Consider the following 127,955-nt stretch of genomic DNA (forward strand, 5'->3'; position numbering starts at 1 on the left):
TTTCTGGTGCCTGTAGCAGCCTCCCTTCTGCTGGGAGCAGAGGAGCCCATGCAGATCGGCAGGGCCAGTCTGTCAAGGGTGGAGTGCGTCCACCGGATGAGGGAGAGCTGCTGTTTGTACTGCGGGGAGGCTGGTCACTTCGTCGCTCACTGTCTCAAGGCTCCAGTAAAAGACAAGACCCATCAGTAGCTGGGGAGATTCTGATGGGTCGAGTCTCCATGCCTCCTTCTCCCCAGCCCCATATGTTGTTTTCTGCCACTGTTTCCTGGGGCTCTCAGGCACATCAGCTCAGCGCCTTTGTCAACTCCAGCACCGCCAGTAACCTGCTAGACATTGCCCAGGCCCAGGAGTGGGGCATCCCTACCCACCACTTGGAGGAGGCCATTAAAGTGACAGCCCTCGATGGCTGCCCTCTGGGGTTCGGAAAGGCCCGGCTTTGCACCATTCCTGTCACATTGGTCCTGGAGGGGAGATCTCCCTGCACCTCGTCGACTCACCCGCCTATCCTCTGGTGCTGGGGTCCCCTTGGCTGGCCTTCACAACCCACAGCTGGATTGGACCGCAGGTCGGCTGGAGGGGTGGGGCCCTCTCTGCCAGTTTTCCTGCCTCAAGGATCCTCGGGAGACACCCCGGCATGCAGTGGAGACCAAGGCCACTGACCTAGCCAATGTTCCCCCTGAGTATGCTGACCTCCGGGAGGTGTTCAGTAAAAGGCGGGCAACCATCCTTCCTCCGCACCGCTCCTATGGCTGCGCTATTGAACCACATCTGTATGTGGCCTGCAGTGCGGCCACAAGTCTTGGAATGGGGGCATTCGTCTAGTCTGGTGGGCCATCCAGGGGAGAGGAGGACTCTGGAGTTCGTCGGCTGTAGGTTTTGGGGGCCAGCCATGCAGAGGGACGTTTCCTCCTTTGTGTCAGCCTGCATCACCTGTGCCAAGCAGAAGTCCCCACGCCAGCGTCCGCCCGGCCTGCTCTGCCCGTTGCCTATCATACGTAGGCCCTGGTCCAACATGTTGGTGGACTACGTCACCGGCCTCACTCGATCCAAGAGGAAGTCGGTCATCCTGGTCAGATCGGTTTTCCAAGGCAGCGTGGTTTGTTGCTCTGGCCAAGCTCCTGTCTGCTTGGGAGACCACAGCCTTGATGATGGAGCATGTGTTCCGCGTGCATGGCCTTCCTCGTGATGTGATGTGGTGTCGGATCGTTGTCCTCAGTTCGTCTCTCGTTTTTGGAAGGCCTTCTGCTCCCTCCTCGGGGCCACTGCCAGCCTCTTTTCAGGCTTCCACCCTCAGTCCAATGGGCAGACAGAGAGGATGAACCAGGTTCTGGAAACCATGCTGCGCTGTCTGACTGCTTCCAACCTGTCCTCCTGGAGCTCGCAACTGCTGTGGGCCGAGTATGCGCACAACACATTGCAGTCCTTCTCAACCGGCATGTCGCAGTTCGAGTGCCAGATGGGATACCAGCCGCCACTGTTCCCGGACCAGGAGGCTGAAGTGGGGGTTCCAGCAGCAGCCGACTTTGTGAGGCAGTGTGCGCAGACCTGGAGGAGGGCCCAGGCTGCGCTGTTACATGCCAGGTCCAGGTACTCTCAGCAGGCCAACTGATGGCGGCGGCCAGCGGTTTCCTTCCAGCCAGTGGTGGCACAGATCGGTCCAATCTCCTACCGGTTGCAATTGCCTGCTTCCATGTGGGTCCATCCGGTGTTCCATGTGTCTCTCCTGAGGCCTGTCTCCACCAGCCCTCTGTCTCTTCCAGTCCCACCCCTACCTCCTACTTGCCTGATCGATGGGCTGCCTGCCCACACAGTTAGGAGGATTCTGGACTCCCGCCAGATGCATCGTAGCATCCAGTATTTGGTGGACTGGGAGGGCTATGGGCTGGAGGAACGGTGCTAGGTTCTGGCGTGGGCCATCTTGGACCAGACCCTCATCCGCGATTTCCAGCACCGTAGGCCGGGCCATGGGTATGTCAGGTGCCGTGCCTGGGAGGGGGGTACTGACAGGATCACTGGCCAGAGGATCAGCAGCCAGCAAGTGACATGTCCCTATCAGCCTGCAATCAGCCAGTATGAGTGGCACCTGCATACTGGTTGGCCTGTGATTAGGTGCACCTGTGCTCAGGACTATTTGACTGGGTGCTTTGCAGACATTCCTGATTGAGTCTTGGAGAGGCTTCACGTAAGTCTGCGGAAGCTCTTGGATCCCGAACCCTCATCCGCCTTCTCTGTGTGAGAGAGTGTTTTTGCAGTTTTGTATTGTATGTTTATTCAAGTTTGCATTTTTGCCTGCCTTGTTTGACAGTAGCCTTTTGTTGTGTGTTTTGCTGAAGTCCAGTAAAGCGATTTTGTACTTAACCAACTGCCTCTGCCTTTTCTCTGCAATTGGGTCCAAATACTCAGCATTACAAATGGTATTTGTCTACTGGCATTATCTATTTATAATTACAAAATAGATGCTTATATCTGTGTCTGTAACTGCTGGGGAATTAATTCCTGTTATTGAATATGGATATTTCTGGTTTGCAAACGATAGAATACTTTTCAGTAAGACATAGATTGCACATTTTACTACTGGTTGAATATGCTGTGTTTTTTGAGAGGATTTTCCAGGTGGTTGAATAATTAATTTTTCTGCCCGCCAATGACCAAATATAATAGCTTAAAGATGTTACATTCCTTAAACGGTTGTTTCTGAAGCTACACATGTGCATTAAACCGCTTTTTGAATGTTCCCTCTGTTGTTGCCATTTCTCGTCACCATTGCTTGGTAACTCCTTTCATCTGGCATTTTCTTTCGAGGGGGCATGAGTCGTTCACATGGCAGTTACAGTTGGGGGAGTCCAATTGTGATGAAGGTGTCTTTGATTTGTTCATGATTCTTGTTTTGTGGGATGATATTACTTGTTGAATATTAGGCATACAGCTGTAACTTATTTTGAGGATGTTCTTATTGAATATCTTCCTCAGTTGGTGGTAGGGGGTGAAGCACTTGTCCAAAAATTCAAAAAACTGCTTACCAATGTTTGTGGCCACAGTGTCACTGGCGGGCGGGTTGTATCAGCGATGTATGAAAATAAATACGAATCTTACTGATCTCCAGTCAGTAACAGTAACAAATCACATAAACTAAAGTGCAGAAATATAAAAAAAAATAAATCTGTGGCTCCACCACTATAAAAATATTTAGATAATTCAAAGTCGTAATAAACATGTAAAATATAAACATGTGGATTGTACTTTTTAATAAAATCTAAAAAGAAACACTGAACAATAATATAAATATTAAGCTTACTGATATCTAGTCAGTTACAGTAACAAACCACAGAGACAAGTGCACAAGGAGTATGGCTCTGCCAGCCACTATGTCATCCTAATGTATGGTGCACAGTAACTCACAGTTGGGTTTTTTTGTGGTTTTTTTGTCAGGAAAACCAGTATATCGACTTTTCTTCCAATTGTACTCGGCCAATTACCCCAATCTTCCGAGCCGGGCCGGTCGCTGCTCCACTCCCTCTGCTGATCCGGGGAGGGCTTCAGACTACCACATGGCTCCTCCGATACATATGGATTCGCCAGCTGCACCTTTTCACCTGACATTGAGGAGTTTCGCCAGGCGGACGTAGCATGTAGGAGGCTCATGCTATTCCCCCCAGTTCCCCCTCCCCCCTGAACAGACGCCCCGGCCGACCAGAGAAGGCGCTTGTGCAGCGACCAGGACACTTACCCACATCTGGCTTACCACCCACAGACACGGCCAATTGTGTCTGTAGGGATGCCTGACCAAGCTGGGGGTAACACAGGGATTCGAACTAGCAATTGCCGTGTTGGTAGGCAAGGGAATAGACCACTACGCCACCCAGACGCCTTAGCATATCGACTTTTGCTGGTTTTAAGGACGAACGAGTACAAGTTACTATATTCCCTCCAGTGCTAACCAGACGTTCTGAGAGGGAACTTGTGGGCCAACTTGCTCAGTCATGGAAAATTGATTTTGTGCATCTTACATCAGGCCAGGGGATCTTCTTCTCCGTCAGTGGCAGGAGTCATCAGGAAACATTCAACTCAGCCGCCACGACATCTTGAAGTTGCACAGGCAAAGCAGGAGATGCCACGCTGGCCTTGAAACATTTGCTGGAAGACTTCTTTTCCTTTCCACAGAGGGCTTTGCAATTTGAGGCTTCAAAACGGTTTCAATACAGGACCTCTTCTCCTACCAGATTAAAAAGAATAATAACAGCCATTAGTTTTGCAATTAGGGATATATTGGCTGCTCATGAGTGCACAACACACAAAACAAGCTTTTACTGCTATGTATTAAACGTTTTTTTTCCTACATCTAGATCTATGTGTGGTTGTGCGAGGACAACATTGTCAGTATCATGTTCAAGAACATTATTATTACTGCACATTATCTTAACTTGGTTATATTTTGCGGACTGTTCCAGTTTGTCTGTGTTATGTTTATCTGTTGTCTTGTTTCACCGCCGTTTATTGTAAAGCAACTTTGAGTGTTAGAAAAACGCTATATAAGTTTGTTTTTTTATTAGTATTATTATTATTATTGTTATTTCAGTCTTCAGTGCGGTCTTAATGGCAGAGATGTGGTCTGCACTAATGTACTGTGTTCTGAACCTCGGGTCCAGAAATGACATGATGTCCAAAAGCTCCTGGGTGTCAGGGTCACTATATTTGTCATTGAGGTATCCCAGGACCTTGGTTTTAATCGACCTAGACAGGTCTATGTCATCATCTTCAGCCAGGATTGATGTGGCTAGAAGATAAAGAACTAGCCTGAGGTAGGAGATGCTGACGTACTCCTCTCCAGAAAGAGCATCAGTAAATTCCTGGAGAAGATCTAGCGCCTTGTGAATGGACTCATAACACTTGAATATCCTGCCAGGGATATTCAAGGGATGAGGGGGCATGCATTTCGATTGCCTGACAATACCTGGGATATGGCCTTGGTCTGTTCCAGCACTTTTGCAATCATCATTTCTTTAGATCCCCAATCTTGTTGGGCACTCAGTTAACATCAAAATATGTTGTATATGATACCAAGTTTAATGACTGCTGCTCTTTTGACAACACGTTACCACCCGATGTCGTCGTCTGGGATTAACGATGTTGTATATGACATCAAAATATGTTGTACATGATACCATGTTCAATGACCGCCACTATTTTAGCAATGTGTTACCACCCAACCTCGTCGTCTGGGATTAACAGTGTTGTAAATGACATCAAAATATGTTGATACCACGTTTAATGACTGCTGCTCTTTGGAGGGTTTAATGACTCCTGCTCACTATGGAGGAGGGCTTTACGTTGGCCTCAAGGAAGTTCTGGCAAACCATCCGGCGACTCAGGAAGGGGAAGCAGGGCTTGACTCAGGCTGTGTTGAGCCGGGGGGGGGGGACTGTTGACCTAGACTGGGGATTTGGTTGGGCAGTGGAAAGAACACTTTGAGGAGCCCCTGGACCTGGCTAACATGTCCTCAGTGGAGGACATGTTATAGCCACACCCATATCCCTAACAGAGGTATTGCGGTAGTTAAGAAGCTCCTCGGTGGCGAGGCGCCGATGTGGATGAGATTTGCCCTGAGATGCTGAAAGCTCTGGGCATTGTTGGGCTGTCCTGGCTGACACGCCTCTTCAGTGTCACGTGGAGGTCGGGGACAGTACCTGTGGAGTGGCAGACTGGGGTGGTGGTTCCCATATTTAAAAAAGAGGACCGGAGGGTGTGCTCCAATTTTTGGGGCATCACACTGCTCAGCCTCCCTGGAAAAGTCTACTCTAGGGTGCTCGAAAGGAGGCTCCGACCGACTGTTGAACCTCGGATCCAGGAGGAAAAATGCAGATTCCGTCCTGGCCATGGAACAACGGACCAACTCTTTACCCTTGCGGAAGTGCTGAGGGAGACATGGGAGTTTGACCAGCTAGTCTACATGTGTTTTGTGGACTTGGAGAAGGCTTACGACCGTGTACCCTGGGGCACTCTGTGGGGGGTACTGCGGGAATATGAGGTACCGGGGCAGTTGCTACAAGCCATCCGGTCCTTGTATAACCAAAGTGAGAGCTGTGTCCGCATTCTCGGCACAAAGTCAAACATGTTTTCAGCGGGTGTCGGACTCCGCCAAGGTTTTCCCTTGACTGAAAGGGTGAGATTGCAGATACAAGCGGCTGAAGTTAGTTTCCTCTGTAGGGTGTCTGAGCTCAGCCTCAGAGATGGGGTGAGGAGCTCAGACATCCAGAGGGAGCTTAGAGTAGAACCGCTGCTCCTTTGCATCGAAAGGAGCCAGTTGAGGTGGTTAGGGCATCTGATTAGGATGGCTTCTGGGCGCCTTCCTTTGAAGGTTTTCCGTGCACGTCCAACTGGCAGGAGACCCTGGGGTAGACCCAGAACTCGCTGGAGGGACTACATGTCCAGTCGAGCCTGGGAACACCTTGGAATCCCACAGGAGGAGTTGGAAGGCGTTGCTGGGGAGAGGGACATCTGGAGTGCCCTACTTAGCTTGCTGGCACCACGACCCAACCCCAGAGAAGCGGCTGATAATGAGATGAGTCTTACCAATGGCAAGATGTAGGTGGCTGAAACACTGGCGCCTGGTCCACTCGTTAAGTTGCGCTGTCTTCACCATGTTTGATGCATTGTCCGTCGTTAGGCAGACATGTTTTTCTTCAGTGAGGTCCCAGCTGGCTAGCCCTTCTCAGGCTGACTGCAGTGTTCTCCCGAGTGTAGTCATCCAGGAAGTAAGCAGCCTGAAGACAGAGAGCTTTGAGGTCGAATTCTTCATTGATGAAATGCACGGTCAGACTCTGATAGGGTTCCGCTGTACAGTTTGACCACATGTCCGTGGTAGTAGCGAAAAACTACTCTTTGCTTGCATGTTTTATATAGCTCCATTATGGCAACCTGGCTAAAATATGTGCGGGATGGCATAAAAAAACATTTCCAGGTGCACCAAGTAAAACAATGAGAGATACTATTGCAAAGTTTTTGTGAGTGGGCCCTTGTTGTGGACTAATCACCTTTTTGATTTCTAGTGCTGGCATTTATTACCTTCCATTGGTGCAGTCAGTCAGACTCTAAACTGTACATATAATAAGAATAAGAGACCCACTATTTTCTACTTATTTTTTCTTATTTATAATTTTATATCCTTTTTGTATGTGTTAGCTGTAATGTACTTTTTATGAACGATTAAGTCAAATGTTTCATGTGACAATGTATGTGACCAGTTAAGTAAATTTATATTTTTTCTCTTTCCTTCCACAGCCAAGCCAGCGCAAATTCAAAGAACTTCCACTGTTGCTGCTGGTCCTTCCAGAGGTAAGATGAGTTGTCTGCGAGATATTCTGGGCTAAAATCGTATATTATATACGCATTCCATGCACCTTTTTTCCAGAAGATGACATTAAGTACTAAGTTGGCTATCTTACCAAGCTTGCAATATATATTGCATATTGATCATTTTTACTGTAAGTCACGTAATTGTTGCATGGGTGCGTGTGTATGTGTGTGTCTGTGCGTGCGTGCGTGTGTGCGTGCGTGCACACACACACACAATATTATTACATTGCTTGTAATATTTATTTTTTAGTTAATTATGCCGGTGTCACTATAACTGCACCTCCATGGTGAAAGGGCCCCAGGCCCCCTTCCCGCGGGAGGGGGAGCACGGGATTTTAAGGTACACCACTGGATCTAATTATCATATAATCAATTTGTCATGTCTCACAACCGCTGTTCAATGGGCAGTGCTGTCCAAAGATGTACCCAGAGCTAGGGCTGTGCGATATATAACATATGACGATAGAAAACGTCTATCGTTTCATGTTAAACTCTATCATCTATTTCGTTTGTCGCAAATCATACTCTTTATGGCAATATTTTTCGCCATTTGGACGACCCTTTCCGCTCTTTGCACAACCTGGACGCAGACAGATTTGCATGAAGGCAATACAAACAAACATGGAGGACAGTGAATGTAATGCAGAACGGGGTAATTCCTAATAGAAGGAGTCTGACCAGCCAGGACAAAACGAGGAGCTTGTCCCTAAAAGAGGTGCTACTTCTATCATATGGATGTGGTTTGGATATGAAAAGTTTGACACGGGCCAGAAACCTTTAGGTTACTTCTGTAACCCCAGTTCTCTGAGTAGCATTAGTGAGATGTCTCATTATGGGATACGCCCCCTTGTGTATTCACAGAAGCACTTGTACCATGACGCCTGCCTTGATTGGCTGGCAATCATGATATCTGCATCAGGGCCCTGCACCTTATACATGACTGATGCAGCGTCACTCGTCATTCAGAACAAGCACACCTCTTCTCACTTCACCCCAGCAGCAAGAAGGGCGGTCTGGTGAGACATCTCGCTCATGCTACTGAGAGAACTGGGGTTACGGAAGTAACCTAAAGTTCTCTTTCATAGCAATCGTTTTGATGTCTCACTATGGGATATGGAGACTCCCGTATTGCTAGACAAGCTTATCTCAATGACTGACCCTCACGAAGAAATGTGTGGATGAGGCAGGTCCACTGAGGGACCCACGCTCAGGACAGCATGAGCAAGGCTTGAAGATGTAACATCCAACTTATAAAACCTTGCAAATGTGAGGGGCGATGACCAGCTAGCTGCGGCACAGAGATCCTGGATAGAGACCCCCCCCCTAAACAGAGCCCAAGAGGTCGCAAGACCCCTAGTAGAGTGTGCCCGCAACCCAGATGGAACCTGAAGGCCTGAGCTGGAGTAAGCCAGTGTGATAGCATCCATGAGAAAGTCTTTGGCAATGGGCTTGCCCCTGTGGGGCTTAGCCCAGTACACAAACAACTGATCCCCTTTCCTGAAGGCCCTTGTTCGCTCCACGTTAAGTGTGTGAAGTGTGAACTGTGCACAACATATGCAGGCACTGCTGCTCCACAGAACTGTGAGGAGGTGGCTGAAAAGCTGTCAGGTCCACTGGCAAGCATGGATTGACCATTTTAGGGACCAAAGCAGGATTAGGCTTCAAGGTCACTCCAAGGTTCCCCGGGGTGAACCGCATACAAGCAGGGTGCCCAGACAGAACGTGAATATCACTCACACACTTAGCCGTAGCCAAAGCCCACAACAAAGCCACCTTAAGAGACAACATTTTCATGTTTATGTGTTTGAGTGGCTCAAAGGGATGACTGGTGAGGGCCTCCAGAACTACAATCAAATCCCAGGAGGGTGACAGGCATAGAGCTGGGTAACAGTCTCCACACCCTTCATAGACCGAGAAACAAGGGGATGCTGGCCTGCCAGCTTACCATCAAAACCGACACTGCAAGCGGAAATATCAGTCAAGTGAACCTTGACAGTAGAAAATGCCTTCTTCCTGTCAATCAGGTCCTGTAGAAAGGACAAAATTGCACCAACCAAACACTGAAAGGAAATTTCCTGTGCACTAGCACACCATTCCTCAAACACTGTCCACTTAAAGTCATAAAGGGACCTGGTGGATGATGCTCTGGCATTCTGAATAGTATTAATGACCCTGTGTGATAGTCCAGTATGTCTTAAATTAAACCACTCATGGACCAGGCCCACAGGACGAGCTGCTCTGTGTGGGGGTGAAATGTCTGCCCACATGCTTGAGAGGAGGTCTCTGTGCAGCGGGAGGGGCCACAGGTGACCACAGAGGAGTTGCTTCACTTTCCGCCAGCCAATGCATGGAGGGCCAGTGAAGAGCGATTAAAATCAGGGAAAGACGGGTATCCCGCACCCTGAACAATTTCGGGGGAATCAAGGCTAGTGGGGGAAACACGTATAGTGGAACACGCAGCCACTCATGTGCACACGCAACCACTCCAGTGATGCGCTCTGGTCGTGCAGGGAGAAAAACAGTGGGCACTGTGAGTTCTCCCCTGACACAAACAGGTCCACTGCTGCGTGGCCGAACTGTGTCCAAATCTGATCCACTACAGCCGGGTGCAGTTTCCATTCTGTGTAAAGGGGATTCCCTCTGGACAAGAGGTCTGCACCCAAGTTCTGAATCCCAGGGATGTGCGTCGCCCTCACAGAGAGTTGTGCATCGCTCCACAACATCAATTCGCGTGCCAATATGTGCAGCTGTGGGGAGCGCAGACCTCCCTGGCGGTTGATATAGGCTACCATGGTTGTACTGTCCATCCTCACCAGCACATGATGTCCCCGGAGAAACAGCAGAAAATGTTTTGGCACTAGAAACTCTGCTAGAAGCTCCAAGTAGTTAATATGGGTGTGATGGAGATGTGTGCTCCAGACCCCATTTACTGCCCTGCCCTTCGAAAACACTGCCCCAGCCCGATAGGCTGGCATCCATTGTCAGTACTTTTCTGGCCAATGTCGTGCCCATAGGCACACCCTCCGTCAGGAGAGACGGCCGTTTCCAAGAGCGAAGTGTGAGAGTGCATGATGCAGACACCGTAATCCTGTGGGGTCTGTGGTGCACGGGGTCCAGTCTGAGAAAAGCCATTCAACATTGGAAATCTCTCATGTACAGCCTGCCCAGCCTTACCACCAGGAGCGCTGACACCATCAGTCCCAATAACCTGACAGACAGACTGTATGTGACCCATTTTGTTATGACAAAATGCGCCAGAGTGGACCTGAATACGTCCACTCTCTTGGTTGGCAGGCGGGCCGTGTGGGTGAGCGAATTCAGCATGAAACCCAGAAAAGCTATGTCCTGTCTCAGTGTTAACACGCTCTTTTCCCTGTTCACCACAAATCCCAGCTCAGCCAGGTGTGTCAACACAATGCCCGTGTGCGTAACAGCCTCCTGCTCCGAGCGTGCCAGCAGCAGCCAGTCGTCCAGATAGGTGGCTAAGCAGATGCCTCGCTCCCTGAGGCGAGCTATAGCCCCCTCGACACATTTCACAAACACCCTCGGGCTCAGTGACAGGTCAAATGGGAGTGCTAGGTACTCGTACACGGTGTCCTGAAAGGCCAACCTTAAATATTTCCTGTGTGGAGGATAAATGGGGATGTGAAAATATGCGTCCTCCAGGTCAATCGATGTGAAGCAATCGCCCGGCCCACCAAGCGTATCAGGGCTGTGTGTGTGAGCATGCGAAACTTGTATCTCCTGAGATACTTGTTTAAAGCACATAGGTCCAGAATGGGATGAATGCCGCCATCTTTGGGACCAGGAAATAACTTGAATAGAGACCGTCTAGCCTCTGCTGGTGTGGCACTATTCCTATGGCGTTTTTGTTTAACAAGGCAGATATTTCCACCTGTAACACCCAGGCTGACTCTCCATGAGCACGGGACGCAATGACGCCACTGAAGCGAGGAGGTGCTGTGTGGCGAATTTAAGTCTGTAGCCGCTGACCAGTGTCTTCAACAGCTATTTTGACACCGTGCATGTTTTCCAACTCCCTATCCGTGAAGATAGAGGTGAGTGAAGCTCTGTCTGAGCTACACGATCTCTGGGAGCCTCTTTTAACTGTACGACGCTGCCCCTTAGCGGCTGACAGTGAACGGATAGACTCGGGACAACCGCCCAGGGCTGTTTCATCCCAGGGAGGGCATTGGTCCCCTCTGGTGGTGTTATAGGGGGAAACACTGTTTTGCAACTTTGCATTTATCTTTTTCCCTTTTGGAAAAATGCAATACTGGGCCCTCGCTTGTGTGCCCGGATGTGTCAGTGAATGAACCTTTTTTTTCAGTGTGTGTGAGTGCTCATGAGACTTGAATGTGGCTTTAAACAATCCCACATTTGAACTGAGCCTCGTCTCCTCTTGACTGGGATGCACAAACTGGGCTCTGGGCCCACACGCCACCAAGAGAGAGGGTTGGCACGGGGGGGATTCCTCCCCGGACATACTGGAACGTTGGACTGCCAGGGAATGGGGGACGGCTGGCACATCCGCTTTCCATGGGAGACAGAGCTGTAAGGCTTCATCTTCCTTTTTCTTTGCCCCACGTCTCTTTTGCGTGGAAGTGAGAGTGGAGCCAAATATGCCATCAGGAACAACTGGGATGTCCAAGATGTCCCCCTTCTCTTTATCCGACAAGTTTGTCACATTGAGCCATCTTGCCCTCTTCTGCAACACCAGCATCAACATACACTTCCCCGTGGCCTGGACAGCGCATCGCACACAGACAGATATCCGCAATTGTGGTAATATCATCCCACATGGAAGCATCGGGTACCTCGGTCATGTCGTCAAATAGCTCCACTTGGTAAGCAGACAAAAATGGAGGTGACATGAGTGCTCTCACCATCAGGGCTACCGCCTTGTAAGCTCGCTCAGTCATGGCGGACTGGATGCAGTAGGCTTTAGCGAGGAGGGTGGGTGGTCTAGATGATGTAGCTGACAACCATGGGTAGAGGTGGGCTGTCACCAGCGGCTCCATGGGCGGCATGCGGGCCATGGCATGCTTATCCATCCCTTCAAAATCCAGGGAAGATGCCCCGTGAATGGGGTTCTTGCTGGAGTATGGATTTTCTTTCCGTGGGATGGAGACTTCTTCCAGGAGCTCAGGGAACACTGGGAAACGCTGTCTCACAGTCCACTTGACCTGGGGCAATTTCTTCCTTTTGTAGTGGGACCGAGTAACCTCTGCAATGACAATGGGCCATAGGATTCCCAGTCTCTCCGCGGTGCATTTGCACACGTCGTGCATGTCAGCGCTAGGCAGAGGCTGTGCAGCTTCACCCTCACCTTTAGCAGTGGACAGGCATGGAGAGCTGGGAGTCTGCCGGGGAAACGCATGCCATGGCATGCTTATCCATCCCTTCAAAATCCAGGGAAGACGCTCCTTTTTTCAAAAAATCTTTTTATTTCTGGGTATTTTCTTCAGGAACCAAGAGCAAAAAAAAAAAACAAGAAAAAAAACCCAACAACAACAAACAGGAAAAAAAGAACAGAAACCCCCCCCCCCCAAAAAAAATGGAGGTCATGGGACGATCTGGAAACCGCTAAAGTAGAATGTCTCGTATACAGTATACTTACAATAACTATGAGCTATCCTTCTCTTTGGCCAAATAAATACACAATTTTTCCCACTGTTTTTCCCCCAGTTCTTTTTGGAGCTGAATAGAGTAAGTCATCTGTTCTGAAAGATGTAATTGTTTGACAATATTGATGAAAAGTCCAATTGTAGGACTATTTTTCTGAAGCCTGTGTTTTGTAGTAATGGCCTTTTTACTTGCCTCCAGCAAGACCTTCAAAAGATAGACATCAGTTTTATTTAGTCCATCAGGAATATGTCCAAGACACAAGGATGAGAATGTAGTACTGATGTATACTTCCTTCCAAAAAGTCTGAATGGAAGGATATGACCAAAAAATATGAGCATGATCAACCATGATTTCTCCACATTCCCTCCAACAGCTCAGCTGAGTGCCGGTTTGTTTGGACTTCTGTATAGGGGTGATAAAAAAGCGAATCAGGTTTTTCCAGCAGAAGTCTCTCCAGGTCCGGGAGTTGGTGGAGGACGATTGCGTTTTCCAGGCATCCAACCACATGTCGTCAGATATTTCCGTGTCCAGCTCTTTTTCCCATCGTTGTTTCACATAGTCTGTGGAATCCTTATTCAGTGATGTGATACCATAGTATATCTCACTTATAAGATGTCTGTTGCTTTCTGAGTTAGATGCATCAATGAATACATGAATGATAGCTGGAATCTCTTTTGGATTAGAACTTTTTATCTTTTTAGAAAAGTAATCACGGAGTTGTAAATACCTATAAAATTCCTGCCTCCCCAACCAATGTGTCTGACATAGATGATCAAACTGTCAAGCTCCCAGTTTTTAACAATATTGCATATAGAAGTGATACCAAATAGACCCGTTGTTTATATCTACCATCTAAAGATGCCGGTGTAAAGTCAGAATCATATGCCGCCGACGATCTAAGCAGGTTAGCTTCTTATCTCTCTCGGGTTGAAAACGTTTAACCACTTCCCCCCATATTTTCAATGAAAAAAATCACCCATTGACTCGCTGTCTGTAATATTTCTTTCTCTTTGCCAACACAGCCAAGCAATGGCTGTATTGGTGTATCAGTTGAGGATAACTCTATAGTCTTCAATTTGGCCACATAAGATTGGTTACACCAGTATACAAGGGGTCTCAGCTGAGCTGATAAGTACTAATCCCTTAAAGATGGGAGGGCCATGCCCCCCGCCCCTCTCCTCTGGTAGGGAAGCAGGGAAGACGCTCTTTCAATGGGTCTTGCTGGAATATGGATTTTCTTTCCATGAGACGGTGACTTCTTCCAGGAGCTCGGAGAACACCAGGAGAAGCTTTGTCACAGTCCACTTGGCCTGGGGCAATTTCTTCCCCTTGTAGCAGGACCGGAGACTCTCCGCAACGACAGTGGGCCATGGGATTCTCAAGTCTATCTGCAGTGCATTTACACACATCGTGCTGTCAATGCTAGGTGGAGGCTATGCAGCCTCATCCTCACCTTTAGCTGCGGACAAGTATGGAGAGCTGGGAATCTGTGCCAGGGGGGACGAAGGAAGAACTACCCTCATCGTCCTCCTCCGACACCAGGAAATCTTTGCCTTCTGATTCTCTGTCCTCCTCAATCACACCAAACTGGGGTTCCTCGGGGGTGGGACTGGTGAAAATAGGGTCCTTATACGAGAGGCTAGCCTGGCAGGCTAGTCTTCGGCGGAGGCTCTTAGCCGTGAAGTGAGCACAGTGAGTGCATGAGCCGGGGTTGTTGACAGCGGCTCGGGTGTGTTCCAGCCCGAGACATGCGGAGCAGACCCGGTGTGTGTGTTTGCTCAATTTTGTTTCCACAGGTGCACAGGGGGGCAGAATCTGACAGTATTACTGGCCAGAGGATCAGCAGCCAACAGGTATGCCATTTCCCTATCGGCCTGCAATCAGCCAGTATGAGTGGCACCTGTATACTGGCTGGCCTGTGATTAGGTGCACCTGTCATAGTCTGTGATCTGGGCTCTCCCATCTCTGGATTGGTGCTTTGTTTCACCTGCGCCCAGTCTCCTTGATTGGCCTGTGATTCGGTGCACCTCTGCTGGGGACTATATGACTGGGTGCTTTGCAGACATACGTCGTCGAGTCTTGGAGAGGCTTCGCGTCGGTCTGTGGAAGCCCGTGTCTCCTGAACCCTTGTCTGCCTCCTCTGTGTGAGAGAGTGTTTCCTTAGTTTAGTATTTTATGTCTATTCTTGTTTGCATTTTTGTTGTCCTGTTTGGCAGTGGTTTTTTTGGTTATTGTGTGTTTGCTGAAGTCCAGTAAAGTGACTTAGTACTTACCAACTGCCTCTGCCTCTTCTCTGCAATTGTGTCCAAACACACTGTATTACAGGAATCAGCTTGCTCCAAGGTGGGAAGCAGCTTGGCAGCTGTATCCATTTAGCTGGCGTGCTTAAGTTTTAGAATAATTATCTGGAGTGTTAATCTTGTTAGGTAGCTCCAACGTTGGACAAGCAGTGCGGTGACTGCAGGTTCCCGGTGTCGTTAGCTTGCTCAGAGTAGCAAAGTTAACGTGCTAGCTAGCTTGTAGAAGCAGAAATACTCCGCTGTTTGGGGACAGGCCAGAGCAAAATAATCTCGTTAGCTAGCTCCAATGGTGGACAAGTGGTGAGGTGACTGCAGGTTCCCGGTATCGTTAGCTTGCTCAGAGTAGCAAAGTTAACATGCTAGCTAGCTTGTAGAAGCAGAAATACTCTGCTTTTTGGGGACAGGCCAGAGTAAAAAAAACGACCTATGGTGAAGACAGTCGTACCAGTATGTCAGCGGCTAGCGTTCGGCAATGGAGGTGTTCGCTCTGGTCTGAGGACAGTTTAGCTAGTCAGTTTAAATACGGGACAGTAGCTTGCTACTGAAGTGAGAAGAGGTGACTGAATGACGAGTGACGCTGTGTCAGTCATATATAAGGTGCAGCGCCCTGATGCAGACATCATGACAGCCAGCCAGTCAGGGCTGGCATAATGGTACAAGTGCTTCTGTGAATACGCGAGGGGGGGTATCCCATACTTAGACATCGAAACGAATGCTATGAAAGAGAACTGTACTTTGCAAAATATGCCGCACGCCGGTCCCCACAACAGACTCAAACACCACTAGAATCTTTTACCACCTACGCAAGAATTATGTCAAACAGTACGGAGAGAGTCTACAGATGAGAGCAGGAAGAGCACAGTCGAGTGCTCAAAACAAAACCCAGACATTAACATTTTATATTTTGTTCCATGCGTAATTGAAAATTTGCACAAAAGTTCTAAAAAAAAAAAAGTAATAATCAAATATGAGTAAGTACCTTTTATCTATCGAGTATATAATTAAAAATGTAATAAGAAATAGGCCTTTCCATGTGGCCATTTTATGTAAACTCTATTAATTTAATTTATACAAAGTGCTATATCGTGATATGTATCGTCATCATGATATGAATGACCTATATCGTGATATGAGATTTTGGTCATATCACACAGCCCTAGGTGGAGCCAGTCAGCAGCGCCCCAGGGACCTCAAGGACAAGGTCAGCAATATGGTAGGCAAGAGTCACAACAAGGTCAAGACGGTCCATCAGGAGAACAAGGAGCTAAGGGGTTCAGTCGCCCAGATGCAGCAAAGAGAGGTGGAGCTGAAGCAAGAATTGGACAAACTGACAAACTTGATCAGGTACCAGTGCGGATTATGTCTCCAACTATTTTGATAGATGTTGGTTTGGTAAATGTTGGTACACGTTCTGTAGTCTAATATTAAATTAAAGGAGTACATGAATGTGCCATTAATTTTATTTTATTTTTGTAATTGACGGATCTTTGTATTATACAGTATTTCTGCACCTAACTGAGATTTATCCCTATTCCTAGTCTAGTTGTCACACTGATGCAATTATTTTTAAATAGCTTTTCAAAAGGCTCTTTCAAAACCTTTGCACTGGGTGGCATCATTATTTTGCATCTGTGGGTGTTATGTGTGTCTTTTAGTCAGTACGAGGTGGAGCTGAAGGCTTTGTTAGGGGTCACGGAGGAACTGGAGAAAACCACTAGTGACAAGAACAACCTCCAGAGGGACCTTTCCAACCTGTGTGACAAGTACAAGGCTATGGAGACCTTCCGAGATACCCAGGAGTTGGAGCTTCAAACTCTCAAAGTATGAGACTTTTAAGAATGTTAAGCCTGGCGTCTTTTTTCCTATGGATACCATGCATACATTTTAAACATAGGATGTCCAAGATAGAATGGAATCCTCAACTTGGCCAGAGTTGGCACCATGTTCCACTCTTGGTTCTACCATCCTACCATATGCTTAGGCAAGGTAAAAGTCATGGCCTTCTCTTTTCTACAAAGCAGAACAGCTGCGGATATACTGAGATTTTGGATCAAGAAGACCTCACTGCTGAGAAAGTTGGTTTCTTGCTCTGAATGCGGTTAATGTGTCAAAGTGCTTATCACTGTTCGATATTTCTTTACACTATTGAAAAGGCAGGTGAAAAACTAAAGTGCAGCACCTTGGCTGTGTGGTTAAAGAGTAAAATCAATCACTTTTAGTGGACATACTTTGATGGGAAAACTTGCCCCCAAGCATTACATTGCAGCCTGTTTCGCGGCTGCTCGCTGAAGCGTTCTCGCTCAGTACTGGACCAATTCCAAAAATGTGTGTCCCTATTAGTCATTTAGACCCCAAATGATGGAAAAATTGGGCCCAAGTTTAAAAATACTGGAATTGCCCTTTAATGCTGCTACCTCACAGCAAGAACATCCTGGATTTTATCCACGACTGTGTGGAGAAGTTTACGTGTTCTCCATGTGCTCATGTAGGTTGCTTCTAAATTCTTCAGTTACCCCTTAAAGTCCAAAAGGCCCGACTGACAGTTGAATTGCAGACTCTAAATGGTTTGCTGGTATGAAGTGTCCCTGTTGTGGACTAGTGACCTGTCCAGGATGTCTCCCTGCTGTCTGCTGGGATAGGCTTCAGCTCCTCATGACCCTGAACTAGACTCAGTGGGAAAAGAGAATAAGTAGATGAATAAAAGAAAAAAAGGCTATTTTCCAGTCTCTTTCCTCACTTTCTTCTCCACTCTCTATTCCAGAAGAAACTGTCAGTGCAGGAGTCCACTTTGGCCTGCCTCCAGGCCACCCTCAGAGACAGGGAAGAAGATATCCGGTCTTTCCAGGGGACCATTGCTAACCAGAGGGATGCAATCCATGCTGGCGAGATGGAGCGCAGGCAGCTCCACAACACCATCCAGGAGCTCAAGGCGAGCAAACATGGCAGATGTCATATACACAAACCATAAGGGTGGTTGTTTTGAGGGAGGAAATTGATGTCATATAGTCATGTTTTGGACAGTGTTGGCAAGCTCACAATTTTTTGTAAACATATTTATTGGATTTTACATTTTACAAATTAGAGACAACATGAAATAAATCCACTATAATTCCCATCCCTCCCCTACTCCCTAACATGTCTCCAACCCTCCCTCCTAACATCCTCTGAAATGACATCAAGTACAAATACATATATGACAGCTATACAAGGGAGAAAAAAAATTTAATAATTAAAAAAATACACTCATTACCTTTTTAAACTAATTCTTAATTAGACTGCTACAGTTCTGCTCCAACCAAGAAATTATTAGCTTATGAACTATCCCAGTCTGTTATTTGGGTTAGGTTATCATAGTAGGTAATAAAAGGCCTCCAGACTCTTTCAAATTTATTTGCATTCCCCTTCAATGTAAATTTGATTTTTTTCAAGCTTCAGGTAAAACGTAATCTCTTTAAGCCATCTCCAATTGAGGAGGATGAGACGTTGAGCTAACAGAGTAGTAAAGGCAACCACATTGTACATCTCGGTCGACCACACTGCATCATCTGGCCTCAATCCAAATGGCAATAATGGGCTGAGATACAATTGTCATATTATACATGTCACTAAGGGATTCAAAGACCTTTTCCCAAAAAGTCTGAAGGCTTGAGCGTGACCAAAACATGTGCAACCAGTTTGCAGTGGTAGTCTTACATTGATCACAGGTGTGATCAATGTTTGAGTATATCCTTGCCAGTTTCTCCTTAGTGAGATGAAGACGATGAACAATCTTGAATTGTGTTAGACCATGTCTAGCACAAAGAGATGAGGTCTGTACTAGGTCGAGAATTGAAGTCCACTGGTCCTCTGCAAAAGACAGGCCTAGGTCTTGTTCCCAAATTGTCCTTAGGCTGTTTAGAGATTGTGGATTAATAGTGTTAATTACATCATATATCCAGGAGATGGCCCCTTTGAGACTAGTATTAAATCCTAAAAGAGCATCTAAAGATCTTGGAGGTTGCTCTGGGAAAGGCTGATAGCCTTTTTGTACAAAGTGCCTAACCTGAAGGTATCGAAAAAAAATGGGAGTGTGGCAGGGCATACTTTTCTGACAATTGTTCAAATGATGCAAATACTCCGTTTATATATAAATCTTTAACAACTGTAATGCCATTCCCATGTCAAGCCCGGAAAGCCAGGTCTGACATAGAGAGGGTGAAAAGATGATTTGCAAAAACAGGAGCCTGAAGTGAAGCGTTCTGCAACCCAAAATGTTTGCGAAACTGTACCCAGATCTTTAATGTATGGGTAACGACAGGATTTTCAAAAGAGCCAGCACAAAGTGGTAAAGGGGCCGAGATTAAGGACTCAATTTAAAAGATTTAAATTTTACCCAGACTGGAGCTTCTGTACCATCCCTCACCCACATTATAATGTTTTCATATTGCTAGTCCAATAATGGTGAAAAAGGTGAGGCATGACCATACCTCCTAACCTTTTCGGCCTTTGTAGAAATGACTTACGAATACGCGGTGTTTTGCTATCCCATATAAATCCAGTGAGGATTTGGTCCAGTGATAAAAAAAATGTTTTTTTTAGGACTAAAAGTCAGAATATTTTGGAACAAATAGAGAAATCTAGGAAAAATATTCATTTTAATTAGGTTAATACAGTCAGCTAGTGATAGAGGTAAGGAGCACCAGCGGTGTATCTCCTGCTTGCACTGCTTGATCAGAGATGTGAAATTTCATTTAAATAGCATATGAAAGGAGCGAGGTACCACCACCCCGAGATATTTAAAGTGGGATGTCACTCTCTTGAATGGAAATGCTGTAGCTGGTGTAATATTTAAAAGGGTTGCCTCCTAACGGTCCCTCTACAGTGTCTCGAATGAAGCAATGTCCACACATCAAATAACGTTTGGTGTTCTGTGTTTACTGTGGTCTACCATGCATACACAATCCCTTCCGTCTGGTGCATTTCCTGAATCTCTAGGATAGGTCAGTGACATCATCACCTAGCGTCGTGCTGGACTAGACCATTATTGGATCATACCTTTATATCCTGACCTATGGATATTACATCCCCCTTCTTTTAAAGAAAAAAAAATACTTGGTGATATGCAAGTGCAGTACGCTATAATGTCAACATAAATCTATCAATAACAAAATAGACATTTTCAATTATTGTACCAATGAAATAAATCTGCAAATGAATCTTCAATGGCCCCGAGTAGCTCAATTCACATTCCGGAACATCGTGAACAATAATACACATATTTCAGTGCAACATCAATTCACATTTTTAACAACTTTTTTTTTTTTGCAACACAATATCAACCTTTCTGCTTTTTTTATGTTGATTTCAAACAGTCACAGGTCAAAGATAACTTTTGGCTTAACCACACGTCCTGACCTGGTAGTTACGTGTTGTGGTGACACTCTTGGGGAACCTGACACACTTTGCTGTACAGTCTTAGACTCAGTGGATTGGGGCTCTACCTGTTTCATGTGCGTTAACTTCCTGACCTGCATCACATTCGTTGGTCTGTAGAAGGTGTCGTCGACTGCGTTGAAGCGCTTGACCCTCATCTATGATGATGTTGTAAGATCTTTGGGTCTCAGCTGGTCCGACAACTGTAATGGGTTTCCACATTCCAGTTGGCTGTTGGACTCGGGACTGTGGCTCCTCTCGGCAGTGCAGGTAGCATTTTGGCATTTCTGTCATAATACTGTTTTTGTCGTTTTTGGCACAGTTCTCTCCTGCCATGGACTGCGCTGCGACAACCGAGTTCTGGTTGTAGCTGTTTTGCAGTGGTTGGAAGGACTGAGCGCAAGGCTCTGCTCATTAACAGCTGTGCTGGGGAGTTGAGTCCATCCACTGGTGTGTTCCTGTATTCCAATAAGCTGAGGTACGGGTCTGACCTCTATATGTGTGCTTTGTCCATGAGGGGTTTGGCTGTTTGCACTGTCTTCTCAGCCAACCCGTTGCTCTGTGGGTACAGGGGGATGCTTGTGACATGCTCAAAGTCCCATGCCTGTGCAAAGCTCTTGAAGTCCTGTGAGCTGTAGCAAGGACCATTATCACTCACTACAGACTGGGGTATTCCAAATCTTGCAAACATGGCCTTCAGCTTCCGGATGACAGTTGAGGAAGTGAGGTTTGTGATTTTCTCTACCTCAAAGTACCTGCTATAATAGTCAACTGCAACTATGAAGTCAGTGTTGTTCCATTTGAACAGGTCGGTGGCTATGACCTGCCAAGGTCGTTCAGGAATGGGGTGTGGCAGCATTGGCTATTTGGGGACGGAGTGGCATCGCTCTAGGCAAATGCTACAAGATCCAACTAGTGTCTCTATTTGTTTACCCATCCCTGGCCAGAATAGAATCTCTCTCGCACGCTGCTTACACTTCTCCATGCCGAGATGGCCTGTGTGTATGTGCGCAAGCATGTCTGCTCTGAGTGATTTTGGCACCATGATTTTTTCTCCTTTTAATAGAATGCCATCTGTCTCGGGTATTTCATCCCTGTGATTCCAATATTCAGCGACAGCAGAACATTGTTTGACTGTCTCAGGCCACGCTGATTGGATAACCTGTCTCAAGGCTGAGAGTTGCTCATCCTTGGCTGTGGCAGACCTGATTTCTGCCATTTTCTGGTCGCTCACCGGAGCACTGCTGATCACTGTGTATATTTGGGAATCCATGCCTTCACTCAGGGAGTTGCCACTGTACTCAATCAGCTTCCTAGACCGCGTGTCCGCGACTGGTATTTGCTTTCTGGGCTTGTGAACAATGTTGATGCTGTATCTTTGCAACTGTAGTATCGTGCGCTGGAGCTGCGGCGGTGCAGATGCCAAGCGCCTTTGCATGATTGACTCAAGCAGCTTGTGATCTGACTTCATGGTCACCTGATGTCCATACAGGTATTGGTGGAATCGTTTGCATCCAAAGAGCATAGCGTACAGCTCTTTTCGATTTGAGCATAGTTGACTTCCGTCTTATTCAGTGCCTTTGATGCATATGCAATTTGTTTCTCGTCCTGCTGCAGGACTGCTCCTAATCTATGTTTGGAGGCATTCACCTGCAGCTTCACATCCTTAGAGGGGTCAAAGTAGGCTAGTACGGGACCGGGCTCTTGTGTTAAGAGGCTTTTCACTTGCTGGAATGCAGCATCCTGATTCGAGTCCCATACAAACTCACTGCTCTCTTTCAACAGTTCTCGGAGCGGGGCTTGTTGCCTCCGAGAGTCCGAAACTTGTAAGTGATCATGCCCAATATTGTGTCTAGCTCCACCTTGCTCTGCGGTGGGGGCATGTCTTTGATTGCTTTGACTTTGTTGGGGTCAGGCCGGACGCCCTCTCGTGTCAGTATGTGTCCAAAATAGCCCACCTTCGGCACACAGATGATGCTCTTGTCTTCGTTAAATTTTATTCCTTTCTCTTTGGTTCTCTGCAGCATGGCATGCAGGCTGGCATCATGCTCCTTTTTGGTGCGGCCATATACAGTGATGTCATCGATAATGGCGGCGACGTTGTGGAGTCCTTCATAGGCCTCGTCCACCCGTCTCTGGAACTCATCTTGTGCAGATATGATTCCGAACAGGAGTATCTTGAACCTGTATCTGCCATAGACAGTGTTAAATGTGGTTAGCATTGATGACTCTTCGCTGAGTTTTATGTTCCAGTAACCAGACCTGGCGTCTAATACGCTAAAGTACTGTGCCCCTGCCAGTCTTGCCGTAATGCCATCTAGAGTAGGGAGTGGATAGTGGGGTCTCTGGATGGCTTTGTTTAGGAGGCGGGGATCTAAACAAATCCTGAGCTTTCCTGTTTTGGGCATTTCCACTACCACCAGTGCATTAACCCATTCTGTTTGTTTCGTGACCTTTTGGATTATGCCCATTTTCTCCGTTTCATCTAACTCGTCTTTGAGTAGGCTGCGCAAAGCGTATGGGATGCGGTGAGGCAGTCACACCACTGGTGTTACTTCAGGTTTCAGGCGAAGACTACACTCTCCAGGAAACAGTCCAATGCCCTGAAACACAGCCGCATACTCATCCATCGGGCTCATGTGTGGCTCTGGCTGCGCATTGACCATATGCACTATTTTGACAATGTTCAGGTCTAGACATGCTCTCATGCCTAGGACGGGGGGAGCGCTTTCTGTACAGACTGTGTCAAAATCTAGCATTACCGTTTTCTTTTTGTGCCTGCAGGTTAACTTACAGGCACCTTTCACACTGTATGTTCCCACCGTATCCTGAAAGCCTGGACGGTGGGCCTAGCACTACATTTCCAAACAGTTGGTGGAATGTGTTTGCTGGTATTATGTTGGCCTGGACACCTGTGTCTATTTTAAACTTTAATTTGTGCCTCTGTTTGCCTATTTCCAATTCTGCAAAGGCATGTTCCTTATTTGTGTTTTCATGCTGTTTAGTTATAGTGTCAATGTACAGTTCATCTTCTGATTGCTGTTCAGCATTCTCTGCAGTAGCATGCACTTTCTTTGCTTTATATTGTGCTTGATGGTGCTGTGGTGGTGTCCTACACACCCTAGCATAGTGATTGAATTTTTTTGCATTTGTTACACTGGCGGCCCTTTGCTGGATGTTGTGTTGTTCAGAAATGACACTTGATATGTCTTTAATTCCGTTTATTGAACCTCTTAACACGTTCCAGTCTTTTGCATCTCCTAGCTTCTCTCCCGCTCTCGTTCTAAGTCTCGTGTTAGCTATACTACATATTCCTCCCCTTGTAGTTTTAAAATACTAATGCTTTTCTATTACACTTCTAACACCAATATTTAACATAAAGTAAATAAGCATTTATTTTATCAATTTCTATCAAATACATATATTTTCTCCTGACTCTTAGTGAACTTACACTATTATCCTTAATCTCTCTTGAGTGATTCAGTTCTATTTACAAAACATTTTGTTTTTCCAATTTACAAAAAATTGTGTTTTTCCAATTTACAAAACATCAGTCCTTTTACATGACCATGTCCTTGAAACGTGTTGACATTCTAATACGCCTCCCTGACCTAGTGGTAATATCTGTCTGAGGTACAAACACAGGATCCATGACTGATGTGTGCTGTGACTCTTGTACTTCCTCTGCTCCTGTGTCCACTTCTGGTACTGATGGTTCAGGAATGGATAACTCCATCGGCAAAGGAGTGTGTCAAAGATGTTTGACGTTCCGTATGATCAGAGATCCGTCTTCGGTGTTCACTAATTCAAAGGAGTTGTCCGAGGTGTTTCTAAGCAAAACAGCGAATGTCTCGGTACTTTGCGTCAAGCTTACCATTCTCTATGCTGGCTATGTATACTATGTCTCCTATTTTAAAGTTGTGCTCTTTTGCTTTGTTTGTTTGATCTGAATACTTTTTCATTTTGAGTTTATACTCGTGGTGTTTTTGAATGTCGTCAAACTTTTCATCTTTCTTCTCCAAGTTTGGTAGCTTTGTCCTAATGTCCCTTCCAAAGATAAGAGAGGCTGGAGTTTCGCCTGAATCCCTGTGAGTCGTTGTGCGATACGCCATCAGAATCTTAGGGAGCTCCTCCCTCCAATTCTTCCCCTCACTTTTGGCTGCTGTAAACGCCTTCTTTAAATATCTATGGAAACGCTCGATCTTCCCATTGCTCCTTGGATAATATGGTGAAGCCTTTATGTGTTTGATTCCACTTGTGTTGAGGAATGACTCAAACAGTCGTCCAACAAATTGTTTGCCGTTATCCGTTACCACCTCTAGGGGTATCCAAAGCGAGCAAATATTTTCATCAGCTCTCTAATTACCGTTTCAGATGATATGTCTGGAATTACAATTGCTTCTGGGTACGATGAGTAATAGTCTATGACTGTTAATATATATTCATTGCGAATTGGACCTACTATATCTATGCCTAACTTAGACCAAGGTCTGGGTGGCAAGTCTAGTGGTTGAAGTGGTTGGTCGTCGTGCAGCAGTTGATTTAACACACATGCATTACAATTCCTTATTAGTCTTTCTACATCAATGTCCATGTTTGGCCAGTAAAACTTACTTCTTAAGTACTGTTTTGTGCGAACTACTCCTTGATGAGTCTCGTGAGCTATATTCAGAGCTTGTTTCACTTTTCTTTTGGGAAGTACAATCCTGTGCCCTCTCAAGATCAGTCCATCATGTGTTGATAGCTCATCTGCACATCTTTTGTATGATTTGAGTTCTTCTGTTATTGGGTTAGGCCATTGTCCTGTTTCTATTATTGAAATCAGCTGTTTCAGCATTTCATCAGTTTGGGTATCTCCTTTAATTGCGTCAAGTGTCATGGCTGGTATGTCATGGGTAATGATGGAAAGCACTTTATCCATGTAGGTGTCCACGTAACCATTTTCTTCTGTGTTAATTAAAGGAAGTGTCGAGAGTGAGTCTGCTACATTGGATTTTCCTGCAATGTGTTCAATTGTGTAATCAAACGGGTGCAGTCGCATTCCGAGTCTTTGTATCCGTGGTGGTAGCTGTTTCGCCCTTTCTGGATTAAACATAAAGATGAGTGGTTTGTGATCCATTTGCAGTTTGAACTTGCTTCCCCATACATACGTCCTAAAATATTCCACTGCCCAAACACATCCCAGAGCTTCGCGCTCTATTTGAGAATAGCGTCTCTCTGTGGCAGTCAGTGAACGGCTCGCATAAGCGATGGGTTTGTTCTGTCCATCTGCTTGTGTTTGAAATAATACCGCTCCTAGTCCTACTGGACTTGCATCAGTAATTACAATGGTCGGTGCATCCAATTGAAAGTAAGCTAGACAAGGTTGACTTACCAGTGCCTGCTTAATTTCCTTGAATGATTTTTCAGTCTCACTAGTCCATTTCCATTCTTGTCAGCTTTCTGAGTGGTTCTGACATGTTTGTATAATTAGGAATGAACTTCATTAAAAACCCACATGTTCCTAAAAATGAACGAAGCTGTGCCACGTTCTCTGGTTGTGGTGCTTTGCTAATTGCCTCCACTTTCTTTGGATCTGGTTTGATTCCGTCTCCTGAAATTACATGTCCCAGTATTTCAATCTGGTGCAAACCTAGGACACATTTGTCCTTGTTCAATGTTAGTCCTTTTTCTTGGATTTTCTGAAATACTTTCCTCAGCCTTTGTTCCAGCTGTTCCTCATCATTGGCTTAGACAATCATGTCATCCATATAACATACGATACCTGGCATTCCGCTTATCAGTGAGTCCATGGCCTTTTGATATGCTTCTGGTGCGCTAGATAAACCAAAAAGTACTTTCTTGTAGCGGTAACAACCTCTATGTGTTATAAATGTAGTCAGATCTCTTGATTCTGGGGCTAATTCAATTTGCCAAAAGCCTTTACGAGCATCTAGTTTAGCATAAACTTTTGATCCCTGAACTGCTTGTAGTATACTATCTACTGTTGGTACTGGGTGTCTTTCTCTAATGACTGATTTATTCACCTCTCTGAGATCTACACATAGTCTCATCTCTGCAGTGTCTCTCTTAGGAGTGAGTAATAAGTTAGAGACCCATTCTGATCCCTCATTGACCTCTCCTATAATGTCTTGCTCTAACATCTTATCTATCTCCTGATTCACTGCTTCTTTCATGTGGTAAGGAATTGGCCTCAGTTTTTGTGCTACTGGAGGTACTGATTTGTCTACAGTGACCTTGTGCATAAAGCCTTCAACTTTTCCTAGACCTATGAAAAGCGATCCAAATTCTTCTTTTAGTTTCTTGAACCTTTCTGAGGACTGTTCTACAGAGTTGACCATTTCCTTTTTCTGTTCACTGTTCAGTATCTTTAGTATGAAACTCATCCTTCGACCCAACAGTGCCTCTACATCCCCTTTAATCACATAGACCTCGTCTTTTGTTCTGCCGTCTTTCCATTTTAGCTCTGCTTCAAAGAAACCGACACAAGGGAGTGGGTCTTTCTGTCCATATGCATAAAATCGTTTTGCTGTAGATTTCAGTGATGTGCTGCTTTTAAACAGTCTGTTATAAAGTCCTAGCCCTATGAAGTTTCGGCTACTTCCAGTGTCAATCACCATTTTAACCTTTTGTCCATTAATCTTTATTGTGTCTTTTCCTTCTGGATCCACTTAATAAATAAACTCATCAGAATCAGATGACTGTTCATTCACTGTCCTATCGGGTTTTCCAGATTTGAACTGTTGAACACCGATGAACACTGTCTGTATTGAATGCCCTTATGCTGACGTCACTGTGCAGAGGGGGGCGGGTGATTACTCTACAGGTGCTGCTAATTATGCTTTTCAATAAATAAACGGCCGGTTGCCCTTGTTTGGCATTCCGGTGAGACCAGAGATCCGATGGCTACCGTGTATCAGTTTGTCCCCTTTAATAGTGCTTTCTGCTAGCTATATGTTACCTACACAGTCCTGATGGCAGCTGCAACAGGTTATGGGCCCAGGAGGGACGTGGGAACGCGTTGGAGCAGATTGTTTTTTGACGGGGACGAAAAGAAATATGAGTTGTGGGAAACGAAGTTTCTGGGACATTTGCGCCTTCAAGGCTTGAAGGACTGCATCCTTTACGAGCCCGACACAACTCACATGGATTATGACGAGGAGAGCGAGCAGAGCAGAAATGAGGAAGCGTTCGCTGAATTGATCCAATTTTTGGATGACACTAGTCTCTCTCTGATCATGAGGGAAGCGGCAGATGATGGCCGAAAGGCATTAAAATTTCTCCGAGAACACTACGCAGGTAAAGGAAAGCCTCGTGTGATAAGCTTGTACGTCGAATTAACCACGCTGCAGAAGGCAGCAAACGAGACTGTTACTGACTATGTCATCAGAGCCGAAACGGCGATAACAGTACTTAGAAACGCAGGCGAGATTCTGAGCGACGGGCTGCTGTTAATCGCTATGCTATTGAAAGGACTTCCCGAGTCGTTTAAGCCATTTGCTGTTCATATCACCACCCAAGCTGATGACAACATGCCTTTTTCCGAGTTCCGAGCTAAGTTGAGAAGCTTTGAGAACACTGAGAAGCTGAACACGCAACCTGATGACGGAGTGATGAAGGCGACTGCTATTCCCGGGGCGGGCGGGAGAGCGAACGTTACCTGTTTTTCCTTCGGGGAGAGGGGTCACATTGCCCGGGCCTGTCAGCAAAACGACCAGGGGGGCCAGCGGCCCAGGCAGTGGTGCACTCTCTGCAGGAGCACAACACACAGCGACGCCGCATGCAGACGGAGGAGGAGGGATGACGTGAAGCGCGCCACCATACTTACCGCCGACGAAGAGGAGCACGAGTTCGCATTCCGGGTCAGCGACGGACAGCGGGAGGGCTCCGAAGGTGGCCTGATGGTGGACACAGGAGCGACATCCCACATCATCACCGACCAACGCAAGTTTAAGAGCTTCGACTCAACGTTCCAGCCAGCGAAACACACCCTGGAGCTGGCTGACGGGACCAGGACAACGGGTGTTGCCACGAGAAGAGGAGACGCGGAGGTGATTCTGGAGGACACCAACGGCCGACGGGTGAAAGCGACGTTGAGGGGAGCGCTGCACATTCCCTCCTACCCACAGGACATCTTCTCCGTGAAGACAGCGACTACAAACGGTGCCTCAGTGACCTTTCAACAAGGCAGAGACCAGCTCGTCCATAAGGACGGTACCAGGTTCGACATCAGCGAGCGCAACAGGCTCTACTACCTGAACACCTACGACAATGGTGAGCATGAACTCGAGAATGATGAAAATGATGAATGTCATGCATGCTATGATGTACAGACTTGGCACGAAATCCTTGGTCACTGCAATTATGATGTGTTAAAATTGGAAAGTGTCACTAAGGGAATGAGTGTTAAAGGCAAAACTGATTATAACTTGGTGCCATGTGAAATATGCATTCAAGGTAAATTTGCCCAAAGCAGAAATAGAGAGGCAGATGTAAAAGCTAAAGTCACACTTGAACTGGTGCACACAGATTTAGCTGGCCCTATAGAGCCAACAGCCAAAGATGGATTCAAGTACATTTTGGGATTCACTGATGATTTATCAGGAGCAATGTTTACTTATTTTTTGAAATCCAAGAGCGACACAGTGAAGGGCACAGAAAAGTTCTTTGCTGACATTGCACCTTATGGCAAAGTCAAATGTGTCAGATCGGATAATGGTACAGAATTTATGTCGAGAGATTTTCAGTCACTGCTTAGCAAAAATGTCATTAGACACGAGACCTCGGCCCCTTACTCGCCTCATCAAAATGGGACATCCGAGAGAAGCTGGAGAACATTGCTTGAAATGTCTAGATGTATGTTGCTTGAGAGTGGCCTACCGAAAGAACTGTGGACATATGCAGTTCAGACTGCTGCGGTTATCCGTAACATACTACATGTTGACCGGGAAGAAGCCTGATCTTTCCAAAATGTATATTTTTGGCTCTGCGTGCTATGCATACAAACAAAATAAGAAAAAGCTTGATCCCCGATGTGAAAAGGGTATTTTTGTTGGTTATGACAAGAACAGTCCTGCATACTTGGTATACTATCCAGACACAGGGAAAGTGTTTAAGAACAGGTTGGTGAAGTTCATTACAAAGAGCGCTACTGAATGTCAGACTCAGACAGACCAGGAAACCAGTGAATGTGTTCTGCCTAGAGAGGGCGCTAAGACCCAACCACAAATCGAGATGATGAGTCAGAGTACACAACATGTAGAGCAATGTGAGTCAGACACCAACATGAGTGGGGGAGGTAGTCGTCCAAGGAGAGACCGGAGACCTCCCACGTATCTAGATGATTATGAGTGTGATGACCAGGTTTTAACCAGCATTGACTACTGTTACAGGGTTATGTGTGATGTACCCCAAACCCTGAAACAAGCCCTAGGCTCACCAGAGTCCTCACTATGGGCTAAAGCTATGCAGGATGAGATGAGTTCCCTGAGGGAAAATGACACTTTTACCCTAACAGCATTGCCAGAAGGTAAACATGCAGTGGGGGGCAGATGGGTTTACAGCGTTAAGGAAAACCCAGTTGAAACCACATATAAAGCAAGATATGTAGCTAAAGGCTATAGTCAAATTGAAGGGATAGACTATAGTGAGACCTTTTCCCCAACCGCTGATATGACCTCTGTACGCAGTTTAATGCAGGTTGCTGCACAATATGGTTTGGAGCTGCACCAAATGGATGTAAAAACTGCATATTTACATGCTCCCATTGACTGTGAGCTATACATGGAACAGCCAGAAGGTTTTGAGGTTAAGTCTCAAACTGGTGAGAGACTAGTCTGTAGGCTCAACAAGTCAGTCTATGGCCTGAAACAGTCAGGACGAAACTGGAATAAAATGCTGCATGATTTCCTTTGCCAAAATGGTTTGTTCAGAACCCAGCTGACCACTGTGTTTACAGCAAACAAACAGGGAGTGAGAGAATCATTTTGATTATCTGGGTCGATGATCTTCTTATTGCAGCGAGTGACAGTCAAACCCTCAGGAATGTGAAAGAGCTATTGGGAGACCAATTCAAGATGAAAGATCTTGGTAAACTAAAACATTTCCTTGGTATTGACTTTACACAGGCAGATGGTGAAATAAAGATGAACCAAAAGAGGTACATCACAAAAATCCTGGAGAGGTTTGACATGACTCGCTGCAGACCAAGATCGACCCCATGTGAGAACAAACTGAAATTTGATGATGAAGGTAACCCTGTTGATTCGAGGAGGTACCGAGAAATGGTTGGCAGTTTGATCTATGTAATGACAAGTACTAGACCAGACCTTAGCTTCACTGTAAGTAAACTGTCACAACACCTGTCTGACCCAAGAGAGCAGCATTGGGTAGCTGCAAAGCATGTGCTCAGATATTTGAAGGGAACTGTTAACCATGAATTGTGTTACAAGAGAAGTGATGTGAACCTTAACCTTATTGCATTCAGTGATGCTGACTGGGCCGCAGACCAGAATGACAGGAGAAGTATTACTGGTTATTGTTTTTGCCTCTCTGAAACGGGTCCTGTTATCTCTTGGAAGTCTAAGAAACAACCCACTGTTGCTTTATCCACATGTGAAGCCAAGTACATGGCTTTGGCGGCTACTACACAGGAGAGTATGTATCTTGTTCAACTGTTGAATGGGATGGATATGGGGTGTGATTATACACCAGTGACTATCCATGAGGATAACCAGGGTGCCATTGCTCTGTCCAAGAATCCTGTATGTCGTCAAAGGTGTAAACATGTTGACATCAAATATCATTTTGTTCGGTCTGCACTTAGTGATAGAAGGATGACTATTGAGTATTGCCCCACATCAGACATGGTTGCAGATATTTTGACTAAACCTGTAACTAAAGCTCTGCTTGACAAGTTTGTTTCTTTTGTTTTTGGTATGTAAGATGTTTTTATTTTCTTTGCTAGATGTACCTGACAACTGCATACTGTAATCAGCCTAAGAGTAAGTGGGGGTGTTGAACACCGATGAACACTGTCTGTCTACCGTGTATCAGTTTGTCCCCGTTAATAGTGCTTTCTGCTAGATATATGTTACCTACACAGTCCTGATGGCAGCTGCAACATTAACTTTTCATTATTTTTATTTCCGTCTCTTTTCTTGTCTTGTGAACTGTCTTTCTTTCTACAAACTCATGCGTAATGACCAATTTTCTTGCAATACAAGCATTTCGCTGTTTTTGCTCCATAATCAACAGCTTTATGAGTTGTCAATCCACATCTATGACACTTGGTGTCGCTGTTGGCCTCTTCTTTATTCGTGCCATTCCTAAGATCACGTGCTTTGTCTCTCTCTCTCTCTCGCGGAATCAGCGCGTTCAGTTCTGTTAAAGTTAACATGGCTATCTCTAGTTATGCTACTATTGTCCGAAAGTGCTTTAGATTCAGCTTGAGCTGCTTCAAAAACTCGTGCTACTGTGAGAGCCCTATTCAAATTGAGCCCCTCCTCTTGTAACAATTTGTCCCGCAATCTTTTATTGACGCATTTCTCCACGAGTTGATCTCTTAACATATCGGATTCCAGTCCCCCGAATTCACATGGCCTAGCCAGTTCTCTTAATGCATTCACATATGCATCAATCGTTTCGTCTGGTGACTGGGTTCTTTGTCTAAATTTATGCCTTTCTAGAACAACATTTCTCCGTGGAGTAAAGTAAGTTTTCAACGCGGCCACAGTCTTTTCATATGTGCGTTTATCGCCTGGGAGCTTTGCAAAAATCCTTTGCACGGACGTCCCAATGCAATGTAGCAACGTGGCTCTTCTTACCTCGTCCGTGGCATTCCGGGTCCCACTGACTATTTCAAAAAAATTATATGACTCCATCCATATTGTGTATTCCGTGTAAAGATCTGTTGCTTTGAGGTTCAACTGGTCCGGTGGAGATAGCTGTGCATACGCGACTGTTCCCGGTGCTGCAGCTTGTGCGGCTAATCGTGCGGCTTCGTCCGCCATTTCGATCAGCTAATTCAGAGTCACTACTGCGCAAATCAAGCACTTCATATCAGCGAAGGAGCGTTAAATCCTTGTCGTTCTTCTTGCCGTTTCAAAGTCTTTCATCCTCGTCGCCATAAATGTTGTGTTGTTCAGAAATGACACTTGATATGTCTTTAATTCCGTTTATTGAACCTCTTAACACGTTCCAGTCTTTTGCATCTCCTAGCTTCTCTCCCGCTCTCGTTCCAAGTCTCGCGTTAACTATACTACACTGGACATTCCTCAGTGCGGCTGTGCTCTCCTCCACACGCACCACATCCTTTGTTTTGCATGGCACTGTTAGCGTCAGTTTTGTTTACCGTTTTGCGGTCGTGACGTGCCTGTCCTCTTCTGAACGGCTTCTTGCTAACTGCATCTACAGACTGGTTGATTACACCTGCTGTGGGGGAATCCATTGTTTTTAATTGCTGCTGTGATAGTTCGTGTGATCGTGCTATGTCAATAGCCCTTTCCAGTGTTAGCTCTGGACCTACACAGAGAAGCTTTTCTCTCACTCTTGTTGAGTTTGTGGCGAACACAATTCTGTCCCTGACCATCTCGTCACTGTTAGGATAATCACAGTCTTTCACTAGCAGTCTTAATTCAGTCACAAACTGGTCGAAATTTTCACCTTCGCCTTGCATCTTTTCGTGGAACTTATAACATGCAAAGATGGGGTTAGCTTTGGGCATTACGTAGGCTTCAAAGCCATCATAATAGGTTTTCAATACCTTTTTCTGGTCTGCAGTGAGAGTCCATGTATTGAAGACGTCTCTGCCCTTCTCTCCAATCCATAACAGCAAGTAGCTGCATTTTTCCTCCTCCTTTTTTGCACTTAGTGGCCAGGCAAACATAAGCTCCACATGCTGGCGAAACTTTCTCCACGCATCGGAAAGGTTGGACGATTCCCAATCCATCCGTAGCATTGGAACACCGGTAGCCTCCATCTCTCGTCGTCAGGTCGATGTGAGCACTAGTGAGTTGATTCTGACACCATTTAATATTTAAAAGGGTTGCCTCCTAACGGTCACTCTACAGCAGGGGTCTCCAACCTTTTTTCCTCTGAGAGCTACTTTTACAAAATGAAAATGGCTGAGAGCTACTCGTGTTTCGTAACATTTATTCTCATAGCTTATTTCAACCCAAACAAACTGAATAAGCTTGTTTTGCCTGAACATTCACAAAATGTTGGTTTCCACAACTCACATTTTGTATTAAAACATCACAAAAAGTATTTAATTCACCTGCATGTGCGTTTTGTATTTCTGCATGCATGTCTTTCTAGTCTATCGCACACTATCAAATTAGAATATGAATGCTGTCAAAACAAAATCCAATTACAAATACACAGATATTATTACTTACTCACTTGTCATTTTGTTATATCTGTCCACATGTCACTGTATCACTTCACAAGAGTATTCACATATACAGTTGTATGTGTGGTGTGTATTCAGTCTTGTAGTTAGTGAGATGACTGGCACTGCATAGAGTCAACAAGAGAGGCATATGCTGGAGTGTATCCACTCAGGTTCACTCTTATGGAGTCATTTAAATGTTCATCTGTCAGTCTTGCTCTGAATTTTGATTTCATGACATTCATGTCAGAAAAGGCCGACTCACAGAGGTATGTAGACCCAAACAAAGCAGACCTTTTCAGAGCTGCTTGGTTGAAGATTCTTATAGTTATCTGGCTCTACTAAGCTCCAGAAATGCTGAGAATGCTGTTGAGCCTTTAACTGCACATTATTTTGAAGGTTTATTACCTCAATTTCCATTTCTACAGGATCAACACAGAAAAGTTCAGCAATCTGTCCTGAAATCTCACTTATGTCCACATCCATGAAGGGGTTGGCCATAAATGTCACACACGGCTCAAGTTTCTCAAAGTCACTGAATCTGTCTGCAAACTCCTGTCCTAGCCTTGACAAGAGGTCACAATACTTGGAAACCTTTAAAACGCTGGCTGCACCTGTGTGACTTTCCAACATCTTTGAGACACAGGGGAAGTGCTGAAACCTTTTGTTTTTCACTTGCTGAATGTACAATGACAGTTTTGCACTGAACGCATTGACAGCACTGATCATTTCAGATGTTTTTATCTTTGCCTTGTAACTGTAGGTTCAGGTCATTCATTTTCTCAGTTACATCTGTCAGGAAAGCAAGATCAAGTAGCCACTCTGCATCAGATAATAGGGTGGTATCCTCCTCCCTCGTTTCCATAAATGCCTTGATTTCACCCAGCAAGGAAAGAAAGCGCTGTAGTATCTTACCCCGACTTAGCCACCTGACTTCAGTGTGGAGGAGGAGATCCCCATACTCCGCAGAGCATTCCTCCAGCAACAGCTTGAAGCTCCGGTGTTGCTTAGCCTTTGCTCGAATGGAGTTGATGATCTTAACAACAGGCGCCATCACACGGTCAAATTCCATAACTTTTGCGCATATAGCCTGCTGGTGAATGATGCAGTGATAGTTCAGAAACTTTGGAAAGTCCGGGTGCGCTTTGCAGTGCGCAATAAATCCTGAGTGACGACCTGTCATAGCAGGGGCTCCATCAGTTGTTACAGACATCAGCTTTTCAATAGGGATCTTTTTTTCTACAAAGTAGTCCTTCACTGCATGGTAAATATCAACTCCCCTGGTTGTGGTTTTCAGTGGAAGTAAGATCAAAAACTCTTCTTTGGTGGAAAAGTCATCAAACGCCATCCGAATGAAAACAGCTAGCTGGGCTGTATCGCTGGAGTCGACAGACTCATCATACTGAATTGAAAACCATTTGCACCTGTTCGTGTCCGAGTCCAGCGCAGACGCTCTCCTTGCCACAGTATTAGCACCAAGTTGTACATCGGCAATAGCAGACAACATTTCTGTCTTACTTTTATGGTCCCTGAATAACGTTTCAGCCACCGCAGTCATAGCCTCCTTTACAATCCGCCATCGGTGAAGGGCTTTTTGTGCTTGGTTAAGATGTGCGCCACTTTAAACGAAGCCTCTGTTGCTGCATTGGCCTTCTTCGTCGTTGGTCTTGTGAGCAGAGACTGTTGTCTTTGAAGCGTAGTTTTCAGCTCCTTTATCTTCTCTTTTCGTACACTGCTACCTGCAGGGAAGGCCCGTGAAAACTTGCTGTGGACTTTGGTGAAATGGCGCTCCACGTTACATTTTTTACCGACTGACACACTAGCTCCGCACATCAGACACACACTTGTCGCTTACATTCGTGAAACAAAACTCGGTTTCCCACTCTCCGTGAAAATAGTGTGTTTTTAGCCTCTTATTGGTATAGACAGCTGCTGCGGTCATGGTTGCTGTCCGTCTCACATCGCCACTGACTCATCAAGCTTGACAGCAGCGCAACTGTTTGATTGACAACTAATTGGCCAATAATAACTTTGTGTAAGGAGGGGGCGGGACACCTGTGAATTTGATTGGCTAGAAATGTAAGCAGGTTTTCCAAGTAACCAAACAAATTTGACTCATCAAGTTTTCAAATGTATAGTCCGCGGTGGTGTAGCAGTCTAAGCATTGGCTTTGTGTCGATGCAGTTGCCCACTGGGGACCAGGGTTCGCGCTTCGGTCTCGACAGATCCGACTATGGCCGGACTCGATGAAGCAGCAAAAATTGGCAGCGCTGTCTTCGGGAGGGGGCGGGGTCGGCTTGTGTTCGTCATATGAATGCGTCTCTGTGTGTGTGGGGGAAAAGCAGTGGTTCGGCCTGGATTCACCTTGTCACGGAAGTGGCGAGGCAACTCCTTCCAGACTGCCGGCCGGAGAGATGCAGTTGGCGAACGCATGCAGTACGAGGGTGGGTGTTGGAACTAAAATAGGGAGCGATTGGCCACTAAATTGGGAGAAAAAGGGGAAAATCAGAAATTAAAAAAAAAGTTTTCAAATTTATGAAAGATTCATTAACCCTTTGGCGAGCTACTTGAAAAGGGGCCGCGAGCTACCGGTAGCTCGCGAGCGATGTGTCGGAGACCCCTGCTCTACAGTGTCTCGAATGAAGCAACGTCCACACATCAAATCACGTTTGGTGTTCCGTGTTTACTGTGTTCTACCATGTGTAAGATGGTGAAGGTGACAAATCATTTATGCTGTAATGTTTTATTTTTAAGCTGTCTAATTCCTGGTTCAATTTACAAGGTAATCTGTGAGTAGCCACTGGGGGGCGCTCAGTTCGTTGATATGCCTGGTTGAATCGCTGTTTGGGCTGCCGTCGTTGGTCGTGGTGGCCATTTTAGGTCACAACGTTTTTGATATGTTAAAGGTAAGATGTTGAAACGGTTTGCTCTGTTAAATCCATCGGCAATCCTATGTTTAAATGGTCATCCATGCAGTTTTATATATGACGTTTGATGCCCATGTGGCTAGCGAACTACTGAGAACTAACCCGTAAATGCTAGCTAGGCTGCTCGGGAGCTAACCCTTAAATGCTAGCTAGCTGCTCGTTCTGTGTGGCACCAGGCCTACTGTTAATTTAAAAATAAGTTGAAATTAGAGACAACGTTTTTGATATGTTAAAGGGGACGAAAAACAGCCAAGAGATAATAAATTCTGCACTGCTCGGACCAAAGAACGCCGACTCCTGTCCGTTTTCTCCTGACTCCAGCCACACCAATCAAATAACACAACTACACATGCATACACAATCCCTTCCGTCTGGTGCATTTCCTGAATCTCTAGGATAGGTCAGTGACGTTATCACCTAGTGTCATGCTAGACTAGACCATTATTGGATCATACCATTATATCCTGACCTATGGATAGTACAGTTGGGATATTGAGGGCCACTGGGTTTACAGGATAAAGTTAACTTTTTTGTAAGTTCAACTTGTAACCTGAGAACCTTCGAAATTGTTCCAAAATAGACAGGGCATGTGGTAGCGAATATGATGGGTTGGCAATATATAAAAGGAGGTCATCGGCATATCTCCTCGGGTTATCCCTTCTGAGGCCTGGCACTCTTGGCTGCCTCGGGACGCCTGGTTGCCCCATCGCTCAGAGGCCCCTGCAGCCGATCGACCTGGTTACGGCTCTTTTCTGTCCTGGCCCCACAGTGGTGGAATGAACTCCCCACTGATGTCAGGACAGCGGAGTGAGTAATTACCCATCTTTCGGCGCAGGTTGAAAACTCACCTCTTCAGGAAACTACTACCCTGTTACTTGCTCTTAGCACTTATTGTATTCACTCATTTAAAAAAAAATCTCTTTCTTGCGCTTTTACTTTAACACTGGTTTTGCTCTTAGACGCTTGGTTAGAGAGAAGATACACTTATGACCTCCGACTAGTAGTTCTCCTGATTTCCTACGTTAAATGCGCTTATTGTAAGTTGCTTTGGATAAAAGCGTCGGCTAATTGATTGCAATGTAATGTAATGTAAAGATGCAGCAAGTGATTCGATGGCAAGCGCGAAGAGCAGGGGACTCATAGGGCAACCCTGTCTGGTGGATCTATGTAATGGGAAATATCTTCAGTCATTAAGTCAAATATCGTAAGTCATTCGTAAGCTAAGGGGGATGCGTGTAATAGTTTAACCCATTAAATATGGTCATTACCAAATCCAAAATTTCTCATAGTCCTAAATAAATGTTCCCACTCCACCCGATCAAAAGCCTTCTCGGCGTCTAAGGATATCAAGCTCAGGAATATTCGACCGAGTGTAAGTGTAGATAATATCAAAGAGCCTACGAATGTTAAAGTAGGAATGCCTGTTTCTAATAAAGTTGGTTTGGTCAGGCAGTACCAGATCAGGGAGAACATTCTCGAGCTGTCTAGCAAAGGATTTAGCAAGGACTTTATAATCCACATTTAGAAGAGAAATTGGTCTATATGATTCACACAGCAGAGGAGCCTTGCCCTTTTTATGCAGCAGACAAATAGAGGCCTGATTCACGGTTTCGGGGAGATTCCCACTCGAAAAGGATTCAGTAAACATAGACAATAATAATGGAGATAACTCCTTTGCACATTTGTTGAACAATTCCACTGGGAATCCATATAGTCCTGGGGATTTACCAGATTGCATACTTTTGATGGCATCTGAGACCTCCTCCAATGTCAAGGGGCTATCAAGATCACCTTTCTGAGAGTCATGAAGGGTTGGTAAGATTAAATTCTAAAAGAAGACTCTGATTTAGAAACATCATTGTCATATTCAGATGAGTATCAATTAGCATGGAATACTACAAAGCATGATTAATCCCCTCATGGTCTGTGGTCACAGAGCCCGAGGTGGTATTAATTTGGGATATTTGGCATGAAGCTGCCATTTGGCGGGCTTGGTGAGGAAGAAACCTGCCTGCTTTGTCACCAAATTCGTAAAATGTATGCTTAGATTTTAATAACAGTTGTTCCGCTGTTGAGGTAGAAGCCAAATCAAATTATGTCTGCAGATGAATTCGCTATTGGTGTAATTCTGGGGAAGGAGCCAAGGCATATTAGCTGTCTAGTTGTGAAATTTCAGCTGTGAGCTCTTTTAATTTGGCCACTTTTTTTTTTTGTATTTGATGCATAGCCAATAATCTGTCCACTTAAGTATGCTTTTACGCCTCCCATCTGGTGCTATGGGATATTTCCGGAGATGCATTGGTCTCTATAAAAAGTGATATTTGTGTTTGGATTTATTTCACAAAAGTATCATCAGAAAGAAGGAGAGGGTTCAAGCGCCGTATTTTGTATGCGGCAGGTACATCAGGGAAGTCTAATTCAAAGGACAGAAGGCTGTGATCAGAAATCACTATGCTATGATAGGTGGGAGGACTAGCAGAAGGCAGATGTTTTGCATCTAAAATAAAAGTCAATTCTAGAGAAAGTATGGTGAACAGGCGAAAAGAAGGAAAAAGCCCGACCTGTAGGGAAATGTAATCACCACGGCTCTACCATTCTATATTGTTTAATGAAATTATTAATAGCTGTAGCCACTTTAGTTAGGGGTGCAGTTTTGGATGAAGATCTATCGAGTTTGAGATAGAGGACAAAGTTGAAGTCACCCCCAATAACTAGATGATGATTATTAATATCAGGAATAGAAGAAAAATTTAAATTAATAAAAGCACAGTCATCATAGTTGGGAGCATATACACTGGCAAGGACAACGCGCTTATTGAAAAGCTGGCCTGTAACAGTAACAAATCTGCCATTTGGGTCTGCAATTATTTTGTCACTTTCAAAAGAAATACTTTTGTGTACAAGAATAGCTGTGCCTCTGGCCTTAGAATCAAACTTGGAATGAAATACTTTCCCCACCCAGCTCCTCTGGATTCTTAAAACATCTGCCCTACGCAAGTGTGTCTCTTGAAGGAAGGCTACTCCTGCCCCAGTTGATCTAGATGTGCCAGCACTTTATTCCTCTTCACAGACTGATTTAGAGATTTCACATTCCAAGAATGAATTCTCTAAATCTCTACGTCTCCTACCATGTGGAGTCCAAGGTCTACACTGTATGCACCAGCATGAAGGAGCCCTGCACTCGCATCCCCAGGATGACGGGCGAGGAGAAGGAGTTCAAGATCATTGACAGGAGACTATTGCTAGTACTCCACATGAACACCATCAACCCTCCCACCCCACCCCCTTTACACTCACAATGAGCAAGGTTTCCATTATTTGTCAAGTTTGTTCTGTCTTGTCCTCATGTTTTAACTGCAATCCCATTGACAGCTTGTGTTTGCTGCACATGTCTAGTACAGTTATTCTCCATAAGTCACTAGGCTATAATGCTTACAGGGGTTTTCACTTTAAATTCTGCCTAAAGCAATACACTATTTTGAATATTCATCCAAATCAGAGAGAATCTGAAATATTTTTGGAAGGTCGTGTGTGCAATCATGTTTGGCTTTGGGCTCAGAAACAAGGTTACAGAATGCACTGAGATTGACCATTCTGTAATGGTCAATGCACTGAGTCCATAAACTCCATTAACTTCAAAAGGGCGCCCGGGTTTAACAGTGGACTATTAATATTGAGGAACTCAGTTTGAGTCCCAGTATTACCTCTAATTTGGCCTGCATCACATGGAGTACAGTTGGCAATGCTCTCGGGTGGGGAGCCGGCAGAGGTATTCTTTCTCGCCTTTGCAACTAGCCATCCTCCTACAGGTGGTTGGGTGCCTGTACAGTTGCAGGTGGACCTGGGGAATGAATATTACCTGGGCTGGGCCTCCACACACGCCATGTGCCCCTGTACAAAACTGTTGCTGTCAGGTGAAAGAGAGCAGTCAGCTGACTCGGCCGGCTGGCTCCACATGTATCAAGAGATATACATTTTTTTATTTCAACATCAGATGCTAAAAGAATCTGACGTGTCATTACCATCACATTTTGCTGTTACAACTTTGAACAAAAGCATCATAATATCAAAACTTATTTAGTAGGATAATCAAAGCTATGCTAAGCTTTTTGAAAAAAAAAACAGATTTTAAGGAAACTATTATTTTTAACTTTTTTTTTTTATTATTAACTATTATTTTTTCACAATTTCAAAAGCGCCCCAAATTGAAGAATCACCCTTATATTCTTTCGGGAAGTTATACTAGAGAATGGGATGAGTTAGATAGGCGGCACCGTGGCGCAGTGGTTAGCGCAGTTGCCTCACAGCAAGAAGGTCCTGGTTTCGAGCTCTGGGGTAGTCCAGTCTTGGAGGTCGTTCCAGGTTGTCCTTTGTGTGGAGTTTGCTTGTTCTCCCTGTGTCTGCGTGGGTTTCCTTCCACAGTCCAAAGACATGTAGGTCAGTTGAATCGGCCGTACTAAATTGTCCCTAGGAATGAATGTGTGTGTGTGGGTGTGGGCGCGTGTGTATGGGTGTGTGTGTGTGTGTGTGTGGGTGTGTGTAGGCGTCAGCCCTATGATGGCCTGGCGGCCTGTCCAGGGTGGCTCCCCACCTGCTGTCCAATGACTGCTGTGATAGGCTGCAGCATCCCCGCCGTGACCCTGAGTAAGGATAAGCAGTTTGGAGAATGAATGAATGAATGAACATTCCAATAAATAAAATTGACCTTTCTACCACTATTCCTAACCATGCTCATAATTTCCTAGGTTGCACTGTAAAATACGGAGCATTTATACCAGGGTACAGAATACTATTAAGTACAAGGAAAGTGTTACAGTAAAAAGAATGAGTGTAATTGATAGGGATACAATGACGAATGGGGAACTTGGAAGAAAAGAGATACAAATGTAAGGTGGGCACTTGATAGGTATACAATAAACTGCAAGTGCTTGTTTAAGGTACTTTTCAAAGAGGAGTAGAGGAATGGAAACACAAAAACACCTATTATGTTTTACTTAAACGGCCGGCATTTATTTTACTGTAACATTAAACACAAAATAGAAAATGAAAAAAAAACCTTTCAGAGCTGACGAAATAGCCCCCCCAAAAATAAAAGTAAACAATGTTCATCTACCCGGGTAGTATGTTTTTGTATTAAGTGTGGTGGGATCTCAGCGCGTATCTTCCCGGTGAAATGAAGACATGTGGAGTAGAACACTTCCGGTTGCTGGCGAGATGTTCCTCTTCACGTCCTCTGCTCGTGGGTCCATTGGCGATTTGTTCAGTGGACTGTCCCAAATCATCTCAAGAAAAAAAAACCAACCTGCATAGCAGGGCAACATTCTATGACTTATCAACTAAACATGACCAGGTCTGACACTAATATCACTCAAAAATCCATATCCATGAACGTATGGCAGCTTACAATGGGTATACATTCGATTCTCTCAACCGCAGCACATGTGAAACAGCTTCTAATAACACTTTCGTTAGTTTAACTTGAGATGAACTCCAATTGGTTTTTGCTTACGTTAGTACAGCTCATCTATTTGTGAAACAAACCCATTATGCTGTTTGCTAGCGACGCACATGGCGAACACTTGGTAAGACACACCGGAGAAAAGAATACAATTCTCGAAAATCCTCATCAGAATTTCAACCCCGTTCTGTTTGTTACTTGCTTAGAGGTGGGTTCTGTGAAGAAAACCCTCTAACTATTTCTTTAATTCCGTTTTTTCTTTGAGCTCGCGTTTCAACTTCAACTTGCTTCTCCCTGCTGTTTTCCCACTTCGCTCTTCCTCTCCCTGAGAAACGTTGCAGTAGGTTTCTCTATCTGCAGCACCACTACTGGCCTCTGCTGGGCTAAAATAATATGCAGGTGAAACATAACTGAAATATAGCCAGAAATGGGAAATTAGACTGTAAATAATCTAATCCTGCTTGTATGTTATTTTTGAGTGGGCTACATCCTCCCCCCCTTAATCTGCACGCATCCTTGCATGTTGCACCCTACACTACCTCAGATGTTAAAGGTGTTAAATGACATATGTGAGGTACAGAATCAAAGGTACGGGTTTTGGAGAAAGCTTGGTCTAACCCAGTTAAAATTGAGGGCGTAACAGTGACTAATGGGTTCCCTAAAGTTGGGTAGGTCAGCTTTTTGTAAGCCGTTTTATCCCTGGATGATCTTCTTAATGGCACCTCAACCTCAATCTTCTCTGACTCTATTTGTTCTTTTACATTTCCCCTTTCCTCGGTCATCTCCATGACCCCATTTTTGGGGCTACAAAGCTCACTTAGGTCTGTGACAGGAACATTAGGAAGGCTTTCCTCAGCTCTTAGAATGACAGGTACCGATGAGTGTTGAACTTGACTTGCCTTGCTGTTTCCATCATGTCCAATATTCCCAGGTTGGAACACTGGAGCTTCAGGGTTTAGTGTAGACACGTCAAAGCTCGTGTTGGCTTCCTGACTCTCAGGGACAAACTCGTTTTTCATCTGAGCATCCTTGTCATCTAAACTTTTCCTCAAGTCTGGTTCCCTCTCGTAAAACCCCATTGTCCTGTTCAGCATCAGCTTGGGTGATTTCTGTTTCAGTCAAAGGCTGGTCATGAAGGGAGTAATACTCGACGTCATCCTCCATTTCAAACACATCCCCTTCATCTTCAACTCCATCCGCACCAGTAAATGGTGAGTTATTAGGTTCCTGTCTGGACTTTAACTTTTGGGAATATGCTTCTGTGATGGTGGATGGGAGAAATCCACACGGCAAAAGCAAGTCTCTGTGTAAGACTCTTTCAGGTCCACTTGTGTGTTCTGGCACAACGGCATGGACAGGGGAGTCTTGGATCTGTTTAACAACTTTGTATATGGTTTCACTCCATCGATCAGCGATTTTATGCTTCCCTCTGATGCCGACGTTCCGCACAAGGACTCTGTCTCCAGATACCAGTGTGGACTCTCTTACTTTGCCATCAAACCTCCGCTAGTTCTGTAAAGCATTCTTCAGACTGTGTTCAGTAGCTGGCCGATAGCTCTCCATTAGACTCTCTGTCAATTTCTTGACATATTCAGATTGGGACAGTTTACTACTTCCCTCTGGGTTCAGTCCAAAAGCTATGTCGACTGGAAGTCTCGGTTGCCGACCAAACATCAGCTGATAGGGGGAATAGCCTGTAGTATAATTTTTAGTACGATTATATGCATGGACAAGGGGCTGCACAAAAGCTCTCCACCTCACTTTTTCTCCCTCTTCAAGTGTTCCCAGCATTTCAAGGAGTGTTCTGTTGAATTGCTCCATGGGATTTCCACGTGGGTGGTAAGGCGTTGTCCTCATCTTTTTTATGCCAAGTAGCGTACACAGGTCTTTGATCAGGGCTGATTCAAAGTCGCGACCGTGGTCGCTGTGCAACCGCTCGGCGAACCCATAATGAATGGAAAAAATTATTCCATAAAGCTTTTGCCACTGTTCTTGCCTTTTGATCGGCTGTTGGTACCGCCACTACATATTTAGTAAAGTGGTCCGTCATGACCAAGATGTTCTTTGTTCCTTTTCCATCTGGCTCCAGCGAAAGATAGTCCATACAGACCAACTACAAAGGACGGCTGGTCTTTATATTCACAAAGGGAGTGCTTCTTTCTGCTCGTGCCTTTCTCCGTATACATCTCTCACAAGTCCTGATTTTTTTCACCCACATCAATGGCCATTAGGGCCCAATAAAACCGGGCACGAACCAAATCCAGTGTTCTATCAGTACCCATGTGTCCATGTGTCCAACAGCATCATGGAGGTTCTCTAGTACTGTTTTCCTGTATCTTGTGGGAAGGAAAAGTTGATGGAAAGGCTCACCTTGGCTTATGCGCTTTCGATATAGGACCTCATTTGAGAAGACCAACTGCTCCATTACTCTCAACATCAGCTGGACCTCTCTGTCTTCCTGACACCTTACTCTATATGAGAATCGCTTTCCTGCTTTGACAATATCGATTATTCTACTGATGACCGGATCTTGTCTTTGCTCACGTGCCCAGTCTTCAAGCGACATTTGTGGCAGCGTACATGACCCAAGTACATCAGCTTGATAGAACCCTGCAGGGATGGCAGAGGCCTCAACTGATAAGCACTCAATTGGTACAGGCAACTGGAAGTCTGGCTCTGTACCTGCTGCTGAAATGTGCTGGTGTCTCTGACACACTGCCTTCACCGCCTCGGATTGGAAATCTGCTCCTCTGTCGTCCTGTAGGAACTGAACAATGAACCACTGAATACCATTATTCTCTTCCTGGGGAGTGAAATCAGGTTGGTATTGGTCATGAGGATGTGGACGCCTTGAGAGACCATCTGCATCTTGGTTCTTCTTCCAAGCTCTATACTGGATATTAAAGTCAAAGCTAGAAAGACCAGCCAGCCAGCAGTGGCCTGCTGCATCCAGCTTGGCCGATGTCAATACATACGTCAGTGGGTTGTTGTCGGTAATAACTGTGGATTTCGCTCCAGAGATAGTCAAAAAACTTCTCTGTGACTGCCTACTTCAGAGACAGAAATTCAAGCTTATGTGCAGGGTATCTTCGTTCACATCGGTTGAGTCCCCTGCTCGCATAGGCTAGTACTCTCAATTTGCCTACCTGCTCTTGATATAGAGCCGCACCAAGGCCATGGGTGCTTGCGTCTGTATGTACAACATAGGGTTTCTTCGGGTCTGCAAACCCAAGAATCGGAGCTGTTGTGAGCTTTTGGATGAGAGTCTTGAATACATCTTCGCAGGCTGATGTCCATTTGTCATTTCGTCATTGAAGGGCTTTTTGAAATCTACACTTGAGGGACATTTTGAGCTGCTGTGTGAAGAGGCCGACTTCCTCTTCGGTGGCAGGTACCCAGCTGTTAAAACATTTAGAGGCCTTGCGATTTTGGAGTAGTCCTTTATGAACCTCCTGTAATATCCGGCAAATCCTAGAAAAGACTTTAGATCATTGATATTATTAGGCCTGGGCCACGTTGTAAGGGCAGCTATCTTGGCTGGGTCGGTCTCTACACCATTAGCAGACACAACATGACCGAGATATTTAACAGATGTTCTGAAGAACTGACATTTCTCAGGTGAAAGCTTTAAACCAAATTCCTTTAATCTCTGGAGAACTCTGAGTAATCGGTCTTCATGTTCTTCAAGTATAGCTGAGAAAACAATAACATCGTCAAGAAAAACCAGGACTTCATGCAAATTCATTCCACCCATGCACTTCTCCATTACCCTCTGAAAAGTACTGGGGGCATTTGTAACTCCCTGCGGCATTCTTTTAAATTCCCCGAACCCCATTGGTGTCACAAAAGCTTTTTTGCATATGTCTCCCTCCTCCATCTCCACTTGATAATAGCCAGATTTAAGATCCATAATAGAGAACCAATTTTACCCGGTCAAAACTGAAAAGGATTCTTCAATGTTGGGTAAGGCATATGCGTCTTTGATCGTTTGTCTGTTCAGTTTTCGGTAATCAACGCGTGACCTTATGTCACCGTTCTTTTTCTTCACCACAACAATTGGAGAGGCAAAGGGGCTTTCTGATTCACGTATGATGTTAGCCTCTTGAAGCTCCTTTAGATGAAGTCTGACAGCCTCGTAGTCAGAAGGATGGATTGGTCTGGGCCTCTGTTTAAATGGAGATGGGTCTGACAGTTGTATTCGGTGTTTAGTTTCAGTGGTATGACCAAAGTCGAGGTCATTTAATGCAAAAACCTCCGAGACTGAGTTTAATTTCCTGGTGATTCTTTTCTTCCGCTCCTCAGACAAGGGAATCTCAGCAAAGTCAAAAGTGAGCTTACCATAGAGTTACACGCTGCAAAAGATGGGGTAAGGTGGGGTGGTTCACTTGACGTGACTTTGGCATCATGAGCTGGCAAGGATGACACAGTCTTGGGAAAAGAAAGTTGAGCAATGTTGTGGCCTTTGGATACTTTAATGTCATGTGCGGTCTCATTTTTGACCAAAACAGGCACCTTGAAGGATGGAAATGAGGGACTCATCATAACGTAGCTACAAAAGAAGAGACCAGCAGGTAGGTTTGATTGAGGAGGCCCCACGAAGAGGGTCATATCGGCTGCTACCGGGATATTCCTTACATATTCGTTTAAAGCCAGTCTTTCCCCTGCAGGAATGATGACACTCTTTTTGCTCTGCAGCTTCACAGTCCCAACTCTGCCATTTTGTTGGTTTATTTTGTATCTGTGATACAAATGTTTCACAAGTGGAGAACAATAATTGCTCTTGGCCATGTGTCTTGCACACTCATCCTGGATAAGTGCACACTTTTCGTATAGGAGGTCCAGTGTGTTGGTGCCTATCAACAAGGGGACACCCATATTTGCTCTATGGTCAGGCACAACAAGCGCAAGGGTATGAATCTTTACATGTTTTCCCATGAAGTCCTTTGGAAAATCAATATGGGTTTGGATATAACCCAAATAGGGTATTTCCTGACCACCAGCACCCTCTATGTCTAAAAGGTCTCGAATGGGGAAAATGGGCCGATGTGAAAAGTGACTTTCATGAAAAGACTTTGAAATAGTGGTAACCTGGGAACCTGCATCTAGAAGGCTATAACACTGAACTCCCTCAATGATGACAGTTGATGTACAATTTGGCCCCATCAACCCTCTTGGGAGAGCACCATCAAATGACTGAGCTGGAGAATGAGCTTTACAGGTGACTGGTTTGGTTTCTTGGCTTGGCGTGGGACGTTTTGGTTTACTTCTGTTTGCAGTTAGTCCCTCCACTGCGACCCTGTTTAAATGTCCATATTTGGTTTGCCATTCATCTTGTCTTGCTTTCAGTTCCTTATATTTCTGATCCACCAAAAGCTTATTTGGAGGATTTTCACACTGCCTTGCTAGATGGCAATGATTACCACATTTGAAGCAGAACCAAGCCTTTGGCCTGGGTTTTGGTGCTGTTTGTTGGGCTTGAATTTCGGCTGCACTAGCTGAAGCGGTTTCTTGGGATGGATTTGATTTGTTAGCATGTTTCTGCCTCCTTTGCTCTCTCTTTTTGGTAAGTTGCATTTTTAATTCAGCAACCTGCTTCCGTAAATCCTCGGTCTCTGTGATCTATGTTTGGATCACATTTGTGCTTGCATTGTAAGAGAAAGGCGCTTCATGCACAAGTTGCATATTCACAGAAGATTTGGGCTTTGTGCTCTCTAAATGACACTGCATGCGATCTTGCTTTGCAGCCCTCCTGCCTTCCTCTGTCCTCAACTGTAGTAAGAGGTCAGAGAAATCGGGAGGCGTTTCTGATTTAAGCCCTAACTGCAGTTACAGGATGAGAGACTGATCCCAGCATCCACGCTGAAACTGTCGCAATAACTGCTTATAAGCATCTGCTTTTGCAACGCCACCCCTCTTTATAGCTGTAGCAAGCAGCATCTGCAATCGCTGCAGGTATTCTGAGGCTTTCTCTCCCGTATTTTGATGAGTGCTAAGGAACCTTGCAAAGATCTCTTCCCCATCCTCAACTAAACCATATGCTGAATCAAGAAGTTTCACATAATCGCGAGGAGCTGCATGTGGGCCTAGCTGCCTGATTAAATCAGACGCTGGTGGAAGCAGGCTTTCTAGGATTTTACGCTGCTGCATGTCGACGGGTTTTGTTCTGGATCATAAGCTCCACATGGAGAGACCATGTCTGAAAGTCCGCTTCATTTGGAGGCTTAGGAAGTTTGCCTGAAAAGGGACGAAGCCATCTGGATCCCTGACTTGATGTGCTAGAGTTGTCGTTTTTAATGACATGTTCCACAATTATCTTCTGGACTTCAGGTGGATTGAAAATGTCATTGTCTGAGGCTCCTGCGTTTACTAGAGCTGACTGTGTTACTGTTGTCTGTTTTTTTGCTTTAGTGGTAAATTTAGAGGACGCATGCTGAGTTTGATCAATCTCGGTGTGTGGTTTATGGACTAAAGGAGTCCTACCATCATCAGAATCTGGTTCGCTATCAGAGTTTGAGCTGTCACTCGAGTTTAAGAGGTCTGCCCCCAATATGGATGGGGATTTCTTAAGAGTAGGAGCCACTTCATAAGCCTTATCCACACGCCACATAATGTTAGGGTCTCTAGCACTAGGAAGGTACTGTGGAAGGTCAGGTGCTAGGTTTGGGACTGACTCCTCAGATCCGATCTCCACTAGAGCTTTAACACCATTCTCTTGTCCTGTCTGTCTCACCCTAAGAACTTTGTTCACACACCCAAAAGTTGAACAGAGTTCGGTTATCTGTTCATCAGTATCAGCAGTGGTAATACCCTCAACATACACAGACTTCTTCAAATATATCCCGTAGACTTGTTCAATGTCCATGGCTGCATAGAATTTCACACAATTTACAAAAGTAACTAAAAGTATTGACAAAAAATACTACGGTGTGAATAAACAGGTTCAACCGGTAATATAAAAAAAATACCTGTGTCAATTTTTTTCCACCTACTCCTCCTGGCTGGCTCGTCAAACTAATGTAAGGTGGGCACTTGATAGGTATACAATAAACTGCAAGTGCTTGTTTAAGGTACTTTTCAAAGAGGAGTAGAAGAATGATAACACCAAAACACCTATTATGTTTTACTCAAACGGCTGGCATTTATTTTACTGTAACATTAAACACAAAATAGAAAATGAAAAAAAAAACCTCTGACGAAATAGCCCCCCCCCAAAAAAAATAAAAGTAAACAATGTTCATCTACCCGGGTAGTATGTTTTTGTATTAAGTGTGGTGGGATCTCAGCGCGTATCTGCCCGATGAAATGAAGACATGTGGAGTAGAACACTTCCGGTTGCTGGCGAGATGTTCCTCTTCGCGCCCTCTGCTCGTCTGCCGCGGGTCCGTTGGCGATTTGTTCAGTGGACTGTCCCAAATCATCTCAAGAAAAAAAAACCAACCTGCATAGCAGGGCAACATTCTATGACTTATCAACTAAACATGACCAGATCTGACAATAATATCACTCAAAAATCCATATCCATGAACACACGGCAGCTTACAATTGGTATACATTCGATTCTCTCAACCGCTGCACATGTGAAACAGCTTCTAATAACACTTTCGTTAGTTTAACTTGAGATGAACTCTAATTTTTTTTTGCTTACGTTAGTACAGCTCATCTACTTGTGAAACAAATCCTTTATGCTGTTTGCTAGCGACGCACATGGCGAACACTTAGTAAGACACTCACCGGAGAAAAGAATACAATTCACGAAAATCCCCGTCCGAATTTCCACCCCGTTCTGTTTGTTACTTGCTTAGAGGTGGGTTCTGTGGAGAAAACCCTCTAACTATTTCTTTAATTCCGTTTTTCTTTGAGCTCGCGTTTCAACTTCAACTTACTTCTCCCTGCTGTTTTCCGAATTCGCTCTTCCTCTCCCTGAGAAACGTTGCAGCAGGTTTCTCTATCTGCAGCACCACCATTGCCCTCTGCTGGGCTAAAATAATATGCAGGTGAAACATATAATTGAAATATACCTAGGAATTATGGGAAATTAGACTGTAAATAACCTAACCCTGTTTTTAGGTTATTTTTGAGTGGGTTACACAAACAATACAGACAGCGACAAAAAAAACAACCCCAAAACGAGAGATCGAGAGGATGCCCCCCCACCGCCTCCCTACCCCTACCCCCGCACTTACCCCAACCGATTGCGTCAAAACTCCAGAAAGCATGTGTGCAAAAAAGGTGCATCGCCAATTTACAACATGTGCACCTTAGCGCTCCTCGCTTAACAGGGGATTCATAAAACACGTCTTTTTCCCCCTTTTTACCAAGTGTGGTTAGTTTGAGCATCAATCAATCAATCAATCAAGTTGCATTTTATAAAGCGCTTTTCTAGCTGCAGCAGCCACTCAAAGCGCTTTACATTTCTGGTCAAATCTGAATTTCAGACACCTTGTAATGGAACGGTTTCCTTTATTTTTAGAGCCTCCCTGCCACTAGGGGCATAGTTCCATTATCTTGAGTCTTTTGCCTTCTAGTGACATAGATAAGTACTGCAGTTTCAGCTACTTCCTTTTCCAGTGAGAACAAGAAAATTGTGTGACAACACAGCAATATTCATGCTCCATCATTAGCCATCACCTAGTTTCTACCCCATTGAGTGGCAATATCTGTAAGTAAAGCTATTATCCATCATTGCTAGAATCTTTATTTTGAAGTATTTTTTACATATTTGCTACAGTTTGTATAATTTTGGAAACATGTATGACGGCACATTTTAATGATGGCATTCAGGCTATACCTTTGATGCTAGCCTAAATACAGTGTTCAGTGTTATACCTGATTAGTTACAACTTACATTGTATTCTGCAAAGAAAATGTTAGTTTTATACTCACCTTTGTTTCCTGAAAAATAGAGGATTAGTTATCCTAACTGTAATCATAGATTGAGTAAGCTATTTGGTATTGTATACTGATGTATGCTTTTCTGTATGTTTATTTTCAATTTCACACTTCCTTGTTATTAAATCCCGTCCATATTGTAATATTCTCTAGAATATAATAGCCCGTTTGGCTATAAGGATGTGATACAAGCACTCCTATTGGCTGTTACGTTAGCTGCAAGTTGATTGGTCCATCTGACGCATGAGGACGCAGGGGACCACATAATCGTCAGTCTGTGTTTAGCACTCAGACGAGTCACTACTGCGGAGCTAGCTACTGTATGAATATAACCGTCACTGTTGAAATAAAGACACTGAACTATAAAGTTGTCGTCGGATCCCTCCATAGAGACAGAAAGTCAGACATGGTGTCAGAGTAAAAGCGTGAAAAGGAGAAAAAGGAATAAACAGAAAAGTCATAATGGACGTCGCTGGAGTTCCTGCACCCCGCATGGACTGGGAAGCTATCAGTCTGCCCGAAGCATGGCACAAGTTTCAACTGCACGTCGAGTTGATGTTTTCTGGACCTTTAAAGAGGAAATCGGAGGAAGAAAAATGCAGCTACCTACTGATTTGGGTAGGAGAAAATGGACGGGACATTTACAATACATGTACGCTCTCAGAAGCGGAAGGAAAGTTGTTGGAAACATACTACGGTCGTTTTGAACGGTATGTAAAACCCAAAGCAAATGTGATCTTCGCGCGCTATAAGTTCCATGGAAGGGCACAGGCAGCTAGCGAGCCTTTCAAACAGTTTGTGACTGATTTGAGACTGCTTGTGAAGGACTGTAATTATAGAGAGAGTGAAGAGGAGATCAGAGACCGTATCGTTTTCGGAGTTCATTCACCGAGAGTGAGAGAGAAACTACTGAACATCGGTTCCGAGCTAACATTGGAAAAAGCAATGGAAAGAGCAATGCAACAGCTGCAGCAAATGGAACCATTTCGCTAAAATGTGTCTCTCCAGACCAGGAAAATGCGTACACACTGTGGAGGAAAATGAGTCTGACAGATGCTCAGACAATGAAGAACTGTTCATCGACGCATTGACACAAGGTAAAGACAGTAAAAATACGGATCAAGTTTTCACTGATATGCAAGTAGGTCCAAGCAAAAGCACAGTCAGTTTTAAAGTAGACACTGGATCCTCAGCTAATGTCATTCCCACACAAGCTTTCAGAAGACTGGGAATACAGAGTGCATTGCAGCCCTCCACTCGCCCACTATATGGCTATGGTGGTGAGCGGCTCGTCATTCAAGGTAAATGTGACCTGAAATGCCAGTACAAAGGCAGACAGTCAATGTTGAAGTTCTATGTTGTTGACACACAGGCACCACCTGTGCTAGGATTAAAAGCATGCCTAGACTTTGGACTGATCAAGCTCATGCTGTCTGTATCCAACACACCCGAGGTATCACTCATTGAGGAGTACTCAGATGTTTTCAAAGGAATAGGACTGTTTCCTGGTGAATGCATAATCCACGTTGACCCAAATGTAACACCTGTGGTCCACCCACCGAGGCGCGTTCCAGTAGCCTTACGCGACCGTCTCAAAGAGGAGCTACAGAACATGGAGAAGCAACAGATTATTGTGAAAGTCACCAAACCGACTGAATGGGTCAACTCAATGGTGGCAGCAGAAAAGCCACGCACAGGAAAGCTCAGAGTGTGCCTCGACCGGAAGGACCTGAACAAGGCTGTGAAACGACCTCATTATCCTCTACCTACCCTTGACGACATCACCTCCAAACTGGCAGGGGCCTGCTATTTCAGTGTCATGGATGCTCGCTCAGGGTACTGGGCAATAAAACTCGCAGAAGAGTCATCCAAGTTGACAACATTCAACACGGCGTTCGGAAGATACCGTTTCCTTCGTCTACCTTTTGGGTTGATCTCCGCCCAGGACGAGTTTCAACGGAAGGTTGAAGAGACCTATGAAGGTCTACATGGAGTCACAGCCATAGTGGATGATGTCCTCGTATATGGAAAGAGCAAGGAGGAGCACGACAGCAACCTCCGAGCCACGTTGCAGTGCTCCAGAGAGCAAGGAGTGAAACTCAACCCAGAGAAGAGCACGATCTGCGCCACCGAGGTCAGCTATTTTGGGCATCGCATCACAAAGGATGGAGTCAAGCCTGACCCAGCCAAGATTGCACCTGTGAGAGACATGGAGCCACCCAAGGACAAGGGTGAGTTGGAGACAATCCTCGGTATGGTTAACTATCTGTCCAAGTTTGCCCCGATGCTCTCAGACATCAACGCACCCATGCGTCACGTGCTGAAGGACTCAAGTGAATTCAGATGGGATGCGCAGCATGACGAAGCTTTCAGGAAGATGAAAGAAGTGATCACACACAAACCAGGGCCAGTCTTAGCCTACTATGACCCTGGTAAAGAGCTCAGACTACAAGTTGACGCATCGAAGTACAGACTAGGTGCAGTCCTGCTACAGGAAGAAAAGCCCATCGGATATGCATCCAAATCGCTAAATGACAGTGAAGTCAATTACGCACAAATAGAGAAAGAACTATATGCTATTCTGTTCGGATGCAAGCGTTTTCACCAATACATCTATGGTCGTCATGTCATCGTGGAGAGTGACCACAAACCGCTTGAGTCCATTATGAGAAAACCACTCGCAGCAGCGCCTCCGAGACTACAGCGGATGATCCTCCAGCTACAGTGGTATGACTTCACCATCGTGCACAGACCAGGCAAGGAGATCCACGTGGCAGACACGCTGTCCCGCAAGTCACTCACAGACCAAGATGACAGCCTCAGAGAAGGCATGGACATGCAGGTACATACAGTGTACAGTGGCCTGCCGGTCAATGACACGAAACTGACAGAAATCAGAGCTGCGACTGCCGCAGACACACAGCTCACAATGCTGAGAGAGACAATCAGAGAAGGATGGCCTGAGGAGAGGAGAAGATGCCCTCAGAGAGTTGCAGAATACTGGAACCACCGAGATGAACTGTCAGAGATGAATAACATTTGTTTAAAGGCGAGAAAATCATCATACCTACCTCGCTCCGCACAGAGATGTTATCCCGGATACACACATGACACAGGGGCATGGAGAAATGCAAGCAGAGAGCCCGTGACATAGTGTTCTGGCCTGGTATGAACAAGTACATCAAGGAGATGGTTGGACAGTGCCCCACCTGTCTCACCTACAGACTGTCAAATACTAAAGAGCCCATAATCAGCCACAAGATCCCGGACAGGCCATGGCAAGTAGTCGCTACTGACTTGTTCACCTGGAATCATGACAATTACATCGTCACAGTGGACTATTACAGCAGATACTTCGAACTCGACAAGCTACACAGCACAACATCCTCAGCTGTGATACGCATTTCGGATAATGGACCTCAGTACTCAAGTATGGAGTTTGAGACCTTCGCGAAGACTTGGGAGTTCACCCACATGACTACCAGTCCGCATCATCCCCAAAGCAACGGCCTCGCCGAAAAAACAGTACAGATCGCCAAGTTGTTGATGGAAAAGGCCAAGGCTGACCAGAGAGACCCCTACCTGAGTCTGTTTGAGTATCGGAACACACCTGTCGACAGCTTCAGATCACCAGCCCAGCTGCTCATGAGTCGTCATCTACGCTCAATTCTACCCAACACACACCAGCAGCTTCAGCCCAAGGTCGTCAGTCACAGAGACACGCACGCCAGGAGAGTCCAACGTCAGCTGCAGCAGAAAAGGTACTACGACAGGTCAGCGAAGCTGATGTCACAGCTGCACGAAGGACAACACATCAGACTCCAGCAGCATGGCTGTTGGAAACGAGCAGTTGTCATTCAGCCAGCGGATACCAACAGATCCTACCACGTCCGCACAGCTGAAGGACAGGAGTACAGACGAAACAGACGTCACCTCCCGGACACAAAAGAAACACACACTGACACTCACACCAACACAGGCACTGACGAGAAATATGGTCAACTCACAATTCACAACACACCACACGTCTCACATGCAGCGGCTGAGACAGCCTCAGAGACTGTCCCCTACCAGACAAGGTATGGATGAGCAGTGAAGCCCAGAGAGGTTCTGGACCTGTAATGTACAAGGGTGTAGGCAGATTGCTGCCCTTATCTAAAAAAAATATATATTGTAAATGTTCTTGTGATTTGTATTACCTCTTAAGTGTTTGATTACTTACTGTAGTTTAATATGCATACAGTAATATTGAATGAATGGTATTACCTGTTTTATTAAGAGTATTGACTCTATCAGTGATTACTATAAAATGTGTTTTCTTTTGTCTGGATTGTTCATATGTTTGATATAGGACATGTGCTACTAATGTTGGGAGTCTAATGTTTGATTTCAATTTCTTAAGAAGGGGGATGTAATATTCTCTAGAATATAATAGCCCGTTTGGCTATAAGGATGTGATACAAGCACTCCTATTGGCTGTTAAGTTAGCTGCAAGCTGATTGGTCCATCTGACGCATGAGGACGCAGGGGGACCACATAATCGTCAGTGTATGTTTAGCACTCAGACGAGTCACTACTGCAGAGCTAGCTACTGTATGAATATAACCGTCACTGTTGAAATAAAGACACTGAACTATAAAGTCGTCGTCGGATCCCTCCATAGAGACAGAAAGTCAGACACATATATAACACTGGTCTGTTCCTTGGAGGATATGACGCAAGGGAGAGTTTAGCTGGCTGTAAAACCTAATATAGGACAAGTGTCACATTGGGTGTAGCAGTACACACCTGTTATAATAGAACACAAGCTGTTGTCTAGTCCCCGGTGTCGTGTTGTCTGTCATGCTTTCATGCCATGCTTGTTTCCTATGTCATTGTTTACTCTTAGCTTAAATGTTGGCACTTTTACGACGCCCTATCCCAACCTACGCCATCAGGCAAACAATAACCAACAGTAAGTCAAATAAAAGGATAAGAAAAAGCAGATCTTACGTCTTTAAGTATTAAGTATAAAGGAAAGATTAGGCAGATAACCGATCTTACTTAGCAATAATATCACCAACCGGTTTAATACGACATAGCATTGTCTTCAGTCCTTTCCCGGATTTTTTTTTTCACCCCGGGTACTATCTTGGGCTTAACAAAAGCAGTCGCCTCCGTCGGCTTTTCAAATACGTGCTTTGTCCCATTGAAAACGAGCCGCAGTTTTGCTGGATGTAGAAGGGAATGTTTCACTCCTGCCTCCCTAAGTTGTTTCTTCACCGGGAGGAATGCAGCTCTCTTGTGTAATAAATCAGCCCTGAGATCAGGGTAGAAACTGATCCTTTTTCCTCGATAAGTTACACTATATGTACAAAAGTATTAGGACACCTGGCGTTGGCGACTTCTACGCACTATGCGCCTCAGCACCCGTTGACCCCACTGTGTGACTTTACGTGGTCTGCCATTTGTGGCTGAGTTGCTGTTGTTCCTAAACGCTTCCAATTTTCAATAATACCACTTACAGTTGACCGTGGAATATCTAGCAGGGAAGACATTTCACGAACTGACTTACTGCAAATGTGGTATCCTATGACAGTAAAAAGTTTGTAAATGCAGACTGTATCGCTAGCTGCTGGATTTTATACACCTGTGACAATGGGTCTGAATGAAACACTTGAATTCAACGATTATGAGGTGTTTCCCAATACTTTTGTACATATAGTGTAGCTGTCCTCTCTCCAATGACATCCACAGGATCTGCTCCTTAGACTGGAAGTAATGCATACGAACCACCATAGTCAGCGGAGGAGCTGTCGGCAGTGGCGGTCTCAGGGTCCGGTGAGCGCGGTCCACCACAGGCGGTCGAGTAAAGCTGTCCTCCCCGAAACCTTCGGTCAGGAACTCTTCCATGAAGGCAGAGGGGTGGTTTCCTTCAATTTTCTCCTCTAGTCCAATCACCCAAATGTTGTTCCTCCTCGAGAAGTTTTGTAGAATATCCAGCTTGGTGTGTAGTTTGGCGTTCTCTGCCTTCAGAGCCGTATGCGACTTTTGAAGATTTGTGACTCTCCTATCTACCTTTGTCAGAGGGGTTTCGATGTCCGCAATTTTTTTGCAATGTGCCGAGACAATAGTTTTGCAGGACTGATACAGAAGAATGTAACTCTGCTAATATTTCCTCCTTTACTACCGCCACATCAGCTGTGATACCCGCTCTCAATTCCTTCAGTATCTGTACCAGATCTAAGCTAGCCGTGTCAGCCGTTAGCCGTTACAGGTTTATAACCCTCTTGAAAGATCTAATTAATATTCACCTGTCTGTGCTGTGATTGGTTGAGTACGAATACTGTCGTCCTACAGAAGTGACGGAGGAGATAGCTAATGTTAGGTGGTGGTTACGGTATATCTGAGTAGGATAGTGTACGGAAGCAGAAGTGACGTAATAATAGTGTAACACAGTTCAATCAATGCCTGTTGCGGGATTCGATCCGAGGTGTACTGCATCACAAGGCGACATCGCTGACCGCTCGGCTAAGGAGCTGACCCCCCAGCCAGTGAGTTTTTGTAGTTTACAGTAGTCACCTTCTCCTAGAAGCGCGCACTCGCGCTGTGTCATTGCGTGCTCCGAAGAGACTTATGAGGATTTGCACGCTTCCGGACACTTCCGGATCCCACCGCTGCCACCAACGTAATGCAGCTCAATCAATGCCCTCTGCGGGATTTGATCCGAGGTGCACTGCGTCACGAGGCGACATCGCTGACCGCTCGGCTAAAGGGGCCGACCCCCCAGCCGACCGGCCAGTGAGTCTTTTGTAGTTTACAATAGCAAGGAGAAAGAAGCACAACACATAATACTCCTTGTGCCGCTAGCTAGGGGGCTAGACAGACAGGCTTCATACAGATCGGTAATGTAACTAGCTAACTAGATATATGCTTTTTTTCCACAGAAAAAGCGTGTGAATGCTGAGCTGCTGAAAGAAATCGTGAAAGCATTGTTGAAAATGGATAAATAGGAAAAGTCAGAAAGTCACTAGCCTACCTGAAATACCTGGAAACTGAAATGTGAAATGGCTGAATATTTTAAAAGTTTTAAAGGTATAAAAACTGAAAAATTTGCCATAATGTGCTAAATACATAAATAGTTTGATTGTTGAATGGTTTCTGTAGTTTTAAGTATGAAAAAGTAGAAGTGGTGCCACTAATAAAGAACTGTAAAGCAATAGTGTGCATTCACACTAATTATCTGGCAGTTGAGTTTCAAATTGATATGTGATGTCACAATAGGACTGAACATTCTAACAGGCAAAGTGTATGGCATAATTGCTAAACTTTAGAGCTGAATTGTTCAAAAACTATGAAATATTTTAAAAATCTGAATAGGATTCTGAAAGAGCTGAATGTCCTGAACTGTTTAAGCTTTAAATGGGGTTTCTAGCTCAAAAAATGAAGGAGGCGATACAGTTCAAAGGTGATGAGGGTTTCAACCTTTCCCCATAGACTTCTATTGTTTTGAAAAAGTAGAAAAAGCTTAATATGTCTAAAAGTATAAAAGATTTCAAGAACCGAAACACGAGCCTTAATGGGCTTAAAGAGATGAACATTTTGATACCTGAATGGTTTCAGTGGCTAAAAGTATGAAGGAGTAAAAGAGGTGGAAATGTTGCAAAAGTCCCCCATTGACTCCCATTCGAAAAATGGCTGAAAAAAAGTTGAATATTTCAAAAAGTTCAAAAGGTATGAAAAACCTGAAGGGGGAGCAATAATGTCCTTAATGAGCTGAACATTTTGATAGTTGAATGGTTTCAGTAGCTAAAAGTATGAAGGCGCTACAGTGTCAAAAAATGGGCGGAAGAAAATAAATAAATAAAGAACTGCAAAGCAATAGTGTGAATGCCACTAACTAGGCTAATAACTCGTCGTGACACATGATTACAACTGAATACGTCTAACCTGTGGCTTAGGCGAATGTATATTTCTCCGTCAGTATTAATGCCAGTATTCGATTTCTCTGGTTACAAAGCACCGTTGCTAAACCTTACTGCATGCATATATTCAAGTGAGTGCGAGTTAATGTATGTTGCTGCATTCTCCAAGGTATGGATTCAGTTACGTTGGCCCTTAATAGGCATTAAAAATATGCTGCCCAAATCATGGCGACCATTTCCCTATGTATCGTTTTTATTGTTTAAGCCATTTTATCATTTCATATTATTTGGATGTAACGTTGCATGGCATAGTTTATCAGTGTGTATCAATGAACTTACAAAGCATGACTTCATTTTGAACACTTAAGCTTGTTATAAGGGCTCAAATATATAACTATAAATACCAACAACAAACAATATTTCTAAGTTTTAGATAATTAAAAAAGAAACTTACCATTTTAGTAAAATGTTCCTCTGTTATAACAGGAGTGAAATTAATACCAGAGAAAATAATCCAATTACTTGGTGGCCTGGTGTTTTATCAGTAATACATTACTGGTTGATTCAGATTTGGTCATAATCAATCATATTCAAACTGCCCTTGCAGATCACCTATGAAGTCACTTTGAACCTAGAAAGTTCAAAGTGACATCAAAAACATGACTCTCCTCATGACAAACGTTCATTCAACAACTTTCAATTAATGTTAATGTAACATTAACAACAAAAGACTAAAAATTTGGAGTTCCGCTGTTATTACATCACTTCCACTTCGGTACGCTATCCTACTCCCATATAGACCCTTTTACTGTTTGTAAACAGTGATGACGTAGTGTGGATGCGCACACATTTAGGCAACGGAAGTATGGCGGAGTTAGCTAGTTTGTCAAACTATGCAAGGGGATTAACGACTAAAGATTGCGAAAGTTACCTGAATAAATTAACATTGGCAAACGGCAACCGACTTCCAGATCCGTGTGGTATTACCGAGTGGGTGGAGGACGTTACTAAGTGGCCTCATATCCAGTGGCCAGGTATATATACATATTTGGCGGAGAAACCGAGCGTATACACAAGAGAGAAGTTGCGGGCATATAAGTCACTGGATGCTTACAACTATGTTGTCTGTGGTCACGTACAAAATGTAAAATACCACGACATAGACTCTGAGTTTTGTGTCCTGAAATTCCAAGTCTTACCAAGTCAAAGACAAGGACATAAGACGGCTATGTACGAGGCATGGGTCATCATAAACAAACCCGAGAACTACGTCCTCACAGCCAGGTGTAGCTGCATGGCAGGGTGAGTATTTGTTGTCCTGCTGCTTTTCTAGTTGGCTCATGGTTCATGATATCGGCCTAGTTGTTTTGCAAACATGAAATCTGCTTCTGTTTTACTGTCATTTTCTCCCCTCATCACATCAAAATGTGCCTTTTCCTATAACTCAGTCATAATAAACGGGGCATGAAATTCACATTATCATGAACTACACACAGTGTCCTGTTGATTCAGCGTTCCAGCTGTGGATGTTATTAATTTGCAGTGGAAAAATGCGAAATTATATAGTAGAATTTACAGTCTTTTCAGCCACAGCCTAATTTTGACTGAGATTAAGTGTTAATTGCAAGCCCTGGTCATCAAATTAAAACATATATTGGATAAGTCAATATGTTTTATCCTGTCTTTTTCACATTTCAGACTTGGGTCATGCTGCAGCCATGCAGCAGTAATTTTATTTAAAGTTGAGCTCTGTGTTAGGACGGGGAGGACAGAGAAAGCAGCAGTTACAGCTGAAGCATGTGTGTGGAAAGATCTAAGCAGGAAAGATGTCAAGCCAGCTCCACTTGGGGAAATCAGCTTCCGTAAACCAAAAAGTCCTGTGAAAAAAATCAGTTGTCCCATGTTGAACTTAATAGTGGCACAGGAAAACGTAGAGTTCTGCAGCTCCTCTTTAAGCTTCTCATTTTCAGCCCGTAGTTTTTCACACTCCTGCTGCAGGTTGACATAGTCATTCTGAAACTGAGTGTACCTCAGGTTCAGATTATCATATTCTGTCCTTGGGACTGGGATGTCCTCTTCAGCTTTTTTTTTTTTTTTTTTCAATTTATTTCTGATTTTTCCCTTTTTTCTCCCAATTTAGTGGCCAATTGATCCCTATTTTAATTCAAACACCCACCCTCGTATTGCATGCGTTCGCCAACTGCATCTCTCCGGCCGGCAGTCTCGAAGGAGACGCCTCCCCACTTTCATGACAAGGCGAATCCAAGCCGAACCACTGTTTTTCCGACACACACAGAGACGCATTCACATGACGAACACAAGCCGACTCCGCCCCCCTCCCGAAGACAGCGTTGCCAATGATTGCTGCTTCATCGAGTCCGGCCATAGTCGGATCTGACGAGACCGGGGCGCGAACCCCAGTCCCCAGTGGGCAACTGCATCGACACCAAGCCGATGCTTAGACCGCTACGCCACCGCGGACGCGTCCTCTTCAGCTTTAACAGAAAAGCGAACAGTTAGGATATGCCGGCACAAACTCACAACAAATTGGTTGATTGCACAACAAAAATATCTCCTTACCAGGCCAGTGATCCATGCTGCTGACTTGTCCTGGAGTTTCAGAAGGAGCAGGCTGATTTGGTGGAGTGTAAACCCTTTCATCTCGTCTCCTTTTCCTATGGTACCTTAACATAAAAAGCTAAATTAATGAACAGAAATACTGATCAGAGGCCATATTACAGGAAATTCCTAACTTGCAGATCCTATCTTAACTGTTTGGTTTAGTTAGATATTAGGTTATGATTTGCTTAATACCAACTGGAGAAAAATCCTATCTTAGACATCCATATCTTCACTTGAAACTTAAGTTGGTAAATATTTGTAATACAGCCCCATTTTCTCAAAGCCAGCAGCTGTAAGCTCCAAAGTGCACTGAATAGCATGAAATGAAAGAGGGAAAAAGTCATTCTAAAACGATTAGGAAGTGTTAGGCCTAATTATTCTTACCTTTCCACCTTTGCCTCGGGGTTCTGACTTTGTTTTGTGTACTTAAACACAGAGGGCATAAAATCAGGATTCTGTGAGTCCAGTGATGCCTCACCTGTAAATAGCCAGACACACCACATTAGCCGAACAATACGAGCTAACGCTGCTTATCAGTTACTTTAGATATTAGTCTACATCTAAACCAGGCATTCCAGTGAAACCAAAGAGTAGATAGATAACTTACTGTTATGTCTGCACACATCGACAGTGCTGCATTTGATTTGGTGCTGTTCTATTTTGCTGGGATCGATTGGTGATGCCTGCGGGCTCTGGGTTGTTTGATCGGGTCTGCCTGTGATGCTGGGTCAGTCTAAATAAAGAATGCAACGTAGCGGTTGTGTCGAGCGACAGCGCTGTGTCCTGACGTGATTTCTAAATACAATATTGGCGACGAGGATGGCTGATATCTCTCTCCCACCACCTGCCCCCTTCCTGGCATTACCTGGCGAGCCTCCGGTACCATGGACTCGCTGGCTACATAGTTTTGAAAATTACATCATCGCCTCGGGGCTCGACGACGTGAGCCAGGCTAGGAAGACGGCTCTGTTGCTACACTGCTTGGGAGCAGAAGGTCATCGTGTGCTCGGGACTCTGGGGAACGTCACAAACTTTGACGAAGCTGTGGGACTTATGAGCACCCATTTCGCTGCTCCACAGAGGGCCCTCCTTCGGCAATTTATATTCCGTCAGCGACACCAACTGCCTGGTGAGTCTGTGCAGCAGTATGTAGCTAATTTGCGAGGGCTAGCTAGCTCATGCAAGTTTGGCGCGCTTCAGGACGAGATGGTTCGCGACCAGCTTATCGAACACACCAACAACGCAAAGGTGCGTGAGACTCTCCTGCTGGAAAAAGACGATCTGCTGCTGTCCAGAGCAATTACCATCGCACTACAAGTTGAGAGAGCAGCTGAGTGTGCTGCTATGCTAAATACACAGCAAATGGCCACCTCCAGTCAAGCTGCCAACGACTTCTCCCTCTACTCACGGCTGCCCCTCGGGACACAACCCAGCCAGAGCGAGGCGGGCGCCGACTCCACTGAGGACGTCTTGCAACTGCAACGACAGTGTTCTCGGCCCCGCCCTCAACAGTCCTGTGGTAACTGTGGATCTCAGTGTCATGTTTCAAGGGCCCAGAACTGCCCTGCCCATGGCCAGACATGCCGTAGCTGCGGTAAGCAAAATCACTTTGCCAATGTCTGTCGATCTTCCCCGGCTGGGTCAGAGGGCCACACCCCCCAGTCTTCAACCGCCATCATTCACAAGGTGAGCTCTGGGCCAGTGTCATTCAAATCATGTACAGTCAACATTAATGATGTGCGCATCCCCCTGCTGTTGGACACCGGTGCAGGTGTGTCTCTCCTGAATGTTGATACCTACAGTCAATTTTTCGGTTCACTGCCACTGTCCGCACCCTCAGCTGTCCTCTGTGGGTATGGTGACTCCAAAATCGATCTGGTTGGCTCTCTCCAAGTGACTGTCCACTGTAGAACCAAGCTGGTGCCCAATGCAGTTTTTCATGTGGCCCGCCGTGGGGCCAACCTAATGGGCCTGGACCTGTTCTCCGCTCTGGGGTTCTCTCTCTTAGACACAAGGGGGGCAGCAATCCTGACTGTTGCCACGCCTTGGCAGCAGAAGTGGCCATCGCTGTTTATGGGGCTGGGCTGCCTCTCCGTCTTCGCCCATCAACCTCTCCTCAACCCTGCTGTGAAATCTGTCATCCAACCACTGCGCCGCATCCCGTTGGCTCTCCGTGATGGGGTCTCCACCGAGCTGCAACAACTGCTGGAAGCTAGCATCATTGAACCGGTGGACGCGTCACCTTGGGTCTCAAACCTCGTGGTGGCTAAGAAGAAGTCAGGGGGCCTGCGTGTCTGCGTCGATCTACGTGCAGTAAATAAGGCAGTGGTCCCTGATAAGTATCCACTGCCCACCTCAGAAGAACTCAATGCTCAGTTCTATGGCTCTGAGGTGTTTTCCAAGCTCGACTTCAGACAGGGGTACTTACAGGTGCCCCTCCACCCCAGCAGCCGAAACCTCACAGCCTTTGTGACACATGCAGGAGTGTTTCGCTACACCAGGATGCCTTTCGGTCTCAGCTCCGCCCCTAGCTGCTTCCAGAAAATCATGGTCTCCATGCTGGCTGGCATACTGGGCATGGCCATTTATCTGGACGATATAGTGGTACACGGGCCCACCAGTTAAATCCACGACAAGCGCCTCAACATGGTCTTCGCAGCTCTGTCCAAGCACAAGCTAACTCTCAATGCTGAGAAATGTGTCCTCTCTGTGCCAGCCATCGAGTTCGTGGGGTTCCAGCTGTCAGCGAGCAGTGTAACTCCACTACAATCCAACGTGGACGCCATTCAGGCCATCCCTGAGCCCAGCTCGGCCGCCCAGGTCGCCTCCTTCCTGGGTATGACAAGTTACTACCTGAGGTTTCTTCCCCAGTACTCTGCGACCACAGCCCCCCTGCGCCAGCTGCTGCATAAGGACGAGCCATGGGTGTGGTCAAAGGCATGCAGTGACACTGTGCGTGATCTCAAGACTCAACTGATTTCACCACCAGTGTTGGCTCACTTCGACATCTCCGACTCCACCTTCGGGACCTGTGACGCGTCAGCCACAGCGATAGGGGCTGTGCTGTCTCAAACCCAGAATGGTGTGGAGAAGCCCATCGCCTTCGTCTCCCATGCCCTCAACGTGACCGAGCAGCGGTACTCCGTGGGTGAGCGTGAGGCATTAGCCTGTATCTGGGCTTGTGAAAGGTGGTACCTCTACCTCTATGGCCGCTCCTTCACCCTCAGGACAGATCACCAGGCCCTGACAGCGCTGCTGTCCACATCTGGGACAGGCCACAAACCCCTGAGGCTGCACTGCTGGTCTGACCCGCCTCCGCCAGTACAACTTCAGCCTGCAGTTCACCCCAGGCAGATACAATGTTGTCGCCGACCTGCTCTCTCGCTCTGTCTCCACCCCAGCTCCACAGATGGACACTGACTGTGTGGAAAAGGACATTGTCCAAATGCTACACACACCCCTTCAGGCCACTGTCTCTCTGCAGAAGCTGAGGGCAGCTTCCGAACAGGACCCTGTCCTCCCCCAGCTCCGCACCTACATCCAGAACGGCTGGCCTCACAAGGTCCCCGAGGAGCTGGCTGCGTTCGCCCGAGTCAGACAGGAGCTCTCCTGCTGGAACGACACCTGCGTGGCACATGGGTTTTGCACAGTAGTCCCAGCTGCTCTCCGTGCGTGTGTTTTGAATATGGCGCATGAAGGCCACATGGGCATTGTGAAACAAACAGCGCTGCCGAGACCTGGTGTGGTGGCCGGGGATAGACAGAGATATTGAGGCCCTGGTGAAGGACTGTTCTGCCTGCCTTGTGAGTGGCAAGACTGGCCACCAGGCTCCCCCACCCCTGCAACCTCTCGCCTGGCCCTCTCAGCCCTGGGAATACCTGCAGTTGGACATTTATGGTGAGATCCATGGAGTTCCCCACCACCAACGCTTCATGGTGGTCGCCTACGATCTACACTCAAAATGGCCTGAACTCACCACTTCCGGCACTGTGACCTCACAGATCATCATCGACTTCCTGGACTCTCTCTTCTCTCGCTGGGGCCTCCCAAAGACCATCACCACTGACAACGGCCCTCAGCTGGTCTCTGCTGAGTTCACTGCTTATCTCAACAGCAAAGGCATCCGTCATATACGCACTGCGTACTACCATCCCCCAGGCCAATGGTGGCGTTTAATGTTTTCACCAGTCACTGAAGAACGGCCTCAGAGCACACATGGCCCAAGGGTGCTCTTTTACGCAGGCCATCCGTCACACTCTGCTGCACTATTGGGCCACACAGCACTCGACCACAGGCATCTCCCCAGCCTCTCTCATGCTAGGCCGGGAACTGTGCATGCCCCTTGACAAGCTCCGCCCCTCCACACCCCAGGCACCTCCCTCTGGGGTCAGAGCCTCAGTCACTCGTCAGCAGACGCAGATGAAGCAACGGTTTGGCCAGTCAAAATGAACCAGGGTGCCAGACATCAATGTGTCAGACTGGGTCAGGGTCCGCAGGCCCCACAGGGACAATAAAATGGCTTCATACTGGTCCTCTCCTCTCCAAGTCACCCGTCAGCTGGGCCCAGCCACCTACCTCCTCAGTGATGGTACTCGGTGGCACTCCAGTCGTCTACGGAAGGTGTCAGCTCCACCACACACAGCTGGTGACACAACCTTAGCCATTCCCTCAGCGTGGCGAGACGCCCTGGGGCTTCATGCAGCTCCTACACGGGCCCCAGACATTCCTGGGCCTCAGCTTCCCCTGCCTTCTCCCTCCCCACCTCGGCCTGCCCAGCCTCAGGCCGCCCCGCGACCTGTTCGCACACGTTTACGCCCTGGCCACCTGGAGGACTTTGTGTCAACCTTTCATGTTTGAAATCCTGCCGGGGGGGGGGGGGGGATGTTGTGTCTGCACACATCGACAGTGCTGCATTTGATTTGGTGCTGTTCTATTGTGCTGGGATCGATTGGTGATGCCTGCGGGCTCTGGGTTGTTTGATCGGGTCTGCCTGTGATGCTGGGTTAATCTAAATAAAGAATGCAACGTAGAGGTTGTGTCGAGCGACAGCGCTGTGTCCTGACGTGATTTCTAAATACAATACTTAGCTGATATAAAATGGGCACTGCAAACGCCAGCATTTTGGATTGGGTCCTCAGTCCAGTTTTCATCAATACGTTTGATGTCTTCCAACCACAGGCACCTCCGGTTGCTCTGAAATGGCCGTGATCCCGTCGGAATTCGGTAAAACTTCAGTCCGCTGTTGGTAGAGTAGCGATTCGTACAGCCAAACACACAACAACCGGACATTTTGATGCTGCTTATACTTCTGAATAAACTTTGTAATCTCCTCTTCCTCGTCTGAATCCGTGAATGAATGGGAGTCTTGGGGTAGCATTTCACTTCCGTTACCTAAAATGCGCGCGCATACTTTTGATGACATAGGCGGCTAGATCGAACCAGAGCCCTAGAAAGAGAGAGTTACGTCAACTCCGTAGACGTCAATGGGCCAATTATATAACAGAAATGGCGGATCATGGGAGCCCCGGATAGTTCCAAACAGTGCGACCCGGGGCAATAGGATTTCTATGGCGAAGGTATGTTTCTCGCATTAATCAAATGTTCATTTACAGGCAAGAAGCTACAGTTGACATTTTAATGATGACCATTTTACAAGCACGTTTGAATCAAATTAACGATGTAATTTAAAGCGTGACAGCTCGTCAATTCCTGCACATGCGCATACAATATGTGTCACGTTGGAATATATCTATATCTATATATAAATGTAAAAATCTGAAAATATTGGTTAGTAGTTAGCAGAAATCGCAGAAATGACCCGCCAAGCTTCGTTTGGAACTATTTGGCGGCTACATGAACCACGTGACCCTCTCGCGTTCTGACCCCTCATTGACGTAACTCTCTCTTTCTAGGGCTCTGGAACAGGGTGTAGGCACGAAAGTAGACGTGATTGGTTGTTGGTTAGGGTTAGAATTATGGTTTAAACTATTTTTGAATTTCCAATGTTAGCAAGCATTAACATTAGCTAGCGTTACAGTATGATCTGGCAGTGTTAAGGTCAGTTGTAAGCTAGCTAGCTAAATGTTTCAGTGCGCATCGTTTGTTTTAAGTCAGTGCTCTTCGAGGTTCCGTGCTGTCTATTGACCAACGCAAAAGCCAATCATGGCTACTTCCGTGCCTACAACCCGTTGGATCTAGCATCAATCCTAACGTTCGCTGTCGGCGTCAGAAGGGAAGGCAGCATGCGTTAGGGTCTCTCTCTCTCTCTCTCTCTCTCTCTCTCTCTCTCTCTCAATTCAATTCAGTTCAATATGTGCTTTATTGTTGTGTACATATTGCCAAAACATGTAAAACAACAACAACACAATACAACAATGATTATAATAACAACAACAACAATGAGTATTATATCAAACAACAACAGTAGCAATAGGTGTCGTCACCCACTGTCTCTCAGGTTGTGGCAGGAAAATATAGATCTTGCTGCAATGCTCGCCGCTCGCCCCCTTCCCAGGACCACCCGCAGCTTACCTGCGTCGTCCATTTCCTGCTACTCTGGAATCGCATGTTCCAGCTCATTGACAAAAGCCTGTCACTGTTTTTAAAATTTTTCACATGTAAGGAGGAAGTGCAACTCTGTCTCCACCTCATCTGTCATGCACTGACCACACGTTCGATGCTCTTTTGGCAACCACGTCTTTTTGTGTCTCCCCTTTTCAATGGCTAGACTGTGGTCACTGAGCCTGTATTGGGTGAGGATCTGTCGTTGCTTCCTGTCTCTGACAGTTAAGAGGTATTCTTCCAAATCATAGTTTGTTTTTAGGGCCCGCTAGACTTCTAGTTTGTTTTGAGTTTTGATTTCAGTGTTCCAATGTTTCAAATAATTGTTCTTGCTTTGTTTTATAGTGTGATTTATCCTTATGTTGGTTTGTTTTATAGCCTGATTTATCGTAATGTTTGTTTGGAATGCAGTGCTGGCCTGAGGTTGGTTGTTCTTAGTATTTGTTAAAGGGTTAGTGAGTCTCAGAACCAGCTGCTTCAGGGGACTGTTTTCGGGGTTCAGTTCTTGGTTTCTCAGAGCTTTAAAGTGCAATGTATTTCTTGGGCTTGTATTTAAGTGCATCCAGAAATTTAGAGATCTTTTTTGTACATTTATCAATAATGGAAACCGGCCTAATTCTGCCCTACGTGCGTTTGTTTGGTGTTTTCCTCATTCTACAAAATTCAGCATGTAGGGTTTCTGCTGGATGCTTGTCCCATCTAGTGTAGCTGGAAAGACTGAGTGGACCTCATACCTCACTTCCACTTGACAGATCACAATGTCATCCACGAACATCATCGTCCATGGAGACTCCTGCCCGATCTTGTCCGTCAACCTGTCCATCACCATTGCAAACAAGAAAGGGCTCAGAGCCGATCCTTGATGTAATCCCACCTCCACCTTGAACCCATCTGTCAATCCAACCGCACACCTCACCATTGTCACACTTCCCTCATACTTATCCTGCACCACTCCTACATACTTTTCTCCAACTCCTGACTTCCTCATACAATACCACACCTCCTCTCTTGGCACCCTGTTGTATGCTTTCTCTAAATCTACAAAGACACAACGCAACTCTTTCTGGCCTTCTCTATACTTCTCAATCAACATTCTCAAAGCAAACATCGCATCTGTGGTGCTCTTTCGTGGCATGAAACCATACTGCTGCTCGCTAATCATCACCTCTCCTCTTAACCTAGCTTCTATTACTCTTTCCCAAATCTTCATGCTGTGGCTGATCAACTTTATACCTCTGTAGTTGCTACAGTTCTGCACATCGCCCTTGTTCTTGAAAATTGGTACCAGTATGCTTCTTCTCCACTCCTCAGGCATCCTCTCACTTTCCAAGATTGTGTTAAACAATCTAGTTAAAAACACCACTGCCATCTCTCCTAAACATCTCCATGCCTCCACAGGTATGTCATCAGGACCAACTGCCTTTCCACTCTTCATCCTCTTCATAGCTGCCCTCACTTCCTCCTTGCTAATCCACTGAACTTCCTGATTCACTATCCCTACATCATCCAACCTTCTCTCTCTGTCATTTTCTTCATTCATCAGCCCCTCAAAATACTCCTTCCACCTTCTCAGCACACTCTCCTCGCTTGTCAGCACATTTCCATCTCTATCCTTGATCGCCCTAACTTGCTGCACATCCTTTGGAGCTCGGTCCCTCTCTCTAGCCAATTGGTACAAGTCCTTTTTTCCTTCTTTAGTGTCTAACCTGTCTGTAGCCAAGCTGGCCGAGCAGTGACGCACTGGAGGTAGTGTTATTAAAAATGGCAAGATGGATTTATTGTATTGGTTATGGTATCAAGTTTTGCTGGTCAGGAGAGGGGAAAAAAATAAAACAAAAACAAAAAAAACTCCCAATATAATCTCAATTCCTAACTAAACTTTAAACTACAATTTACCTTCAATAATTAAACTCAAAAGATAACACTCAATCCTGGCATTCAAAGTTCCTGACCTATACACAGGTGTTGACCCCTGCTCACCTCAGACCAATCTCCCATAACCCAAACCTGGCCTGGCATTTCATTCCCTGGTCCAACCCATTGCACTTTACTCAAATCAATCAACTACAAAAATATACTTTCTCTGTTTAAATATCATTAAATACATCTAAAATCTTACAATAAACAACTATATCAAAAGACAATTACTCAATTCATTACACAACACCATAAATAACCATACATATCTATCATAGCCCCAAACACCCCTCTAATCCCAGGCACTTAACCCCATCTCAATTATGACGTCATGCCCTCCACAGTTCAAATGTCCGCTCCAACTTTCTGTCGGGTTCTCTCCCCATCCAAAACCGGAAGACTGTCAACTGCAACAGTGAGTACCTGATGAGTTCATGTGCTAAACAGTCCATAATTTCTTAACATTCAGCCGGCCGATCTGAACGCCAGGTAATATTACATTTGTGTTTATGTTTATGTCTTGCAGACGGGGGAACGATCACGTTGCGATGCTGTCTGTATATTGTGGAGCGACGTTGACTGTCGGAGTGTGTGTGTGAATCATGTGCGCTAATAAACACTTGTTTGTCAATATTGATGTCCGTCTAGTTTATTCTGATCCGGAATGTAGGATGCCGGCTAATTCTGCGGTGACGGGCAGCCGCACCGTTACACTGTCATACAACTCACCATATGCCTTTTCCTTTGCCTTTGCCACCTCTCTCGTCGCTTTATGCTGCATCTCCTTGTACTCCTGTCTACTTTCTTCATCTCTCTGTCCATCCCACTTCTTCTTTGCCCACCTCTTCCTCTGTGTACTTTGCTGTACTTCCTCAGTCCACCACCAAGTCTCCATGTCTTCCTTCCTCTGTCCTGATGACACACCAAGTACCTTCCTAGCTGTCTCCCTCACTATTTCTGCAGTGGTTGCCCAGCCATCTGGCAACTCTTCACTACCACCCAGTGCCTGTCTTACCTCCTGCCTGAACTCCAACACAAGTCTTCCTTCTTCAACTTCCACCATTTGATCTTCGGCTGTGTCTTCACTCGCTTCCTCTTCTTGGTCTCCAAAGTCATCCTACACACCACCGTCCAATGCTGCCTAGCTACGTTCTCCCCTGTCACCACTTTGTAGTCTCCAATCCCTTTTAGATCGTGCCTTCTACATAAGATATAGTCCACCTGTGTGCACTTTCCTCCACTCTTGTACGTCACCCTGTGCTCCTCCCTCTTCTTGAAATATGTATTCACCACAGCCATTTCCATCCTTTTCGCAAAATCCACCACTATCTGTCCTTCCACATACCTCTCCTTGACTCCATACCTACCCATCACCTCATCATCACCTCTGTGTCCTCGACCAACATGTCCATTGAAGTCCGCTCCAATCACCACTCTCTCCTCATTGGGTACCCTCTCCACCACGTCATCCAACTCACTCCAGAGTTCTTCTTTCTCATCCATCTCACACCCAACTTGCGGGGCATATGCGCTGATAACATTCAGCAATACACCTTCGATTTCCAGATTCATACTCATCACTCTGTCTGACACTCTCTTCACCTCCAGCATGCTCTTGACATACTCTTCCTTCAGAATTACCCCTACCCTATTTCTCCTCCCATTCACACCATGGTAGAAGAGTTTGAACCCACCTCCAATACTCCTGGCCTTACTCCCCTTCCACCTGGTCTCTTGCACACACAGTATGCCTATCTTTCTTCTTTCCATCATATCAGCCAGCTCTCTCCCTTTACCAGTCATAGTGCCAACATTCAAAGTTCTGACTCTCACCTCCACACGCCTACCCTTCCTCCTCTCTAGCTGCCTCTGGACATGCCTTCCCCCTCTCCTTCTCCTTCGCCCAACAGTAGCATAGTTTCCACCGGCACCCTGCTAGTTAACAGTACCGGTGGCGGTCGTTGGTAACCTGGGCCTCGACCGATCTGGTATGGAAATCTTATTTATGAACTTATTTACTACTTATTTACTACTATTAAATCTTATCTACTACTGCTCACACAAATGCCTCTGAAATTATTAGGATCCAATTTGTCTCAATTTTTATGAATAGGAGTTATAAGCCCTTTGCTCCAGATGTCAGAAAAATATCCCGAATTTAGAACGATGCTGAATAATTTGAGTACTGCTCTTTGCAGCTCAGGTGTTTTTTTTAGGCATCTCGCTTCTGATGCTGTTAAGGCCACACGCTTTATTGGGTTTTAAGGATTTGAGCTTCTGTGCCAATTCTTCTTGTGTTATTGGAAAATCCAGTGGGTTTTGGTTGTCTTTTATAGTGCATTCGAGCAACTGTAATTTCTGTTTGATCAGATTGTAATTGGAATTTGAGTGTTCTTGTTGGATTTCCGAATAGATATTTTCAAAATGATTTTTCGAAATTTCTCCATTTTGGATAGGCAGGTCTTGTGGTTTTGTAGTGCTCAAATTATTCCACATTTCCCAGAACTGGTTTTGATTCAGGGAATTTTCTATTCCCTGTAGGGTTCTATTTACATGGCTTTGTTTTTTCATTCTTAATGTGTGTTTATATTGTTTTAATTTGTCGCTATATTTCTTTCTTATATCCATATCTTGAGGTTGGTAGTGTTTCGGGTTTGAAAATATATGCAGTTCTTTTCTTATATATCTCTCTCTCACACATTGACAATTTACACTGTTCTTTTCTTATCTCTCTCGCTCTCTCACACACACACACACACACACACACAGAAGAGATGGAGGGTTTCTTCTGAGGGTCTCTTCTGTATGACGACAGTATTCACGCTCAACCAATCACAGCCATCTTTCAAGGGGATTGTAAACCGAAAACATATGCCGTGTTATGCAGCCTATGTTATAGCTCGTTTCTTCTGTCTGAGTTATGACGCTGGGTCTGTCACCATCTCTCTCCGCTGCAGGGTAACATCAGGGTGTTTTGCAGAGTTCGCCCCCTGGTGGGCGGAGGCCTGATTAAGCACATCCAGCTCTCTGGCAGTGACAACAAGATGACATTGACGCTAGTGAAGACCCAGGAGGTGAGATCGCTCACTGACATCCCAACACTTCCAGAAACTTATTTGAAAGACAGTTTTTATTTAATTATTTTTTTGCAGGTCACTTATTCCAAATTTTACCAACCCCTTTGTTTTTATTACCAGCAACGGGGATATTTAGAATGGAAGTTAATTTCTGATATGGTGACTAGTTGTAAATGTATTATCCACTGCCAAAAAAGTTAAGAACATTTATTCTCTCTGTTCCTCTCCTACCCCCAGTCTCATACAGGCCAAGCGAGAGACAGTGAGAAGCAATACAAGTTCAAATTGGACAAGGTGTTTGGCCCGCATGCTTCCCAGCAGGAGGTACAGCAGCACGTTTACAATGTTACAATTTCATTTAGCGGATGTTTTTATCCAAAGCGACGCACATCTGAGAGTTAATACAACACAAGCAAGGATCTAGTCAGGAGGCGACAATGCAAGTAAGTGCCAAAAAACTAGGTTCAAGTCCGATAAGACGTAGGTGTCAATAGGCAGCGCACAAAGGCAATGCGTAGGGTGCATAGAAGTTTTTCTTTTTCTTTTTTTTTTTAAATAACATCAGGTGTGCAGGTGTTTGAGAAAGAGCTGATCTTTAGCTTCTTCTTAAAGATGGAGAGGGACTCAGTGGATCAAATGGAGTTTGGTAACTCATCCACCACCAGGGAACTACAGAAGGGAAGAGTCTGGCTAGTGACTTAGGGCCCCGTTGTGGCGGAAGTGCCAGGCGCCTTTCATTGGCAGAGCATAGTGAGCTGGACTGAGTTTAGAACTGAATGAGGGAATTCAGGTAGGCGGGAGTTGTTTAAGTTGCTGTTTTGTAAGTGAGCATTAAGGTTTTGAATTTGATGCGGGCAGTAACTGGGAGCCAGTGGAGGGATATGAACAGCAGAGTGACATGTGCTGTTTTGGGTTGGTTGAAGACCAGATGCACTGCCGCGTTCTGGATCATTTGCAGTTTGAAAGTGCATGCAGGGAGACCTGCCAGTAAGGATTTGCAGTAGTCAATGCGTGATATTACAAGAGCTTGTACCAGGAGTTGTGCTGCATGCTCAGACAGGTAGGGTCTAATTTTCCTGATGTTGTACAGGGCAAATCAGCATGACCGAGCAATTGAGGCCACTTGAACCTTAAATGTTAGTTGGTCATCAATCATGAAACCCAGGTTTCGGGCAGACTTTGTGCGCATCAGTTGGGTTGATCCGAGCTGTATATTGATCTTATTGTAAGGATGGACTGGCTGAGATGACAAGGAGTTCAGTCTTGGATAGGTTAAGCTGAAGGTGGCATTCTTTCATCCATGCTGAGATATCAGCCAGGCATGACGATATCCATGCCAAGACTGTGAGGTCATGTGGTGGGAATGATAGGAAGAGCTGGGTATCCTCGGCATAGCAATGGTATGAGAAACCATGGGAGTGGATGATTGCACCAAGTGAGGTAGTATATATTGAGAAAAGAAGGGGACTGAGCACTGACCCTTGAGGCACCCCTGTGGATAAGCGGTGCAGTTTGGACACTTCTCCCCTCCAAGATACTCTGAAAGATCTCCCTGAGAGGTAGGACATAAACCAGCGGAGGGCAGATCCTGAGATCCCAAGCTCAGTGAGTAGAGAGGAAGATTTGGTGGTTAACCATGTCAAAGGCAGCTGACAGATCTAACAGCAAGAAAGCTGAGGACTGACCAGCACCTCTAGCCAAACGCAGTGATTCTATTACCAACAGGAGTGCAGTCTCGGTAGAGTGACCCCGCGTAAAGCCAGACTGGTTCGGCTCATACAGATTATTCTCAGAAAGGAATTCAGAGACTTGGTTAAAGACCACGCGCTCATGTATTTTTGAAAGAAAGGGTAGGAGTCAGACCAGTCTGTAGTTTTCAACCTGGGCTGGGTTGAGTGTAGCTTTATGAGCAGCGGGGTGACCCGAGCTTGCTTAAATGTGGTGGGGAATACATTCGTTCTAAGTGAGGAGTTGATGATGAGTGTGACTGTGTGGTTAAGTGCGGGGGAAATGGTCTGTAGGAGTTTGGTTGATATCGGGTCAAGTGGACAGGTCGGATGATTCCAGCAGAAGCTCAGAGACTTCCTCCTTGGTCAGGGGGGAGAATGAGATGAATGAGGCACTGTTAGCTGGCAGCGGCAGACAGAGTTGGTCAGGCTCAGAGAACTGGTTACTGGTGGCAGAAAACTTATCAGTGAAGTATGACGCGAACATGTGAGGAGTGAGCAGAGTGGAGGTCAGAGGAGGAGGCAGATTGAGGAGTGAGTTAAAAGCAAAAACATTTTTCGAGCATCAGTGGACCACAGATCTTGTTCTGATAGTAAGTGGTCTTAGCTGTTTTTCAGCTGGAGGAGAATGATGCTAGGAGACACTTAAAGTCACTGAGGTCAGTAGACTCTGGTTTTATGCCATTTTCTCTCTGCTCTGAGCCCCGCCCTTTGCTCTCTGATGATCTCGGTGAGCCATGGACTAGGGGGGCATTACGAGCAGGTTTTGATGCTAGAGGGCAGAAATTGTTAAGAGAGGAGGCTAGTGAGGAACATAGTGTGTCTGTAGCCTCGTTGACAGGGAGTGAAGAGAATTCATTCTGAGCAGGCATGGAAGCCAAGATCTCATTGGAGAGCTTGGTCAGTGTAAGGGACCAGAAGTTTCCGTGGAAGGGAACCCCTTTGTGGAGGAACATGAGGATGTTTCAGTAAGGAGACCGTGAATTGAATAAAGAACTGGTCTGACAGATGTAGGGGGTGACAGTCAGACTTGCTGTGGAGCAGTTCCGAGTCAAGATCAGATTATGAGTATTGTTTGCTTTGTGTGTGGGAGGGGTGGGGATCTGTCTGAGGTCAAAGGAGGACAGAAGAGACAGGAATTCAGTTACTTGGGTTTTGTCAGTAAGGATGTCAATATCTCCCATGATAATCAGTGGTGTGTCATCGTCAGGAATGGCTGAGAGTAACATGTCTAGTTCGACTACAAAGTTCTCCAGCTGACACCCTGGTCGGTGGTATATGACAACCACAAATAGCTTAATAGGAGCAGTAACCATGACTGCATGGTATTCAAAGGAGGAGCTGTGGCTTAGCAGAGAAAGCTTAGTGAATTTCCAGTCTTTGGAAATGAGGATACCCGTACCACCTCCACGCCCAATAGAACGGGGTGTGTGTGAGAAAGCAGAGTCAACAGAGTACGGCTGGTGTGACAGTATTTTCTGGATTATCCAGGTTTCAGTCTGGGCTAGTACCTGAATGTGTGACAGATTAGTAAGTGCTTGGATAAATTCTGTTTTATTTACAGCTGGTTGGCAATTCCATAACCCAAAAGTAAAGGAGGAGTGGGTAGAGGAGGCTTTCCTGAATGAATAGAGGTTCTCAGGGTTGCATTGTTTGTGACACATGCAATTTTTTTTTTGATAACCTTGAATGACAGGAATGTCTTTGTAGCACATGGTGGGTGTGGCAGGCAATGGGAGAAAATAGTAGAAAAGGGAATTACCAGTCAGTGTCCTTGCTCGGTGGACTCGCACAGGTAGACTCGCAGGTCTTTACCCAATTCAGTCTCGCACAGGTAGACTCGCAGGTCTTTACCAAATTCGGTCTTGCACAGGTAATAATAATAATAATGCATTTTATTTATATAGCGCTTTTCATCAAACTCAAATATGCTTTACATAAATTAGAATAAACTTAAAAGCAACACACCAAAAACATGCAACACAACATTAATCACAGATGAAAGCAAGTCTGAAGAGGCGAGTCCTGATTAATGACTTGAATGTGGGCAGACTGCAGCAGTCTCTGATGTGCTTAGGGAGGGAGTTCCAAGAGGAGGGGGCAGCAGGTCGAGTGCTCGGTCCTTAGTCTGCCTCAGATTAGAGGTGGATAAGAGGGGGCGGGCACGAGAAGGCAATGGAGAAGAGGTGTGTCTTGAGATGGGATTGGAAGAGTGGGAGGGAATCTGAGTCTCTTAATGATTTAAGGGGGAGTGAGTTCCAGAGCCTGGGAGTTGCCCTGGAGAAGGCTTGGTCACCAAAACCGCGGAGGTTGGACCTGGGGATGGAGAGAAGGGAGGCTGAGGTGGATCTGAGGGACCAAGAGGGTTGGTAGGGGGAGAGGAGGTTGGTGAGGTATGGGGGAGCCAGTTGGTGAAGGGCTTTGTAAGTGAGTCGCAGGTCTTTACCCAATTTGATCTTAACACAGTGAGGGCTTGACACACATGGGCTGATGCTTCCGCTGACGCTACAGTGAAGCTGTGTGTTTAAATACCAGGAAGTACCACAGCTGAACCCACCCCCGTCTGATTTTCACAACAAAAGAAGAAATTGAGGGTGCGACCCACGTCAGCTTACCCAGCTGTTGAAGCTCAGAGACTGAAACTAGCAAGTGCTCAGTTCAACAAAGCCTGATAACGATGTAAATCCAAATGAAAACTCAAAACAAATTTTAAATCATTTACCAAACGACTGCAATCTCCTATATGTTCAAGATCAGAGCTTGTTCACACACTCTTCACCCCATGTCTAGACTGCAAGGGTATCAGATGTGTTTTTTACTCGAACATCACATGCTCTCATTTTAATCTATGCGGCTGTCTTTACCGGCTCCATGCAGACTCGCATCTCACAGGCGTAACTGTGACCTGAAGGTTATGGCGAGGGACTAGGAGGTCGCACATCTCAAGCTCTGCAGCTACCGTGTAAATTAATCCTACAATACTAATCCGAATCTTGTCCAAAGTCACGCAATACGTGTATAAGAGTACCCAGAACTAAAATGTCAGGGAAAAACCCGAAAGAAAAGAAAAAGAGAGAGAAAGAGAAGAAGAAAAGGAAATCGCGACACGAGGAAGAGGCTGAGAAGGTTAGCGATGCCATGCAGGTTGAAAATATGGCTAACGAAGAAGACGACCACGAGGAAGAAGATGACGAAATGTTAGACACAGATAAGAATAGCAACCAAGATATCATGAAAGCCATACAGTCTTTGAAAAGTGGACTTTACAAGAAAATTGATGGAGTGCAAGCGACAATTGCGGATGTAAAGAAACAAATACAGGAATGCATGGGTCGCATGGAATAGGCTGAACAACGGATTTCTGACGTGGAGGACGACGTGAAGGAGCTAACGCTCCGAGTTAGCACGCTGGAAAGCACCGTCAAAAGCCTTACTGACAAAGGGGATGACTTGGAATGCAGGAGTCGGCGACATAACGTAAGGTTGGTGGGCCTACCGGAGAAAGAAGAGGGCCAGGATGCACCTGCATTTTTGGAGAAGTGGTTGCCGGAGGCTCTGAACATGGATCCGTGGGAGGGCTTTGTAGTGGAGCGAGCTCATAGAATCGGCGCTCCGGTAGACTCTCGCACAGGTCGTCCAAGGACATTGATAATGAGGTTCATGAACTTTAAGGACAGGGAGCGAGTACTAAAGGCAGCCAAAACCAAGGGACAGGTCCTTTACAAGAACACGTCAGTCCGTTTTCACACCGACCTCTCTGCTGGGGTGCACAAGATGCAGCGCGACTACGATCAGGTCCGGAAGAAGCTGAGAGACGGGGGATCCACAAGCACAGAATCATCTTTCCAGCCCGGCTCCTGGTAACACACGACGAGAGACCCCACACCTTTCAAACCCCAGCAGAAGTGGAGAGGTTTATTCAATCCCTCGGATAAGGACTGACGCAGTAGCCTATTAAGCCCACTTTATTTTATTTTATTTCCATTTACATGAAAGATGTAGCTACGTGTTCGGGCTGTCGCCATTTTGTTTTTGTTTCAGCTTTATTTTTCTACCTGGACAGGACGGAGTCTCGTTTATAGCTGGCCTATTCAGCTTTTGTGGAATGCCCTTAACCCTGAATGAGAGACAATGTCCAAGCACCAGCCGAAATGACATGGGCACATCCAAGTAGGCCTAGGCCTAAGCGACAGAGTCATCATCGGTTTGTGTGCCTGTCGGAGGAAGGAAGGCCCAAATGCATCGCGGACTCTTGTGACCAGGCTACAGACTTTTCCCTCTCCTTGTCTTCCAGTCTACATGCACGGGTTCCAGGTTTGAGTATGTGTTCGGGTGGTTAATGTTATATATGCCTACATGTTGTAAGCGTTGCACAGTTCATTACTGATGTTATGTGTGATTAGTATTTAGAAAAAGTAAGATAGCGAGCTGGAGCGAGAAGAAAATAAAAGGTAGAGAAACTCGTTTTAGCGGTAGTTAAACGTGGGATGGGAGGGGATGTCCAGAGTTCCTGGACTTTAGGTTCAAATGGGGTTGAGGGTGGGTTTTTGTGGTTTCATTTTATTGTTTATTCTTTCATCAGCGGGTGTGGTTTGTCAAAGTACTTTTTCACTACTGTTCCTAATATAACATACCGGAATCAATGTCAGAGAGTTGCAAGGTAAAATTTACTTCGTGGAATTGTAGGGGTTTGATCAAACTCACAAAGGTGAAGCAGGTAATGAGCAGGATAAAATCCTTGAATTCAAAAATCGTTTTTTTACAAGAAACACACATGGTGGATGAGGACATTCCCAAAATAGCAAGACGATGGCAGGGTCAAGTGTTGTCTGCTCCTTACACCACTCATGCTAGAGGGGTTATGATACTAATTCATAAATCGGTTCCATTACGGGTACAGCATGTAGTTAAGGACCCTGCAGGGAGGTATATTATAGTCCAGGGTAGGTTATTATCTGAAACCTTAACTTTGATAAATGTTTACGGCCCCAATGAAGATGACTCTAAATTCTATAATAGTGTGTTTTTGACTGCTTCAAATCATCCTGGGAAATACATAATAGCTGGTGACTTTAACTGTACGTCAGATCCTTCAAAAGACAGGTCAACTGGTTTAGATGATACCCACAGTAAGTCCAGAAAGACGATACACCATTTTATGAAGGAATTGAATCTGTTTGATGTTTGGAGGCATGGTAAACCGAACGCAGTAGAACATTCCTGCTATTCCGGTACTCATAGAACTCACTCACGCATAGACTACTTTTTGGTTTCAGCACTACTTGTCTCCAAAATAGATGAATTTCATTATAGTAGTATAGTTCTGTCTGACCACGCTGCAGTATCCTTGACCTATGAAGATAATAACTTAGTGTGCGACCCCTGAGATGGCGTTTTCAACCCGGGTGGCTTGCGGATCCTACATTCATAGATTTCTTATATAAGCAGATTGACCTGTATTTTGAATGTAACAAGTCCCAGACTTCTGCTAGTACAAGGTGGGAGGCTTTCAAAGCCTTTATTAGGGGCCAAATCATTTCCTTCACTAGCTCCAAGAAAAAGGCTACACGACTTGAAATGAAGACATTAGATGAGGAAATTAAAAAACTGGAAACAGAAATATATAATAGTAGAAATATACCTACAGATGTTCATGCAAGACTGCTACTGCTTAGATCACAGTACAATGAACTGGCAGCTAATAAAGCAGCTGCTGATTTAATGAGGCTCAAACAGTCCTACTATGATCAGGGGGAAAAGCCCGGAAAACTTCTAGCATGGCGTATTAAACAACAACAAACAGAAAGGTCTATTAATTGTATTGAAGTCCCAAGTGGTAGAACTATAGTGGACCCGACAGAGATTAATGAAGCCTTTAGAGACTTCTACGGGAAATTATACAGCTCTGAGTGCTCTCCTAATCTGGACACGCAAACACAATTCCTAGACAATCTTAATATTCCTAAAATTTCGGAAGAGGAATGTAGAGTATTAGATCAAGATGTAACTGCATTGGAAATTGCAGAAGCAAATTGGGTGTATACAGGCTGGAAAATCAGCAGGTCCAGATGGCATCCCTATAGACATTTATAAAAAATTTCAAACCAAATTAATACCACCCCTCTTGGAAATGTTTCAGGAATCCTTTGAGAATGGTGTTCTCCCTACATCTATGAGGGGCGCCCTAATCACTTTACTCCCAAAACCGAGGAAACCAAATACAAAATGTGAAAATATGCATCCAATTAGTCTCCTAAATTCTGATACAAAAATACTCTGTAAAATTCTTGCAAGAAGATTGGAGGATCTTCTACCTAGAGTAGTGGGGGAAGACCAAAACAGATTCATTCAAGGGAGACAGGGTTTTCATAACGTTAGACGAGTGCTCAATATTTTATACAGTCAGAGGGAGGCGCCTGACACGGCCTTACTTTCACTTGATGCAGAGAAGGCCTTTGACCGTGTTGAATGGCCTTATCTGTTTGAGGTGTTAACACGATTTGGCCTTGGAGATACATTTATCAAATGGGTAAGATTGCTTTGTACAGGGCTTACTGCAGAAGTTTTGATGAATAGTAAGGTTTCTAAACCGTTTAACATTTGTAGAAGTTGCCCTCAAGGGAGCCCTTTATCGCCTTTACTTTTTATCCTAGCGAGAGAACCATTTGCTATAGCGGTGAGGACACACAGCGATATTTATGGAATTTGAGAGGGACATCTGGAGCACAGGGTAGCACTCTTCGCCGATGATGTGATATTAATGCTTACAAATCTGCATAAATCTATCCCAGCGCTCCTAAGCCTTATTGAAACATTTGGGAAAATATCCGGTTATAAAGTTAATTACTCCAAATCATCTATAATGTTACTGAATGAAACAGAGAGGAAGAATGGTCTTGTTTATGCTTCTACCTTCAACCCAACAGACAAATTTACATATTTGGGGATACAAATTGTCCCTGAGGTGAATAAGATTGCTCAGTCAAATTATGAGCCCATCCTGGACGCTAGTATTGCTTCGATAGAGCGTTGGACATCCTTACCTATTCCAATGATCGGCAGGATTAATATCCTAAAGATGAATATACTTCCCAAATTTCTTTATTTGTTCCAGAATATTCCCCTAACCCCTCCTTCACCTTTGTTCACGAAAATCAAGAAACTGTTTACCAACTTTATTTGGCAAAATAAACGTCCTAGATTACGTCTATCTTTACTTTATCTACCATATGATCGAGGAGGCCTGAAATGTCCAAATATCCAATGGTATTACTGGGCAGCAGAATTAAGGTCGATTATGTTTTACTTCTCATCTGGAAGTCCCCCAGCTTGGATTGATCTGGAAGCCTGCTCTGTTAAACCGGGCTTACCACTGCACCTGTATTTGTATTCAGCAGACCGTAAATATCTGAAGAAAAATACAGACAACCCTATAATATTGAATATGATTGATGTTTGGTTCGATGCTTGTAAGTATTTGAATATAAATATGTCCCAGTCACGCTTCAGTCCTATTTGGGGTAATGCCAATTTCAAACCAGGGAAAAATGATAGGGGATTTAAATTATGGGCTGAAAAGGGGTTAAGGAAAGTGCAAGACATGTACAGGGAGGAGGATGAAGTATTCATGTCCTTTGAGGAAATATCTACCAAGTATGACATTCCAAGGAATCATTTTTTCAAATATCTTCAGCTAAGGAGTTTTATATCCTGTCAAAGCCATTCATTAGACATTCCTACCATTTCTATATTAGAAGTTGCAGTCACAAAACACTGTTATGATAAAGGTTTAATTTCAACTATGTATGACTTATTTGTATCTGGATCTGATGAATCATCAGAGACAAAACTGAGATTATGGGAGGGAGATATAGAGGAGGAAATATCTTTAGAAGAATGGAGTGAGGCATGTAAAGAGGCCCAGAGACAGACAGTTAGCAGCAACCTAAAGCTTCTACAGTATAAATGGCTGGATGCGTACATATATAACTCCTGTTAAATTGCACAAGTTTAATGACAATATTCCTGATACCTGTATTAAGTGTAGTGAGGCAAGGGGGACACTGTTTCACTGTATATGGGAATGTGTGGAAGTGAAAACCTTCTGGCAAGATGTTGTTGATATGATTGATCAAATTTTGTCAAAGAAATTACCATTGAGTCCAAAGCTTTTTATTCTTGGTTTATATCCTACCATCCCACATTTACATAGCAATGAGTTCAGATTTATAGATATGTGTATATTACAAGCAAAACGTGTAATTGCTCTTAATTGGAAAAGTGTTGATGGACCAAGAATTGGTATGTGGGTTAAAGAAATGGCTTCAAACATGTCAATGGAAAAGATAATGTATATTGTTAGACGTAAACAAAGTGTTTTTGATAAAATCTGGGGATTGTTTCTGTACTTCTTAAGACGTAATACTAATGTTGGTAACTTGCTTCAGCAAGAACAAGCTCTGGGGGAGTAGAACAACTCTATCTGATTGTTTATATGCGTAAAAGCAACTGAAAAAAAACCACACCCTCTTATCAGTCTGTGGAAGAAATTATTGTTATTATTATTTTATTTTATTATTTTTATTAATTTAATTTTTATCTTTATTATCTTCTTTAACCCTGCTTTGAATTGTATTACTTGTTATAGGGACGGGGTTATGGGGGGGGTAGGGTGAAAATGTTTGCTGTACTGTGCTATTACTTGTTTTGATGTAATTTGCAAACAAAATTCAATAAATATATTGCTTTAAAAAAAACTGTGACCTGAAGCGGTTATTTAGGCTTCAAGTGTATTTTTTCCACAATACATGTAAATGTGAGGTTGATGCCCAATAAAAAGGCAATGAATTAATATATTTACCAGCATGTTGCCACCTAGGCTATATATGTGTTATTTCAAACTTCATGGGTTTACTATATATTTTAGGGGTTTATCATTATTTTCCCAATTTATTTATTTAACTTTTATCGTTATTTCTATTTTCTCGTCATTAGCTGACATTGTTCTTTGATTTTATTATTTCTGATGGCAGAACAGTGGACGCATTTTCTCTCTCTTTTTTGTTCTTTGTGGAATGGACAGAGCCAGAGAACAGAACACTCTGCTCCTGTTTGGAATCCCAGACTTAGCGTCTGTTGGCCTGTTTGATTATAAAGCCAATAATAGACACAATGTACACTCTTCGGATGCGATGCAGTAGTAACAACAGAACGAGTGCTGTTTTTCGATTGACAGCTGGTTCTGTCCATGACACAGAATCGGCGAATTAAGCAATGTATTTAAAAGCAGTCTTCCTAAAATGGAGACTACTGCAAAAAACAAAACAAAAACAAAACAAGGATATGGTAACATGTTTGATAGCTGTGGAAACACTTCTGTGCCACAGGAGGGTTTGTAGATGGAAGACGGACACGGGTTGGCGAAACAGAGGTTTTTTTTTTTATTTACATGTTCATTTACAAAGTTCAAAGTCTATTTGTCCACACAAGGGATGGGCAGTGCTGGAGCCTGTGCTGTCCGGCTCCTTCTCTATTCTCTCATGTCATTTCGCTGTATCACCCTGTGTTTAATTGTGCCTCTCAGTGTCAGTTCCAGGACCAGCTTCACTGCTGAATATAAAGGGCAGTTTTTTAGTTTGGCACTATCGGGGTCTGCTCTCCCGTGAGCCATGCCCCCTCACTGTTCACTTACAGATGAGGCTAATTCACACCCCACTACCACAACAGCTATGACACACCAATTGCTTTTGTAAACAGTAGCCTATGGCTCTGTAGGCTTTTAGGTTAAAATATGAAAATAGCCTATTAAGCCATCAGGTTCAGTGTAAAATTATGAATGACTTAAGTGTCAATCATATGTATCAGTGTTAATGGGGAAAAATAGAGAAGATGGAGCCGGTATAGACAGTGGCTTCAGTGTTGTGTAAACACTGACGTGATACTGGTGGGCTAGACTAGGGGCAATCTTGGTCTGGATCACTCTGGAGTCATCACTGTTCACCTATCAATTAGTGTTGATGCTCCGTTTTCACTCATTTCAGGGTGTAGCATTTTTCTTTTGATTTTTAATTTTAAATTTGAAGAAACTCGATAAGGGATTATTTTCTTGTTCCCACAATTAACAAATAAACACTCTTGTCATGCTTGCATTTTAATGTAAGGTGACCTTAACCCTGCTATCGTAGACTGCTGTTTTTGTGTTTCTATTGATGCATTTACAGCTTGTATAGAGACAGGTCCCTTAAACAGGAGGCTGCATGTTTGAGTCTTCATCATCAACAGTCATGTATCCTGTACAATTGTCTTTGAGCAAATCAAATTGTACATTTCTAAGAAGAGTGTCAGTGTCTTAATTGCAGATTATAAAATCACATTGCATTCTCTCTATCTAAGGGTGTGCATGGGTGTTTCAGAGCAAAATGGGGAGAAGATGCATTTAAATCACCAGCAACTTTCACTTGTTTGAAACATCCAAGATGACATTTTTCAAAATATGATTTTTAAGAATACATCAGTTCCTCCTGATGACAGTCAGTGTGACTGGTGTCCATCTCCCGCGCTGTGCTCTCAGGTCTTTGAGGAGCTCTCACTGCTGGTGCAGTCGGCGCTAGACGGCTATAATGTTTGCTGCTTTGCCTATGGCCAGACAGGGAGTGGCAAGACCTACACCATGGAAGGAGGAGACCTGGAGGAGACCAGGGGTGTAATTCCCCGAGCCATGCAGCAGGTCTTCAGGGCATCCAAGATGCTGGGGGAGCAAGGCTGGGAGGTCAGTGAGCAGTATATTCAATGGGAGTTATTGTAGTAGTCAGAGAGAGCTGGCTATGACATTATGCTAAGACTGCTAATGAATATACCTAACACGATCACTGGCCAGAGGACCAGCAGCCAATAGGTGACATTTCCCTATTGGCCTGCAATCAGCCAGTATGCGTTGGACCTGTATACTGGTTGGCCTGTGATTATGTGCACCTGTGCTGGTGACTATTTAATGGGTCTGCGGAAGCTCTTGTATCCTGAACCCTCATCTGCCTCCTCTGTGTGAGAGAGTGTTGTGCTTGGTTTAGTATTTTTGTTTATTCAAGTTTGCTTTATTGCCTGCCCTGTTTGGCAGCGTTGTTTTTCTTCATTGTGTGTTTTGCTGAAGTCCAGTAAAGACACTTCATACTTTACCAACTGCCTCTTCTCTGCATTTGGGTCCGAATACACGGCGTTACAGCAAGACTCGACCAGACATGGACCCAGCAGAGTTAGAGCAGTTGGACACTGCCATTACGAGGTGCAGTTTTGGGCGAACAGCACAACAAGCTGCAGTCACTGGAGGGGAGCGTCCGCTCCATCTCCAGTTCTGTTGGAGAGATCAACCCCATGCTTCAGCAGCTGACAGCGAATCGCTCCCAGCTGCAGCAGGTCCAGGCTCAACAGCAGCAGATGATGAACGCCATCACCAGCCTCACCACCACTCTCAAGCAGCTACAGCCTGTCTCCCAGTCTGTGGGCACTGAACCTGCTAGCCTCCAGCCTGCCTACCTGCTGGTATCCACCAATTGAGGGGTGGTGCCAAGCCGGCTCCAGCCCTGGACCTACTCTGAGGCACCCGCCTGGCCAGCGGTGGTCCCCAGAGTCTCCGCCAATCCCATGTTCCTTGACGGCCGGCCGACGTCCTGTCCGACTACCAGTCGCCCGCCACACTGGCCGACTCCTTCTAAAGGTTCGGCCGGCCACCTCAGCCGACCTGTCAGGCTCAGCTGCCTACTGTCTCCGAGCCTCAGCTGCCCAGCATCCCCGGAGCGCCTCCTAGGTCTGTTTCCCCCACGGCCGTCCCACCACCTCCGAAGTCTGGTTGCCCCGCGGCCGTCCCGTTGCCTCCGAAGTCTGGTTGCCCTGCGGCCGTCCCGCCGCCTCCGAAGTCTGGTTGCCCCGTGGCCGTCCCACCGCTTCCGAAATCTGGTTGTCCAGCGGCCGGCCCGCCACCTTCAAAGTCCGTGTGCCCAGCGGCCCTCCTGCCACGGCGGTACTGTCGGTGTCATCCATCTGCCCGTCCGCCGGAGATGCTCTGCGTCCTGGTTGCCCTCCCGATCGGTCCCAGCCCTCGGGCTGCCCCTCTGTCCATCCTGCTGGGTACTTTAGGTCCTTGGTTTTGGGATGTCTGGAATCCATCCCTTGGGAGTGGGGTACTGACACGATCACTGGCCAGAGGACCAGCAGCCAACAGGTGACATTTCCCTATCGGCCTGCAATTAGCCAGTGTGTGTTGCACCTGCGTACTGGTTGGCCTGTGATTATGTGCACCTGTGCTGGGGACTATTTAATGGGTTGTTTTGCAGACATCGCAGTCGAGTCTTGGAGAGGCTTAACATCAGTCTGCGGAAGCTCTTGTATCCTGAACCCTCATCTGCCTCTTCTGTGTGAGAGTGTTATTGCTAAGCTCCTGTTTCCTGAACCCTCATCTGCATCCACTGTGTGAGAGTGTTGTGCTTAGTTTAGAGTTTTTTGTTTATTCAAGTTTGCTTTATTGCCTGCCCTGTTTTTTTTTGTTTTTGTTTCTTTGTCATGTTTTGCTGAAGTCCAGTAAAGAGACTTGATACTTTACCAACTGCCTCTTCCCTGCAATTGGGTTCGAATACACGGCGTTACAATACCCAGACATCATCTTTGTTTGGATGTCTACCAAATTATATGTACTGAAGTATGGCATTGATGCAGAAGCATAAGTAAATTATAAAGTAACACAATAAGTGCTGACACATGTGGCATGGAGACATTGGAACCCAAAAAGACTGCATCCCAGACTGTAGGCTATATACGTACTGTAGCATACAGCTACACCCAACATGCAGTCACTGTATTCAATAGTGGTGTTAGAAAATGATCGATACAGTTGACTATTGCAATACTATCTTACACATTGCTTCATTGATTTTCAAAAACACGGCATCAATACTTAAAACTGTATACAGAGAGACATGGCAGCGGAACTACGCCATTGTGTAGCTTACCTCTCTGACCACTAAGTGGCAGGTGCAGTATTGTAACAACACTGCACGAAACCACAACAACAAAAGGTGTTTTCAGTGTCAGACTAGCTGTAGCTCCGGTTACTCCGATTTTACACATACTGAAGTGTTTTCTTAATATTTTTCTAAAACTCACAAAATCTTGAAATATATCCGTGTTTGTGGAATCATATCACAATAATGTGAATCACTTGTATCATGATATCAAATTGTATCGTCAAATTCTTGCCAGTACACAGCCGTAAGTGTTTAGACACATACAATATGTTTTAGATATAAGTGGGCTCAGACACTTACAATAACTCTTACCTGAGCCTCTCTTATGTATTCCGTCTTAGTTTTCCTTCACAGTGAGCTTTCTGGAGATATACAATGAGACCCTGCGAGACCTTCTGTACACTGGCATGGCCAGCAAGAGGCCGGAGTTGGATATGCACAAGTCAACCAGTAACGAGGTGACAGTAACCAACATCAACTACAAGAAGGTCACCTCTGAGGACCAGGTATACATACACACCTCAGTGGTTCACTCAAGGCTGAACAGCTTAACAGATTTAAGTGTTTATTGCAGTTTTTCTTGTGAAACTTAGAAGTGTAGAATTTCTGATGTATGGAGAAATATTATGCCATCTCACTTTAATGCCATCTCACTTTAAACAATAATCAAACATTCCTCCATATTTTCCTGTCTCTCTTTCTCTGTCTCACAGGTGTTTGACTTGATTGACTTGGCTAAAAAGAACCGCTCCATAGGACAGACCAATCTCAATGACTGCTCTTCTCGCTCCCACTCTGTCTTCAAGCTGGACATAGAGGGAGAGAACACTGGCAGGGACATCAAATTCAAGTGTAAGTGACCACTTTCGGCATAGTCTCATGCAGCTCAACGGGTAGAGCATGTCACTCATGCTACCATTGGCCCAAGGCCATTTCCTTTACAGCTAAATGCATAGATGATGGCACTAAAAGGGATCCCCCTAAAAAGTGTAGCAGCATTTTTGCAGGAAAGTCTTTCACAAGTAGAAAGAAGTACTAAAATCGGGACAAATACTCCTTGGGGTTTGCTCTTTTGAAAAAACCCATAAGCCATGCAAAAACCAAGATGGTTGCTACTTTTCCAAAACGGCTACCATTCTGGCTCGGAAATACTATTTTGGGGACAACCTTGTGTAGAATTGTCCAATGTATGAACGATCTTGCTATCAAACCATACCTTTTTGACCACAGAGAAGCCAGATTTATAACCCCAGAAGGCTACGAAACTTTGAAAGAAAATAATCTGCTTACTGAGCTCTGCGCTGCTAAGACACATGGTGTAGGTGGTAGAAGCTTTAAGGCTGCAATGTAATCCATGTGCAGAAGTTTTCTATACCTATAGCATATTCTAATTGTCTGCTATAACATGCTGTTCATTAAGATGGCCAATGCAGTTCCAGTGCCATCTGCATGGCAAACTGACTGGAGCAAATGTCTCAGTGAAAAAGTAGAAAAAGGATGCTCCCAAATCACCACCACCAATGCATTAACTAAGTAAACATCATGGCTATACAATGATTGCCACCAATGTTCCTCTCTTTCAAGCCATCAATGAACTCCCAATTGTTCTTGACCCAACAAAATTGGGTGAGGGTAATGGCACAGAGGAAACACTTAAAAGGAACCAAGCAAAGTACCACTGGACCTGTCACCTTCTGTTTAACAACAATAAGCTGGAACGGGCACAGAAAAGAAGAGTTGCTGGTCAAAGTAATCAGCCAGCAGAAGGATATACAAATCTGATTAGAACCAGCCCAGAAGGCCGAACTTCAGCATGCTTCCTATGTGAAAACAAAGCTCCAGCATCCGAACTGAGCCAGGTAGTAACAATGCATCTTAATGAACGATTGAATGAATGTGCCCGAAGTCTGAATGATGGGAAAACTTTGTGCAAAAATGGGTGGTGGGGATGTTATTGCCAAGGAGTTCAGCTACTATGTCACAATTTGACAGTGTGGTGATACACTTTTGAGGGTAGATTCACCAGGGGCTGCTGCTCCTTTAAGGCAGACATTTTAGTGTGCTGACGTAGGCACGGCTTGGGGTTTCCGGGGAGCCATTTTTGCAGCAGCCTAGCGGTTAGCTGGTTGCCAGGAGAGATTGTGCTGTATCGGTGTTGTTATGCATGGCGAGTAAACGAAATTGACTCGACTCGATCTCTCCATCTCCTCATTCCTGCACTCCCACAACAGACCTGTATAACAGAGAGAGGACCCATCTGAGAATTAAGAGACAGCAGCAGTACGTGGGAAGTAAAGGTGGTGGTGGGGGGTCACAGAAGGTTGAATCAGTTCATCTGGATACAATGTTTGTTAGCAGTCAAACTCAATAAACGTTGTATCCAGTTGAACTGACAACCTTCTTTGATTTTCTTACCTGGATTATTGAGCATGTATCAAGACATAAAGTGTGGGGGGGAGATCTGCTCAAACAAAAAAAATTGATTCTATCTTCAACTGATTCAAAATCAATTCACAAATTCCAAAATCGATTCATATTTATATTTAATTTTTTTCCTGACCAGAGAACTATAAATATTTTAGCTCGCTAAATCCTACAGAAGTTGCTATGTCACCACGCCAGGCCAGTTTCCCAGATACACCTCCTTGGCGTGAGCATGAAGTGCAGCAGCAGTGGAGTATTTGTGAGCAATGGAGGAGGAAAAACGAATTCAATCATTTGTTGAAGTTGCTGAGAAATGATACCAAAAGTTACCACCAGTTTTAACTTTGCACAAGTTTTTATTTTTGTATTATTATTATTTTTTTACCATTTGTCTCAGGACTGCCTTGCTTTGTAATTGCTGATTGCAGAATACTGCCAGCAACATGTTTCAAATCATTGCAGTCGGCTTAACTGACATTTATGTTTCATATTGGACTAAACTGGGAAGCATAAGAAAATAAATTTCACTGAAGATTTGCATTTGATTCAGTGTTGTTGTTTTTTGAGTTTTTTTTTCTTTTTTGCAATCTATTTGTCAAATGGGAAAAAGTAACTCAAAACAGCAGTCTAGAATCAAATTGGTGCATGTATTGAATCAAGAATTAATTATGAATCGAATTGATTTTGAATCGAATCGTGGCCCCAAGAATCAAATCGTGAGATTCTCACCCCTATTGGGAAGTACCAATAAAAATGCCTACTCTCTGGCATTTTCCCTATCTGAAATAGTGATAAAAGAAACAGATTTAAAATAAGAAAAAATATTTTAATACAATTCAGTATAAAAAAGGTGGCTACATGAATAGATAAACCCTTTGAACGCAATTACAAATGATGGAAATTAAACACACAAAAAAATTGTTGGTTTTAGTGTTGCAACTAAAGACTATTTTGATAGGCGACTAATTGATTATTGAAACGATTAATCGACTAGTCAAATAATGAATCGCACAAAACAATAGCTTATTTAGCTATCAGCTTTTAAATTTAGCTGGGGTTTGTTTTAGGCATGTTCTAACTAACAAAGACAATGATGAATACTGTTAGGGTTTGTGGAAGACCCCAAGCGCACAACACCAGGCAGAGAACTGGCGTGCTTTATTAATAATTCATACACAGGTCCAACGAGACAACATGCATGGCAACCAAGTCCGGCAATCCACTTTGCGGGTAGTCCCAACAAACGGAGAAAGTACAAGAAAACTCACTGAAACATGCACGGCAACGAAAAGAGTCCGGTAATCCACTTTGCGGGTAGTCCCCAACACACAGAGAAAGTACGAGAAAACTCACGGGTAATCCAAATTGGGGATGCGGCAGGATGATTCTGCAGGGAAAAAAACTCCACAGAGAAAATAGCAAATCCACAGGCTGAGATAAACTCAGAGAGAATACACAGGAAGGGAAGAGTAACCACTTCAACGAGGAGGTTACGGCACGAACTGGCAACAAGCTCTGGGAGACCAGCAAACTTAAGCCCAGCCCTGACGACTTAAGCCCAGCCCTGATGAGCTGATTGGCTGCAGGCACGGGATGGGCGAGCCATAACAAATACTTAATTCAAAAATACATCTTTTATTAATCTTTGCTGCTCATTAGGACTGATAAAAACGATAAATGCATTCAAGTTTTTGAATTGTCCATTTAAAACCAAGGACAGGCAAAGTGCTGATATTAAAAAAAAATCAATAAAAAGTATCATTTTTTCTGTAAACCTAGGACAGGCAAAGTAGCAGCAGCAAAAAAAAAGCATTTTGTGCACAACATTCTGTTGTCTACAGAGTCTGTTGCAAGTTGCAACGACATGAGGCTGCATGTCAATCACAGTTTATTCGAACTGAGGAAATTCAGGATCTCCACGTGGTTTCAAGTGAGGCTTGCTCTCCTCTGATAGCAGATATTTCTCGCTGCAGAGAAGATTCGCTCTGACGGGGTGGATGTTGCAGGAATGCACAAAAGAAATCTTGCCAGCTTTGATAGTGTGGGTAAACGCCCCTCATCCCCCCCCCCCCACCATCTGAGAGGGCCTTCCTTTTTGGATATTGCTGGCTCTGACAAGTACATCTGAACTTCATTTCTCACCATTTGGATCTTCAGGTCCTCCTGGGTTTCCTCACTCAGACTGTGTCAGATTGAAGGAGGTTATCCAGTGCTGATTTTTTTCCCCTGGAACATTGACCTTCCTCTGCTGTTGCTTGGAGTCGCAGCCATGTATCCCAGTCTCCTCCTTTACTTCTTGGATAACAAAGACTTCAACTGTCCCTCGCACCCTTGTGCCATCTTCAGCTGCCATAAACCTCAGCTTTTGGACTCTTGGGTCAATGGCAGCTGCAAGAACAAGTGGGTTGTCTCTCTCTGCTGAGATGGTGTTCAGACTTCCCCATCCCTCTGTTATCCCTTTTCCTGCACTGGCCAGAGGCTTTTCCTGGGCTTGTCTCAAAACAGGTTTGCTGTTGCAGCCCTTTGACCAGCTGTGGAAGACATGAAGCAGTTGCATACTCCTGTCCACTAGCACATTCAAAAGGCTGCAACCCTTGCACCAGCTCTTCAAGCAGCACCTATTGATCTGGCTTCAAGTCGAAGTAGTGTTTGCCCCTTGGAGTTACCTCAGGATTGGACAGAGTCGCAGTGACTGGCCAGCACTGTTCCAGGAGTCTCTCTACCATGTAGTATGTACTGTTTCACCTTGTACTGACATCCTGGATCAGCTTGTGCTGTGCTGTGCTCATTTGCTGCTGTTTCATCTTCGGTTTTGTATTGGCCAGTTCGCTTCTCCTGAAGTGTTCCACTAAGTTTCTTGCAGCACCTACAGCTCTGCTGATGTTGGGCTCTTTGAGGGCACCATTTATTATAAGCTGGAGCATATGCCCAGTGCAGCGGACAGAGGCCCAACCATGTTGTTCTTCCAGCATTCGCAATGCTGCCACCATTTTGGACTCGTTGTCATGAACTACTGCTTTTATTCTGGCAGGCAATATGTCAAAATTTTGTACCACCTCCTCCATCTACGTTGTGATGATTGCAGCAGTATGCCTCTCCTCCAGAGGCATGGTGGCAAGGTTCAAAGTCTTCATTTGCCAATCTTCAGTGATGAAATAGCTAGACACTCCAAGATATGCCTCCATGGCATGGCTGGTCCACACATCAGCTGTCAGTGTGAGGGAGCTGTTGACCTCTTTTATGATCTCCTTTACCTTGTAAAGACATCGGAGGTGATTTTAGTTAACATTTTGAAGTGCGACGACCCACACAGTGTACACAGTAAACATTCAGCAAATTAGTTTAGATTTTTATTTACATTATTGTGGCCATTTTATGATTGAATCAAATTGAATTATTGATCAGCGATCTTAATATTATTTCTTCATAAATTATGTCGTTATATTAAATATATAATTACTACTACTACTTTTGGCTACTCCCGTTAGGGGTCGCCACAGTGGATCATCCGTTTCCATTTATTCCGGTCTTCTGCATCTTCCTCTGTCACACCAGCATGTCTTCCCTCACCACATCCATAAACCTCCTCTTTGGCCTTCTTCTTTTCCTCTTATCAAATATATAATTGCTATTGTGTGTGTGTGTTTATTAAATGCTTACCTTTAGAAAGGTTGTCTCATATTTCTTCTCCATCAAGTGGGTGAAATGGGTTCTGGATCGCAGGGTGTATTCGGGGTTGAACTGGCGAATCATTTGTTGAAACCCTTCACCATCAACCATGGAGAGTGGCCTCATGTCATTGACCGTCATGTTTACTATTGACTCGGTGAGGGCAGTCACTTGCTGCAGTGTACACCTCTGCTTCTTTTGCATAAAGCTGTGGTACCTTTACTCTTCTTCGGAGTTGGACTGCGTAAATTTGATTAAAAGAGACATTTGATTAAAAAAGACAAGGCTGAAAATGAGAAGCTTTATGCTCGTCTGGATGATCAGGAAAACAGATCACGGAGGCAGACTATTAGAGTTGTTGGTCTCCCAGAAAAAAAATTGAAGGCAGCCATCCCTCCTCTTTTATGGAATCCTTCCTGGTTGATGTGTTCAGCACGGACAGCTTCCCTCATAAACCAGAAGTTGACCGTGCTCATCGTGCCCTCAGACCACTGCAGCCAAACGGGCCCCCTCGAGCCATGATTGCATGCCTGCATCACTATGGAGCTAAGGAAAAGATTCTGTGCCTATCCTGGGAGAGATCGGAGCAGCTGACATATCGTGGGACAAAGATTAGCTTCTACCTGGACTTTAGCACTGACCTAGTGCAGAAGAGAGCTGCGTTCAATCTGGTAAAGAAAATGCTTTGCGAAGCCGGCCTGAAATACTCCCTCGCATATCCTGCCATGCTCTGGTTCACATTTGAAGGGTCCAAACAAGAGTTCAAGTCACCGTTGAATGCGTCTACCTTTGTTAAGGCTAATATACCCTTTTAGAGCCTATGTAATAATTACATCAGGGCGTCAGCTGGATACAAAACAAACCCAGAAGCAGTAACATTAAATATGAATCATGTCCTCAGGCAAGCGTACATCATCTAGCTAACGTTAGCGAACATGTCTTCATGCTGTGTTTTTGGGTGCCAGAATCGAAGAAGTAATAAACTAAACTTGAAGTTTTATCGCATACCAGCTGCCACTCCCAGTCAAAAAGATCGGCGACAACTGTGGTTAAACGCGATAAGACGGATCCATTTGGGACCATAGGAGTAGTTCCGAATGAATACTTCATCTCCAGGTGCAAAACTCCTCAGTTTGGTGTGTCCGTCTTGGGCTTTTTTCTGTTTCATTTGCTTTTGCTGCACTTTTGTTTTCACGTCTGGTGTGAGCAGGTCGAGAGTGGATCTGAGTCGGCGTCACATCATCAGCTCTGTAGGTGACAAGCCTGTAGTCCCATGAGGTGTGATGCGATAACTGAACAGGAATCTTGACAGTCGGGTCTGCAGTGTATCTCCTTTCATCTTCTTCATCCCTCCCTTGAAAGTTTGCACTGCCCTCTCTGCTAGCCCGTTCGAGGAAGGGTGGAATGGTGCTGACTTCACATGATGTATTCATTCAGTTTCATGAAAGACTCAAACTCTGCACTCGTGAAACAGGTTCCATTATCTGAAACTAGCATTTTTGGTAGTCCAAAGACACTGAAGCTCTGACGTAGTTTCTTGATTGTCACTTGTGATGTGGCTGATTTCACGGGGTAGATGTCCATCCGCTTTGAATGTGTGTCCACGATCAGTAGGAACATTTCTCCCATGAAAGGTCCTGCGTAGTCCACATGAATCCTGGACCAAGGCTCCTCCGGCCACTCCCAGGGGTGTAACGGTGCGGCGGGTGGTGCCTTCTGGTGTGTTTGACACTCCTCACATGACTGAACCTCCTTCTCCACGTCCTGATCCATACCAGGCCACCACACATACGATCTGGCGAGCCCCTTCATTCTCGTCATCCCTGCGTGTGTCTGGTGGAGTATCTTCAGTACAGTGTCTCTGCCTTTGGTCGGTATGATTACTCTACCTCCCTAGAGCACACAACCATCTCTCACACTCAACTCCCTTCTCCTCTGATGATACGGCTTGAGGTGAGTCTCCGTCTCGGCAGGCCATCCTTTCAGGACGTACTCGTGAACTCGGGATAGTGTGACATCCTTAGCTGTCCAGCACTTGATCTGGTTAGTGTCCAGGAGTGTGTCATCCAGTAGATCCATCATTAAGACTTGTTCCGTGGTGTCACCCTCCTGTCCAGTCTGCTGGCTTTTATTTTTTTCTTGACCAGTTGGAGCCCCTGCGCGTCCACTCTGTGCCTCAGATACTCAATGTCCTCTTGCATGAAGGTGCATTTGCTTCTCCTCAAACGCAACCCAGCCTCTCTCAACCTAGTCAGCACAACGTCCAGATTTCTCAGGTGATCAGCTTCGTCGACGCCACTGACTAAGATGTCATCTAGATATACTGCTACAAGAGGGAACCCACGTAACAAACTCTCCATTGTCCTTTGGGAAATGGCTGGTGTGGACGCCACCCCAAAAGGAAGTCTACTGTACGTGAACAACCCTCGGTGAGTATTCACTGTCAAGTATTTCTTGGATTCCTCGTCCATGAGTATTTGTTGATATGCATGACTCATATCTAATTTAGAGAACTGTTTACCCCCGGATAGTGCTGTGAAGAGATCTTCCACTATATGAATTGGATACTATTCGAGTGAGGAGACTGTTTACGGTAAGCTTGTAGTCTCAACACAGTCTGACGGTTCCCCCTGGTTTGAGAATAGGGACCACTGGCGCTGCCCAGTCTGAGTATTTTACTGGAGTGATTAGGCCTTCTTTTATCAGTCTGTCTATTTCTTCATCCACTTTTGCTCGCATAGCATAGGGGACAAACCGTGAGCGGAAGAATCGTGGGACAGTGTCAGCTTTCACATGGATGGTGGCTTTAGTACCTTTCAAAGTACCAAGTTCGTCTTTGAAAACCTCTTCGTGATTACCTAACACTTGCTGCAGTGTTGTCGCGTTCTCTGTCGCTTTCATGTGTTTCAGCCCTCTTGCTTTGTGGCTGCTCTTTATTTCTTTCCACTTGAGCTGTATCTCCTCCAACCAGCCTCTACGGAGCAGGTTGGGACCCTTTCCTTTCACTACTATTAGCGGTAGCTTCTGTCTTTGCTGCTGGTACACTACCTTCACCTGTGCTGGCTCCATCACCTTGACTGGGTCGCCTGTATAAGTCTCTAACTTGATTTTGACTGGCTCAAGAGATAGACTACTCTTCTCTTTACATATCATCTGGAAGGTGTGTTCATTTACTACTGTGAGACTGCAGCCTGTATCTATCTCAAAGCTAACCTCTCTACCATTCACTTTCATATTCACCAAGTAAGGGTCTACTTTTCTCAAGTGCAACTCACTCATCTTTCCTAACCTGGAAGTCATACTGTATGAGGTCTATGTGTATGTGTCTTCTTCTGAGCTATCACTACACTGACTCTGGTTCTCCTGTACTTTATGAGAACGGTGGTTTGAGCTCTGCTTCTTTTCTTTCTTATCAATAGGCCCTTTGCTACTCTGATTATGTCTATGCTTATTACGACAGGCTTTGGCAATATGGCCTACTTTACCACAAGCATGACATTTCTCCTGCTTAAACTTACATTCAGCTGCTGTATGTCTGGTTCCCTTACATCTATAACACTCTTTATTATTAGTCTCTTTGGAAGTCTGAGCCTCCTGTGTGCCTTTCTGTACATACATGCACTTCTCCATCCCCTTTGGGTGTTGCAAATCTTGAGCATTCTTGCTGTCACGGCAATGGACAGGGCTTTTTCAAAGGTTAGATCCGCTTCTGACAGGAGACGGCTCTGGATCCGGTCATCATTGATTCCGCAGACGATCCGATCTCTCACCCGTTGCTGTAAGGTGTCACCGTAGTTGCAATCGTGTGCGAGCCGGCACAGCTCTGCTACATAGTCCATCACTGCCTCATCAGCCTTGCGGTTGCACGAGTCAAACTTGTACCCCTGCACTATTTCGCTTGGCTTTGGATCAACGTGATTCTTCATCAGAATTACAAGTTGCTGGTAGGTCTTGTATTTCGGCTTCACTGGGCTCAGGAGGCTACGCATCAGACTGTATGTCGATGCCCCGACAACACTTATGAGTATAGCTCTCTGTCTATCTCCATCGTCAATCGCTTTGGCCGCATACAAATTATCTAGTATTTAGTGTGAATGCTGGGCATTCACACTACTGCTTTACAGTTCTTTATTTATTTATTTTTCTTCTGCCCATTTTTGACACTTTGTAGCGCCTTCATACTTTTAGCTACTGAAACCATTCAACTATCAAAATGTTCAACTCATTAAGGACATTATTGCTCCCCCTTCAGATTTTTCATACCTTTCGAACTTTTTGAAATATTCGACTTTTTTCAGCAATTTTTTGAATGGGAGTCAATGGGGGACTTTTGCAAACTTTCCACCTCTTTTACTCCTTCATACGTTTAGCCACTGAAACCATTCAGGTATCAAAATGTTCATCTCTTTAAGCACATTAAGGCTCACATTTCGGTTTTTTGAAATATTATATACATTTAGACATATTAAGCTTTTTCTACTTTTTCAAAACAATAGAAGTCTATGGGGAAAGGTTGAAACCCTCATCACCTTTTAACTGTATCTCCTCCTTCATTTTTTGAGCTAGAAGCCCCATTTAAAGCTTAAACAGTTAAGAACATTCAGCTCTTTCAGAATCCTATTCAGATTTTAAAAATATTTTATGGTTTTTGAACAATTCAGCTCTAAAGTTTAGCAATTATGCCATACACTTTGCCTGTTAGAATGTTCAGTCCTATTGTGACATCACATATCAATTTGAAACTCGACTGCCAGCCTAATTAGTGTGAATGCTGGGCATTCACACTATTGCTTTGCAGTTCTTTATTAGTGGCACCACTTCCACTTTTTCATACTTAAAACTACAGAAACCATTCAACAATCAAACTATTTATGTATTTAGCACATTATGGCAAATTTTTCAGTTTTTTATACCTTTAAAACTTTTAAAATATTCAGCCATTTCACATTTCAGTTTCCAGGTATTTCAGGTAGGCTAGTGACTTTCTGACTTTTCCTATTTATCCATTTTCAGCAATTCTTTCACGATTTCTTTCAGCAGCTCAGCATTCACACGCTTTTTCTGTGGAAAAGCATTTTTCTAGTTTGTAAATTGTGCCTATTCCGTTTGTCTAGACAGTTGCCAATAATAGATCTGTAAGATTTGTTTGAGTCTTTGACAGACTTTTTCAGTTCACAATTGTAATTTGTGTTTATTATCCATGCCAGACTGTTGCCAATGACATGGTCCAGTCTTAGATATATATTAATTCTCAGTCGTTCCTATGTTTGAAGGCTGTCACTAAGGCTGGGTGTTCTGTTCTTTTTTTTTTCTTTCTTTTTTCCCCCCCAATGATATAAGTTTACGCCTCCATTTCTGGTATTTAATGAGGAGTGCCAAGATGCAAGAGTGTTAAGTTTAAGGCATCTTAAGCAGTTGTGTACTATGTGGGGCTTTATAGCACTTAGTTTTGGGTAAGTGCTGTGGGGGGGGGTATCCTCTTGTCAGAATTTGTTTATCTTTTCGTAGTTTTTTTGCTTTGTATTTTGTAAGGTTCACCATTACAACTTCAACCATCTTCACCTACATCAATCTCTCGCTGAGCAAAAGGCCTTTCCTTCCCTGGATTTAACCAATCTATATGGTTCCACTGCCCTCATTAATGAATAAGGTTAGGAATAGAAAGCTTAATCTGATCTCTTGGAATCTGGAGGGCCTAAACAACCAAATGAAAAGAAATAGAGTGCTAGCTCACCTCTCTCAGTTAAATGTGAGTATATAATTTGTTCAAGAAACACACTTTCATAATGCTGATGTCAATAAAATGCGGAAAAGCTGGGTAGGGAAGGTTTTTCATTCGAAATTTAATTCAAGGGCCAGGGGAACTGCTATATCTCATTTGAAACTGAAGAAGAAAAAAGTTGTAGCTGACCCGAATGGTAGATATGTGATATTACCGGCAAACTTCTAAACAAGCCAATAATCCTGGCAAACATATGCACATAACTGGGACGACAGTGCTTTCATTATTTCTTTTTTCTCAGCTCTACCCGATGTGGACAACCATTTTTTTAATTATTGGTGGAGACTTTAATTGTGTCCTCAATCAGATGTTAGATCGCTCTGCCACCAGACCTCTACCACTGTCCAAGACAGCCAAAGTAATTAATAATTGCATTGAACAATATGGGTTATTTGACCCCTGGAGGTTTAGTTTCCCAACCAGATGAGCATTTTCTTTTTTTCTTGCCGGTTCACCACACCTATTCCCGAACTGATTATTTTCTTCTCGACTCTTGGCTTATGCCTGGCACTGACCACATTAAGTGTCATAGTATTGTCATTTCTGATTATACCCCCTTTCCTTTGAATTGTCTTTCCCTGAACAACCCACGCCATGCAGAGCATGTCGCCTGAACTCTCTTCTACTCTCAAATTTGTTACATACTTGAGCACACAGATTAAGTTTCTTATTGAAACAAATGCTACACAAGATGTCTTCCATGGAATTCTCTGGGAAACTCTGAAAGCCTACCTGTGTGGTCAAATTATTAATTTCACCTCACATAATAAAAAAGAAAATATTTCCAAACTAAAGGACCTCAGTGATAACATAGCCCAATTGGATGCACAATATGCCACTTCACCTACCCCAGAACTTTACCAAAACAGGATCTGTCTTCAAACAGAATTTGACTTAGCTTCAACAGCTAAGGCTGAACATCTTCTTTCAAGGGCTAAATATACTACCTATGAATTTGGGGACAACACAGGCAGACTTTTGGCTCAACAAGCACACCAGGCATACACGTTGGGTCAAATGACACAAATACAGACCACTTCAGGTTTCACGGTTACAGACCATAAACAAATTAATGATGCATTTGCTGAGTATTATGGTAAACTATATACTACATCCGAGTGTAATAACGGTCTTGATGAGTCAGATTCCTTTTTTCAAGGTTTGAATTTACCTACACTTAGAGATACAAAGAAGTCCAACCTTGATAGCAGTTTGATAGTGGAAGAGGTTCAGTAAGCCATCAAGTGTATGCAGTCGGGGAAAACATCTGGGCCAGACATGGGTACCCAGTGAAATTTTTTTAAGAAGTTCTCAAATGAACTTTCCCCATTACTCCTGACAATGTATTATCAATCGCTCTCAGATGGTCAGCTTCCACAAACTGAGGCAAGCCTTAAGATGTCTCATCCCCAAAAATGATAAAGATCCTCTGTGCTGTGAATCCTATCGTTCAATCAGTCTCCTTAATGCGGATTATAAAATATTTGCGAAATGTTTAGCCAAGTGCCTTGAAGGGGTGCTCCCAGCCCTCGTTTCACCCGATCAATCAGGATTTATTCAGGGTAGGCACTCCTTCGATAATACTCGTAGGCTTTTTGATATAATAAACACCCAGTCGAAATCTGCTTCATCTGAAGTTATAGTTGCCTTAGACGTGGAGAAGGCTTTTGATCAGGTGGAATTGGGTTTTTTTTTTGACGTACTTTCAAAATTCGGCTTTGGACACAACTTTACTTCTTGGGTTGAATTATTATATAACGACCCCTTAGCATCGGTTCGAACTAACGAGGCACAATCGAGATATTTCCCTCTGTATAGGGGAACAAGACAGGGTTGTCCGCTCCCCCCATTGCTTTTTGATTTAGTGATCGAGCCACTTGCGGCTTCCTAGCGACAGTGTGGCTCCTTTGACGATATAATCCGAGGTGGTAGGGTACACAAGTTGTCATTGTACGCTGATGACTTCCTCTTATATATCACCAACCCTGCATGGTCTCTTCCCTCTAGCCTATCTAAGCAGGAATAATTTGGGAATCTCTCCGGATACAAATGGAACCTGCAAAAAAGTTAAGTTTTCCCTTTGAGCCCTGCGGTCCTTGGTATCCCTGCCTCTATGTTCCCCTTCAGGAGAGTGACCTCAAATTTCAAATATTTAGGGATTACGGTTCCTCGCTTCTTTGAGTTTTTACACAAACTGTACTTCTCCCCTAATGAGACATTCAAACAAGATATGGAGCACTGGCACACATTACCATTATCAATGGCTGGGCGCATTAGCTTGCTTAAAATGAATATTGTTCCTAAGTTCCTGTATCTTTTTCAGAACATTCCTATATTCATTCCGGGAAAAAAAACAGTTTAGCTTTCTTGACAGGATGTGCTCTAACTTTATCTGGGATGGCAGACAGCCCCAGATACGCCAGGACTTCCTTCAATGTCCCAAAGCACTGGGAGGGATGGCTATGCCCAAACTTCTTTACTACTATTGGTGTTACAGCTCGCCCACCCCGCGCCGTGGCCCGCCCACCCCGCACCGGCAGCCAATCAGCTCGTCAGGGCTGGGCTTAGCCGTCAGGGCTGGGCTTAAGTTTGCTGGTCTCCCGGCGCCCATTGTCAGTTCGTCCCGTAACCTCCTTGCAGTAGTGGTTACTCTTCCCTTCCAGTGCATTTCTCTCCGAGTTTACCTCAGCCCTTGGTTTATGGTTTTCTTTGCAAAGTTTCCCTGAGGAAGTATATTGCCATGTTCCCAGTTTGGATTACCCATGAGTTTTTTTCCTTGGACTTCCCGTTTTCTTGTCGCTCATTGCACTCCTGTGTTTGATCGTTGTACGAGCAAGTAATAAAGCATGCCAGTTTCGGCTAACCCCATCTCTGTGTGGTGTCGTGCGCTTGGGGTCTTCCACAAACCCTAACAATTGGGCTAGTAATATCCAGAAGGTTGTTATCCATGTTCAAAGCAGCTCACTTGAGCACACACCTGAGTGGGCAAAGATAGAATCCCATGATCTTCCTGTTCATTCTTTAGTCACTTCCCCACTACCAATGATAATTGGCATGCCACATAACTTGTATAAAAATATATAATAAGTTATTAAATAAATGAAAATGTACTGTACCATTATTAGGTTACAGCTCATACAATCAGAATATGGACTCAAGTTAGGAAAAAATTTGGTCTGCAAAAAGCCTCCTTAATGACACCCATTATGTCAAACCACCTCTTTACCCCTGCCAAGTTAGATATGGCTTTTCGAGCATGGCATGGGAATGGAATTCGATTTATAAAGGATTTATATTTTGATGGGATATTTGCTTCATTCAGTCAATTGTTATAAAAATTTAACCTACCCCACTTCTACCGCTATTTACAGATTAGGCTTCTTTTTTTTCAGAAGGGTTTCCATCGTTTCCCTGAGATACCTCTTAATCAATACACTTTTAGCCACAGAAATTAGTCTCAAGGGCGCCATCACAAGGATCTACAATAAACTAGCCACTATAAATCCTCAGCCAATGGCTAGCCTTAGAAACCTCTGGGAGCAGGATCTTGGTACTCCTCTCCCTGATGATCTGTGGGATGCAGTTTTGGATCAGGTACACTCTTCCTCTTCATGCAGTAGATTTGGGCTCATTCAGTTTAAGATTGTTCACCGTGTCCACCTTACCAAAGCTAAATTGGCCAAAATGTACCCCAATATTGACCGCACTTGTGACAGATGTAAACGTGCACCAGCTACCTTGTTGCATATGTTCTCGACATGCCCTGATTTACGTACATTTTTGTCAGCAATATTTAAATTCTTAAGCGAAATTTTTTGTACAACAATTGATACGCATCCTTTAATTGCAATACTTGGTGTGAGACCGGAAGGCTGTCATCTAACATGTATAAATTAGTGGCCTTTACTACATTAATAGGTCGGCGCCCAATACTGTTTTAAATTGGAAGACCTCAAAGACCCCCATCCCATGTCAGATGGCTCAGGGATATTATGTATTATCTTAAGACGGAAAAGATCAAATTTACCTTAAGGGGTAACAGGGACAAGTTCAAGAAAGTCTGGATGCCTTTCTGACTTACTTTGACACTTTAACCAGTATAACAGACTGGGATGCCTCTTGACTCGAGTTAGGAACGGCCCAACTACTATAGACTGTAAACCGAGATTTTTGTGTATAGATGAACCATGCTGATTATTTATTTTTCTTGAACTTTTTTTTTGTCTTCGATTTAGATGTATAATTTCATTATTTCTTCAATATGTATTTCTCCTTGAGGATCTGGGAATGTTGGGTGGGGGGAGGTAAGGGGTTTATTGTGTTAAATTACTCAATATGTAACTTTTTTAATATGCTAAAATTGTAAATGCCAATAAACATTTTCCAAAAAAAAAATATGAAAAGACATTTGTCAGACGAAAGGGTAACATTACTCTTTTAAACTCTCAGAATCCTGCACGTAGGTATAGGCGTAGTTGTATTGGCTTTGTTAATGTTAAAAGCCAAGAAACCTCCGTCTGTACATAACTAGCTAAGTAACAAGCTAACTATCTTACCGAGGCGTGTCCGCATCGTCCATATGTCCAACGTGCCTCCTCTTCACATGTTCGTGCATTACTGAGGTGCTCCCATGATAAGCAAGGTCCGCCTTACAAATCTTGCAGGTAATCCTTTTCTTTGCCAAGGTGAGGGTGAAATGCTCCCAGGCTTTAGATGTTTTTGGACGCAATGGTGTTGCATTGTCCACCGCTATTTTGTTTACTTGTGCGCATGTGCAACACAGAGTTGGGAAGGAACTGATTTTTTTTTTTAAAGGATAACTTTTATTTATTTTTTTGTCATGTTTTTATATTGACATGTTCAAATTTTACGTACAACGTGTAATAAATCACAGAATGTCCAGTCAAACGGAGCAGGTTAAGTGTCTACTTTATTCAGCTAATAGGTCAGCTCACATGTATGCAACACGACTTTCACGCATAAAGTCTACTGTCGTGAAACCCCTTTCAGAGCAGCCACATCTCACAGTTTCCGTCACTGTTGTGCACATTACCATATTAACTGTAATACTATGACATCTCCCCCTTTTAGTTTTTCTTTCACCTTTTAAAGTAAACAGATATAACATTATGTTAAACATTATGTAAACAGTGCATCAATAAAACTCTTAACACACTGAGAGCAACAATAAGGCTTCAAAATTCAGATTAACATTTCACAACCATTTACACTCTGGAACTCTTTTGACATTTCCAAATAACTCCTTAGTTATATAGTTTACCAACTGGAACTCTTTTTTTTCACCCTTTATCTTGAACTCTTTTTCCCCTTTGTTCACCTTTTCTTCCCCCCTATTTTCATAAATGTATACCCCCCCCCCCCAAAGGCCATGAGATGTGAGAACACAGTCACTCACAAGTCCAGTCTAACGGCTGGTTTAATGACCAGTCCAGACATGGTCTGTGACAGTTTCTCTGTACCAGCATGCATGCTGACACTGGGGGTGTGTGGACCAGTCCCATGTCCAACTGTGTCGTAGGGCTCTTGACTGGCGTCCTTGCAAACAGGTGAGACAGGCGCTATGCTCCCAGCTGGCTCTGGAGCAGGTATCGCCTGGAGATGGCGACGATTACGCCGGAACGTTCCACCCTGCTGTGTCTCGATGAAGTAAGAGCATGGTATGACACACTCACTGGTCACTACTCCAGGAGTTGTCCAGCTTGGTGAGAACATGACCACCTGGCTGCAGTGGAGGTAGGGATCTCGCCCCGTGACGTTGGTTATAATAGAAGGCTCGCTTCTTCTTTTCGGCCTTGTCCTTCTGCTTGATCCGTTGCAAATTAGGCCATCTAAGTTGCAGGTTTCTCTCAAGGGTAGGAAGTGTTGTCCTGATCTTCCGGCCCATTAGGAGCTCAGCTGGGCTGGCTCCCGTGGTGCTGCATGGAGTCGACCTGTAGCACACGAGTGCAATGAGAGGGTCCTTCTGTTTCAGGATTCTCTTTGCAATCTGCATGGCCCTTTCAGCATGACCATTTCCTTGTGCGTTGTGCGGGCTCAAGGTGATATGTTTAAAATCGAGCTCACAGGCTAGGTCTTGAAACTCGGCACTCAAGAACTGTAGTCCATTGTCACTCACGAGACGACCACACCCGGTACGCCGTACCGGGCACATGTTGCTTTTAGCTTCAGAGTGACTTGAGCACTGGTTGTTGTTGTCATGTGTAGAATCTCTATGTATCTAGAGTAGTAGTCTGAGATAGCTAAATAGTTCTGTTTGTTGTACTCACATAGGTCCAGAGCTATACGCTTCCATGGCCTGTCAGGGAGTGGAGTAGAGATCATTGGCTCCTTTTGCTGTGCTCTTCTTGACTCCCAACAAAACTGACATGACGAGACCTTGTGTTTTACCTGTGAGGAAATGCCCGGCCACCAGACAGAGGCGTTTGCCCTCTCCCAACATTTTGTGAGGCCCTGATGTCCATCATGAATCCTATCAAGAATGTCTGTCTTCAGTGTCTCATGTATCACTATTCGGCATCCCCTAATAACCATTCCCTTATACTCTGAAAGTTAACTTTTCATTGGAAAATACTCTCTTATGTTACCTGGGACTTTACTCACGTGTTCAGGCCACCCTGACCTGATCACCATCTGTAGTGTCTCATCCACTGCTGTGGCTGCTCTGATGCTGGCCAGCTTCTGTGGAGTAGCAGGCATGTTCTCAATGACAGCTGCGATGTAGCACTCCACATCTGAGTGTGTGCCCCTCTCGTTCTCCGTGTGATGCACAGGGCTCCTTGACGGTGTGTCTGCCACAATGAGTGTCTTTCCAGGTGCATACTCAGCTATGGGTTTAAACCTCATGAGCCACATAAGAAGTCTCTGGCACCGTAGTGGAACATTGTCTAAGTCCTTGCTGTGCATTAGTGGGACCAATGGCTTGTGGTTTGTCACTAGTTTGAAACTCTCAAGGCCATAGAGATATTTTTCAAACCGCTCACAGGCCCAGACACACGCCAAACACTCTTTCTCGATCTGTGCGTATCTGGTTTCCACATCAGTTAATCTCCTGGAGCAGTATGCTACTGGCTTCCAGTCTTCCCCATGGAGCTGCAGTAGCACGCCACCGATCCCATAGCTACTTGCATCAGCTGAGACTGCGGTGGGTTTGTTGACGTCGTAGAATGTCAACACAGGTGATGTCATCAGGAGCTCTTTAAGCCTCTCAAATGCTGTCTGTTGTGCTGGCCCCCCGGTCCATGTTGTCTTGGACCTTAGCAGCTCATACAGTGGCTGGCCGACTGTGGATAGGTTTGGCATATATTTACCGAGATAGTTCACCATGCCAAGGATTCGTTTCAGGTCCTGCACATTCTCTGGTGTGGTAAGCTCCTGGATAGCCTCCACTTTGGCTGGATCTGATCGCATGCCAGCGGCATCGATGCTGGATCTGATCACATGCCAGCAGCATCGATCACATGTCCCAGGAAGTGAAGCAGTTTCTGCGTTATTCCAAACTGTAAGCGTCGGAAACAGTACCTGGCGAATGGAGTGATGAACGTCGTCAGCCTGGCACTGTCACTGTGCAAAGGGATCTGGAAACATCCCGAAGCTGCGTCGAGGCTGGATAACACCATTGCTCCACTCAGCTTGGCTATGATCTCCTCCGGTGTAGGTAAGATGAATCTCTCTCTCTTGACATGTTCATTCAGTTTCTTTAGATCCACACATATTCGCACTTTTCCAGACCTTTTCAGGACGGGCACCATAGGGGCACACCAATCTGTCGGCTCTGTTACCTCCTCTATAATGCCGTTCTCCTCCATCCGGCGCAACTCCTCTCTAACCTTGTGCATTAGTGGTATTGGGACCCTGCACACTGTGTGCACTGCATATGGTGTGGCATTGTCCTTTAACTGTATCTTTACAGGCTCTGTCTTGAGTGTCATGCTCTCCAAATGCATTGTGGACCTCCTCGACTCACTTCACAAGGCCGATCTCGGCTGCAGTGGAATGGCTGAGTAAGTTTATGACATGCTGCCCTCTGATAACATACACTGGGAATGAGTATAACTTGCCCTTGTACATGGTGCATGCTTGAAATTGCCCTTGACAATTCAGTTGACCCCCTGGACTGCATAGTGAAATGCTGGTCTGCTTTAGTTCTCGCTCTGGAATTAGCATATTGAAAGTGTCTTCACACATAACACTAGCGTCTGCTCCAGTATTAATCTTAAACTCTGCTGGTGTTGCACCAATGAGAAGCTGTACTGTCCATTTTTCATCACGCAAGTTTGCATTCACTGATCCCAAAAAGTATGCATTCTGCTCATCAGTCTTTGTAACTTCACTCACCGATTTGCTCTTACACATTCTCTCCCAATGTCCATTTTTGTTGCACTTGTTGCATGCTGATTTGAACGCTGGGCATCTTTCCTGGTTTTTGTGTTGTATTTTCCCACATCTACCGCACTTTCCTCCGTGCTCCGTGTTTCTGGAGTCTTTGCCTCCTTTCTGTCTAGCGTTACGTTGCCATTTCGGGTTTTCTTCCATGCGCCCTGTGCATGCACCTCTTGCACAGCTGCTGCAGTGCTTGTAGCTTTCCCTTGCTTGCTCATTTGCATGCTAACGGTCTCTGACTGACGCACTGACTGTATTGTTTGTGCTAGCGTGAGATCATTCATGAGTTGCAACTTACGAGACTGCTCTTTATCTAGAATCCCTACCACGATCCGGTCACAAATATTCTCCTCCCAGTTTATCCCGAACTCGCAGTGCTCTGATAGCTCATAAAGGGCTCTGATAAATGTCTCTGCTTTCTCACCTGGCTGCTGCCCCCGCTGGTGGAAAATGGCTCGCTCGTGGATTATATTCCGTTTAGGGAAAAAGTACTCGTATTTATCCATGACTATATTGTAATCCTTCTCATGTGCTCCTTCAGCAAAAATGAAAGACTTGAAAATATTCTCTGCTTCACTCCTCATTGCATATGTTAGAGAACTAACTTGTACTTCACCATCTTCCTTGTGGAGCTTGGTTGCCATTCTGAATCTCTCGAAGCGTCTTTTCCAGTCAGTCCATTCCGTCGGTTTATCAAAGCAAAAGTTTTCTCGTGGGCTAAACTTCACCATAATTCACTATATTTATGAATATGCCTCACTTCTGACACCATGTAATAAATCACGGAATTTCCAGTCAAATGGAGCTGGTTAAGTGTCTACTTTATTCAGCTAATAGGTCAGCTCACATGTATGCAACATGACTTTCACGCATAAAGTCTACTGTCGTAAAACCCCATTCATGTACAGCCACATCTCACAGTTTCTGTCACTGTCGTGCACATTACCATATTAACTGTAATGCTATGACACAACAACAGAAAACAAATGAAGGGGGGGAGGATAAAAGAAAATGAAGAAAATTAAATAAATAACATTAAATACATAAATGAAAAGGAGGGGAGTCCTCGGGGTTCTCTGCAAGTTCAAGTTCTGCTATTAATTCAGAGAGTTCCATAGCATTCTTCTTCATTAACCATAGTGATGAGAAATAATGACACAGTTCCCTATGAAATATGAGGAGGTTTGGCTGCGTTTTCAGGAATATTTTTATGTAAAAAAAACTTTCCAAGAATAATAATTGTTTTAATGGCCAAATCATGTGTTCCATCTTTCACAAGCATACCAAAAATCACATCCTTTAGAACGTGTTTATACATATTTGATTGAGAAGTGACTCTTAAATGACCACAAGCAGGATTTATGCCGACCTTTAAGTGAATTATGAGTCTTTTGACTTGGTTCGCAAGGTTTTTTTTTTTTGTGGGGGCGGGGGTTGAAACTCCTGTTAGTTGGATCCTGGATTCATCGGTAACCTACTCATGCTGTAGTGGTGTGCAGACTGGCGAGCCACCCATGCAATGACCTGTGACGGGGAAGAGTTCATGTGTGCTTTTCTACAGCTGTTGGTAGGACAAATGGATTTTCTTTTCTAATCCTACACACTGGAAAACCAGCAAGTGGTTCAACGACCACATGGACTTAACTGATTTCGCATGGATCCTCATTTAGTTCTAAACAGAATGGACTGAGTTAAAACGTCACTCGTCTTGAGTGAGCATCAGATCATGTGTATTCACACTTACGGGTTTTTTGTTGAGATGATGCTTGATCGATTATTTAGGACTGAAGTGTTTTCAATAGAGGTATTTTGAAATTTGGATTTTTTTTTTGTCCAGGGTGTCTCCCTGCCCGCAGCCCAATTACTGCTGGGATAGGCTCCAGCATCCCGCGACCCTAAGCGGCTAGGATAATGGATGGATGGATGGATGGATGTTTTATTGTGATAAGTTTAATTTATACTGGTACTTTCAAGAGTCTTAAATAAGTGTCTTAGTGGCAAAATAAAAGCCCTGATTTCAGAGTGAGGTTCCAGGTTATATACAAATGATACTAGAACCAATAACTAATAATTATAATAGACTGTAGGATGGTAGATAATAATGATAGACTGTAGGATGGTAGATAATAATAATAATAATAATAATAATAGACTGACCTACATTAAAATAATACTAAAAGTGCAGAGTAAGTATAGTACTAAGAAAACTAGCTAAAACTAGTGGATTCAGGAAGAATGTAAATACCAAACCAAAGTAAAATGGATTGATAAGTACCATTTTGGGGATCATTCTTTTTGGTTCATCTTACATGTCAGCTAATATTGTTCGTTTTTTCATTCTATGTTTCTAAGAAAATAAAAACAAAACCAGAAGCAAAGCAGTAAACAAGTAAACCAACTATTAGCTTAAAATATAGCTCTTGCTTCCGCATGACTTCATTCTTGTTGTGCAAACAGCTACTATCTTTCTTGACATGAATCTATTATCGTCTGATCACCTGGTCCATACATTAACTGATTTCACTCCTTATTGTAGCAGTGTTGATACTGAAACACTTGTTATGTACTGAAGATGAGTAAAAATACTTGGAAAACTCACTGGCATTAGTTCATTCAAAACAGGAAAAATTGGTGGCTGGACATGACATCAGCATGAAGAACAAACAGACCAGAAAGAGATTGTTGGTGGAATTGCTTCATGAGCATAATCAGCATATCTTACTACAGAGTGCTGCGGCTATCTGTACAGCCATCCATTATCCAAACCACTTATCCTGCTCTCAGGGTCGTGGGGATGCTGGAGCCTATCCCAGCAGTCATTGGGCAGCAGGTGGGGAGACATCTGTACATTTAGGAGGAAACAATCAAGAAGTACAGTGCAGATGGGGTTATCTGTCCACCAGTTTTACGGAGAGGATTCTTCACCCCACCCGCAATGGATAACATAGACCATAACTGCACTGCAACAACAGCAACCACCTCTTTCCATGGAACCAGCATTTCAGTTTTCCAGCATCCAACCAAAGATGTCAGAGAGTAAGAGCATGAACAACCCAGATTTGAGGAAGAAGGAGTAAAATAAGTGCTAGAACTTCCTGATTCCTTTACCAACATTCACCCTGCCTTCTTTGCAAAGAAGCCATCTCCTCCAAATGGTGGTGTGATGTATCCAGCTTGACACTCTTCTGAGGCTACAACGGTGACATGGTTGCAGAAGGTCACAGAGATGGAGGGCATAGATGAGGAGGTGAATGTCACTTGGTCAGCCCACCATACCGAATTAATTGAAGAGAAGTGAGCATTACATCTTTTACCACCCCTTCGAGATCAGGCTCACTCCATTGCCACAATAAAGCACATGATTGACAAGATTGAGGACATAGTAACTTTCCTGAACCCAGGTCAGGTACCTATTAGTTCAGGGGGGAGGGGGAACTGGGGATAATAGCGTGATCCTCCCACGTGCTACATCTCCCTGCCCTGGCGAAACTCCTCACTGTCAGGTGAAAAGAAGCAGCCGGTGACTCCACATGTATCGGAGGAGGCATGTGGTAGTCTGCAGCCCTCCCCGGATCGGATATGCAAAAGACGTTTTTGGGGGGGGGGGGTTTGTGTGTGTGTAATTTCTCGGAACACCATTCTATTCTCAGGCATCAGCAGTCCTACAGACTGGTATTTTCTATGTGAGTTTTTTACTGGTTCTGCAGAGCATTACTAAATATATACATATAGTAGCACCTTTCTTACTTGACGGATGTCAGTTGGTGCTGCCAGTGTGTGCTACAAGTGGCACATGAGTCATTTAGTGTGTGTGTGTGTGTGTGTGTGTGTGTGTGTGTGTGTGTGTGTGTGTGTGTGTGTGTGTGTGTGTGTGTGTGTGTGTGTTTTAATAGCCTCCCTATGCCTGGTGGACCTGGCTGGTAGCGAGCGCATGGTGAAGAGCCAGTGTCAGGGGGAGCGTTTCAAAGAGATGACTGCCATCAACAGCTCCCTCTATCACCTGGGTATCGTCATCACTGCCCTGGCCAACAGGGTGAGTTAACAGTGGTCCACCTGTAGAACAACAAAACACAGTTGGGTCTGTTGTGTCATGTTGCGACTGTGGTGGAAGGTTTCACGGTGTGGTAGATAATTTGACTCAGGGAATTGTCAATTTTGTGTGTGTGTGTGTGTGTGTGTGTGTGTGTGTGTGTGTGTGTGTGTGTGTGTGTGTGTGTGTGTGTGTGTGTGTGTGTGTGTGAGTTTCCAGAGGGGGTGGAGTTGTACTAAATGGTCTTTGTGTTTAGAGAGTGTATGAGAGAGTTGCTCATGTTTTGAGGATGGGGAGAGCTGACTCTTTTTTTCTCAAAAGGTACAATCTAGTTTCATGTGATTTTACATTACCACAAAGCAACATGCCTAATGCATTTACCATGGATGCATTATTGCAACCCCTCAGTACTGCTAAAAAAATCTCCATTATATTCAGTTGTTGTCATCTATTTTGAGGCAGTCTGACAGTCATCTTAATTGAGCCTACTGTCTCCATCACACTGGTCTGGGCTTCACCTAACCGCTTCCTAGTTTTACATTATTTCCAGACTGTAGTTGGCTTTGGTTTCCCAAACCTCCAATCCCCTCAGATTTGTTTAGTTATGGGTTGAAATGATTGGGTTCAGTGTTGAGACTCAGACCAGTTGTGTGTTTGTGTTCCAGGAGGGTTATGTTCCATACAGGAACTCTAAGCTGACCTACCTGCTGCAGGGCTGCCTGGCAGGAAACGGCAAAACGTGAGTTCAGTGTGTGACACTAGGTTTTTGTTTGAAGAAGTGTACGTACCATGGTGTTCTGTCTCGGAAGAAAAAAAAAAGACTTGCCCATGCCCTCTATGACCATGTTTTGTGGAAAATAGGACACACTGTTGAGTGGTCCTTATGTATACATGATAGATTTGGTTGGAAGACATTTGTAAGATACAGGCGATGGCTGCTTCAATGGGTGTTCTTTTGCTTTGTTTCTTTGTTTCTTTTGCAACACATTTTCTTTTCCTCTACAGCCTCATGTTCGTGAACATCGCTCCAGAGCCGGAGAACTTTGGAGAGACACTGAGCTCTTTGAGGTTTGCCTGCAAGGTCAGTGGCCACATGTTTCAATAACATATCCTCTCCCCACCCAGTTTTCTTGCTTATTTTCCTTTACACAACTGTGTCAAGGAGCAGTTGAATTAAACTTAATGAAACCAAATAGGTTGTAATTGTTTTGTTTCGGTGTTGGCTTTTCTTTTCTTTTCTTTTTTTACTACTACTACAGCTCCTCATAAACAAAAACTCAAATTTGCAAACGTGTAAACCCTGAAGTTAATGTTAAAAAAGGGTTGGTTTTTTTCCCTTTTCATTGAACTATCCATCTGATGATAAGGATGCACTTGGAAAAGAAAAAAAATCAAAATTTTGATATTTACTACTTTAGGTTTCAGATTGCTGGGTGCTACTTTGATGTGCTAAATTCACAGCCTAAGATCCTTCCCAAATCAAGGATTTAAAATGGAAAAATAATGTACTCATAAGTGCCTACACAAACACACCAACACTTTTTGTCTTCATTCCCCACAATAGCATTTGTACTTTTGGTAATGCAAGTTCTTATCAGTGTAATGCAGCCTTTCCTAAGGTTTAGCTGGAGGTTACTTGTTTAACACCAACTGTATTTTTCACTGCTTTTTTTTTTTTTATTCTGTTACAGGTTAACAACTGTGTCACTGGCACTGCTAATTCATATAGGAAGTAGACACGTCGCCTCACCCTTTTAATCAATATATTATTGTAAATTCTTTTTGTAAAGAATTTTATGCCTTTCTTTGTGTTTGTGTGTATTTTGTATTTTTTTTGAAATGACAATAAAGGATGAACCACTATGTGCTGCCCCTCAGAGTGTTGACTGCGCGAAACTGTTTTAGACTTGACATAGTTTGATTTGTACTGAAAATGTTTTACAAGCACAACTGTTGTTCTTTCTCCCTAACAAAAAATTGTCAAAATTGAATTTAATTTTTGGTTTGAAGTCCTGGAGTATCTTCGAGTTCCCAATAAATTTGTCAAAATTGATTTCCCGATAAATGTCAAAATTGAGGGTTGGGGTTTAGCTTTAGGGATAGGAGTTAGGGTTTGGGAGAAGGGGGACTCGACAGAGTCTTGTTGCACAGGCCATCATTGTCCCCCACCGAGACAAGTCTACCTCCAATTTAGGGCTCTAGGATATGTTGTGTCCAATTTTGAGATCCACATTTTCTCAGCTCTTTTCCTCTGGGGTATGCTCCATCTTGTGTCACTTTGTATCACTGTGGCTTGGACTGCTTAGATCACCTTGGCAAGAAAGCCGAACGTTACTTTCAAGGGACTGAGATTTGTTTTGTAATTTTTTTAATTCACTGTTGGATGTGATAAAATTCATAATTTTACATTGTATATTTTATCTAAATTACATTTTTGTGTGTGTTTTTGTTTTTTTGCTGTGAAGTTGTACTTTTTAAAAGTTGGATTACTGTTCCCTTGCAGACAAAATAATTTGCAGATGCAAGCAGCCATGCCGAGGCACGGGTCATTACCACTGTCCATATTGTGCAAAAACGATCATGCGCAAAGAGGATTTGACAATACATGTGACTGGATGCCAAAAACCATTGGTGCTACCCCCATCAGTGCCACCTTCAGCTGAAATCAGCCCATCTGTGCCATCCTCATCAGTAGGGTTAGAATCAGTAGTGAGTGTAGACCATTCATACACACTTCCTCCCTCAGCATCAGTCGAGTGTAGACCCTTCGTTCACACGTCCTCCCTCAGCATCTGTAGAGAGTGTAGAGTTGCCATCTTCACGTGTGACAAATCTAAAGTCAGTGAAGTGCCCTCACTGCTCTATTGTTCTTTACAAAAAGAACTTGTTGGTACACATAGAAAGAAAACATCTACTACTACTTTCGGCTGCTCCCGTTAGGGGTCGCCACAGCGGATCATCCGTTTCTATTTCTTCCTGTCTTCTGCGTCTTCCTCTGTCACACCAGCCACCTGCATGTCTTCCCTCACCACATCCATAAACCTCCTCTTTGGCCTTCCTCTTCTCCTCTTCCCTGGCAGCTCCATATTCAGCATCATTCTCCCAATATACCCAACATCTCTCCTCCACACATGTCCAAGCCATCTCAATCTTGCCTCTCTTGCTTTGTCTCCAAACCGTCCAACCTGAGCGGTCCCTCTAATATAATCGCTCCTAATCCTGTCCGTCTTCGTTACTCCCAGTGAAAATCTTAGCATCTTCAACTCTGCCACCTCCAGCTCCGCCTCCTGTCTTTTCGTCAGTGCCACGGTCTCTAAACCATATAACATAGCTGGTCTCACAACCATCTTGTAAACTTTCCCTTTAACTCTTGCTGATACCCTTCTGTCACAAATCACTCCTGACACACTTCTCCACCCGCTCCACCCTGCCTGCACTCTCTTTTTCACCTCTCTACTGCACTCCCCGTTACTTTGGACAGTTGACCCCAAGTATTTAAACTCAAATGCCTTTGTCACCTCCACTCCTTGCATCCTGACCATTCCACTGTCCTCTCTCTCATTCACGCATAGGTATTCCGTCTTGCTCCTACTGACTTTCATTCCTCTTCTCTCCAGTGCATACCTCCACATCTCCAGGCTCTCCTTAACCTGCACTCTACTCTCGCTACAGATCACAATGTCATCCGCGAACATCATCGTCCATGGAGACTCCTGCCTGATCTTGTCCGTCAACCTGTCCATCACCATTGCAAACAAGAAAGGGCTCAGAGCCGATCCTTGATGTAATCCCACCTCCACCTTGAACCCATCTGTCATTCCAACCGCACACCTCACCATTGTCACACTTCCCTCGTACGTATCCTGCACCACTACTACATACTTCTCTGGAACTCCTGACTTCCTCATACAATACCACACCTCCTCTCTCGGCACTCTGTCATAAGCTTTCTCTAAATCTACAAAGACACAATGCAACTCTTTCTGGCCTTCTCTATACTTCTCAATCAACATTCTCAAAGCAAACATCGCATCTGTGGTGCTCTTTCGTGGCATGAACCCACACTGCTGCTCGCTGATCATCACCTCTCCTCTTAACCTAGCTTCTATTACTCTTTCCCAAATCTTCATGCTGTGGCTGATCAACTTTATACCTCTGTAGTTGTTACAGTTCTGCACATCGCCCTTGTTCTTGAAAATCGGTACCAGGATGCTTCTTCTCCACTCCTCAGGCATCCTCTCACTTTCCAGGATTGTGTTAAACAATCTAGTTAAAAACTCCACTGCCATCTCTCCTAAACATCTCCATGCCTCCACAGGTATGTCATCAGGACCAACTGCCTTTCCACTCTTCATCCTCTTCATAGCTGCCCTCACTTCCTCCTTGCTAATCCGCTGAACTTCCTGATTCACTATCCCTACATCATCCAACCTTCTCTCTCTGTCATTTTCTTCATTCATCAGCCCCTCAAAATACTCGTTTCACCTTCTCAGCACACTCTCCTCGCTTGTCAGCACATTTCCATCTCTATCCTTGATCGCCTTAACTTGCTGCACATCCTTTGCAGCTTGGTCCCGCTGTCTAGCCAATTGGTACAAGTCCTTTTCTCCTTCCTTAGTGTCTAATCTGTCATACAACTCACCATACGCCTTTTCCTTTGCCTTTGCCACCTCTCTCTTTGCTTTACGCTGCATCTCCTTGTACTCCTGTCTACTTTCTTCATCGCTCTTACTATCCCACTTCTTCTTTGCCAACCTTTTCCTCTGTATAATTTGCTGTACTTCCTCATTCCACCACCAAGTCTCCTTGTCTTCCTTCCTCTGTCCTGATGACACACCAAGTACCTTCCTAGCTGTCTCCCTCACTATTTCTGCAGTGGTTGCCCAGCCATCTGGCAACTCTTCACTACCACCCAGTGCCTGTCTTAACTCCTGCCTGAACTCCACACAACAGTCTTCCTTCTTCAACTTCCACCATTTGATCTTCGGCTGTGTCTTCACTCGCTTCCTCTTCTTGGTCTCCAAAGTCATCCTACAGACCACCATCCGATGCTGCCTAGCTACGTTCTCCCCTGTCACCACCTTGCAGTCTCCAATCCCTTTTAGATGGCGCCTTCTACACTGCTCAAAAAAATAAAGGGAACACCTAAAAACATAATATAGACCTCGATGAATGAAATATTTCAGCTGAAAATCTTTATTTATTAGACAGAGGAATGTGTTTAGAGCAAAATAACCTAAGAATGATCAATGGAAATCAAAATCATTAGCCCATTAAGGTCTGGATTCAGAATCATACTCAAAATCAAAGTGGAAAATGAGAACATAGGCTGATCCAACTTCTGTGGAAATTCTTCAAGACGATTCAAAATGAGGCCCAGTAGTGTGTGTGGCCTCCACGTGCCTGTATGCACTCCCTACAACGTCTGGGCATGCTCCTGATGAGACGACGGATGGTCTCCTGAGGGATCTCCTCCCAGACCTGGATCAGGGCATCGGTCAACTCCTGGACAGTCTGTGGTGCGACATCGCGTTGGCGGATGGTACGGACATGATGTCCCAGAGGTGCTCGATTGGATTTAGGTCTGGGGAACGTGCAGGCCAGTCCATAGCATCAATGCCCTCGACATACAGGAACTGCTGACACACTCTGGCCACATGAGGACGAGCATTGTCATGCATGAACAGGAACCCAGGGCCCACTGCACCAGCATATGGTCTGACAATGGGTCTGAGGATCTCATCCCGGTACCTAATGGCAGTCATGGTACCTCTGGCTAGCACGTAGAGGTCTGTGCGGCCCTCCAAGGATATGCCTCCCCAGACCATCACTGACCCACCGCCAAACCGGTCATGCTGGAGGATGTTGCAGGCAGCAGAATGTTCTCCACAGCGTCTCCAGACTCTCTCACGTCTGTCACATGTGTTCAGTGTGAACCTGCTCTCATCTGTGAAGAGCACAGGGCGCCAATGGCGAATCTGCCAACCAAGATGTTCTCTGGCAAAGGTCAATCGGGCTGCACGGTGTTGGGCTGTGAGCACATGCCCCAATTGTGGACGTCGGGCCCTCATACCATCCTCATGCATTCTGTTTCTCACTGTTTGAGCAGAAACCTGCACATTAGTGGCCTGTTGAAGGTCGTTTTGTAGGGCTCCGGCAGTGCTCCTCCTGTTCCTCCTTGCACAAAGGACCAGATAGCGGTCCTGCTGCGGGGTTGTTGTCCTCCTGCGGCCCCCTCCATGTCTCCTGGTGTACTGGCCTGTCTCCTGGTACCTCCTCCATGCTCTGGACACTGTGCTGGGAGACACATCAAATCTTCTTGCCACAGCACGCATTGATGTGCCATCCTGGATGAGCTGCACTACCTGAGCAACTTCTGTAGGTTGCAGATACCGCCTCATGCCACCTCTAGTGGTGAGGGCACTAGCAAAATGAAAAACTAACCAAAGATCGGCCAGAAAAGATGAGGACAGGCAAATGGTCTGTGGCCACCACCTGCAAATCCATTCCTTTTATAGGGGTTGTCTTGCAAATTGTCTAATTTCCACCAGGTGGAAATTAGACAATTTACCAACAGGTGAAATTGATTCACAAATCAGTGTTGCTTCCTAACTGGACAGGTTGATATCTCAAAAGTGTGATTGACTTGGAGCTACATTGCATTGCTTATGTCTTCCCTTTATTTTTTTGAGCAGTATACATCAGATATAGTCCACCTGTGTGCACTTTCCTCCACTCTTGTAAGTCACCCTGTGTTCCTCCCTCTTCTTGAAATATGTATTTACCACAGCCATTTCCATCCTTTTCGCAAAATCGACCACCATCTGTCCTTCCACATTTCTCTTCTTGACTCCATACCTTCCCATCACCTCCTCATCACCTCTGTTCCCTTCACCAACATGTCCATTGAAGTCGGCTCCAATCACCACTCTCTCCTCCTTGGGAACCCTCTCCACCATGTCGTCCAACTCACTCCAGAATTCTTCTTTTTCATCCATCTCACACCCAACTTGCGGGGCATATGCGCTGATAACATTCAGCAATAAACCTTCAATTTCCAGCTTCATACTCATCACTCTGTCTGACACTCTCTTCACCTCCAGCACGCTCTTGACATACTCTTCCTTCAGAATTACCCCTACCCCATTACTCCTCCCATTCACACCATGGTAGAAGAGTTTGAACCCACCTCCGATACTCCTGGCCTTACTCCCCTTCCATCTTGTCTCTTGCACACACAGTATGCCTACCTTTCTTCTTTCCATCATGTCAGCCAGCTCTCTCCCTTTACCAGTCATAGTGCCGACATTCAAAGTTCCAACTCTCACCTCCACATGCCTACTCTTCCTCCTCTCTAGCTGCCTCTGGACATGCTTTCCCCCTCTCCTTCTCCTTTGCCCAACAGTAGCATAGTTTCCACCGACACCCTGCTGGTTAACAGTACCGGTGGCGGTCGTTGGTAACCCGGGCCTCGACCGATCCAGTATGTAAGTCTTATTTATGATCCGCATATTTGATTTGGCAAAGATTTTATGCCGGATGCCCTTCCTGACGCAACCCTCCCCATTTGTCCGGGCTTGGGACCGACACTAAGGATGCACTGGCTTGTGCATCCTCAGTGGCTGGGTTAGCTGCAACACACTAAGCTGGATTTAATTAAGACAGGCAGAATGACAGGTGATTCAAGTATGGACTTTCATTTATCTCCTGGTGTTTCTCCAGACCGGTTTGATGCCAGTAATTTGCGTCTTGTCCCACCGTTCAGTGAGCGGGATCCAGAGACCTTTTTTCTCTGTTTGAGCACATTGCTGATGCCAGGCAGTGGCCTGATGTGGAGCGCACTTTGTTATTGCAGTGTGTCATGAGGCACTGCAATAACAATAACAATGTTATTTGTTATTTGCAATAACAATAACATCGCATAAGGCGCAAGAGGCATATGCTGCTCTCAGTTCAGTCGATAGTCATAGCTATGATAAAGTGAAGTCTGCTGCGTTAAGGGCATATCAAACTGGTGCCCGAGGCTTACCGGCAGGGGTTTAGGTCATGGAGAAGGGGAGATAAGCAGACGCATGGTGAGTTCGCTAGGGATCTAGCCACTCATTTTCCCCGGTAGTATGCCGTTTTGGAAGTGGAAACGTTTGAGGGCTTGGCTGATCTTATTGTGCTAGAACAGTTCAAAGACTCAATCCCTGGCTACATAGCCACCCACCTTAATGAGCATAAAGTTAAGACTGCTGCAGAGGCTGCTGTCCTAGCCGACGAGTATGTTTTAATGCACAAAAACACTTTTGGAGATGTACGCACTCGCAGGCAGTGTATGGTAGGTGGTTTACATTCTTTAGGTAGGATGGGTCAAGGCGGGAGTTCAGTGCATGCTAAAGTGATCATGGGTCAGGTGGGAAGTTTGACCCCAACGGAGTTTGTAAATACTGTCGGGGGAGGGGACATTGGAAGGCAGAGTCTCCTGTTCTTAGAGGTAGGAGTAAGTTATCAGGAGGTAGGGGGCAGGGAAAGGCTGTTTTGCGCAGTTTCCAGAGTAGGTGCAGCCACCAGCATCCTCGTGCCACTCTGCCGGACCTGATTATTCCGATTTCTCACTATTTATTACAGAGGGTCATGTCTCAGTCGTGGGAAGTGATATGAAAGTCCCAGTGAAAACCCCGCAAGACACTGGAGCTGTAGATTCTTTCATTTTAGAAGCACTACTTCCTTTTTCTGCTAAGTCTGATACCAGTGATAGTGTACCAAGGTACGGGGCATGGGTTTAATCACATTGTCTATCCCACTTCATCAGATGATGCTCATGTCTGACCTGGTGGAAGTGGTGGTTGGTGTCTGCCCAGTGCTACCAGTTGAGGGGGTTCACCTCATTCTAGGTAATGGTCTATCTAGCTGGGGGATGTGTTGGGGTTAATTTGCCACCACCTCCAGTAGTTAGTCCTTCACTGACACTCGTGAGGGAGGTAAATGAAAGTGCACGAAGTTTGCCAGAGGTTTTCACAGCCTGCGCTGTGACGCACGCTATGAGCCGCACTATACCTGATCCACAGCTTGAGCTAAGTGGTAAAAAAAAGAGGACCACACAATGCCATTGTTATCCTTGCCAGATCTGTCTGACTTGCCTTTTTCTGTTTCCCTAGAGGACATGGCTAGTGCACAGCAGGCGGATGCCACCTTGAAGGAGCTCTTTGACAATGCCTGTCCTGTGGGTGAGGGGTGTCAGGAGTGATTTGTGACAGAATGGCACCAACAAGAGTTAAAGGGAAGGTTTACAAGCTAGTTGTGTTACAAGCTAGTTGTGAGACCTTGTGAGACCAGCTATGTTGTAAGGTTTGGAGACGGTGGCACTGATGAAAAGACAGGAGGTGGAGCTGGAAGTGGTAGGGCTGAAGATACTAAGATTTTCATTGGTAGTGACGAAGAAGGACAGGATTAAGAACAATTATATTAGAGGGACAGCTCAGGTTGGACGGTTTGGAGACAAAGCAAGAGTGGCAAGATTGAGACGGCTTGGACATGTGTGGAGGAGAGATGCGGGGTATATTGGGAGAAGGATATTCAGCAAAAAGAGAGAAGACAAAGAGAACCCCCCCCCCAAAAAAAACAAACGTAAACAAGAACTAAAACATGAATTAACAAAAGTACAGCGTCAGCTCTGAGGCATTTGTGACATTGATAATTGTACAGTCCGTCAGCACATTATCTGTGCTTAACGGAGTCAGCAAGTGACCCATTCTACAACTCAAACCTGGAAACCAAAGAGATATCCTTAAATGAATAATCTTGGTACAAACAGCTAAAAGAATCCAGAAGGATCTTCATATTTTGGTGTTTTGCTTTGGGACAACAATGCATCCAGAGATTCCATGACATACTTTAATCAGGCTGGTCTGACAGATTAAATAGATGTGAATATTCTTTACCAGGTTCATTTAGGAAAGTATTTTTGGGAACGTCTTTGCTCTATATGCTGGGGCTTTTTTAAAATATTTATATATATTTTTTTATCATTTATTCTTTATATCACTTATATAAAGAAAGAACAAAACAGGGAAAATATGTACAGGTGGAGAATGTTTTTTTTCTTTACAACATAATCATTTGATTTGTGAAAATAAAGTCAGGCCTATGGGGTGCTATGTAGTCAAACCATTTTTTCCAGTATAAGGTTAATTGTTCCAATTCATGATTGACAGGTGCTGTTATCCTCTCCATTTTATAAATGTCCATTGTAATTTCCATCCATGTGTTTAAAGTTGGACTCTCCTGTGATAACCATTTCCTGGTACGAGTCTTTTTACTAGCCACCAGCAATATATTCATTAAATATTTATCGCCTTTCAACCATTCTTGGGGTATATACCCAAAATATATGGTCTTACTATCTAGGAGTATTTCACATTTAAAAATGTCATTGTGTATCACTCTCCAATAGTCTTAGATAACAGGGCAATCCCAGAAAATATGGTAGTGGTTTGTTTGCATTTTGTTTTCCACTGTTTCTCCAGAAAACAGCAAGGTTACTATCATAATGTGATTTCCGAGAGGGTGTCATAAAATACTTTATCAGGTTTTCCCAAACAAATTCCCTCCATTTCTGTGAACTAGTACACTTCCATTGATACTGCCATATTGTTGTCCATTCTTCCTCAGATATTATTGTCCCTCCTTCCTTCTCCCATTTTGTTTTAATGTATAAAGTCGAATGTATTTTCTGATTTAACAGACCCTTATATATGCATGAAATGATTCTGCTATCAGTATCTGAATTATGTGCTTTTCTAAACTCTTCTATCAGACAAGTACTTGCCTCAGTTGCATTTTTCATCTTCATATTAACATAATGTCACATCTGCAGATACTGATAAAAGTCTTGCTTTTCAAATAAGTGTTTCTTTTTAAGCATTTCAAAACTTAGCAGTGTCCCTTCTTTCATTATATAGCATAGAACTGTTATTCCTTTAGCTGTCCAGTCCTTAAATCTAGTATCTAGCTTATTTGGTGTAAAATCTGAGTCATATGCACACCATTTAAGAATTACAATATCTCCCTGTAGTTTAAATTCTTTTATAACAGTTTTCCATATTTGTAGATTGTTATCAGCTAAGATTGCCTGTATGGGGATGGAAGGTGTCCTCTCTTCAATGTTTTTCCATTGAGCATCACATGATGGGTTGCACCAGCATATCATCTGTGCTGCAAAATAATAATCTCTGATAGAAGGTAGGCCCCATCTCCCCTTTTCTTTGGCCAACTGCAACGTTTTGAGATGAACCCTGAGTCTTTTACCTTGCCATATGTACCTTGACAACATTTTGTCCCATTCATTGAATTGGTTTTGGTTAATCTCTATTGGTAGGGTCTGAAAGAGATATAATAGTCTGGGCAATATATTCATTTTAATGGATACAATCCTTGAATTGAGACTAAGGAAAGGAATTAGGTTCCATGTTGTTATGTCTTCCTTAATTTTTTTAGTTATAGTCGAATAATTGTGTTCTGATAGTTTTGCCAGATCTTTTAGCATGTTGATGCCCAAATATTTGAAAGACTCCGTTTGCCATGTCAAAGGGTGTCTACTTTCAATTTCTCTTCATGGGCTATAGTTATATGAAAGTAATTGGGTTTTATCTACGTTGATCAACTGCCAGGTCTTTAACTGCTTTAATACTACCCTGATCACAACAAACATCTGTGGGTACAATACAAAGTGTAGTAATGATGTCCTACTAATGGACCTAGAATGCAAGCTTAAACTGTGGCTAACTAAACATCCAGGTGCTTACTTGCTAATAGGAGGAGACTTTAATTCCGCGGGCCCGCGACCGCCCCATGAAAGTTGCTATTCACTCAAGCTCACCTACTGTTAACACCGGGCAGAAAAAGAAATCCGGTAATGTTATTGGTACCGGAGCTGGGAGTAATGTCAAGGTGGTAAAGACGAAGCTGGTGAGTGTTTTTGCCACCAAGTTCACACCAGACCTAGACGCTGACACTCTATGTGGTATCTTAAAGATAAACTTGGCTGTGATGTTATCTGTCAAAAAATTGACTCTGTACACAGTAGATTCAGCTCATTTAAAATATCTGCCGAATGCAATGAGGTTGGAGAAATGTACATTCTGGAGCTCCGGCCTGAAGGGGCACTTGTCTGGTGCTATTGTGTGCCACGCAGGGGTGGAGTTATCGGGTCAAACACTGCTTTTGTTGCGGGGGGATAAGTATGCCTGCTGGTGATATGATCACTCACTAGTCTTGCTAAATGAACATTCGGGTTTTGTCATACAACTGTTGTGGCCTGCGTTTGGGCCAGAGTGCAGGGGATAAAGCTCGCCGCATTGTTGTTGAAAACCTTTTGGAGAACTGTGACATGCTATGTATGCAAGAGACATTTTTAGCAAAGCAAGAGCTGGAAAAACTAAACTCTTTCAATGAGAATTTTCATGGGGCTGGGGAGTCTACAACTGACCTTGGCGTGGGAATAGTCAGAGGTGGGATACCAGGGGGTGTGGCTTTTCTATGGAATAAGAAGCTCGACTCACTGATAAATGTGGTTAGGCTTGGTGTTGACTGGTGCATTGCAATACAGTTTACTCACAATGACAGGGAATTCTTTATCCTGAATGTGTAGACACCCTATGAATGCCAGCAGAATGAGGATGAATATTTAAATAGGCTTGCATTCATCAATTCCTTTATTCACGCTAATACTTCTTCTTCCAGTGTGTATGTCATTGGGGATCTGAATGCTGATATCTCAGACAGGAATTCTTTATTTGCTAATCACATGGTTTAGTTCTGTCAAGATGATAATCTTGTATTGTCAAGCAAAGTCTTGTTGTCTACAAATACTTTTACACACATTAGTGAGGCCTGGCACACTACGTCATGGCTGGACCACTGTATTTGCACTGCTGATGCACATGCCTCGTTGGGGAGTATGGGTATTATGTATGGAGCAGCAACGACTGATCACATACCTCTTGCTATGGCTATACATGTTGGAACATCTGCCTGTGCTGTCTAGTAATGGAGATATGCAGAAAGGTTGGACTGGTCAACTCTTACAAAGAAGGACATCTTAGCCTATCATGCCCGTACAGATGAAACCTTAGGTAATATACATCTGCTTAGAGATGCAGTTATGTGCAGAGACATTCATTGTAAGGATATGGGGCATAGAAGAGATCTCTGCTGCATGCATGATGATATTGTTAGTGCTCTGTATGATGGTAGTAAGCCCTAATATAAGTATAAAAATAAGACACATAACGTCAGGCCTGGTCGGAACAAGTATGTAGCTGGATATCATGAAGAAGCAGGTGAAGCCTTTAAATCATGGGTTATGGCAGGCAGACACAGACAAGGGCATGAGCTTGAACACAAGAAGCTCACTAATGCAAGATACAAGTACGCCATTCGCTTCATCTGTCAAAATGGGCAAGCCATAAGGGCAGATTCCATGGCTAAGAAGCTGCTAAGAAATGATCCTGCTAATTTTTGGGAAGAAGTGAGAGCTCTCAACAACTATAAAACATCTCTACCATGCACTGTTGATGGTAGCTCCGGTATAGACAATATAGCTGAGTTATGGCGACAGCATTATAATACCTCATTCAATTGGCCAACCCTGCTACAGCTGCATTGCAGGGTTATAGAGTTAGAGAGGCTACCATTAACCTTTATTCTAGCAGTAGGAGAAGAACAGAGTGCCCGAATACAACCTATAACATTTTCACTGAAGCCAAATTTGGTCAATACTAAATAGAGAAATTCCCACCCAATCGAATCAAAAGCTTTTCCCGCATCTAAACTGAGAATAAGAATTCATTATTCCCTTATTAACCTGCTCATTACGGTGTAGGGCTCTCCTTATGTTGTCATGAGTTTGTGTGTCTTTTATGAATCCCATTTGATCTTCATCTATTAAGAAAGGCATTGCAATCTCCATCCTCTTTGTTAAGATGGTGGCGTACAGTTTATAATCGGTGTTTAGGACACTGACAGGTCTGTATCCTTTACAATCCAACCTGTCCTTTCCTTCTTTGGGGATAACTGATATAAAAGCCTCCCTCCATGGAGTGTGTGTGTGTGGGGGGGGGGGGTGTCTTTTAAAATGTAATTAAAACAGGTCTCCAGTAAAGAGAGCAGGTGTTCTCTCATGGATTTGTACCATTCTGGGGGAAACCCATCAGCACCAGGTGACTTGTTAGTGTTCAGGCTTGAAATACCTTTATCACTTTCCTCCATTGTTATTGTTGAGACGAGATCATCATTAATTTATTTGCCCAGCATGGGGCGGTCCAGAGAATTCGGGAATTCAACAACTGTGTGTCTATCAGCCTGATCTGACTGGGAATATAAAGATCTGTAGTATGTTTCAGATGATTTTTGTGTTCCTTCCACACTGTTAGTGGTCGTATTTGTGACAGGGTCTCTAATCTTACAAATGGTGTTTTCTGCTTGTTGTTTTCTGAGTCTCCAAGCTAGCAATTTTGCTGCTTTGGGACCTGCCTCATAATATCTCTGTTTCATACCTTATGTTTTTCTCAACTTCCTCACTTAATATTGGAATGATCACGGACAGGGGCGGATCTACAGGGTGGCAAGGGGTGGCAGCTGCCACCTCTGGGACACAGTCTTGCCACCCCTGTTGCCACCCCATTTATAAATCAGATAATATGTTTTTAAAGTATATTTTATGTACATGCATGGTGAAGGTCAATGAGACCCGCACCAAACTCATCCCAAACAGAAGTCGCCGATTTAGAATCCCCCTCCCCCTCACAGGCGCGGATCTACAGGGTGGCAAGGGGTGGCAGCTGCCACCTCTGGGACACAGTCTTGCCACCCCTTTGCCACCCCAGGAAAAAAATCTCTAGATCCACCACTGATCACGGATGAATAGGCTAGGTAGCCCTTGGCTAACGGATACGACCCTTCAGTCGACTGGTTAACGTTGTCGCCCGTTGTATAGAAGACCCGAGTTCGCGTCCCCGGTGCGGCGGTTCCCGTACTACCCCCTTAATTCGCTACATTGGTGTCAGAAGTGGGATGGTGAGATCGTGAAGGACTGTGAGGCCATCGGAAGCGTTTCCCGAAGGAGCGGGGTAGTGTAACGTACACGAATAAGTAGACATGTTAGCCCTTGGCTAACGGGTTGGACCCTTTAGTCGACTGGTTAACGTAGTCGCTTGCGGTGTGGGAGCCCCAGGTTCGCGTCCTGGATGTGGCGATTCGCGGGGACGCAAATCCCGAAGGAAGGGGGCAATGTAACGATCACGGATGAATAGGCTCGGTAGCCCTTGGCTAAGGGGATGGACCCTTTAGTCGACTGGTTAACATTGTCGCCCGTGGTACGGGAGACCCGGGTGCGGCGATTCCCGTACTGCCCCCTTAATTCGCTACAATATTTAATCTATTTCCTGCTTGACCTTTATAATCTGGTGTATAATGGAGGGTTCTTTAT

The 127,955-nt window shown here is 44.6% G+C and overlaps 1 protein-coding gene and 1 pseudogene across 1 annotated transcript; one reads left to right on the forward strand and one right to left on the reverse strand.

Annotated features, from left to right (window-relative positions):
• Positions 1–9,547: 9,547 nt before the first annotated feature.
• LOC130120403 (uncharacterized) lies at positions 9,548–12,743 on the reverse strand (annotated as a pseudogene).
• Positions 12,744–16,410: 3,667 nt separating this feature from the next.
• LOC130120404 (carboxy-terminal kinesin 2-like) lies at positions 16,411–114,219 on the forward strand. The gene is made up of 12 exons (XM_056288944.1): positions 16,411–16,625; positions 16,937–17,102; positions 18,043–18,210; positions 73,319–73,435; positions 73,676–73,762; positions 85,736–85,933; positions 88,520–88,684; positions 88,892–89,030; positions 112,347–112,486; positions 113,149–113,222; positions 113,489–113,564; positions 114,175–114,219. Exons 1-12 carry the CDS (start codon positions 16,411–16,413, stop codon positions 114,217–114,219), a joined length of 1,590 nt encoding a protein of 529 aa, XP_056144919.1.
• Positions 114,220–127,955: the final 13,736 nt, after the last annotated feature.

The sequence above is a fragment of the Lampris incognitus genome, chromosome 11 (genome assembly GCF_029633865.1).
Source record: "Lampris incognitus isolate fLamInc1 chromosome 11, fLamInc1.hap2, whole genome shotgun sequence".
Taxonomy (NCBI): domain Eukaryota; kingdom Metazoa; phylum Chordata; class Actinopteri; order Lampriformes; family Lampridae; genus Lampris; species Lampris incognitus.

Bases quoted from the DNA above. Each gene is read 5' to 3' on its own strand.
- LOC130120404 (XM_056288944.1), top strand. From the start codon at position 16,411: ATGAGATTTTGGTCATATCACACAGCCCTAGGTGGAGCCAGTCAGCAG. The intron at 18,211-73,318 runs GCGAGCAAACAT...TCTCCGCTGCAG, and splicing joins ACACCATCCAGGAGCTCAAG to GGTAACATCAGGGTGTTTTG. The intron at 88,685-88,891 runs GTATACATACAC...TCTGTCTCACAG, and splicing joins AGGTCACCTCTGAGGACCAG to GTGTTTGACTTGATTGACTT.